The 122,466-nt window shown below is 38.5% G+C and overlaps 6 protein-coding genes across 8 annotated transcripts; all 6 read right to left on the reverse strand.

Moving 5' to 3' along the window:
- Window positions 1-4,729: 4,729 nt before the first annotated feature.
- On the reverse strand, window positions 4,730-6,766 carry LOC103426344 (lysine-rich arabinogalactan protein 18-like). The gene is made up of 2 exons (XM_029092205.2): window positions 5,535-6,766; window positions 4,730-5,000 (listed from the first exon to the last, which is right to left on the reverse strand). The coding sequence occupies exons 1-2, from the start codon at window positions 6,096-6,098 to the stop codon at window positions 4,923-4,925; spliced, it is 642 nt and encodes a 213-aa protein (XP_028948038.1). The 5' UTR covers window positions 6,099-6,766; the 3' UTR covers window positions 4,730-4,922.
- Window positions 6,767-34,852: 28,086 nt separating this feature from the next.
- On the reverse strand, window positions 34,853-45,804 carry LOC103403765 (suppressor of RPS4-RLD 1-like). 3 transcript variants are annotated; one of them, XR_011577566.1, is made up of 25 exons: window positions 45,516-45,793; window positions 45,287-45,396; window positions 43,850-44,502; window positions 43,684-43,728; window positions 43,358-43,459; window positions 43,194-43,274; window positions 42,940-43,006; window positions 42,397-42,497; window positions 42,169-42,276; window positions 41,749-41,819; window positions 41,553-41,609; window positions 40,859-40,967; window positions 40,695-40,775; window positions 40,318-40,404; window positions 39,239-39,445; window positions 38,051-38,388; window positions 37,867-37,953; window positions 37,681-37,780; window positions 37,388-37,479; window positions 37,266-37,304; window positions 37,072-37,162; window positions 36,013-36,110; window positions 35,606-35,915; window positions 35,477-35,522; window positions 34,853-35,127 (listed from the first exon to the last, which is right to left on the reverse strand). XR_011577566.1 is itself a non-coding variant. In XM_008342598.4 (24 exons), the coding sequence occupies exons 1-23, from the start codon at window positions 45,635-45,637 to the stop codon at window positions 35,627-35,629; spliced, it is 3,135 nt and encodes a 1,044-aa protein (XP_008340820.3). In that variant the 5' UTR covers window positions 45,638-45,804; the 3' UTR covers window positions 34,853-35,127; window positions 35,606-35,626. The 3 variants fall into 3 exon arrangements, 1 of the variants encoding a protein (XP_008340820.3); XR_011577565.1 differs by having other exon boundaries at window positions 35,477-35,915; XM_008342598.4 differs by lacking the exon at window positions 35,477-35,522 and having other exon boundaries at window positions 45,516-45,804.
- Window positions 45,805-46,965: 1,161 nt separating this feature from the next.
- On the reverse strand, window positions 46,966-48,689 carry LOC103403776 (probable esterase KAI2). Its single transcript, XM_008342611.4, has 2 exons — window positions 48,098-48,689; window positions 46,966-47,608 (listed from the first exon to the last, which is right to left on the reverse strand). Exons 1-2 carry the CDS (start codon window positions 48,544-48,546, stop codon window positions 47,164-47,166), a joined length of 894 nt encoding a protein of 297 aa, XP_008340833.2. The 5' UTR covers window positions 48,547-48,689; the 3' UTR covers window positions 46,966-47,163.
- Window positions 48,690-53,770: 5,081 nt separating this feature from the next.
- On the reverse strand, window positions 53,771-54,142 carry LOC103404211 (probable esterase KAI2). Its single transcript, XM_029098314.1, has one exon. It carries the CDS (start codon window positions 54,140-54,142, stop codon window positions 53,771-53,773), a length of 372 nt encoding a protein of 123 aa, XP_028954147.1.
- A 28,644-nt stretch (window positions 54,143-82,786) lies between these two features.
- Window positions 82,787-86,031, reverse strand: LOC103403785 (probable esterase KAI2). The gene is made up of 2 exons (XM_008342622.4): window positions 85,584-86,031; window positions 82,787-83,418 (listed from the first exon to the last, which is right to left on the reverse strand). The coding sequence occupies exons 1-2, from the start codon at window positions 85,949-85,951 to the stop codon at window positions 82,974-82,976; spliced, it is 813 nt and encodes a 270-aa protein (XP_008340844.1). The 5' UTR covers window positions 85,952-86,031; the 3' UTR covers window positions 82,787-82,973.
- Window positions 86,032-90,993: 4,962 nt separating this feature from the next.
- LOC103403792 (probable protein phosphatase 2C 78) lies at window positions 90,994-94,962 on the reverse strand. Its single transcript, XM_008342634.4, has 4 exons — window positions 94,542-94,962; window positions 93,843-94,210; window positions 91,630-91,866; window positions 90,994-91,532 (listed from the first exon to the last, which is right to left on the reverse strand). The coding sequence occupies exons 1-4, from the start codon at window positions 94,801-94,803 to the stop codon at window positions 91,263-91,265; spliced, it is 1,137 nt and encodes a 378-aa protein (XP_008340856.1). The 5' UTR covers window positions 94,804-94,962; the 3' UTR covers window positions 90,994-91,262.
- Window positions 94,963-122,466: the final 27,504 nt, after the last annotated feature.

Raw genomic sequence — 122,466 nt, forward strand, 5'->3', positions numbered from 1 at the left:
AGACAAAGAAATCAACGGAAGACGGTTCTTTGCACAAGCAAGCAAAGAATAATGCTAAAGAAGGGGGAACAAATATCCTCTAGTCTTCTTTTTTTCTTGGAGGGATAAATAATTGCCCTCCGAAGTTGATTTAATCTCGTACTTAAGGTAGGCTTAAATAGGCTTTGGAGGTGAATTATTTCCCTTTCCTAGAAGAATCTAACTCCAAGTCCAAGTGAGAATCTACATCAAAGTTAGAAATCTCTACACCTGTTGCCCTTTCCTGTGAGCGGCCCAGCAAGTGTGAGGGCATTTATGGAGCAAAAAATAATCGAGAAAAATTTGGAGGCGACACGTGGATTCTAGGGTACAAAAAGAGAAAATTACCCTCAAGGCACACCGAAGCTTCTACGCGCAAGCAGCGGACAATCATGATCCAATCAAGGTCAAAAGTGATCAAAATAGGTATTTATTCAAAACCTATTTCATCCATCCTCATCAAATCTCCCTCACAAGGTAACTCCCAAATTATTTCTCCTAAATTATATTAATTAGCTAATTAATTAATTTATCACTCAATTAATTTATTAATTAGCTAATTAATTGTAAATTACACCTAAAAACCACTAAATGTGGCCGGTTCCCATCTCTCCCAAGGGGGCCGGCCACACCCCTATAAATACCACCCCATTTTCTTCAAAAACCTAAATTGAATCCTCTTACAAAAATTCTCTAAATTCTCCAAACACTTTTCTCTCAAAATTCTAACTTTTGCATTGGAGGTTCTTCGGCCAAAGCCCCCTTCCAATTTATCGTGGGCGTGTGAGGCTCTTGGCATTGACCTAAGGTGTTAATTGTTTTTGCAAGTGCATTTTCGTCCAAGAACAAGAAGGAATAAATTTGCATCCACACAAACTGTTGTTTTGCTTTTTTATTACATAGGGCAATCATATACTTTTCTTAAAAATAATTTAATCTATTTTGGATAAAAAATCCTATCACATTTTAATCGCTTTCTCAATATTTTTGTTAATTGTTTTATTTGGCAGAAAAGAAGAAGCTAAGATTACATTGTTGTCAGACGTTGCACACAACTTTACTTCTTTGTAGTTCGATTCACTGCCCCAACCAAGAATTGCAGTTTTTACGAGCTTGAAAGTCAAGCTATTTGTAGGTATATATTTGAATCAAAAAATCATTTTTTTTTCTGTTCTTTTTTTAGATGTTTTAGTTTTGAAATTTTGTTTTCCTTTCTTTGCTAGACAGTGTTAGATGGTTTTATTCAGTCTTCAACTATTTTTGAAAATAAGTCTGGGTGTTATGTGCCTCTATAACACAAATATTTTCATGTGTGAAAATAAAAATTGATATGTTGTTATGTAGTGTTTGAACAACACAGTGTTCATACATATACTTTGTTGCCTCTGTTTTAATTTTCTTCTTAAAAAATGAGTGTAGGTTTAAGTTAGTCATTTACATAACTGCTTACAATGTCAACTAATACATCTTTTTTCCTTATTTCTATTTTCGTTTCCTTTTTTATCTTTCTTTTTTCTTATTTTTTTCATTTTTTGAGTGTAGACAACATCATCCTCAACAGTACCAGTGCAATACTTTTCTTTGTTGATCCAAAGACTCCAGAATTAAATTCATATAAATCAGTGTAAGTTCATTCATTATCGTACAATCAAAATCATAACACACCTAGAATTATTAAAAGAAAAATAGTTATTCTTTTTTATGCTCATTTCACTAATGTTAGATCAAAATTGTTGCAGGTTTTCTGGCTTGTCTCACCCTATTACAACACTCCCTCCCTCTAATTAGGCAAGAGAAACTGAAGTTTTCCAGACTGGAAAAAAGGTCACAATTGAAGAGTTGGGCTATTTGGATCCGGATTTATATACGGTACACATAATGCTTTTATTTTATCATATTAAATCAAAACAATCTTATTCACTTTTTACTTTTTTTACATAAGCTTTCTATTTAATGATTATTAACCATCTAAACATCTTTCTGAATATTTCACAAGATGATACATTTTTGTGCAAGGCATCAATTAAGTTGTTTAACACAACATATGAATGGTGATATGCTGCTTGCCTTACATGTGCCAAACAAATGTACAAGGGCCCAACGATTATTTAACTGATGTGTCAAAAAGATCCAAATCAAATGCTGACTCCTTGGTAATAAGTTAAACACTATATTTCGGTTTTGTCAATTGATCATTGTCTCATATCATTCTTAAACTGAAACTTATCCTTTATTTTGTTTTTAATTACATATTTTCAATTAATAGTTCATTGATCATGTAACCACATTACAACTTAAAAACTTAATAAAATTGGAATGCAACTTTGCACAGCCATCCTTTTATTTTTCATATTAACAATCAGCTATAACATAAAAAAAATCTATGAGATTGTAGTTTTTTACTTATTACACCATTTATCCTCTGTAATTAATGTTTTTTTTTTCTATTTGAATGAAGGTACAAAGTGTTCTTAGTCCTTGAATACGAAACAAATGAAATCAGTGCTCTCATTGTCGGCAAATCAGGCGAAAATGTCTTTGGCATGGCATGCAAAGATTTGGCTTTCAATCAATGATCAACAGATCAAAAGCAATTAACAAGTGAGTTTCTCAAACTTATAGGCCAAAGGAAAAATTTTCACCTCCGGTTTGGAAGCTAACAAAATTTGTTGAATTCAAATGATTTCCTCATCTCAAATGTTTCTGAGGACACAATGATCCAACCAACAACACCACAGTCTATTAGCAGAGAAATTGCAGTGTCTTCCACGACAATTTCATCGTCCACTACACTGATTGAAAAAACTGGAGAATCGTAGAAGAGAAAAAGAGATTCAATCAGGAGAGCCCTTTTTACAAAAGCTGAAAACATGTTATATTCTGACAACATTTTTTTCTCAATCTCTAATTATTTTCAATCTGACCTAAATCTATTTTTCCAATCTCTTTAATATGTTTGGCACAGCGAGACAGAGGAAATCTCTAAAGCAGATGTGCACAGGATTTTGATCAAGTTATGATCAAATTGTTGAAAAAAAACAGCTTCTCCAACTAGCGTGAAAAAAGACCCTCCTCTACAAAAGAAAAACTAGGTAACTTTGCTTCATTCCCATTTTTTATGTGATGTAATCATATTTACACACACTTGATTACAGCTCAGTTAGCATTTACATTTTTTTTTTACATTCTTTTATTTGAAGTCACTGCCAGAAGGAAAAAACATTTGCCACTGTAGAAAACAGTCTTACCATCTTTTGTTAAAACAACAACAGTGCTTCTCCATATTTTTTGCGTGTAAATAGTTTGTTGTAACATCAATTCCCTTATTTTTTGTGCACATGAACAATTTGATGTTTTCAAATCTTTCATCTACAACTACTAATGCTGATCAAGACCTAGCATAGCTACCAGGGGGAAATATCAGACTAATCATTTTTGTACATCAATGTCAAAATGTTTCTTGATGTTTTTTGTCTAAATTGTATAACTGTAGATAGTGGCCTGTAAAAAATATTCACTACATTTTGTATGCAGTCTTTATTATCTTTATGTTAATGGTGTTAGTCTACATTTCTATACATCTATATTTTTGGAACATCTTCTATAGTTTTATTTTCGTTCCTGCAACAACGGGCACAATTTCCTAATGTTTCCTAAAAGCGGCGGATGGAGCCCATAACTCCTTTTATTTCATCCAATTTTCAAGGATAGTTATTCACTGATGTACCTTAATTAGTTATTCACCATATGTGAATTGGATTAGAATTCTCTCCTCTATTTCATTCCCATTCCCTCTTTTCTTCTCACACTTTTTATTTTATCTTTTTCTATAAAATATATTAACATGACTTAATAATGACTATTCAATTTGGAAAAAAGGGAAGGAAAATAAAAAGAGATGAGAATCTTACTCCCTGTAAATTTGACCCACATGCAATGTATGTACCCAATAAGAGAATTACCATTCTAACCCCATGGTCAATACATTGAGAATTTGTGAGTACACACACGTTCACTTTCCAAATTGAATTGCACATTCCCTTTTTTACCAAACAGATTTGGAACCAAAATTTCCGCATAACCGTCACACTGCTCCGTGATGTTAGTTATCAATTCCATATCATAACATAATTGAAACAATAGAGACATAGAAGAGCAGAAGAGCGCATGCAAATAAAAAAACTCAGGCCCATAATCATTTCTCGTTCATAAAATACCAACTATATTGTTCAATATCACACGTGCCGAACACTAAAGAAATTTTGTGTATCCCACCGGTACATTACGTGTTAATATACAAATGAGATTTAATATGATTTTTATTTTTTGAATACATCGATATTTTTACATTAAGAGAAAATTCGAATCTAAGACTTGTCACTTCTAAGTGAAAAAAATACCACCAAACCAAATGAAAATGTAATCAGATTTGAAACCAAAGTTTCAGCAAAACCGTGACCCTGCTCCGTGATGTTAGTTATCAATTCAATATCAAGACAGAATTGAAATCATTTCTCGTTCACAAAATACCTTGTTCATTTATCACATGTGCCAAATGCTAAAGAATTTTTTTTGTATACCCCTACTGGTAAGGTACATCACGTGTTATTATATGAATGAAGAATATAATTGATATGGCGAAGTAAACAATATAAAAACAAAAGAAAGCGAAAGTAAAAGGAAAGGGGGAGTGAAGGGTCACCACACCAAGTAATCGAAAGGCGAATAAAAGCAGCGAATTCAGATCATGTGTCAAAAGAATACAATGGGAACCCGATCCGGCAGCCAGGCACAACAACCAGGTCTGTAGTAAATAAATAATCAACAGAAGAGTAGGCAGGACAAAAGATTAAAATAATGACTGCATAACAACAAACACCGTCCCTCCTTCCTCTCTTCTTCGTTTAATATAATGCCAATACTGCCCATCCCAATGCCATGGATCCCATCACCTTGAGGGACCTGATCGTCATTGCACCACTCTGCATTTCCAATATCCACAGAATAAAATATTACAACAAACCCCAAGAAATAATCTTTTTTTAATTTAGCATATTAATAATTTCCTGCTATCAGGTGTTTACCACAATGACACTAGACACTACCCCTCATCTGCCATCTCTCAGTAACATTCATTTCTAAATTTTTTGACCTAGGGGTAATTAAGTAAATTAATCACATATTTTACCCAACCTAACCACTACCAATGGTGGCGCGTGAGTAGTATGTAGAGTCGGTATGCCGTGGGTGGCGGGACAGTCCACCGCCCAGATCAACAGATCTGATGAATGTACAATAGGGAAAAACGTCTACTACACGCTTAAGGGAGCGCGTGAACAAACAGAAAAACAAAACGCGGCGTTTAGAGTGATAACAAAGGATTAGCGCGGCCTTTACAGTGACGTTATGAATCCAAGTAAATTTTGAACTGAAAATTCCAGATCTGGGTGCGCATTGCACCAACAGCGCATAATAGATCTAAACAGAAAACAAAAGATTGGAAACAGAGAGCATACCTGGTCGTCAGCTGCAGTTGAAGGACTAGGAGACGAAGCATCAGGGCTCGATGACGGTCCCTCCGGCGCCGGTGGGCTGGCAGTATCCGGAGTCGGAGCAGCCGCCGGAGACTTGTGCTTCGACTTCTTGCTGGGAGCCGGGGAAGGGACCTCAGTAGTAGTGGGTGCCTCAGCTGCGGGAGCAGGGGTGGCTGACGGAGGAGATGTGGCCAGTGGTGGGGAGCTGACCGGAGCCTTAGCCGGTGGGGAGCTGACCGGAGCCTTAGCCGTTGGGGAGCTCACTGGAGATGGCAATGGGGGTGAGACGGTAGCGGTAGGAGGAGTGGCCGCCGGAGTTGGAGCAGCGGCGGGCTTGGGTGGAGCCGACACCGGAGTGGGAGCAGGTTTGGGGGTGGCAACTGGAGATGGTGACTTGGGCTGAGGAGCTGCAGCTGGTGTAATAGCTGGAGGGATGGCGGATGGAGTGGCAGGAGTTGTAGTGGGTGCGGCGGATGGAGCCTGGCCTCCGACGCCGGCGACAAGAAGGCAGATGAGTGCGATGGTGAAGATGTTGTTCCGCTCCATCTCTATCAGATTTGCTATCGCAGGATTCAGAGAGAAAAATATTTAGAGAGAGAGTGAGAGTGCAATAGTCTTGACGAGAGTTTATATATGCCTGATCTCAACGGGAAGAAAAGGGGGTTTAATCTGGAGCGTACATCAAGCTGGACCGGTTTGGAGATGGGCCCGGATTAGCCGTTAGATGGATGCACAAAGACGAAGGGAAGGTTGGACTTGGGCCTCACAAAACAGAGCATGTATGCGAATGTAACGCTGTACAGTGTTGTTTGGAGGCGACACAGTCTGGCCTGGGACCCATCGGCTTCACCAGACGCATGTGACACGTCCACTACCAAACATACTTCTTAGCCAATCTCCAACCGAATGAGAGTTAAATGAACAGTGTCAGGTCATATTTCTTACCATCTATAGTTGAAAGGGTCAAAGGGTCATAGACTAAACATAACCCTGTAATAAAAAACCATCTTCAATTAAGGGGGCCAAAGGGTCATAGGCTGAATTAATATGGTTACTTAAATTAAACTACCTCAATAATTTTTTAATATGTAATCTCAATAATTTTTCAGATAGGATTTCGAATGATATGTGTCGTTACAGTGAGTAACTCTCCAGATTTCTTGTCAATATGTAATCTTGACAAAAACCATGAAGTAGACGTTTAAGTTTTATGTTGTTAAATGTTTTTTTTTAATGTTGTTTAAGTTTGAATAACTCCCCCAAGTAGTACTAGGGTGGAGATTGTGTTATTTAATATTGTTTAAGTTTAATGTTATTTAATGTTGTTTAGGTAGTTATACGAAAAAAATAGAATTTTTTATTTTTATTTTTAAAAATTGTCCCAACAAAAAAAAATTCAAATCCCACAGTCACCTGATGCTAGGTAGCCGTTGGATTTGAATTATTAGGCCAGCTCATGGCTAGTTGGTTCAGGCCAACCGGTTGGCTGGATTTCACATTTTTTGCCTAGTGGGGCCCACAAGCCATTTGGCCTAACCCTTGGTTGGAGACAATTTCGTGTCATTTCGAGCTATTTTTAGCCCTATAGTCCTTTGACCAGGTCGGTTAGAGATGGCCTTAGATTATTTTCAAAAGAGATGTCAAATCTTAAGTGGAATGTCATGTAATCAAATTTGAAGGTAGAAGTTAGCTCTAACTGAGGGATTGACATATGAATTTTCATATGTCAAATTTAACATATGAGAAAATGTGATGTCAAATAATTTTTTAATTATTTTATTGTGTGGATTTCATTAATGCTCAAATTATTTTTTATTTATACATTTCCATTGGAAATGCTCTTAGACTGTGAAATTTTAAACATAAAATTTAAGTTTGAAAACTTATGTGGCACATTGATTTTTTTTTAATTGTGTTCTCTAACTGAAATGTCAAATTTGAACTATTATTTATTACATTATTTACTTTTTATAGTTGTAATTGGTATTTTAAAACAAAAGATAAGTATAAAAATTATGATAAGCATTTTTTAATTACTACAAATAGATTTGAAGCCAACAATAACAGTAAAAAAGACAATAACAATATTTTCCAACCGAGAAGCTAAATCTATGTGGCATGACATGAATGACATCTCTCCCTCTTGCTGTCAAATTTAACATCAACTTTCATTACCAATGGAATGTTTAAATATTTTTATACTTTTTAATTCAATATTTTTCATTACCAATGCAAAGAAAACAAATATTGTCACACCCCGGCCCTAGGCGGATCACTTTCCGGGTCGTCTCTACCACCGTAGCACAATATAATCCGCTTTGGGCTTACTATTCCCTCACGGTTTTGTTTTTGGGAACTCACGAGCAACTTCCCAGTGGGTCACCCATCCTGGGAGTGCTCTAGCCTCCTTTTCGCTTAACTTCGGAGTTCCTACGGAACCCGAAGCCAGTGAGCTCCCAAAAGGTATCGTGCTAGGTAGGGATGAGAATATACATATAAGGATCACTCCCCTGGATGATGTGGGATGTTGCAAATATGAATTTTTATTTTATGTTTAAAATTTGACATATCGGGTAGAGAGCAAAACCTTAAAGATGTCAAAGTGCCACCTAAGCTATCAAATTTAAATTTTATGTTTAAAATTTAACATCTTCTTGAAAGATGATCTTACTAGTTTTTAATGATGACGTAACATCAATTATATTCTTATATTAAGCATACAGTTTACACTTTGGCTATAAATTAAATGTGCGAGTTTGTTTGATAATCATATACGATGTAACAACCATTTCGTTACTTGTCACAATTTTACTCTATACAAACAAATGAGGTAGCACATTTTTTTTTTTTTGGTGTGATATCCATACACCCCATTTTACTTATTCCACACTTTTTTGGATTTCAGCCGTTAGATCGGATGAATTGAAGAAGATCAACGGACATAAATTAATAAGGGGTGTGTGGATAGCATAACTTTTTTTTTATATATACAAACTTTAATAAGGTAGTGGAGTTTAAATTAGGACTTCGTAAGTGGTCATTTTACCACAGTGGTGGAAAATTATTGAGCCTTGCATGAGGGCGTGGGTTTAAACCCCATCAGTAGCTGATCTAACCTTCTAAAATAACAAAATCTATTGTTTGACAAAAAAAAAAAAAAAAAAAAAAACTTAGGACTTCAAAAAACTTTGTGTGAGTACTTGTCCCAATTAAAAAACAGTAACTTAATTCAGTTAATCTTTTAAATGAAATTTAAACTTGAAGGGCATGCGTGTAGTTTTCTAATAGAAAAGATCAATTGTATTGGCGAGTTTGTGAAAAATTTGTTGAAGTTTACCTTTTTTTCTTGGAAATGGTGGAGTGCTAGGTGAATATGGTGTACCTCTTTCATACCATTTGTTACAAATTCCAACAGTTCCACTTCTTCATTTATGTGTATTACATTGAACAACTTTTTCAATAGCAACGAGACTTACTTTAATTAGCGAGTTATCTCTGTTAGAGAATAAGTCCTACAATATTGTACACATAAATGTGGTCTGCTTCAGCATTACTCTTTTTTCTTTCAGTTGTGACAATTTAACAAAAAATAAAAATTATAAAACAAGTTAATGATAAATAATTAAAAATTCTTGATATAAATAGCAAAAATAGAAACTAAAAAGAAGGGCAACGGACCAGAATTATTATTTGGCATATTTTAGTCACAACTGGGTTTTGTTACAGCTGGTTCGTTGCAGATGGGGTCATTTGCCAGTTTGACAGACCACTTGGCGGCGGCCACGTGGGTCGTCGTCACAATAATATTATGTGGGGGTTTACTGTTGTTTGGCAACTTTAGTTGGATTTCTTCGGCACCGCCAAAAGTATATGGGCCCGGGATATGTTTGCCTCGGAAACCGTGATCAGGAAACGCATATTTTTGTCTGTTGGGTTCTACCTGGATTCTTTCCTTTTTTAATAGAAAATGATGAGTTTTATTCTCTTTTTTTATATTTCTTTTATTTGTTTATTAAGAAGAATAATAATTAGGGGAGTCATAATGTTTCTAGTTCTCCCAGTTGACTTCCTTTAGCCAAACCGTAAATTTTCTTAGTGAAACTACGTGGATTGAAAATTTAAAGCTCTGTAGATGATATGAGAGTAAAAATTTACTTTAATAATTGTCCATCTTCACTTAAGACTAGTGAACTTACCAAATGTTCACTTTTCAAAATATTAGGTAGTTATTTGGAAAGTTTAAAAAGTTGTAATCAATTTAGAATCACCCCTAAAAGTTAGGTAGTTATCCCGTCTTTAATTTTTTTCCCCTCTATTTCTATATGCAAGAGATGAGATTCGAACTAGTCTGTTTCAAAATTGAGAAGAAAGTTCTAGTGTTAATCTAAGTACAATGTCTTTGAACTAATTAAATACAATCATACAATGTCATATATTCTTCAAAGGACTACATACAATTAATCATTTGCAATAAAAGTATTTCTTATATTTATTCCAACAGTTTCCTCGTATGGTTTTTGGACTAAAATATTTTCAATGGATTCAAGTTTATTCGTTTAAGAAAAATAAGAGCCCCTTTTTTTAGAATCTCGATAAGTGCAAATGTGAGCTATGCCAGTTCATATTGGTTTAAGGCATTGTACGTTTTCTTGCACTCTTTTACATTTTGTTTCTTATCTACCGTTATATGAATAGAGGAAATAAATTGGTATCGAACTCGACATTTACAAGATTTAAACGTAACACTTCTTACTTACAATTAAAAAGGAATACTATTAAACCGTAATACTAAGTGACCTCCCTCGTCATACATTAGCATACTGTAAAAATAGATGAGTTTTTCTCTGTTATGACAAAAAACAGGGTTGTGGATTAAAATTTCCATGCCAAGACAAAAATAAAAAACTTTAATCTTCTCTCATTAGTTACGTTGTAATTAATTTGTCTAATTTTTTGTATGGTTTAAAGGCCCTCGCTAGTCTGATTTTCTGGCTCTGTTACTGATTACATCTGATTTGAAAAAAAAAAGAAGAAGAAAGATTATACGTGAGGGGCTTTGGACTTCATTAGCCAGACATCAAAGGAATGGTAGGTATCACCAATCCAAGGCCCAATATCTTCGAGCCCAACCTCAGTTAAAGGGCTAGACAATGTATTGGTTTGGTACTGAGATCATTTTATAAAAAGTGTGTATAAAAAAAAAACTGAGCTCAAAAAAGTGTTTGGTAAACACTTAAAATAGCTTATTTTCACAGTTTTGGGTGAAAAAAAAAAACTGAAAACGTGAAGCATACAAAATAAGCTTATTTTCACAGCGCAACAGATCAGTTCTTTTTTCAAAGAATATCAATACCAAACCAGCCCAATAACATGTAGCCGCAAGTGGACATTTACTATAGTGATGTAGAGGAATGTTGCCATTACACTACAGCATGGATTCGAACCCCGTCGGCTCCCTAATCTAACAAAGTTATTCTTTGACCAAAAATAAATAAAATTAACATGTAGCTTGCCTTGTCTTTCTGTTCGTAATCTACAGTCTGTTGGACCTTGAAGATAGACAATAAGGGGATATGGGAAATCTCTGAAATGACTTTAATTTAGAATGTGTTCGGTAACATTTCGTAAAATAGTTTTCTTTTATATATTTTTTTCACCTACCTTATATTATTTTTTTATTTATATTTTAGTTATAAGGCGATAAAAAAATATGATAAGGATAAGCACGACAACACTCATAATAGTTGAGTTCTCAAAAAACAAAAAAAACAAAAAACAAAAAAAAGGAAAGTGTTGATGCACAAAATCAGCGAGGACTTTGGTACAACAGAAAGTGTTAAGTTTGTGACATTCGCTAGATTGCTCCGGTCACTAGTGTGGATAAGTAAGTAAATGGATAGGGACAGGGAAGCAAACACAAGATGTACGTGGTTCACCCAGATTGGCTACGTCCACGGAGTAGAGAAATTCTCATTAATTGTGAAGAGTTTACACAAGTACATAGGTTCAAGCTCTCCTTTAGTGAGTACTAGTGAATGATTTAGTAAAAATGACATTCGGAAATATTGTGAGAGAATGATCTCTATTTATAAAAGAGAGTTTCTAGTTTCATTCTGACATTGACACGTGTCGTGTTGTAATTGACTTCTGATGTTGACATGTGTCGCGCTATGATTGGCTTCTGATGTCGACACGTGTCGCGCTGTAATTGGCCTCCTGGTTGGAGGGAAACTCTTCTGGGTCCTTGACGGTATAACGTTGACCGGCGCTCAGTAGTTTCGGGATTGGTTAAGTATGGTACAAACAGTGCTCTCTTAAGTTCTCGAGTGAGGGAAGCTCCTCGGTTAGGGACTTGCAAGATCTAAGCTATTGAGTAATCATGAAACTTTTAAGTACCGAAGTGTGGTATCATTTTCACTTGCCTTATCTGTCTCATATGTAGATGTGACATCTTCTCTGGAAGTACTTTTCCTCTATCCAGGGGTGGTATCTTTAACCGATGAAGATGCACAAGGTAATTTATCAATTTTACTTGAAGCTTACTTGTAGTTTCAGGCCTGGTCAAGTGTGATACAAACCCTATAGTAGGAGTCCCCCAAGTTGCCGAGCTAGGAGATTTGCCGAATGAGGTAACAGACAAGGTAAGCAATCAGACTTCCAAGCAAGCAACCTAGATCGGAGGTTCGACTTCGGCTTCTAGTTGATTGTTCTCCTTCTCCTTGTGTCGTAAACAGTAACAAGGATAAGGAGAAGCAAATGGAGAAGAAATGATATGAGATACTTTTGCTTTTAAAGAAGTAACTTTCCACAAGCTTATTCTTGAACTGGGCTGGAGGGTTTTCAGGTTTCCTCCAAAGCATAAGGCCGACTCAAGAATTTGAGGGTCAAAACAAGTCCATCAAATCTAGAGTACGTTCGACCTTGATGATATGGGATACTTTTGCTGTTGACAAAGTAGTGGATGTATCGGCACGTGTTCTGTTACACTTGTCTCCACATGCTTTCTTGTATCATTCTCACTTGCCCTATCTGTTCTTAAGGCAGATGTGGTATCTTCTCTGGAAGCATAAGATGTTGAAGATGAGTACTCGAGAGCAATGCCAGGTAACAACAAGTAGTAGTGCTATTCCTTTGGCCTTGTTTTGTAGGTAAAAACAAGGCCAAAGGAAAAGATAGGGAAAAAGCATGATATGAGATACTCTTACTCTGGTGTGACTTGTTTGTAGAAGTATTATCTGGAAGAAAAGAAGCTGAGTATTTCGAGAGACTCTGCTGAGAATGCCCTCTCGGATGTGAAGAACAATTGAGCATTTTTTTTATTTGCAGGTCTGCTTAGCTATGGAGGATGGATGTCGACATATATAAGAGTCTCCCTAACAACAAGTAGTAGTGTTATTCCTTTACCCTTCTTGGTCATAGCAATGTAGTGGGAGCTGCAAGCTTAACGTGTTTTAACTTTGTTAGAGCAATTTGAAAAAGTGGTATGTGGTATCTGGAAAGCTGATGTTGCGTGTGAAGATTGCAGACAAGCTTTATCCAAGGAAATCTGGCTCTCGAAGTTCGGAGTGCGGTGCCTCTTCGGATTTCGAACAAGCAATCATGTCAGGGATTTGGTTCTCGAGATTCAGAGAACGGTGCCTCTTTGATTTTTGAGAAAGCAATGCTGTTGAGAGTCTGACTCTTGAGATTCGGAGAGCAGTGTCACTTCGATTTTTGAGAAAGTAATCCTGTTAGGAGTCTGGCTCTCGAGATTCGAAGGGCGGTGCCTCTTCGATTTTTGAGCACGTAATCCTGTTGGGAGTCTGGCTTTCGAGATTTGGAAAGCGGTGCCTCTTCGATTTTTGAGAAAGAAATCCTATTGGGAGTCTGACTCTTGAGATTCGGAGAGCAGTGTCTCTTCGATTTTTAAGAAAGTAATTCTATTAAGAGTCTGGCTCTCGAGATTCGGAGGGCGGTGCCTCTTCGATTTTTGAGCAAGCAATCTTGTTGGGAGTGTTTTCTCAAATGTGAGTAAAGGTTGGCATTTTTGCCAGTTTGCCTTGCCACGGAGCACGGAGGTTGACACACATTAAGACTTTCTAGTTATCAAGCAGTGGTGCTGTTGCTTTACCCTTGTGGGTAATAGTAGGGTAGCTGGACCTTCAAATTTATGTGTCTAAACTTTATCAGAGATCTTTGGCAAAGTTATATGTGGTACCCGAGGAGCTGATGTTGCGTGTGGAAAGTGGTGCCTCTTCGGAATTTGGAGAGTGGGGCCTCTTCGATTTTTTAACCAACGGCCCTATTGCCCTTTCTTTTATAAGGGCACCAATTGTGTGCAAGAAGTACATTCAGATAGTTATTACTTGTAGGAATTTTCCCCTTACTTCAAAGATTTATTGCACCTCATTTCTCCTTCATCATTTCTGAGAATGTCTGGCCCATCCGACCGTCGTTTTGACTTGAACTTTGGTGAAGAGGCAGCCATGCCTTCTCAAGACAACATATGGCGCTCATCCTTCTTATCCCCTACTGGTCCTCTTACATTTGGGGACTCTGTGATGAAGAATGATATGACAGCTGCGGTGGTGACCAGGAACCTTCTCACTCCCAAAGATAACAGACTACTTTCCAAACGGTCTGATAAGTTGGCTGTTAAGGATTATCTGGCTATCAGTGTTTAGTGTGCAGGTTCTGTGTCTAATAAGTTGGGTACCATGAATTGATTTTACTTCACACTATCTTGATCAAGATAGTGTGAAGCTTTTGAGAATTTGTAGTTGTCCTCCATTGATGAAGCTTTTGTTGGTGAAACTTTGGAGCTGAAGCTTTTGTTGGGTACCATGAATTGATTTTTCTTCACACTATCTTGATCAAGATAGTGTGAAGCTTTTGAGAATTTGTAGTTGTCCTCCATTGATAAAGCTTTTGTTGGTGAAGCTTTTGTGGTGAAGCTTTGTTGGGTACCATGAATTGATTTTGCTTCACACTATCTTGATCAAGATAGTGTGAAGCTTTTGAGAATTTGTAATTGTCCTCCATTGATGAAGCTTTGTTGAATTTCCCTTCTTTTTTTTTTTTTTTTTGGGAAACTAGAAATTTGAAAATGTGGGAGAGACAACATATACAAATTTTTCTTCCATACTGTTGAGCAAAAGATTGTGATGCAAGCCACACCTTGTAGTAGTTGAAGGTTTGGATGAACCATATAAATTGAATTTGCTTCGAACAGTCTTGAATTTGCTTCGAAGGTTTGAGAATTGTAGTTGCCCTCCATTGATGAAGCTTTTGTTGGCACCATAAATTGGTTTTGCTTCACACTGTCTTGATCAAGAGTGTGTGAAGCTTTTGAGAATTGTGGTTGAACTTCTTTGATGAAGCTTTTGTTGGCACTATAAATTGGTTTTGCTTCACACTATCTTGATCAAGAGTGTGTGAAGCTTTTGAGAATTGTGGTTGCCCTCCATTGATGAAGCTCTTGTTGGCACCATAAATTGGTTTTACTTCACACTGTCTTGATCAAGAGTGTGTGCTTTTGCGAATTGTGGTTGCCCTCCATTGATGAAGCTCTTGTTGGCACCATAAATTGGTTTTGCTTCACACTATCTTGATAAAGAGTGTGTGAAGCTTTTGAGAATTGTGGTTGCCCTCCATTGATGAAGCTCTTGTTGGCACCATAAATTGGTTTTGTTTCACACTGTCTTGATCAAGAGTGTGTGAAGCTTTTGAGAATTGTGGTTGAACTCCTTTGATGAAGCTCTTGTTGGCACCATAGATTGGTTTTGCTTCACACTGTCTTGATCAAGAATGTGTGAAGTTTTTGAGAATTATGGTTGCCCTCCATTGATGAAGCTCTTGTTGGCACCATAAATTGGTTTTGCTTCACACTGTCTTGATCAAGAGTGTGTGAAGCTTTTGAGAATTGTGGTTAAACTCCTTTGATGAAACTCTTGTTGGCACCATAAATTTGTTTTGCTTCACACTATCTTGATTAAGAGTGTGTGAAGCTTTTGAGAATTGTGGTTGCCCTTAATTGATGAAGCTCTTGTTGGCACCATAAATTGGTTTTGCTTCACATTGTCTTGATCAAGAATGTGTGAAGCTTTTGAGAATTGTGGTTGAACTTCTTTGATGAAGCTCTTGTTGGCACCATAAATTGGTTTTGCTTCACACTGTCTTGATCAAGAGTGTGTGAAGCTTTCTACGAGTTGTAGTGTTTGCATTGTTACAGAGGGGAAATGTTTGAAGCAGATGCAAGAGGGCTGAATAACTTGATCTTCGTATGCCATACACTGAAGTTGTTGTTGGCTTGCAATAAGACTTTGTTGGTGACTATAACTCTTGTTGGGCATAAGTGCTTCCCTAGTTGAGTTGTCAAGCTTGATGGTTTTTGATTATTTATGAATGCTAGGAGTTCACATGTACAAGTTGTACCACTCGTCTTCTGGTAGATGGAATGAATGGTGAGTTGCTTTCATCACTTGGTTAGTGGTACGAATGTGAGTTTCTTTATCACCTTTCATCACATTTCATCACCTGGTTGGTGGCACGAGGATGAGTTCCTTCTTCCCCTGGTTGGTGGCATGAATGGCAAGTTGCCAAATGATATTAGAATACGGGTTGTACATTTCATCACCTGGTTGGTGGCATGAAGGAGAGTACGGGCTATACATTTCATTACCTGGTTAGTGGCATGAAGATAAGTTCCTTCTTCACCTGGTTGGTGGCATGAGTGGCAAGTTGCCAAATGATATTAGAGTACGGGTACATTTCATCACCTGGTTGGTGGCATGAAAGAGAGTACGAGTTGTACATTTCATCTCCTGGTTGGTGGCATGAATGGCAAGTTGCCAAATGATATTAGAGTACGAGTTGTACATTTCATAACCTGGTAGGTGGCATGAAGGAGAGTACGGGTTGTACATTTCATTACCTGATTGGTGGCATAAAGATGAGTTCGTTCTTCACCTGGTTGGTGGCATGAGTGGCAAGTTGCCAAATGATATTAGAGTATGGGTTGTACATTTCATCACCTAGTTGGTGGCATGAAAGAGAGTACGGGTTGTACATTTCATCACCTGGTTGATGGCACGAAGATGAGTTCATTCTTCACCTGGTTGGTGGCATGAGTGGCAAGTTGCCAAATGATATTAGAGTACAGATTGTACATTTCATCACCTAGTTAGTGGCATGAATGAGAGTACGGGTTGTACATTTCATCACCTGGTTGGTAGCATGAAGATGAGTTCTTTCTTCACCTGGTTGGTGGCATGAGTGGCAAGTTGCCAAATGATATTAGAGTACGGGTTGTACATTTCATCACCTGGTTGGTGGCATAAAGGAGAGTACGGGTTGTACATTTCATCACCTGGTTGGTGGCATGAAGATGAGTTCATTCTTCACATTTCATCACCTAGTTGGTGAGAATAAAGGCAAGGTGTCGAAGCACATTGTAGCAAGTGTCGAAGGCACAAAGTATGTTGAACCCTTTCGAAGCACAATTGGCTTATGTATGGATGTGTTGGAATGTATGATGTTTATGTATGAATGTGTTGGAATGTATGATGTTTATGTATGAATGTGTTGGAATGTATAATGTTTATGTTGATTGATATGAGTGATGCTTATGAATGTTTTGCTATGCATGAAGGGATCCATGCTTTTGATAAGTGAACCATGTTGGTTGTAACACTTAGTATCACATACTTTGTGTCAAAGTACACATGTTGAAGCTCTGAGTTGGAGTATAAGGGTAGGTCAGCGTAAACCAAGTGTTCCAGTGCTAGGAACGCAAAAGACTCAGAAGAAGTTGTCTGAATTCCCTATTCTTTAAATATTTGCCAAATGGCTTGTGTGACAAAAGATCTCAAGCGATTGAGAGTCAAAACATTTGTAATGTGTATGCCTTCTTATAATAGCATTTCCTTCAGTATCTAGTCCTCCACTTTAAAAGAGTGAGGCTTGGCCCCATAGTCATAATAGTCGACGGTACGTTCACCCCTGGTTGTCTTGATATGAACTTTTATCCCTTTTGTTGTAATGGGCTTGTTGAGAGGAAAAATCATTCCTTACCAAGAGACAGATATGTTTGGTGACTTAGCGAGTAGCTAAATGAGGCAGGAGATGATGCAATGGGTGTCTAAATGGCCAATATCTCCTCACTTGGTAGAACTTAACTTCCACTTCCCATTTGTTGATAGGGGTTAACCATATGGGGTTCCCTTGGTATATCCTTGCTTTGGCGGATCCGTGATTGTAAGCATGTGCCATCACCTTAGAGTAAGTCTTCCAAGTGTTGGCATTGATTATGTACTTGAAGAAATAATCACGTAGGCCTGCCGTGAAGGCCTTGAGGGCGGTCTTGTCATCTGCCTCAATGCAGCGAGAATACTCATAGCTGAAACGATCGGCATACTCTCGTAGTGACTCGTCTGGCTTCTGATGAATAGTGTTCAAGTCATCTGCAGAATGCAAGTGATCGGTCTGGAAGATGTGTTGAGAGACAAACAGTTTCCTCAATTTCTCAAATGAGTCTACTATCTTAGGTGGAAGACGGCAATACCAGTTTAGAGCTCCGCCAGAGAGGGTGGAGGGGAAGAGAAGACATCGCTCTTCGTCGATGTGCATCCGATATGCCATGGTGGAATCAAAGAGGTTAAGGTGTTCAATTGGGTCCTCCCTTCTAGTATAGAGTTGTAAACCAAGCCTTTGTTTTGTCTTCGCTTGAAGGGGGTGTCGAAGATCCTTTTTGTGAGAGGGCCAGGCCTGGGTTGGTTCCAGTCAAGTATCTCGGCCTAACGTTCGGCGTTCAACTTGTTTACTTAAAGAGCTGTAGGACAAGGGGGTCCTGAGTGGAGTCATGTACCACTGGAATTTTCTTTCGTAAGTCTCAATCACCTCTTGGAAGTAAGAAAGTTTGAGCATGGGCGCGTGGTTTTTTCTTGGACTCGCCGTACTGACTTCTAAGGCGAGTCTGTCGGAATACCTCAGAGTCCCCCGTACCTTTATGTTCCTCTGGGACCTGTCGTTCCTTCCCTAGATTGACAACTGGCCTGGGTCGTGGGAGGGGACCGAGTCTTTCAGAAACCCTTAGGTCATTGATCTTCGAGCATATGTGAAAGGGATTCTCTCGACGTTGCTTTAGGAAGTCTCGACAGTCACGATAAACAACTTTCGATCATTCTAACCCTTCTGCAAGGTGGTGTCTTCCTCCACTTCTTCTACTTCAAGTCAAAGCATCTGGGTTGAGAGAAGTATCATGTTGATCAATGTTTTGATGATTAGCTCGCTCTTCATCAGGGATACCCATGTCGAAAGGAGGTGACCCTCCGTGTTGGGGGGCACCCAGATGATGGTTGATGTCCACAAGGGGCAACAAGCTCGCGTGTTTGAGTACACCTAGTTTCATGGAGCATCTCAAAGAGCTTCTCATACTGCTCCTAGAGGACATCATTCTTCATTACTATCTTGTTGTTCTGAGCTTCTAGCTCATCAACTTTAGCTTGAAGAGCAACCCTCTTTCCTTCATTCTTTCGTTGCTTCGCACTAGGTGCAAGAGGGGTGTCATTCTGTGTGCTGTGGCTTCCTTCGCTCCCCATGTTGGAGAGGGATGCCTGGTTAAAAGAGACTGCACGAATGGTGGAAACCAGCTTGGTAAAGCTGAAGAGAGTGGGAATAAGTGTCGTTCCCACAGACGGCGCCAAATGTTGATGCACAAAATTAGCGAGGACTTTGGTACAACAGAAAGTGTTAAGTTTGTGACCTTCGCTAGATTGCTCCAGTCACTAGTGTGGATAAGTAAGTAAATGGATAGGGACATGGAAGCAAACACAAGATGTACATGGTTCACCCAGATTGGCTACGTCCACAGAGTAGAGGAGTTCTCATTAATTGTGAAAGGTTTACACAAGTACATAGGTTCAAGCTCTCCTTTAGTGAGTACTAGTAAATGATTTAGTACAAATGACATTAGAAAATATTGTGGTAGAATGATCTTTATTTATAGAAGAGAGTTTCTAGTTTCATTCTGACATTGACACGTGTCGTGTTATGATTGGCTTCTGATGTTGACATGTGTTGCGCTATGATTGGCTTCTGATGTCGACACGTGTCGCGCTGTAATTAGCCTCCTGGTTGGAAGGAAACTCTTCTGGGTCCTTAACGGTATAACATTGACCGGTGCTCAGTAGTTTCGGGATTGGTCAAGTATGGTACAAATAGAAAGAAAAATGGTTGAATAAAGAATCGAACTTGTTTGTACCATACTTAACAAAGAGGATCCTTGACACCCCCTTTAAGCGAAGACAAAACAAAAGCTTGGTTTACAACTCTATACTGGAAGGGAGGACCCAATTGAACACCTTAACCTCTTTGAGTCTACCTTGGCATATCAGATGCATACCGACGAAGAGCGATGTCTTCTCTTCCCCTCCACCCTCTCTGGCGGAGCTCTAAACTGGTATTGTCGTCTTCCATCTGAGATAGTAGACTCATTTGAGGAACTAAGGAAACTGTTTGTCTCTCAACACATCTTTCAGACCGATCGCTTTCATTCTGCAGATGACTTGTACACTATTCACCAGAAGCCGGACGAGTCACTACGAGAGTATGCTGGTCGTTTCAGCCATGAGTATTCTTGCTGCACTGAGGCAGATGACAAGACCACCCTCAAGGCCTTCACGGCAGGCCTACGTGAGGTGATAGCACAGGCTTACAACCATGCCTCCGCCGAGGCAAGGATATATCAAGGGAAACCCCCCACAACCACCCCTTATTAGCAAATAGGGATTGGAAGCCAGATCCAACCAAATGAGAAGACCTCGACCTTCCAAACGGCAGCGGTGCCTCCCCCTGCCTTACTTAACACTTTGCCAAGTTAACAGACATATCAATCTTAGGGTAAAAGGAAAGATTTCCATCCTCACCAGTCTCATTTTAGTAAAAAGAGTAAGAGACACTACCGCGATAACCAAGGGTATTGCCATGATAATCCCCGACCCCAGGCAGTCAACACAGTGGGTCAAGCACGTGTCAGGACAGCCCCTACCCCGAGGTATGAGGCATACACACCTTTGAACGCCACATGCGTGGCCATTTACCCTAACATAGCACACTTGATACCGAAGCCAAAGCCGAGGCACCCAGATTACAAGCCCACGAAGAACACGGGCACGTTTTGCTGCTACCACAAGCATAACGGCCATGACGGCAAGAAGTGTATCACCCTTCGTGATCATATTGAAGCTTTGGCACGTGAAGGAAAAATTGATCAATTTCTCATTCACCCTCCAAGGGGTAACCATAACCAACACCAGGTAAATGTGATATATTCTATAAGTGGTGGCACACCCATATCTAAATCTTCCAACAGGGCCATGAAAAATAGTGAATAAGCTTTAAGGTCTGGCCACCAAGTGTTTCACGTGGAAGACATCAGGGGAGGTAAGTATCAAAAGCCTAACTGGGATCCAATATGTTTCTACCCTGAGGAAGACAGAGGTATCATCTACCCTCACAACGACCCACTGATCGTGGAAGCTCACATAGCCAACTTTGAAGTACGACGAATCCTGGTAGACACGGGGGTTTCGGTCAATATCATGTTTACTGAAGCTTTCAAGGCACTTAATGTAGCTGAACACTTGCTCGACCGCTTGATTTCCCCTCTGATAAGCTTCTCCGGTGATATCGTGCAACCTTTGGGGAGCATACATTTACCTTTCACCATTGGTATAGGCCCTTACACAGCTACCATTACCGCTAACTTCTTGGTGGTTGATTGCCCAACGGCATACAATGTCATCTTCGGACGCACATGTATCAATGATCTCAAGGCCATGGTATCCACACATATGTTGTTGATGAAATTTCCAACCCCATATGGCAATGGTTACATCAGAGGAGATCAACTTAGTGTACGATCATGTTACAACACTTCAGTCAAGCAACAGCACCTGCATGTGCCCAAGGAAACCCTTTCTATACATGACCAAGTCATAAAGACCAGCCCAGACGAAGTTAACTTGGATCTTAACGATGGCAACAGTTAACCTGACGATCCTCGAGATGACTCTTTCACCCAGCAAGCACAACCCGCTGAAGAGTTGGAGAAGGTCTCTATCTCAAAAGATTATCCGAATCGCATGGTGAAGATTAGTACCACCTTGTCACCACCCATTCGGTTGGCATTGATCTTTTTTTTGCAAGAGAACACTGAGGTCTTCACCTGGTCATACGAGGACATGCCGGCATCTCTCCCGATATAATCTGTCATCGCTTAAGTATTGACCCCAAAACTAAGCCAGTGAGATAGAAGCGAAGATCTTATGACGTTGAATGGTACGAGGCAATGAAGGCAGAAGTTGAAAAACTCAGAGGCATAGGCTTCGTCAGCGAAGTCAATTATCCAACGTGGGTAGCAAATGTTGTCCTTGTTAAGAAGAATCTGATTAAGGAAAATCTCCTGTTCCAAAAGGTCTTGTGGAGAATGTGTGTCGATTACACCGACCTAAACAAAAAATGCCCGAATGATAGCTTTCTTCTTCCTCTCATAGACAGACTTATAGACTCTACAGTAGGGTATGAACTCCTCAGCTTCATGGATGCTTATCAGGATACAACCAAATCCTCATGAACCCTCCGGACCAAGAACACACAGCCTTCACTACTGACAAGGGACTATATTGCTATAAAGTCATGCCCTTCGGCCTAAAGAATGCAAAAGCGACTTATCAGAGACTGGTCAATTCAATGTTCACCGAATAGATTAGGAAGAGCATGGAAGTTTACGTTGATGATATGCTAGTCAAGAGTAAACATGCTGACCAACACATCACCAACCTATCTGAAACTTTCACCATCCTGAAGAGGTATCGAATGAGGTTGAACCCCAACAAATGTGCTTTCGGCGTAGGCCCTGGCAAATTCTTAGGCTTCATGATAAGCCAACGAGGCATTGAGGCTATTCCCGAGAAGATCAAAGCAATCCTCGACATGAAGGAACCGGTAACTTCAAAAGACATCCAGAGCCTTACTAGCAAGGTGGCAGCCTTAACTAGGTTCATCTCTAAGTCCACCGACAGATGTGCTCATTTCTTCAAAGCACTTAAGGGAAGTAAGAAGTACATTACATGGACTAATGAATGTGCTAAGGCATTCAAGAACCTCAAAGACTACATGAGTAAAACCCCTTTGCTCTCCAAACCTGAGGTTGGTGACACTTTCATTATCTATCTGTTGGTATCGGCTTCAGCAGTAAGTTCCATTCTCATTCGAAAGGATGGTAATTTCGAACAGCCTGTCTACTACGCTAGCAAGGCCTTACAAGATGCGGAGACATGATACTCCAACATTGAGAAATTGGCTCTAGCATTGGTCATGTCTGGTTGAAAATTTCGCCTTTACTTCCAAGCACACTCCATCATTGTGCTTACCAATCATCCTCTTTGACAAATACTCCAAAGTCCTGACACTTCCGGGTGAATGATCAAATGGACTATAGCATTGGGTGAGTTTGACATCTCTTACCAACCAAAGCTAGCTGAGAAGGGCCAAGCAGTGGCAGACTTCATCGCTGACTTCACATATCCTGTTGACATTGTTTCTACGCCTAAAGAAATGGTTTCATTACCCTCGGAAGCTCAGAAAATAGAACCAACAGCCCCAGCATGGAGTCTATATGTTGATGGCTCGTCCAACCAACAGGGTTGTAGAGCAGGACTAGTCCTTACAACCCCTGACAAAGTGGCGATTGAGTATGCTCTTCGTTTCAAATTCAAAGCATCGAACAATAAGGCCGAATATGAAGCCCTCCTAGCAAGCTTATGTTTGGCCAAACACCTTGAGGTTAAACAAATTGATATCTTCAGTGACTCCCAATTGGTGGTTAACTAGGTCACCAACAATTTTGACGCTAAGGATAGCTCCATGGCAGCATATCTGGCACAAACATAATTGTTGCTCAAGCACTTCCACTACCAGATCACCCAAATTCCTCGAGCAGAAAACAGTCATGCAGATGCTTTAGCTCGCCTCGTCTCAGCGGTGGAAGACAAGATTGGGAGAAAAATTCAGATCGAATTGTTGGCAGCACCAAGCACCATGGCTGCGGAAGTGTGCAACTTATAAGAAGGAGATAGTTGGATTACCCCGATTTATAGATTCCTTGCTCATGGCACCCTTCCAAATGACAAAGTCCAAGCTAAGCAGATTCGATACAAGGCTACCCGTTACTTGATCATTAATGACCAACTCTACAAGCAGGGTTTTAACCTACCATACCTAAGATGCCTTACGCCCGCAGAGGCAGAAACTGTCATTCAGGAAATACATGAAGGAGTCTACGGAGATCATGCTGGATCTTGATCCCTAGCACACAAGGCTTTTCGCCAAGGATATTATTGGCCAACACTCCACCAAGATACCATCAGAATATCCCGCTCATGTGATAAGTGTCAACGCTACGCAACTATTCCTCACGCCCCTCCCGAGCCGCTCACTCCTATGATCAGCCCTTGGCCCTTCGCCTAATGGGGACTTGATTTGATGGGTCCAATGCCTGCAAGGAAGGGCAAGGTTCACTATGCAATCGTTGCAGTTGACTACTTCACAAAGTGGGCTGAAGTAGAACCCTTGGCAACCATTACTAAGGCAAAAATAGAAGACTTCGTATGGAAGAACATTCTTTGCAAATTCGACATTCCCAATGTGATAGTCACTGACAACGGGCGACATTTCGACAACAATAAGTTCAAGATGTTCTGCTCTAAGTTCAACATCAACTTATGTTTTGCCTTCCTAGCTCATCCCCTGTCTAATGGACAAGTTGAAGCCATTAACAAAATAATCAAGCGAACTTTGAAAATCAGCTTGGACAAGGCTAAAAGTTGTTGGCCAGAATTTGTACCCCAAGTTCTTTGGTCATACCGCACTTCGTATCGGACATCAACAGGAGAAACCCCATTCTCACTTGCCTTTGGTACAGAGGTAATTGTCCTAGTTGAGCTTGAGCAAGCAATGTTCCCAATCCAGAACTACGTGCAAAGCGAAAATGACAAACAACTTACCTTCAACTTAGATCTAGTCGAGGAACACAGAAACCAGGCTCACTTGAGGAACGTCGCCTGCAAGCAGCGCATCTCCAACTACTATGACTCAAGGGTCAAACCTCGTTCTTTCAAAATGGGGGACTGGGTATTGAAGAAAAGTCTCTGCGATAGAGTCTCGAGTGAAGGAACACTTAGTCCAAACTGGGATGGACCGTTTGAAGTTGTTGGCATCAGTCGCCATGGCTCCTACAAGCTTAGAAGCTCCGATGGCAAGACCATTGGCCATCCATGGAACGCTGATCACTTGAAGTACTATTACAAGTAAACTCACATTGTACAAGTGTTAAGCTTCAGCCGTTCGGCATCCTATGTAACGAATACTATTTGGCATGAATTCAATAAAGAGGTGATTTAGACAACTTGATCCTAATCCTCTTACATTCCTAGCAATGAAACACTCAGGTTCAAAGCTTTAACATGAATGCTTCCAACACGAAACAAAGCCTAAGTATATGTCAACAAGACTATACAAATAAACGAACAGCTTCACAGTATAATCGTTCAATCATACATTCCAACACATTCATACATAAGCCAACTGTGCTTTGAAAGGGTTCAACATATTTTGTGTCATTCGACACTTGTTACAATGTGCCTAGACACCTTGCCCTTATTCTGACCAACCAGGTGATGAAATGTGAAGAAGGAACTCATCTTCATGCCACCAACTAGGTGATGAAATGTACAACCCGTACTCTCCTTCATGCCACCAACCAGGTGATGAAATGTACAACCCGTACTCTAATATCATTTGGCAACTTTCCACTCATGCCACCAACCAGGTGAAGAAAGAACTCATTATTTATGCCACCAACCAGGTGATGAAATGCACAACCCATACTCTAATATCATTTGGCAACTTACCATTCATGCCACCAACCAGGGGAAGAAGGAACTCACCTTCGTACTACCAACCAAGTGATGAAAGAAACTCACCATTCATTCCACCTACCAGAAAACAAGTAGTACAACTTGTACATTTGAACTCCTAACATTCACAAATAATAAAAAACCCTTAAGCTTGACAACTTAACTAGGGGAGCACTTATGCCCAACAAGAGTTATAGTCACCAACAGCAACTTCCGTGCATAGCATAGGAAGATCAAGCTATTCAGCTCTTTTGCATCTGCTTCAAACATTTCCCCTCTGTAACAATGCAAACACTACAACTCGTAGAAAGCTTCACACACTATTGATCAAGACAGTGTGAAGCAAAACCAATTTATGGTGCCAACAAGAGCTTTATCAATGGAGGGCAACCACAATTCTCAAAAGCTTCACACACTCTTGATCAAGACAGTGTGAAGCAAAACCAATTTATCGTGCCAACAAGAGCTTCATCAAAGGAGTTCAACCACAATTCTCAAAAGCTTCACACACTCTTGATCAAGATAGTGTGAAGCAAAACCAATTTATAGTGCCAACAAGAGCTTCATCAATGGAGGGCAACCATAATTCTCAAAAGCTTCACACACTCTTGATCAAGACAGTGTGAAGCAAAACCAATTTATGGTGCCAATAAGAGCTTCATCAAAAGTTCAACCATAATTCTCAAAAGCTTCACACACTCTTGATCAAGACAGTGTGAAGCAAAACCAATTTATGGTGCCAACAAGAGCTTCATCAATGGAGGGCAACCACAATTCTCAAAAGCTTCACACACTCTTGATCAAGACAGTGTGAAGCAAAACCAATTTATGGTGCCAACAAAAGCTTCATCAATGGAAGGCAACTACAATTCTCAGACCTTCGAAGCAAATTCAATTTATATGGTTTATCCAAACCTTCGACTACTACAAGGTGTAGCTTGCATCACAATCTCTTGCTCAACAGTGTGGAAGCAAAATTTGTATACGTTGTCTCTCCCACATTTTCAAATTTCTAGTTTCCCAAAAAAAAAAAAAAAAAAAAGGAAAATTCAACAAAGCTTCATCAATGGAGGACAACAACAAATTCTCAAAAGCTTCACACTATCTTGATCAAGATAGTGTGAAGCAAAATCAATTCATAATACCCAACAAAAGCTTAAACTCCAAAGCTTCACCTACAAAGCTTCAACTCCAAAGCTTCCCCAACAAAAGCTTCATCAATAGAGGACAACAACAAATTCTCAAAAGCTTCACACTATCTTGATCAAGATAGTGTGAAATAAAAAATCAATTCATGGTACCCAACAAAAGCTTCAACTCTAAAGCTTCACCTACAAAGCTTCAACTCCAAAACTTCATCAACAAAAGCTTCATCAATGGAAGACAACTACAAATTCTCAAAAGCTTCACACTATCTCGATCAAGATAGTGTGAAGCAAAATCAATTCATGGTACCCAACAAAAGCTTCAACTCCAAAGCTTCACCTACAAACCTTCAACTCCAAAGCTTCACCAACAAAAGCTTCATCAATGGAGGACAACTACAAATTCTCAAAAGCTTCACACTATCTTGATCAAGATAGTGTGAAGCAAAATCAATTCATGGTACCCAACAAAAGCTTCAACTCCAAAACTTCACCTACAAAGCTTCAACTCCAAAGCTTCACCTATAAAAGTTTCAACACAAAAGCTTCACCCACAAAAGCTTCAACACAAAATCTTCACCCACAAAAGCTTGACTCACAAAAGCTTGACCTACAAAAGCTTCACCCACAAAAGCTTCACCCACAAAAGCTTCACCTACAAAAGCTTGACCTACAAAAGCATCACCCACAAAAGCTTGACCTACAAAAGCTTGACCTACAAAAGCTTCACCCACAAAAGCTTGACCTACAAAAGCTTGACCTACAAAAGTTTCACCCACAAAAGCATCACCCACAAAAGCTTCACCCACAAAAGCTTGACCTACAAAAGCTTCACCCACAAAAGCTTCACCTACAAAAGCTTCACCCACAAAAGTTTCAACATAAAAGCTTCACCCACAAAAGCTTCAACACAAAAGCTTCACTTATAAAAGCTTGACCCAAAAAAGCTTGACCCACAAAAGCTTCACCCACAAAAGTTTCAACACAAAAGCTTAAAAGCTTCACCTACAAAAGCTTCACCCACAAAAGTTTCAACACAAAAGCTTCACCCACAAAAGCTTCAACACAAAAGCTTCACTTATAAAAGCTTGACCTAAAAAACCTTGACCCACAAAAGCTTCACCTACAAAAGCTTCACCCACAAAAGCTTCACCTACAAAAGCTTGACCCACAAAAGCTTCACCTACAAAGCTTCAACACAAAAGATTCACCTACAAAAACTTCACACTATCTTGATCAAGATAGTGTGAAGCAAAATCAATTCATGGTGCCCAACAAAGCTTCAACCTCAAAGCTTCACCTACAAAGCTTCATCTACAAAGCTTTAAAAAAATATATTTATTTATTTATTTTTTCGGAATTTCGAAAATTAAAAAATTTGGAAATTCAAAAATTTGAAAATTGGAAAAAAAAAATCAAAAAATAAATTTCGAAAAAAAAAAAATTGCCCAGGCCTCATCTTCTTTGGGCCTAACAACTTTCATAACAAATATATATGAAGAAGGAGTTTTGGGCTACCACTTAGAAAGGAAATGTCCCATTCGTCAACTCCCTCGACCGGAGACTTGGGGGACTCTTACCATATACTACTGCACCTCGATACTCGGAAGTCTCACAACCACTCAGTGACTTGGATTTTTCAAGTCTCCAAACGAGAAGTTTTCCTCACTCGGGAAATTAAGGGAGCACTACCTCAACCTACATGCTTCACTCACAAAGCTTCAACAAAAGGAAAAATTCAAAGAACTTAATGAAGAAGGCATTGGTGTATTTAACACAATATGTTGAAATGAAGCAAAGCTTGTTTATTGATATCTCCGATAAGTTACAAATATGTACATATACATGAATAAAAATAAACAAACAAGAGGGAGCCTTCACAAAGGTTGCTCAGGAGAAGTCTCAGCAGTCGGTAGAGCCCTAGAAAGAGGAGGCACCAGAGGGTGATTATTAGGAGCCTCAGTATTAGGTAGAACCCCAGAAGGATGAGGCACCGAAGGTTGATCATTTGGAGCTTCATTACGCAGTACAGCCCTAGAAGACGAAGGCAATAAATGTCTTTGGAACAAACCCACAAACCTCTAATGATCAAGTAAAATCTGACCATCAGATTCCTGCAGCTGGTCGAGCTTCCTCTTCATGTTTGTAACATAGTTATATGCGAGCCTGTGCAACTGTTTATTCTCATGCTTGAGCCCTCTGATATCCTGTTTAAAACTTATCACTTCAGCTGCCAATGATTCAACTTAGCGGGTTCGAACAAATAGACGTTGGACCATATTAGACACAGAACCTGCACACTGAACACTGAGAGCCAGAGAATCCTTAACAGCCAACTCATCAGACCGTTTGGAAAGTAGTCTGTTATCTTTAGGAGTGGGAAGGTTCCTGGCCACCACCGCAGCTGTCATATCATTCTTCATCACAGAGTCCCCAAAGGTAGGAGAACCAGTAGGGGATAAGAAGCATGGGCCCCATATGTTGTCTTGAGAAGGCATGGCTGCCTTTTCACCAAAGTTCAAGTCAAAACGACGGTCGGATGGGCCAGACATTCTCAGAAATGATGACGGAGAAATGAGGTGCAATAAATCTCTGAAGTAAGGGGAAAATTCCTACAAGCAATAACTCTCTGAATGTACTCCTTGCACACAATTGGTGCCCTTATAAAATAAAGGGCAATAGGGTCGTTGATTCAAAATCAAATAGGCACCACTCTCCGGATTTTGAAGAGGCACCATTTTCCACACGTAACATCAGCTCATTGGGTACCACATATAACTTTGCCAAAGATCTCTGACAAAGTTTAGACACATAAATTTTGAAGGTCCAACTACCCTACTATTACCCACAAGAGTAAAGGAACAACACCACTGCTTGATAACTAGAAAGTCCCAATGTGTGTCAACCTCCGTGCTCTGTGGCAAGGCAGACTGGCAAAAATGCCCAACCTTTACTCATATTCGAGAAAACACTCCCAACAAGATTGCTTGCTCAAAAATCGAAGAGGAACCACTCTCCAAATCTCGAGAGCCAGACTCTCAACATGATTACTTTCTCAAAAATCGAAGAGACACTGCTCTCCAAATCTCAAAAGTCAGACTCCCAACATGATTGCTTTCTCAAAAATTGAAGAGACACCATTCTCTGAATCTCGAGAGCTAGATCCCCGACAGGATTTCTTGTTCGAAAACCAAAGAGGCACCACTCTCCGAACTTCGAAAGCCAGATTTCCTTGGATAAAGCTTGTCTGCAATCTTCACACGCAACATCAGCTTTCCAGATACCACAGACCATTTTTTCAAAGCGCTCTGACAAAGTTAAAACATGTGAAGCTTGCAGCTCCCACTACATTGCTATGACCAAGAAGGGTAAAGGAATAGCATTATTACTTGCTCAAAAATCGAAGAGGCACCGCCCTCTGAATCTCGAAAGCCAGACTCCCAACATGATTACTTTCTCAAAAATCGAAGAGGCACCGCTCTCCGAATCTCAAGAGCCAGACTCCTAACAGGATTGCTTTCTCAAAAATCGAAGAGGCATCGTTCTCCGAATCTTGAGAGCCAGATCTCCGACAGGATTGCTTGTTCGAAAATCAAAGAGGCATCGCTTTCTGAACTTCGAGAGCCAGATTTCCTTGGATAAAGCTTGTTTGCAATCTTCACACGTAACATCAGCTTTCCTGATACCACATACCCCTTTTTTAAAGTGCTCTGACAAAGTTAAAACACGTGAAATTTGCAGCTCCCACTACATTGCTACAACAAAAAAGGGTAAAGGAATAGCATTACTACTTGTTGTTATGGAGACTCCTATATATGTCGACCTCCATCCTCCACGGATAGGCAGACCTGCAAAAATGCTCAACCCTTCCTCATATCTGAGAGGGCATTCCCAACGAAGCCTCTCGAAATACTCAGTTTTCTTCCCCCCTCAATAATACCTATGCAAACCAGCCACACCAAAGCAAGAGTATCTCATATCATAAGGGTCAAAAGCAAGAGTATCCCATATCATGCTTTTTCCCTGTCTTTTCCTTTGCCCTTGTTCTTACCTGCAAGGCAAGGAGAAAGAGAGCAATCAGTCAGCACTTGGAATCAAGCTTCCAGTCAAGAACTGACTGCCTGGAACCCCTTGCCTGATTACTTACCTGGCATTGCTCTCGAGTACTCATCTTCAACATCTTATGCTTCTAGAAAAGATACCACATATGCCTGAGGAACATATAGGGCCAGTAAGAAGGATACAAGGAAGCAAGTGGAGACAAGCGCAACAGAACACGTGCCGATTCATCTATTACTTCGTCAACAGCAAAAGTATCTCATATCATCAAGGTCGAACGCACTCTTGATTTGATGGACTTGTTTTGACCCTCAAATTCTTGAGTCGGCCTTATACTCTGGAGGAAACCAGAAAACCCTTCAGCCCAGTTCAAGAATACGTCTGTGGAAAGTTACTTCTTCAAAAGAAAAAGTATCTCATATCATCTCTTCTCCATTTGCTTATCCTTATCCTTGTTGCTGTTTACGACACAAAAAGAAGGAGAACAATCAACCGGAAGCCGAAGTCGAACCTCTGATCTAGGTTGCTTGCTTGGAAGTCTGATTGCTTACCTTGTCTGTTACCTCTTTCGGCAAATCTCCTAGCTCGGCGACTTGGGGGACTCCTACTATAGGGTTTTGTATTGCACTTGACCAAGCCCGAAACTACAAGTAAGCTTCAAGTGAAATTGATACATTACCTTGTGCATCTTCATCGGTTAAAGATACCACCCCTGGATGGAGGAAAAGTACTTCTAAAGAAGATGTCACATCTACGTATGAGACAGATAAGGCAAGTGAAAATGATACCACACTTCGGTACTTAGAAGTTTCGTGATTACTCAATGGCTTGGATCTTGCAAGTCCCCAACCGAGGAGCTTCCCTCACTCGGGAACTTAGGGGAGCACTGTTTGTACCATACTTGACCAATCCCGAAACTACTGAGCACCGATCAACGTTATACCGTCAAGGACCCAGAAGAGTTTCCCTCCAACTAGGAGGCCAATCACAGCGTGACACATGTCGACATCAGAAGCCAATCATAACGTGACACGTGTCAACATCAGAAGCCAATTACAACACAACACGTGTCAATGTCAGAATGAAACTAGAAACTCTCTTCTATAAATAAAGATCATTCTCTCATAATATTTCCTAATGTCATTTGTACTAAATCATTCACTAGTACTCACTAAAGGAGAGCTTGAACCTATGTACTTGTGTAAACCCTTCACAATTAATGAGAACTCCTCTACTCCGTGGACGTAGCCAATCTGGGTGAACCACGTACATCTTGTGTTTGCTTCCCTGTCCCTATCCATTTACTTATTTATCCACACTAGTGACCAGAGCAATCTAGCGAAGGTCACAAACTTAACACTTTCTGTTGTACCAAAGTCCTCGCTGATTTTGTTCATCAACAAAACTTATTTATTTATAGGGTTGAATAGATTGTGGAATTGTTGATCCTAAAAACTACCAAGCCTACGTGGCGCACATGCTAAGTAATTAATAAGCTAACTACATCATTCGGTTGTGTGCGGGGCGTGCCAACTCGTCGGTCAGGGAGTAAAATGTGTTGGTGTGGCGTTGATCGCATTGCTGACTTCTTGATCTTGCGACTGTGGCCGAGGAAGGAACACACTGAAGATGTGTTGGCGGAAAAAGAAAATAAAAATCTCAAGGTGTTTGAGAGGTTTGCGCAAGGCAATTTGTGTGTTGAATTGGACAGGGTTTGAATGTTGCACCCTCTCTTCTATTTATAGTAGCAAACCTCTCCCTGGCTGAGCTAGACTTATACTTGGACTAAAACTCCTCATCCTAATCTGATTAGTTTTTGGCGAATCTTAAACCCACTAGGACTTTGAACCGAGTTCTCAAACAAACTAGATTCATTTCCTAAACCTCAGCACCTTTAGCCTTGAAACTCCTTGTTGCACTAGGTCTCGACTACCTCATCGTTATCCAAACCAACCCTCCTTGCAGCAGGACTCGGCTAACCCATAACCCATAACCCATAACAAGATAAGACCAATGCTACTAGGTCAAGAACATTTCTAAGCTCGGCCCAAAATAACATTTTGGGACCAAACAGGAACATAGGGATATTTTAGTTCAACCAAACCGGCCAATCTGAATTTTAATGGCCGATTTAGTTTGGTTTTGAGCAAAGAAAATGTTAAATGATTTAAGCACCAAATTGAACTATAATAAATTTTTTATTTTTTGTCAAAGAACGATAATGAATTTGTCTGGTTAAGATTTTGAGCTCCTGTGAACTAATTGATATTGAATTTGATTGCCACTACATATTGATAATTAAATATTATAAAACCTTCTAGCAACAAAAAGTCTTTCCTAACCAATCAAAATTGGTTTAAAAGGTATCTTACCTAAAATTAATTGCACTCTTACGTCAGCAAAAGATAAATAATTGTACGGAATGCCAATTATCTTTCAGATTAGTATATCTTTAATTGTGTGAAATTTTATTTGAACCCATATTATCTTTTTCTACATTCAACTTATTTTCTATACCTATATTATTTTTAATTAAATACTTAATATCTCTTTAAATCCAAATTTACTACCTAAACTAATCTCACAAACCCAATTCAAAATGTAAATTTATCTTTACACCCCTTTAGAAAATAAAATCTCAAATTGAATAATTTGGTGAAGCTTCTACTTGTTTATGGGAATTATTAAAGCTTTTTGGAGTTTGACTTCTGTGGGCAAGTTGAATAATTTGGTGAAGTTCGAACTTGTTTATGAATCTTCTATATATACTAATAATAATTTCTTTTTTAGTTTCCCCTTCAGATTGTATAGCTTGAATTTGACAAACTATTGTGTTTGTTGAGAAGACTAGATGCACGGCAATGGCAAAAAAGTTAAAACAAACTTCAAATTAATTAAAAATATATCCAGAAAGAGTATTAGAGTTTTTTTGTCGAATTTGAAAGAATATTAGGTTAAAAGGGTGAAAATTCTTCAGCCTCCATCCTCATCAACTCAATGCCATTGCTACTCCTCTGTATACTTCTCCATATGTAGAAACGTGGAATTATAATATTTGCCAAAAATGCATGAAAGAGATGAGGCAAGTAGCATATGCCTAAAGCTTCGAGGAAACCAAATTGGCAGAGGAAACCAAACTGCATGAAAGGATGAGAAAACATGAAATTATAAGATTTGCCTAAACCTTTGAGGAAACCAAATTGGTAGTGTGGAGGTTTTGCCACCATATACATTGCGAAACTCAAAAACCCATCTTCTCCACTCTAAAAAAAGTTTTTTTTTTTTTCTTTCTATGAGAGCTTTTAGGGTTTTAACCGGAATGAAGGTAGGATAAACATTGTATGATGGTAGGGTTTAATTTCTGGGAGTGGGTTTATTGATAAATATTAGTTTTATTGTTAATTATATTTGTACTTGATGGTAATTATGCAATAGGAAAAAAAAAATTCACATTTAAAGTTTAAGTTGGGTGTAGAGAGAAGTTATATGGATCCAAATAAAATTTTTCTTAATTACACATGGCATACAAAACCTGATTCAAGAAAGAACATAATTATCTGGAACAAATCGATTGATTTCAAAGACTATATGGACTATATGATATCGACATTATATCAATACCAGTGTTATAAGGGACTATTTGCTAATTGCTACGGTATAGCGTTATTTGAGAACATCGTTACCGTAAGTGAATACTTGAGAGCATTTCCCAAATCAATTTGATATCAAAAATACTATTCTTACTATTTATTTGTATCATCTTTTTAATAAAAATGAAACCCCGACAGACCCTACCTCTATTAAAAAGATGATACCCTATAGGTGTTTCGTTTTTCACAATCGGTCATTTTTTCATGAGACCTCATGACCCTTTTAGACAAGAATTGGAAACTCGTGACCCTTTTTGACGCTAACTTCGAACCCTCAATGGTGTAAGTATTTATTTATTTTTTTTTTTGAACAAGCAATGGGGTGAGAAAATAAGCTTAACCTCACAATGAACTGACAATAATGTAGTTCGAATTCATCTTTGACAAGAATCGAACCTAAGATCTTTCACTTAAAGGGAAGAACAAAGGAAAAAGAACAGAGGAAACACTACAGAGGGAAATGCGGTCAACAAGGTCCCAAAAGGGGAAAAGAAGGTGAAAATAAATATGTATATCATGACAACTATTTATTGTGAATTGGAACTGCAAAGCAAATTTATTGTGATAAATAAAAACAAATGACGGGGCAACGAAAATAAAAATTACAACCTTATTGTCCCAGGGATCTGTACAACAAATCAAATAAGCGTATAACATGCATACACGTTACAATGATATAAGCCGGTGTAAGATTGGAAGAAATCTTGCCTCAAATTGACTCTCTCCGAAGAATAAGGCAAACAATCTTCCCGCTTACAACATTTTGCTGCAATAAAGGTCAAATTCAGAAGGTCACGACATCGTATCAAATGATGCGTATATTACATGTGGGAGCTTCATTTGGATACTTGTATGTGCAAAACATTAGGCATCGTTCGGTGCCTTGGATTGAATTGGAATTGGATTGGGTAGCTCGTAAACTCTTAAGATATATTGATTACTGAAGGTTATTGGTGAATGGTATTTACATTTTTAGGGGATTAGACATGACGGAAACTTATCCCTTACAATCCCGCCAATTTGGGAGGGAGTGGAAGGGATGAGTTTCCGTAAGAAGTAATCCATTTTCAACCTTCAATTTGGCCACAATTTGTTCATTTCTTCCTTCAACGTACCTTGAATCTAGTGGGGGTTGTGACGGTTGTCCAATCCACTTCAATCCTAGACACCAGATGAGCCCTAGTTTTGAGCAATCAGACATGTATACTATATTCTCATTAGATCTACTGATGCAATGAACTCACCTCTTCAGAACTTTCAGAAACTCAGTCATCATAAGTGCTCAGAGCAGCAACAACTGAACCGGTTGTGGCGAGAGTTGATTGCACATCGGGATGATCTTTCCAGGATGTTGTTGCCTTCAGACATGGATATAGCCAAGTCTTCATCGAATAAACAAACGAGTCTGGATCAGAGTTCAGAATGGCTTCCCAATCTACCTGTAAACCTTGTGGGATATTTCCTATGAACTCCATATTAGCAGCAAGAAATAATCCGAGCATAACAACAAACCCCACAGCAGCAGAGCCTCTTGAAAGAGGCATAAAATTGTACCTGAGACAATTACGTATGGATGTACTCTTTATTTAGAACTATATAATTTCGGAAAGACACACATGCCATATGTATGCATCAAGGTCGAATGATATACCAGTAATATGTCATCCTTAAGATCGCATCTCTCACTTTTTCAACCACGGTGAATTCATTAGATCCATAATTTTCACCGCAATAAGTGTTGCATATAGCCTGCGAATATATAGTCGAGACATGAACATTAGCTATTCATTCAGCCAAACAATTTGAAATAAATAAAGAAAAACACCATCAAGGATTGCACCAACAAGGATTGTTGATACACCGAGTGAAGGGCAAACAACAATATAAACAAATATTTTAGCATCTGTAGCTATAAAATTCTGCTCGTTGGCACCAGCCTAAAGCTCCAGTCTATCCAAGAGATTCACTCATGAAAGAAAATGTGGGATTGCATCTTAAGGTTCTGCTTAAGCAGGATATATGGTGGCTACTCAGGTACATAGTTCTGTTTATATATTAATTTATGTAGTGTTAGGAGATTCACTCATGAAAGAAAATGTGGGATTGCATCTTAAGGTTCTGCTTAAGCAGGATATATGGTGGCTACTCAGGTACATAGTTCTGTTTATATATTAATTTATGTAGTGTTAGCAGTCTGGAATGAAAAAAGTATATCATCAGGAATGCGGGATTACTAGGATTATGAGTCTTGCATAATCCAAGAAGTAATAACTCTGGGAAGGTATCAGTTTTGAGCAATATGAAAAATGAGTGTTCACAAAGTTTGCAGAAGTGAGAGAAGTATAACACTTCAAAGCACATTTTGTTTCATGAGTCAGGCTACGTTACAGGTTGGATGTACGATTAGCTAGATCAAATTCAGATGTACTCTATGCAAGATCTTGTATGAGCATTTCACTGGCCAACGCAATGCTCCGGAGATGCTATACATACAAAACTAGGGGTAGGGGATGGTAAGACGCACTTCTCATGTCTCACATTGTGATATCTGTTCTTCCCATACAAATGTATTGCTCGTATCAAGGATACAGGGAAACAACTTAAGGGATTTAGCATGTTAGATTACCCATATCTATTAAACAAAAGAAGGGACAGAAATACAGTTAAACTTATTGGCTCGCATAGAAGGGTGTAGGGTAGGGTAACATACTTCCCATGCCTTCGCCATTTCTGCATCAAATTCATCCCACCTTGAAGGCGTACAAGGTGTTCTGATTGCAAATTCATATTTGTTCTCCCCCCTGGAATAGACATTTGATACATCCAGAAATTGAAAAACGAAAATAAGTAAATAAGGTGGAAAAAATAAAAGAGAAAGTTGCAAGCCAAGGAGCAAAAGACTACATTTTTACTAGGGTAATCCTCGTTCCTTCAAGTTGCCTCCTGAAATAAGTAGCCAGTCAGAAATTAGGCGTGACATGGAATTAAAATGTAAGGACATCAATTTTAACAATATGTAATCTTACCCCTCAAAGGCAGTACTATCGCACCAAGTAGACAACCAGAAGTCCTCACCGACCACTCTGTATAAGTCAGCGCAAGATTTTGCTTGCATAATCTGCATGGATATAACTATACTAGTGAACAACTATTTACATATGAAAGAAATTATTCTTAAATGAGGGTTAAACATGAAAAAGAAAAGCAAACAGAAATTACGTATTAAAAGTGACAATATTATATATGAATTTGATAAGAGTAGTCTTCAAGTCATAACATAAGATTTTTAAGAGTATAAATATAACATTGGTGAACTCACATCTTGCAATTTCCCATCCCTGGATAAATCAATAAGGTTATCGACCTTACTATACACATAAGATCTTTCCTTCATAATAGCCTTGGCGACATTTAATGTTCTGCCACATTGACAAGTGATGAGCAATCAAGGAAAGGCAATTGTTTGAACAGTTCAATACTAAATGGTACCATTATAGACCTTCACCTTTCAAAATTTGGGAAGTAGCGAACAACTTTTGCTTGGCCTAGGATCAATGGTGTATGAGACCCAAATCCAGCATTAAACTCTTCGCTGAGTTGTGTAGAAATCCAGGTTCACATTAGAAGACAACATAGAAGAATATTTGACCATCTTATTTAATCATTAAAATGGAAATCAGATGGAATACCTTAGCTTGTTAATCCACACAACAGGATCGCATGGCTCAGAAATCTGCCGCCATTTGACAGCTATCGAATAAACCTCATGCCATGACATCATTGACCGTGCAGATGAATTAGCTTCTGTAATTCCATATGAGGTTGAGGTCTCTGAAGAGCTACTCGTACTACAACCAGCACCACCTCTATTCTGGCTGGGCAAATTAACTCTTTCCCTTCTCCGGCCTCGCTTACCAGACTTTGAGATGCTTTTATTATTAGAATATTTCCATTCCGCTTGGAAGGAACGCCATGCTTTTGAAACCTTTTGAGCAACCTCAATAGCAGCCAATCCTGCCATACGATGCTGGTAGACATAGAATATGAGAAACTTAATAAAATTATTGGTTGGTTAATTCAAAGACTTCATGGCATGGAAAACTAGACAAACAATGAAATACATTAAATTCTATGCATGCAGAGTTGAATGCTCAAAATGAGTCAACGGAAGAATGCCAAAAGCTATGACGTAATAATAACAATCTGAACGAAAAAAAAAAAAAAGTAACAAAAAAAACAATGCGGAAAAAGCTTACCTGTTTTCTTCTTAAAAAAAATATGGAAAATGCAGAATTTAAGTTTAACTTGTCTACACCAACACAATAGGTCAAAATTAACAGATTTTACAGTCAAGTACAGATATTAGCTCCTTCTTTAAAACTTGTTTGGAACAGAAAAGTTAATTCTTGTCTTTAAATTGGTTCAGTACAAAAGTAAAGTCTCAAATTACCCAACAAAAGCATGAGCACTTTCATTCATCAATTTTTGTTTGGGACAATGAGGCGGATAAACGGACCACGTAAAAGATGCTTCAGTTAATAGTGGAACCGTTCTTGATGTGCACCTCTGGTGAAATGTTTTGCAAATCTTTCAACTGAGCAATTTATTAACAGATGATATGCCATTTTCATCTTAAGTATGAGATAGGTGAAAGATTATGGGGCTTGAATGCATTGCAACATCTGCAGCTTCAATTGAATCTAACTGATCCAGATTGTTGAATTTTAGTGGGAAAAATAGAGGTGCAACTATTCCTCAGGCAATACATTTACTTAAAATGATAAAAAGTTGAAACTAGAGAAAATGGAAAAACAGGAAACAAATACAATTAAGAAGCCACAATAATTGTAGACAAACTTCAAAGTTATCCAAATCACCTGACGTCGATTCGGTAAGAAGCCAGGACTATCATATTGGATTTTCCTTCCAATTGAATCCGCAGCTTGCAGAAGAGCAGCCTTCTGCTTTGTAACTGAAAATTCTTGCTTTCGAACCTTGCCCTTCTTCAAAGATTCACGCAGGGGAGGTTGTCGATAGACCTTTTCGCATACATTCTTGGGGTGCAATCTCTTGCACCAGTACTCCTGAATATTTGATATTGAACACACAATAAACATAACGTAGGAGAATTTGGAGAAATTGGTTAATGTTCCATTTGCATGTTGATTTGTAAGAGGCTGTGTTTAACCCTCTATTTCGGAAAACATGGTTGCATTTTATAGCTAAAAGAAATAGAAGTTGTTTTTAGGTCCTCTTTGAAAGCCATGACTATTAAAGTGTGTTTGGATGAGGGACTTTAAAGTTCCAAGAAACTTAAGGCTAAATGGTTAAAAATCAGGACAAGAAGACTACCAATGCACTATTCAAGCACTATCAAGCTTCTTCTAGCACATCACAAAGAGACTAAACAAAGAACTTCCAAATGACACCTAGAAAGGTGTGTCCTTTCAAAATTCAAAGTTTTCTTAAATGTATTGCACCTAGTTATTTTCTTCCTCTTATCTAATTGTTGCAGTGCATCCTACCAAATATAGCCCAAGATCCATGTTACTTTAAAGTCCCTAATCCAAACGTGCCATTAAAGTCACAGTTAGAGTTCCCTTTTTGAAGTAATAATTTAATAACTTTAGCATGGTTATATTTAGCCTCTTTGAAGTGGAAAATATTACATCTTGAAAGTTTCAAATTTCAGCTTCAATTTCACAATTTGTCAGCTAAAAGAGATAAGGGAATAGCTTCCTGTGTAAATTTTATATTTCTCAGATGTCATTTTATACTTGATGCCTTTTGTGTAATTATTTACAATATGTCAATATGCATTTATTCAGGTATAACTGTGCCAAACAATGTAAAGTTTCTGATTTGAGAGGCATGCACTTGCTGAATGATATGTGATGCAATATTATCACAACGAACCGAGAATCAAGATCGAATATAAATTCTCAAGAGAGAATACCTTGAAAAGTGAATCAATATCTCCATCAATATCAAACCAGTAAAATTCACTGTTGATTTTTGATGCTGTGTATAGAGCAATCTCTTTCTGAAAACAAAACAAAATAACAAAGTTAAGCGTTTTAACATATAAGCAATGACTAGTTTGAGTTCAAATCAGGACATTGTCATTCATCAGTTCCCCTTGTGTGATGTCCTTGTGATTTGTCATGCATAAGTTTTCACTCATGAAAGGGATACTAATGTTTCATTCAATATGTTTGACAAAATCAAATAAAATGCGGGATGGAGCAAAGTGTCAAAGGTTTATTAAAGACATATGCTAGAACATGGAACTGCACACCAAGAGTTAGGCATATTACTCCGGATAAATTAAACCTGATAAAAAGCAAGGCATTGCAACACAAACTTCTCCATAGAGTCTAGCTCCAAATCAAGCACAGCATCGTAGTCCTTGACCTGTGATCAATATATAACTGAAATATGAAAAATATGTAGCTGATATTCCAAACCCAACCAACCAAAAAAATAACTTCTAATACCGCATGTCCATATTCTCCAAGGGCATGGTAGCAGGATGCCCGCAAATACAAGCACTCAATATTGGCACCCTCAATGCTCAACCCAGTTGACAAATCCTTAATAGCCTTGCTGCAGGATAGAATTCAGCAATAAATTACAGACTATTTCAAAAATAGCACCATGCTGCATTTCACTAACATGATACCACAAATTCAGTCAGGCATCTCCAAGCGACATTAGCAACTTTTTCATCTATCAATATCGTCAAATGTCATCATCCTTAATATAATACTAACTACACCCAATATGTATGGAGACTAGAAAACCAAGAGTATAGCACCCCACCACAAAAAAATAAAAAAATAAAAAATAATAAAAATCAATAAAGGCTATTGTGCTTGTGGACTATTGTAGTGCCTAATTGGATTGTTGTATCACAAAAAAAAAAAAAAAATATCGTTCTTGCAACTGAGGATCACAAATTACTAAATCTATATATGATCAGTGCTTAAGTGGATTGTTGTATCACAAAAAACATATCATCCTTGCAATTGATGATCACAAATTACTAAATCTAAATATGATAAAAAAACAAAGGTAATATCCAAAAATCATTTATTCTTCAGAAGATCATGCAAACATGTTAGGAGTAATATGGTTAATGGTTACATCAGTCAACCACTGAATCCAAATATATGATTTGGTAGAACGCACCTGTGTTCTCCCATCCCATGAAGCAGGAGTCCACGCAAATGATATGCTTTGGCAAACCTTTCAGATTTAGACAAAAAAACAAAGAAAAAAAAAAAAATATATATATATATATATCTCCAATGTTAACACCAAGCACCTGAAGATCATCATAAACATTACAAACATGGATGGCTTAGTTCAGACAGAAAATGCTCACCTTCCATCAATTTGTAGAGCTTTCTGCAGACATTCCAAAGCCTTGGTTGGGTTTGCCATATCTTGATAGAACTGGAATAACCGACATGACAGAAGAACAATATTCGTTATAAGTTCTAACTGTTTGATATGTATCAACCAAAATGGCAAGTCCTATTGACTCTATGAGTAATTAGGAGTGAACTAATAAACTGCTACAAAGCATCAGTTATGAACCTATTCTTTAGATTCTAGTTTACTATGAGTACTATGTCGTCATAGAAAAATTGTCCCATATTGATTCCATGAGATTCTGCTTTTCACTATGAATGATGCCATTGGAATTGAGGATAACCAATGAAATGAACTAGGCACAAAGCTTTCTCAAACCTTGATGGAAATGCATTTGGCCTTGGTAAACAAAGAAATTTCTCATGGATACCTGGGTTAGCTGCACCCATGCCTCAAGAAAATTCTGATCCAGCTGAATTGCTTTCAAATGTGCCTCCTCAGCTTTTTTATATTCACCGATAGAAGACAATGCCAAACCCTAGGGAAGCCAATTACAATTTAGTCAAGACTAAATAGTACAAGATATATTCCAGGGTAAACAGCGTGAACAATCACTAGACAACAGAATCAACAGGAAACTGAATCTTGGAAGACTCACCAAATATGTGTAAGCAGATGTATTATCCTTGTCAAGTTTCACGCATGCAGATAGATCTTCAATGGCAGTGTAGAAGTCCTTGAACTTGAAGTTGGCAATTCCTGCAAAAATTACAATGCTACTGTCATTATCTGTCTATAAAAAAATTCGTTCTTTTTGGCTACTAATAAAAATACAGTGAATAGATTTCCCAATATGTGCAGTTCTAATGGCTATTGTGTCATAGTATTGAGGTTATCATGCAATAGTCTCTATCACTTGCATATAAATTATCATTTAATATAACTGAAGACCTCACAATCTTCAATATCAAGCTTGTCAGTTATTAGACTATCAATGTCTCTAGAAAATTGTTTGCCTGCATCATTCTTAACATCTTAACAGCACTTAATGCATCAAAAAAGACAAAACGAAATACTGAAATTCCTGTAATACAATATCATTTTGTTCATATAAAAGATGAAGGCATTATATTAGAGCATTTGAAACTGAGTCCTAAGATATGATGATTAATGAAAAGATATGGGGGTTTGAGCTAGTTACCCCTTTCGTGCAAAATGTCAGCTGAATTTGGTTCAAACTCTAATGCCTTGGACAAATCTTCAATGGCCTGGAATATGAGGGAACAGTACATGAAATATGCATGGCAGTTCTTGTCATAACAAAAAACTAGATATTTTTCTATTATTTTACCAATAATTAAGTCAAAGGAACAGTGTACGACCACGACCAAAATTTTCATTAGTTAAATTCAAAGACGATATGGTTACATGGAAAGACTAAGGTAGCATAAACACCTCAACAAATTCTCCCATGGCAGCTCGTGCTTGCCCTCTCCGTTTCCATGCCTCACAAGCTGATGGATTTGATTCCATGGCCTGAACAACATAATCAGATCAACTACTTGCATGTGAAGCCAAACTATTTTTATTCTTCTGTCAGATATTACTTAGTCAAATACCTTTGTAAAATCAGCTATCGCAGCCTCAAGTTCCCGTTGGAAAGCATAGGCTGTCCCTCTCCCTATTAGTGCCTCTGGATAGTTAGGATCCTCCTTCAATATCTGTGCATATAATTATACAAAAATGCAAATGCTCATAAAACTTGCTAATTGGCCCATAAAACAATGACCCTCTAGCCCTGTTGTTCCCTATCCGCACACCAAAAAAGAAGAAGGGAAAAGAATACAAATGGAAGTCAAAGAAAAGCAAGGAAAAGTATAGATGGGCAGGCAAACTGAAATTGCCAGAAAATGTTTAGGATGACTCGCATGGAGTGAAGCTTTACCTGGTCAAATATTGATATGGCATGAGCATACTTCCCTTCATTAACCTGTAAAAGAGTTACACTATATGTTACACAGAATATAAGGTTTAAACCACTGGAACCTCAACATAAACAATAACTGTGCTCAAACAGAAAAACCGTTACCAAATAAAGCATTATAACATACCTCTGCTATACCCCTTGATAGTCGAAAATCCACACTTATTGACTTGGTCTTTGAAAGTCTAGCAACGGAGAACTTTTTATTTTTCTTGGACTCCTCGCCAATTTCATGACGTATATCAGATTTACTACTTAGTTTAGGGGGTGTGGGAGGAGTTTCTATTAAATCACTTGACTTGCTACAAATCATAGGTAATTTACTGCATGTATCACTTAAGTCTTTGCATGATTCAGAACTTAATTTATCATGACTATCATGATTCCCATTCATTTGGCTATCAAACTTCTTACTCCCTCCGGCTTTATCACCAATTCCCTTCAATGCAACAAAATTACCATTAGACTTTCTATGGACCTCTGAGGTAACCGTTGATTCACTGCATAACTCTGATTCACCACTTAATTTATTGTCATTCTTATAAGTTTCACTAGATTTCCCATTAACATGCAGTCTTGCTTCGGATGCAAGGTTAGATGATGTTGAGTCTTTTGCTTGGTTTTCATATCCATTACTTTTGTCCTTCTTTGCAATTGTTAAAAGCTCTTCCAGTTCTAGCAACTGCTTCAAATCTGTAGACTGACGGAAGGCATGTTCATAGCCTTGCTCCCAAACCAAAAGAGCATCCTCTTTCCTTCCCAAAGCAGAAAATGCACGACCTAGACAACAAAAACCAATTCTAAGATCACAAAATGCCTGAGACCCAAGAGTACTTCATGTCGAATAAAAAAAAGCATCAACTAAGTGCACACTGTGAGTGCACAATTATGCATGTAAAGAGCCATATGATTCTAACATAATGGAATTTTAGGTCAATTATAAATGTGCTGTTTCGGAGAGAGCATGAGTGTGTACATACAAATACATACATACATACATACATACATATATATATACAATACTTTCTGTTAAATGTATTTTCGTATACAATGATATACATATATAAATAATTCAATACTTTCTATTAAATGTATTTTCGTATACAATGACGGGGAGTAAGCTCCTAATTATTTGAATAACTAACTATAAAAATACATAAAATTCAAGTTCCAATTTCCGACAGAACATTCATTAAAGCATTTTGAAGTAACTTTTAGATTAACAAAAAAAAAAAATTCTATATACAAGGACCGCTACAATCAACACCGCAAGTCATCTAAACAATGCAATTGTGATTCCTTAATATCATGCTTACAAATTCTATGAACTTTTCACTCTGCATCAACTAACCACTCACTTAATCCCATATTCCATACACCTAAAATTCAAATTAAGACTACATAAAATCCATCCGGAATCTCTAATTACGAGTAACTAAACAGTTGCACAGTTAAGCTATAATCATCAGCTAATTACTCTAATAATCCTAAGTTAAAAAAAAACGATATAAACATTCCAAGTCAAATAAGAGCTCGAATTCGAGGAAAATGATCGGAGGAAAACCTTTGAGGATGTAAGCTTGAAGAAGCGCGGAATCCAGCTGAAGCGCCCTATCGCAGTCCTTAATCACGTGCTTGTGGAGCTCCAATTGGCTGTAACAGAAAGCTCTGTTGCTGCAATACACCAACATTCACAGCCACACAAAATCGATCAGAACACAATTCGATTAACAAATTGAAGATCAGTAGAAATCGAACGAGCGAGTGAGAGAGATATGGAGAGAGCGGCGGACCAGATATCTTGGATGGAAGAGGACTGGGAGAGGAGGGAGTCGAGGACTCGGATGGCCTTGGACCAGTCACGTGAGCTGCAGAGCTTGGCGAGCTCCGCCCTCTCGGCGATGGCGGCCGTCATTTCTGAGTCGCCGGAGTGAGGGATCGGGATGGCGCGGGGTCTGTGAAAGTCTCGAGTTTTCTCGCTTGTGTGTGTCTGTGCCGTGTGTTCCTTTCTTCGCTTCAACGGCTCCAGCAAGAGGAGGGGTTAAAGAGGAATAGGGGTAAAATTGGGAATATGGAAAAAGTAAAAGTTGAAAACTGCGAAGGGGGGAGGAAAGAGAGGAATGGCTGTGGATGGGAGTGTGTGCCTACACGTGCGGGTCGCACGTGTTTCAAGATTTGACATGATCGGTTGTGGTTTGGCACTTTGTTTGACATTTTGTACGGTATCGACCCGGTAAAGTTGCGAACCCACAAACCTTGTTCATGTTGGATGGGCCTGATTTAATTTGGGTTCGTATGTACTTTGGACTGTTTTTCTCAGGCCCATTTTAGTTATCACAAGAAAATACAACAGATTTATATTAAAATTTACCGAACGATATGATGCAACTTTTTACTAAACACTTACCATTTATACTCCAAAACTTATTATTTTCGAAGTACATCAAAAGCAGTTTATGAAAAAACTACTACAATACTAAACTGGCCTTCAGAACTTTTATGCGATCGTTTGCTAAGGTTAGGTTGGAATATACCTTTACTCGATGACTTATGCTCTAATTGTAAAATAGGAGAATGACTTGCATCAAACATGTTTATTGTCACCTGACGCTCCAGTCCAATAATACAATATTATGTGTAAGTTTTCTTACAGGAAATTGCATTATTTTTTTTCCTTAAAAGGATTACAATTGGTGGCAAATCACGGTGATCCACCCCTTCCGGGGGCCGAGAAGACTCACAAGGGCATTTCAGCTTCCCCCTGGCCACAAGCCTGGTTTCCACACCAGCAGCGGGTTTCACACCCAAGACCTCCAATTTTTAGTTTGAAGGAAACTTCGTAATCCGTCATTTATCATTGAGCCACCAGCTCGTGGTTAAGAAATTGCATTATTAGATCGAGACATGTCATGTGTGACAGTAAACATGTAATTTTGTTCCCAAAATATGCATGTTTTGACTACAATGAATGTGGACATCCACAGATCAGCAAAGGAATGACAACATGCTATATACCATGCATGGCTCCTTGGGAACAAGCTTTCATACTTCCATGGTACAAAGTGGGAGATGTGGAACATTAACTTCCATTCCTTGTTATGACGTTGTCCATGTGTCCGATCGCATCACAAATTATCCACATAACTTAGAAGTCGAACCAACAGCCAACAAAGACAATGATTTTTGGAGATGCGTAGAAGCACAATTTACATGTAACAAATTCACTGACGATGAAAGTACATGTTCAATAATAAAGCTTGTATAATAAAGCTTGTATGTTTTGATCCAAAAAACGTTACATTATGTCATTATCGAATATGTCATTATCGAATCAAAACACCAAGTCGCACTCCACCCGAAGACCTAAACCCAAATTAACAACCCACCTACATAATCAGTTGACTTTAATTATGCCAATTACGCTTTGAAAAGTTATTACAATTACACGGCTATGTCATATCTGATGTGCCTGAGCAGCACCGGATTCACAATCTCCGGCGAGCTCAGTTGCGGAAGATGACCGTCTGACGACATGACCTCGACGATCGACTGGCCGCCAAGATTCTGGTGCAAATACTCGGACACAACCACAGGGACAGCAAGGTCTTTTACACTCTGTAATATGTGACATGGCACCGTGATCAACCCAAGCATTTGTCTCAGGTCGCTTTGGAATATGGTTTGTGCCACGCTAAGGGCAATGTCCGGCCGCATGTTGAATACGGTCCGGCTGAACTCCTGGACCGCCACCGAGTCCATGTCGCCGCCCACCGCCAGCGGCGCAAATCCGGAGCACCATGCCTTGTAGTTGGACCGGATCGCCTCGAATAGTTGCTCCAACTCTTCTTGCTCGAATCCTCCGTAGTAGTCCACGTCGTTGAGATACCTATAAAAATGTTTCATTTTAATTAGTTGAATTGTTAATTGTGTTTAGAAAGTGTAATTAAATAACATAACAATGATTGAGAAAGATTGGATTGGAGAGCCAATATACTAATCAAAAGGTAGTTGTGGGACTTCAGCTTAATTGTATAACTATTAAATTAATTAATCAATTATTTGAACAGACATGAACTAGTTTAACAAAAACAAATATATATCACATAAGAAGGTAAAATTGGAGAAATTAGTTAATAATTGATGGATCCTCTCGAACAAAGTTTCGAACAAATCAGTCTCCACTTTGTTGGACAAAGTGGGGAGAGGTCGAACTTCAAAACTCTCCAAATCACAAAAATAAAAAACTAATATCTTATTGGCAAAGGTAAATTTAGGATGATTAAGTAATTGGGTTTGTGGGACTTGAGCTGAATTCTATAATAATTGACTTCGTTTAGTTCCTAATTAATTGGATTAATTAGACGACGATATTTACCTAGGGGAGGCGGCGATCATGACGAGCTTGGTGAAGAGGTCCGGTCGGGTGATGGCGGCTATGGCTCCGATCATGCCTGAGACGGAGTGGCCGACGAATATGCATGACCCGACGCGGAGCTCCTCGAGAATGGCGAGGAGGTCGTAGGCGTAGCCTTCGAGGGTGGAGTAGCGCTCGAAGTCGAAGTATTCAGGGTTGGTGGTTCCAGCGCCCATGTTGTCGTACATAATGACGCGGTAGTCGTCGACGAGGTGGGGGACGAGGTGCTTCCAGACCGACTGATCGGTGCCGAAGCCGTGGGCCAGGACTAGGACTTGCTGACCCGACCCTAAGACGCGCACGTTGTGAGCTTCTTCCACTATTCCCATTGCGGCTCTCTGTCTCTTCTTCCGCTTTCTGTTGCTTGATTGTTGGTTAGTTTGGCTGACAGGTCCCAACTGGCACCACATATAAGAACCCTGGTGATAAGATCAGTGGGGGGAGTACTAATCAGCTACTGCTGGTGTACTGGAGCTTTCTGTGTGTTCTATTGACTGTTTTCACCCGAGTCTTTTGACAAAACTCCTAAGCTATTGGGCAATCCAATCCCCCAACCCCCAAAAATGGTTCATCCCTTCCTAATAGCCTGGGCTCCAGGGGAGCTCGACACAGCCCCCAGTCCCTAATCGCCTGGCCTGTGACTAGGTGGAGTATCGTTAAGCCGACGTCACGGTAACGTCAAGCTGACATCACGGTGGCATCAACCATGATTTTGATTATTTTGCCCCAAGCGTGTGCAATTCACTGCAAGTAAGGGCGCCTCCCTCGACAGGATTTCAAGGGTGGGCCCACATGCAGGTGCACTAAGTGGCTCCGAATTAGGGGCTAAGTGGCTCTTCCTCAACAATTGGATTTTCAACGGCTATATTTTTGGGCCCAACGGCTAGACGACTTAAACACTCTGGACCATTGGATTTTATTTTATTTTTGTAATCCAATGGTCCAGATTAATTAAGTTAATAAAATTATAACAAATTATTAAAAAATTCAAACAAAAAAAATTATTTGGTGTGTTTTTGTAAGTTTATGTGTTAAAATATACCCACAAAGTACTTCCGGATAATAACATGTCGCGTTCTGAGATTAGTTAAAAATTCTATCTGAAATTAAAAATAAAATTATTTTTTAGTATGTTTCTTTGCTATTCTTTTACCTTTCTTGGTCAGAGCGATGTAGTGGGAGCTGCAAGCTTTACGTGCTCAATTTTGGCAGAGAACTTTGGCAAAGTTATCTGTGGTACCCATGAGCTAGTGTTGCGTGTGGGAAGTGGGTGATTGAACAATAAGATTCATGTGTTTTCTACTTCCTCAGAAGTCTTCGACAGAATGCCCATAATTTCCGCAAAGCTGAGTGTGCGTGTGACAGGTGCTGACAAGGCTGGAAAAGTAGGTGCCTCTTCGATTTCTGAGATCGGCCCTCGTGGTCTCTGAGGAGCCCAGCTTTTGAGAAAGCGAGCGCCTCTTCGATTTCTGAGATCGGCCTTCGTGGTCTTTGAGCAGCCTAATTTTTGAGAAAGCAAACGCCTCTTCGATTTCTGAGATCAACCCTCGTGGTCTCTAAGCAGCCCAGCTTTTGAGAAAGCAAACGCCTCTTCGATTTCTGAGCAGGCGCCTCTTCGATTTCTGAAGATCCGTCGAGTGCAGATTTTTATAGGGGCTGGCATTAAGTTCCAAAGCACACTTGAATCTCCACCAGTAGAAGCTCCATTCTTGCACTTCTAAGATCTTGATTTGTCCAACCTCTTCTCTCTTCAACACCTTTGAAAATGTCTGGCCCCTCCGACCGTCGTTTTGACTTGAACCTTGTTGAAGAGGCAGCCCCGCCTTCTCCAGACAACATATGGCGCCCATCATTCGTCTCCCCTACTGGTCCTCTTACCGTTGGGGATTCCGTGATGAAGAATGATATGACCGCTGCGGTATTGGCCATGAACCTTCTCACTCCCAAAGATAACAGACTACTTTCCAAACGGTCTGATGAGTTAGCTGTTAAGGATTCGCTGGCTCTCAGTGTTCAGTGTGCAGGTTCTGTGTCTAATATGGCCCAACGCCTATTTGCTCGAACCCGCCAAGTTGAATCATTGGCGGCTGAGGTGATGAGTCTCAAACAGGAGATTAGAGGGCTCAAGCATGAGAATAAACAGTTGCACCGGCTCGCACATGACTATGCTACAAACATGAAGAGGAAGCTTGACCAGATGAAGGAAACTGATGGTCAGGTTTTACTTGATCATCAGAGATTTGTGGGTTTGTTCCAAAGGCATTTATTGCCTTCGTCTTCTGGGGCTGTACCGCGTAATGAAGCTCCAAATAATCAACCTCTGATGCCTCCTCCTTCTAGGGTTCTGTCCAGTACTGAGGTTCCGAATGATCCCCCTCCGGTGCCTTCTCTTTCTGGGGCTCTACCGACTGCTGAGACTTCTCCTAAGCAACCCTTGTGAAGGCTCCCTCTTGTTTGTTTATTTTGACTCATGTATATGTACACATTTGTAGCTTATCGGGGATATCAATAAATAAGTTTTCCTTCATTTCAACGTATTGTGTTAAATACACCAAAACCTTCTTCGCTAAGTTCTTTGAATTTTCTTTTGTTGAAGCTTGTATGTTGAAGCTTTCTGAGTGGAGCATGTAGGTTGGGGTAGTGTTCCTTTAATTTCCCGAGTGAGGAAAACTTCTCGATTGGAGACTTGGAAAATCCAAGTCACTGAGTGGGATCGGCTATATGAATCTTAGAACGCCATTGTGCTCGGTCCTGTGTCATGTCCTTCGTTAGATCCAAGTACTCTAAGTCTTTTCTTAGAGTCTCTTCCAAAGTTTTCCTAGGTCTTCCTCTACCCCTTCGGCCCTGAACCTCTGTCCCATAGTCGCATCTTCTAATCGGAGCGTCAGTAGGCCTTCGTTGCACATGTCCAAACCACCGTAACCGATTTTCTCTCATCTTGCCTTCAATTTCGGCTACTCCTACTTTACCCCGGATATCCTCATTCTTAATCTTATCCTTTCTCGTGTGCCCACACATCCAACGAAGCATCCTCATCTCCGCTACACCCATTTTGTGTATGTGTTGATGCTTCACCGCCCAACATTCTGTGCCATACAGCATCGTTGGCCTTATTGCCGTCCTATAAAATTTTCCCTTGAGCTTCAGTGGCATACGGCGGTCACACAACACGCCGGATGCACTCTTCCACTTCATCCATCCAGCTTGTATTCTATGGTTGAGATCTCCATCTAATTCTCCGTTCTTTTGCAAGATAGATCCTAGGTAACGAAAACGGTCGCTCTTTGGTATTTCTTGATCTCCGATCCTCACCCCTACCTCGTTTTGGCCTCCATTTGCACTGAACTTGCACTCCATATATTCTGTCTTTGATCGGCTTAGGCGAAGACCTTTAGATTCCAACACTTCTCTCCAAAGGTTAAGCTTTGCATTTACCCCTTCCTGAGTTTCATCTATCAACACTATATCGTCTGCGAAAAGCATACACCAAGGAATATCATCTTGAATATGTCCTGTTAACTCATCCATTACCAACGCAAAAAGGTAAGGACTTACGGATGAGCCTTGATGTAATCCTACAGTTATGGGAAAGCTTTCGGTTTGTCCTTCATGAGTTCTTACGGCAGTCTTTGCTCCTTCATACATATCCTTTATAGCTTGGATATATGCTACTCGTACTCCTTTCTTCTCTAAAATCCTCCAAAGAATGTCTCTTGGGACCCTATCATACGCTTTTTCCAAATCTATAAAGACCATGTGTAAATCCTTTTTCCCATCTCTATATCTTTCCATCAATCTTCGTAAGAGATAGATTGCCTCCATGGTTGAGCGCCCTGGCATGAACCCAAATTGGTTGTCCGAAACCCGTGTCTCTTGCCTCAATCTATGCTCAATGACTCTCTCCCAGAGCTTCATTGTATGACTCATTAGCTTAATACCCCTATAGTTCATGCAATTTTGTACGTCACCCTTATTCTTGTAGATAGGCACCAAAGTGCTCGTTCGCCACTCATTTGGCATCTTCTTCGTTTTCAAAATCCTATTGAAAAGGTCAGTGAGCCATGTTATACCTGTCTCTCCCAAAACTTTCCACACTTCGATTGGTATATCGTCTGGGCCTACTGCTTTTCTATGCTTCATCTTCTTCAAAGCTACAACCACTTATTCCTTCCGGATTCTACGATAAAAAGAGTAGTTTCTACACTCTTCTGAGTTACTCAACTCCCCTAAAGAAGCACTCCTTTCATGTCCTTCATTGAAAAGATTATGAAAATAACCTTTCCATCTGTCTTTAACCGCGTTCTCTGTAGCAAGAACCTTTCCATCCTCATCCTTGATGCACCTCACTTGGTTTAGGTCCTTTGTCTTCTTTTCCCTTGCTCTAGCTAATTTATAGATATCCAACTCTCCTTCTTTGGTATCTAGTCGCTTATACATATCGTCATAAGCCGCTAACTTAGCTTCTCTCACAGCTTTCTTCGCTTCTTGCTTCGCTTTTCTATACCTTTCACCATTTTCATCGGTCCTATCCTTGTATAAGGCTTTACAACATTCCTTCTTAGCCTTCACCTTTGTTTGTACCTCCTCATTCCACCACCAAGATTCCTTTTGGTGTGGGGCAAAACCTTTGGACTCTCCTAATACCTCTTTTGCTACTTTTCGAATACAACTAGCCATGGAATCCCACATTTGGCTAGCTTCCCTCTCTCTATCCCACACACACTGGGTGATTACTTTCTCTTTGAAAATGACTTGTTTTTCTTCTTTTAGATTCCACCATCTAGTCCTTGGGCACTTCCAAGTTTTGTTCTTTTGTCTCACTCTTTTGATATGTACATCCATCACCAACAAGCGATGTTGATTAGCCACGCTCTCTCCTGGTATAACTTTGCAATCCTTACAAGTTATACGATCTCCTTTCCTCATTAGGAGAAAATCTATTTGTGTTTTTGACGACCCACTCTTGTAGGTGATCACATGTTCTTCTCTCTTCTTAAAGAAGGTGTTGGCTAAGAAGAGATCATATGCCATTGCAAAATCCAAGATAGCTTCCCCATCCTCGTTTCTCTCCCCAAAACCATGGCCACCATGGAAACCTCCATAGTTGCCTGTCTCCCTGCCCACGTGTCCATTTAAATCTCCTCCTATAAATAACTTCTCCGTCTGAGCAATTCCTTGCACCAAGTCTCCAAGGTCTTCCCAAAATTTCTCCTTCGAACTCTTATCCAACCCTACTTGAGGTGCGTACGGAGTCTATATTAATCAAAAAGGTAAAATTCGAAGATTTACTTATTCAACTAGATGGATGGATCCACGTTGAGCATACATGTACTAATTTAACAAAAAATTTCTCACATAAAAAACAAACGAAAAAGGTGAAATTGTAGAAAATTAGTGACAATTGACTTAATTAGGTAATCAAATTGATGGATTTGCTCGAATAAATTTTGAACGGCCTCAGTCTCTACTTTGTTGGAAGTGGCCGAGCTTTAAACTCTCCAAATCACAAAAATTAAACTTATATCTTATTGGAGAGGTAAATTTGGGATTGTGGGACTGAGTTGAATTTCAGAATATAATAATTGACTTTGATTAGTTCCTAATTAAATGGAGTAATTAGACGACGATGTAGGTTTACCTAGGGGAGGCGGCGATCATGATTAGCTTGGTGAAGAGGTCGGGTCGGGTGACTGCGGCGATGGCGCCGACCATGGCGGAGGAGGAATGGCCGACGAAGATGCATGACTTGACGTGGAGCTCCTCAAGAATGGCGAGAAGGTCGTAGGTGTAGCCTTCGAGGGTGGAGTAGCGCTCGAAGTCGAAGTATTCAGGGTTGGTGGTTCCGGCGCCCATGTTGTCGTACATAATGACGCGGTTGTCGTCGACGAGGTGGGGGACGAGGTATTTCCAGATGGACTGATCGGTGCCAATGCCGTGGGCCAGGACTAGGACTTGCTGACCCGACCCTACGACCCCCACGTTGTAAGCTTCTTCCACTATTCCCATTGCGCCTCTCTCTTTCTTCTTGCTCCCTCTGTTACTTGTTGGTTTGGTTGACAAGTAATAACTGGCACTACATATATAAGAATCCTGGTGATATGATCAGGGGGGTACTGATCAGTTACTGTTGGTGTACTGGAGCTTTCTGTATTTTATGGAGTTATATACACAAGACCATCGATTTAGGACAAATATAAGAACGCTAGTTGTAGCCTAGGAGAATTGACATGAAACAAGGACGTTAACGTGGTGGCGTTTTAATCTTTTCTTGTGACGTAAGTTAAAAACACTTGAATTTATGGCATTTTAATCTGTTCATACTTGAATTTCTTCATGGCTATAAAAAAATTTGATGCCCTTCTCTCGTTGAGAAGACCGATGCTTTTGTTTTTTTTTTTATAACCATTTTTTTACCAAAAATTCAAATGTAAAAAAAATTAAAACACATAACACCATGTTATAAGGTTGACAAACAACGAATTTAGTGTTCCCAATTCATATTAGTCTACCTTCTGCCAAAGTCATACCTTTTTTTATTGACCATCGTAGACTCATACTTGAGGATAGAGTTTGAGAGTCAAAATCTTAGGTTCGTCTTTCTTAAATGAAAAAACAAATTGATTAATATGTTGAAATAAAAATGTGGTTGAAGGCATGAAGATGGTGAGCTTAATTGATTAATAGGCAGCTGTATCACTTAAATATCGATTTATGACCATTTTAGTTGTATAACTAAGTTAAGCTACGAGACTAGTCATAACTAGATATTGGATTATCAAACTCACTATAAATATGTGTTGTACTTGCACTCGAGTTAGACCCGAGACCTCATCTAATAAAGTAAAGAACAACAACCGCTAAATTCAAAGATGGTTTGGTGCCGATATACATATTGATTAGGCTTGTTTAGACTAAGTTTTGGTGAGTTTGATTCTTTTATCGAAGAATCATGCACCATATAATCCTTACAACATATTGTTCCAATAGTATGAGATGTGAGCTATATATATTAATTGTGAGCTATACCTTTTTTTAGTCATTCTCTTGTTGGTCAATTATTGTATATTGAACTAAACAATTTAAGTTTTGCTCTCTCCAAAAAGCTATCCCTCTTTCAACCAAACCCTAGCCGTCAACCCCTTCGCTGCTAGCTTCTGGCTATGGTTGGGGGCTGGCGGCATCGTCTCCCCTCCCTTTCCTAGCTCTTCCTCCCTTCCTCTTCCCCCTTCTTCCCCATCTTAACCATCCTCCACCCCTTGCCATTCTCGTTTCTTCCAATCTCCTCATTCCAACCCCTCATTCCCGACCTTTCCCTTCCTTCTCTCCTATCCCTTGCTTCTCTCCCACCATTTTGGGTGTATATATCCATGGATCTATGCCCTATACCTTGACCTGGGCCATGCCCTTTCAAAATTTTCTTTGATTTGGCACTTGATTTCCTAGTGTGGGGTTTAGATTTGTGCTACAGGTGGGTAGGATCCCCTCTCGTCAACTCGGTACCATGGTGGTGTCACCCTTCTCGACGGCTTCGATGCTCTTAGCTCTAGAGGATCGGCTTGGCTTGGGAGCTTGGCATGTATGTCTTATTGCGGCTCAGCTCGACTTGTGCGTGGACGCTGGCCTCCCACTGTTTGAAATTTATAAGTGGCCTTGGCATGAGTGCCTCATTCCCCTTGTTATGAGTTGTACATCAGATCCCTTCTCGGTGTAGTATAGTTCCTCTCGCCTTTATGCACCGCAATGGCTATGGTGTTTTGGCTAATTTGGTCTTCGCCTTTGTGCGTTGTGTATTGTGAGTCTCGTCTGCTAACGATGACTTTGACGTGGTCTCGCACTTTCACGATGAGTTTTTGTGTCCTCGCTATTCAACGATGACCGTTGTGTCTGCTGGTATCTCTCTGTTGCAGCTATCGTTTATTGTGACAGATCTGTACTGGTAGTTCTTGTACGTTTGGCGCTTGTGTGGTTGTGTTTGTGGGTATCTACTAGGGGTTTACTGTTATTTGTCTATTTTGTGCAAATTCATTCCAGATCAATTTACTGATCACTGGAATTATGTACCCAATGACACTCTATAATTGTTTGGTGTTGATTAATGAAAGACTATGCTACTGTTTCTTGTCAAAAAAAAAAAAAACTAAACAATTTAAATCACTATCATAGAACTCAAAATTATAACTCAGTGTAAAAGACTCTTTATTCTATAAAACTAGCACAAAACTCAATTCTCGGGTCCACTATGAAACAATAATTATACATTGTATGTATACATTCTTTCGTATCAAAGTTCATACTAGGGGTGGGCACTTGAAACCGAAAACCGCAACCAAAACACGAACCAAATCGAACCGCACCGAACGGTTTGGTTTTGCGGTTTCAAAACGGTTTCGGTTTGAAACCGAACCGAATAGGGTAAAAACGGTTTGGTTTCGGTTTCGGCCCCGAAACCGAACCGAAACCGAAACCGCATACCTGTTTTAAATCTTAAATTCTATTGGTTATTTTCATTGAGTCCATACATTTAGTATAGACTCAACCACATCATAACATAACCCTTTATTTTCTTTCTTCAAGTCCGTGCGTAGACTGCTCTTTTTTTCTCAACTTCATCTTTATTCATCTCTCTCGGTCTCCACTCTGCGACTCTGCTGCACTCCAGACGCTCTCTCTCTCTCGGTCTCCCCTCTGGCCTCCTTTCCTCTTCATTCCAGGCTTTCCAGCTCCTAGCTTCTAAATTTCAAAGGTGCTAATATGGTAAGAACTATGATTTATAACTTTTTTTAGTTAAATTTACTTATAGATTTGAGATTAATTTTAGGGTTAGGTTTAGGGTTGGGTTTTGAATCAAAAGGGGATTTGGTTTTTCGTTGGTTAGTATTTGATTTTTCTTCGTTCATGAACATTAGAATGTCAATTGAAAGCATACATTTGCATATTGGTGACATGGGAATAATGGGTAGATAGGTTCCCGTTTCTGCCGAATCTGCCCAGTATAATTTATTAATTTCAGTAAATTTTTACACAAAAAATTTAATGTGCAATTGTGCTGCGTGCGTGCATACATTAATTTAGTTTTGAGAGAAGGGGGAGAGAGGTTTTGTGGCAGGGTTGGGAACGGTGGGGGTGGTGACTACCGGAGGTGAGAGAGACGCCGTGGCTTGGCTCTCTGGCTTTGTTGGGTACATTGATAAAGATCAAAGAGGTTGGCCCCATAGTCTTCATACATTCAAATCCAAAAAAGTAATGCTAGTGGATGGCTAGCAGTGCTTACTGCATTAGCGAACCCTTTTCCATATAGGGTTTATGATAGTTAATTCTTTTTGGTTGAGCTTTAGTTTGAAGAATTCGTGGTTCAAAAAAGTTATAATGCTATGCTTTTGATATGACCTAATCAAACAAAGATAAAATATGAGTTTGAAGTCATTTTATCTCTCGTGATTATTATACCTATAGGAGTTTGAAGTCATTTTATCAAGTATTCAAATATATGATGAGTTGTTCTCGGTTCTCCAATTCCTTTTAACAAAGGAAAATACTTATATGTCCGTTTGGGGTTATTTTATTGACTTACAGATTAATAAAATACTTATATGGTGAAAGGTATAGAAAAGCGAAGCAAGAGGCGAAGAAAGCTGTGAGAGAAGCTAAGTTAGCGGCTTATGACGATATGTATAAACGACTAGATACCAAAGAAGGAGAGTTGGATATCTATAAACTAGCTAGAGCAAGGGAAAAGAAGACAAGGGACCTAAACCAAGTGAGGTGCATCAAGGATGAGGATGGAAAGGTTCTTGCTACAGAGAACGCGGTTAAAGACAGATGGAAATGCTATTTTCATAATCTTTTCAATGAAGGACATGAAAGGAGTGCTTCTTTAGGGGAGTTGAGTAACTCAGAAGAGTGTAGAAACTACTCTTTTTATCGTAGAATCCGGAAGGAAGAAGTGGTTGTAGCTTTGAAGAAGATGAAGCATAGAAAAGCAGTAGGCCCAGACGATATACCAATCGAAGTGTGGAAAGTTTTGGGAGAGACAGGTATAACATGGCTCACTGACCTTTTCAATAGGATTTTGAAAACGAAGAAGATGCCAAATGAGTGGCGAACGAGCACTTTGGTGCCTATCTACAAGAATAAGGGCGATGTACAAAATTGCATGAACTATAGGGGTATTAAGCTAATGAGTCATACAATGAAGCTCTGGGAGAGAGTCATTGAGCATAGATTGAGGCAAGAGACACGGGTTTCGGACAACCAATTCGGGTTCATGCCAGGGCGCTCAACCATGGAGGCAATCTATCTCTTACGAAGATTGATGGAAAGATATAGAGATGGGAAAAAGGATTTACACATGGTCTTTATAGATTTGGAAAAAGCGTATGATAGGGTCCCAAGAGACATTCTTTGGAGGATTTTAGAGAAGAAAGGAGTACGAGTAGCATATATCCAAGCTATATAGGATATGTATGAAGGAGCAAAGACTGCCGTAAGAACTCATGAAGGACAAACCGAAAGCTTTCCCATAACTGTAAGATTACATCAAGGTTCATCCTTAAGTCCTTACCTTTTTGCGTTGGTAATGGATGAGTTAACAGGACATATTCAAGATGATATTCCTTGGTGTATGCTTTTCGCAGACGATATAGTGTTGATAGATGAAACTCAGGAAGGGGTAAATGCAAAGCTTAACCTTTGGAGAGAAGTGTTGGAATCTAAAGGTCTTCGCCTAAGCCAATCAAAGACAGAATATATGGAGTGCAAGTTCAGTGCAAATGGAGGCCAAAACGAGTTAGGGGTGAGGATCGGAGATCAAGAAACACCAAAGAGCGACCGTTTTCGTTACCTAGGATCTATCTTGCAAAAGAACGGAGAATTAGATGGAGATCTCAACCATAGAATACAAGCTGGATGGATGAAGTGGAAGAGTGCATCCGGCGTGTTGTGTGACCGTCGTATGCCACTGAAGCTCAAGGGAAAATTTTATAGGACGGCAATAAGGCCGGCGATGCTGTATGGCACAGAATGTTGGGCGGTGAATCATCAACACGTACACAAAATGGGTGTAGCGGAGATGAGGATGCTTCGTTGGATGTGTGGGCACACGAGAAAGGATAAGATTAGGAATGAGGATATCCGGGGTAAAGTAGGAGTAGCCGAAATTGAAGGAAAGATGAGAGAAAATCGGTTACGGTGGTTTGGACATGTGCAAAGAAGGCCTACTGACGCTTCGATTAGAAGATGCGACTATGGGACAGAGGTTCAGGGCCGAAGGGGTAGAGGAAGACCTAGGAAAACTTTGGAAGAGACCCTAAGAAAAGACTTAGAGTACTTGGATCTAACGGAGGACATGACACAGGACAGAACACAATGGCGTTCTAAGATTCATATAGCCGATCCCACTCAGTGACTTGGATTTTCCAAGTCTCCAACCGAGAAGTTTTCCTCACTCGGGAAATTAAGGGAACACTACCTCAACCTACATGCTCCACTCACAAAGCTTCAACAAAAGAAAATTCAAAGAACTTAGCGAAGAAGGCTTTGGTGTATTTAACACAATACGTTGAAATGAAGGAAAGCTTATTTATTGATATCCCCGATAAGTTACAAATATGTACATATACTTGAGTCAAAATAAACAAACAAGAGGGAGCCTTCACAAAGGTTGCTTAGGAGAAGTCTCAGCAGTCGGTAGAGCCCCAGAAAGAGAAGGCACCGGAGGGGGATCATTCGGAGCCTCAGTACTGGACAGAACCCTAGAAGGAGGAGGCATCAGAGGTTGATCATTTGGAGCTTCATTACGCGGTACAGCCCCAGAAGACGAAGGCAATAAATGTCTTTGGAACAAACCCACAAATCTCTGATGATCAAGTAAAACCTGACCATCAGATTCCTTCATTTGGTCAAGCTTCCTCTTCATGTTTGTAGCATAGTCATGTGCGAGCCGGTGCAACTGTTTATTCTCATGCTTGAGCCCTCTAATCTCCTGTTTGAGACTCATCACTTCAGCCGCCAATGATTCAACTTGACGGGTTCGAGCAAATAGGCGTTGGGCCATATTAGACACAGAACTTGCACACTGAACACTGAGAGCCAGAGAATCCTTAACAGCCAACTCATCAGACAGTTTGGAAAGTAGTCTGTTATCTTTGGGAGTGAGAAGGTTCATGGCCAATACCGCAGCGGTCATATCATTCTTCATCACGGAATCCCCAACGGTAAGAGGACCAGTAGGGGAGACGAATGATGGGCGCCATATGTTGTCTGGAGAAGGCGGGGCTGCCTCTTCAACAAGGTTCAAGTCAAAACGACGGTCGAAGGGGCCAGACATTTTCAAAGGTGTTGAAGAGAGAAGAGGTCGGACAAATCAAGATCTTAGAAGTGCCAGAATGGAGCTTCTACTGGTGGATATTCAAGTGTGCTTTGGAACTTAATGTCAGCCCCTATAAAAATCTGCACTCGACGAAGCTTCAGAAATCAAAGATGCGCCTGCTCAGAAATCGAAGAGGCGTTTGCTTTCTCAAAAGCTGAGCTGCTCAGAGACCACGAGGGTCGATCTCAGAAATCGAAGAGGCGTTTGCTTTCTCAAAAGCTGAGCTGCTCAAAGACCACGAAGGTCGATCTCAGAAATCGAAGAGGCTTGCTTTCTCAAAAGCTGGGCTGCTCAGAGACCACGAAGGCCGATCTCAGAAATCGAAGAGGCACCTACTTTTCCAGCCTTGTCAGCACCTGTCACACGCACACTCAGCTTTGCGGAAATTATGGGCATTCTGTCGAAGATTTCTGGCGAAGTAGAAAGCACATGATTGTACTGTTCAATCACCCACTTCCCACACGCAACAGTAGCTCATGGGTACCACAGATAACTTTGCCAAAGTTCTCTGACAAAGTTGAGACACGTGAAGCTTGCAGCTCCCACTACATCGTTCTGACCAAGAAGGGTAAAAGAATAGCAAAGAAACAACACTAACAAAGTTTAGACACATAAATTTTGAAGGTCTAGCTACCATATTATTACCCACAAGGGTAAAGGAACAGTACCACTGCTGGATAATTGGAAAGTCCCGGTGTGTCAACCTCTGTGCTTCGTGGCAAGGTAGACTAGCAAACATGCCCAACCTTTACTCACATTCGAGAAAACACTCCCAACAAGATTGCTTGGTCCAAAATCGAAGAGGCACCGCCCTCCGAATCTCGAGAGCCAGACTCCCAACATGATTACTTTCTCAAAAATCGAAGAGAGGGTAAAGGAACAGTACCTCTGCTGGATAATTGGAAAGTCCCTGTGTGTCAACCTCTGTGCTTTGTGGCAAGGTAGACTAGCAAACATGCCCAACCTTTACTCACATTCGAGAAAACACTCCCAACAAGATTGCTTGGTCCAAAATCGAAGAGGCACCGCCCTCTGAATCTCGAGAGCCAGACTCCCAACATGATTACTTTCTCAAAAATCGAAGAGAGGGTAAAGGAACAGTACCCCTGTTGGATAATTGGAAAGTCCCTGTGTGTCAACCTCTGTGCTTTGTGGCAAGGTAGACTAGCAAACATGCCCAACCTTTACTCACATTCGAGAAAACACTCCCAACAAGATTGCTTGGTCCAAAATCGAAGAGGCACCGCCCTCCGAATCTCGAGAGCCAAACTCCCAACATGATTACTTTCTCAAAAATCGAAGAGACACCGCTCTCCGAATCTCGAGAGCCAGACCCCCAGCAAGATTGCTTTCTCAAAAGTCGAAGAGGCATCGTTCTCCGAATCTCGAGAGCCAGATCCCCGACAGGATTGCTTGTTCAAAAACCGAAGAGGCACCACTTTCCCAACTTCAAGAGCTGGATCTCCTTGGATAAAGCTTGTCTGTAATCTTCACACGCAACATCAGCTTTCCAGATACCACAGACCACTTTTTCAAAGTGCTCTGACAGAGTTAAAACATGTGAAGCTGACAGCTCCCACTACCGTGCTATGACCAAGCAGGGTAAATGAATAGCATTATTACTTGATGTTAGGGAGACTCCTATATATGTCGACCTTCATCCCCAACGGACAGGCAGACTTGCAAAAATGCTCAACCCTTCCTCTTATCTGAGAGGGCACTCCCAACGAAGCCTTTCGAAATATTCATCTTTCTTTCCCCCCGATAACACCTCTGTAAACAAGCTATACTAGAGCAATAATATCTCATATCATCAGGGTTAAAAGCAAGAGTATCCCATATCATGCTTTTTCCCTGTCTTTTCCTTTGGCCTTGTTCTTACCTGCAAGACAAGGAGAAAGAGAGCAATCAGTCAGCACTTGGAATCAAGCTTCCAGCCAGGAACTGACTGCCTGGAACCCCTTACCTGATTACTTACCTGGCATTGCTCTCGAGTACTCATCTTCAACATCTTATGCTTCCAGGGAAGATATCGCATCTGCTTGAGGAACAGATAGGGCAAGTGAGAAGGATACAAGGAAGCATGTGGAGACAAGCGTACCAGCACACGTGCCGATACATCCACTACTCTGTCAAAAGCAAAAGTATCCCATATCAGCAGGGTCGAACGTACTCTAGATTTGATGGACTTGTTTTGACCCTCAAATTCTTCAGTCGGCCTTATACTCTGGAGGAAACCAGAAAACCCTCCAGCCCAGTTCAAGAATAAGCCTGTGGAAAGTTACTTCTTCAAAAGCAAAAGTATCCCATATCATCTCTTCTCATTTTTCTTCTCTTTATCCTTCATGCTGCCTGCAAGATAGGGAGAATGTGAACAATCAGCCGGAGCTCTGATTGCTTACCTTGTCTGTCACCTCTTTCAGCAGATCCCCTAGCTCGGCGACTTGGGGGACTCCTACTACATGGTTTGTATCGCGCTTGATCAAGCCTGAAACTACAAGTAAGCTTCAAGTGAAATTGATACATTACCTTGTGCATCTCCACCAGTTACAGATACCACCCCTGGATGGAGGAAGAGTACTTCCAGAGAAGATGCCACATCTACCTATGAGACAGATAAGGCAAGTCAAGACGATACCACACTCCGGTACTTAGAAGTTTCGTGGTTACGAGATCATTCTCCCACAATATTTCCTAATGTCATTTGTACTAAATCATTCACTTGTACTCACTAAAGGAGAGCTTGAACCTATGTACTTGTGTAAACCCTTCACAATTAATGAGAACTCCTCTATTCCGTGGACGTAGCCAATCTGGGTGAACCACGTACATCTTGTGTTTGCTTTCCTATCTCTATCCATTTATATACTTATCCACACTAATGACCGGAGCAATCTAGCGAAGATCACAAAAAGTGACCGTTTTCGCTACCTAGGATCTATCTTGCAAGAGAACGGAGACTTAGATGGAGATCTCAACCATAGAATACAAGCTGGATGGATGAAGTGTAAGAGTGCATCCGGTGTGTTGTGTGACCGTCGTAGGCCACTGAAGCTCAAGGGAAAATTTTATAGGACGACAATAAGGCCGCGATGTTGTATGGCACAAAATGTTGGGCGGTGAAGCATCAACACGTACGTAAAATGGGTGTAGCGGAGATGAGGATGCTTCGTGGGATGTATGGGCACACGAGAAAGGATAAGATTGGGAATGAGGATATCCGAGGTAAAGTAGGAGTAGCCAAAATTGAAGGAAATATGAGAAAAAATCGGTTCCGGTGGTTTGGACATGTGCAAAGAAGGCCCACTGACGCTCCGGTTCGAAAATGTGACTACGGGACAGAGGTTCAGGGTCGAAGGGGTAGAGGAAGACCTAGGAAAACTTTGGAAGAGACCCTAGGAAAAGACTTGAGTACTTGGATCTAACGGAGGACATGACACAAAACCGAGCGCAATGGCGTTCTAGGATTCATATAGACGACCCCACTTAGTGGGAAAATGCTTTGTTGTTGTTGTTGTTGTTGTTGTTGTACTTGATCGTCTCCAACTTATTGAATATGCTACATCTAAGAATATGCAAACTTTGTTAATTGTTGTTAAATATTTCTTTTAACTGTTGTTAATTGTTGTTGTTGCTTACTTTTATTTTATGTTTCAGTCAAGATTTGAAGAATCCAGCAAACATAGTTGGGTTGCTCTCTCTTCGATAGGTGATTCCCCTGAGAAGCCGGAGGATGAGGCAATAGAAATTGACCCAGAAAATGAAGAAAATGTTGAAGGTGACCCAAAAAATGATGGAAATGAATCTGAAGGTGAAGATGATGCACAAGTAAGTAACTCTGATTCAAGAAAGCGTAGTTGGGTTTGGAAGCATTTTACAACATACTATGTGACGAAAAAAGTGAAAACAACCAAAAAGTGCTCTTCAAACTGCACTTGTATTTTGGATTTGTGAACATGAATTTATTAACTTGGTTGCCTCAAGTTGAATTATTTTGTTGTGGTCCTTGAGGATGTGAATTTTGTTGTGATCAACTAGGTAACTATGATAGTTTTTTTTTGGTACATGCAATGTAATGCAAGGGAAAGCAGGTTGCAATTGAGGCAAAATTTGGTGTAGAGTAAAAGGCTGTGGGTTTATGACAACAAAATGGAAAGGCCCTGCCTTCGGCCACGGTTGTTCACTTTTAGTTTTAGCAGCACATTGAGCACAGAGGTGTTTGTACTCTACTGGTCCATAAATGTTGTCCCATTACACCATCCTCACTTTGCTGCTGGACACGTAATAGTCACATAATTATAAAACCCACCATCTTTTTTTCAAACAATGAAACCAAACCGAAACCGTTTGAAACCAAACCAAACCGAACCAAATGGTTTGGTTTCATTTCGGTTTTAGCCTCAAAACCGCACCGAACCAAACCGTAAAAACTTGTGGTTTTGGTTTTGGTTTCACTCAAAACCCCACCAAACCAAACCGTGCCCACCCCTAGTTCATACGTAATACATTCAATATTATCTATATAAAAATGTTGGAGAGTGAGCTAAATCTAATAATAGACTAGCCATAATAATTTGGTTCGAATTTGCTTTGGACAAAAATCAAACCTAAAACTCACACTTACAAATGAAGAAAATACCACTAACAGTGCCATAGCTAGTTTTAGGAAAAGAAAATTTGGAATTTGGATCTCAAACAATCAACAATCATTAGCTATTATATTTTGGCAACTGGAGATATCAACTCAAAGTGAAAGAGTTTCGGCCCCTAATAACTGATAGTACATGTTGCAGGTGCATCCAACCACCAGTAAAAAAAAAAAACCCCTTGCGCAGCAAAACACACATCATTGCCCAAAGTCACTTTGTGTGACAAAACTTTAAACTTCGTCGCGCAAAGTCTTGCTTAACGAAATTATAAACTTTGTTGCACAAAGTCTTTACAAAAATAAATAAAATAAAATAAACCCTTGCGCGACGAAACACACATCGTCGTGCAAAGTGACTTTGCGCGACGAAACTTTAAACTTCGTCGTGCAAAGTCTTTACAAAAAAAAAAAAAAAAAAAAAATATTTTTTAAAACTTTGCGCGACGTAATTCAAATATTTCGTCGCCTAAACCAATTTATTTTCATTTTTTATTTTGTACGTATAACACATAAGAAATTGAACGGTATATATATTTATTAAGTAGCTTTAAATTTATTATTTTAGTTCTGATCGGGTTTTTATTAGAAAAATATATTATTGTAGTTCGGCTCGGATTTTTGTTAGAAAAATGTATTTTAAATTGACAATCGAATTAGTTCATTATATTAATATAGGGTCAAGGAGTGTAGCTATAAAAAATCATCAAAATCGGAGTTGAAATAACCGTTAAATCGTGATTTTTCGTTTATAACTGTCGAAAAGTTTTATCCTAATCCTTCATCTCTGAATGATTGTTTTTTGTTATTTTTGGCGCATATGATCTCGAAGTATATACAAACAATTTTGACGGTTGAATCGTCGAAACTAATTTCATAGAATGCATATCTCATCAAAACAATAGATTCACTAACACTTAGAGTTTATGTATACTTTCATTAAGTATAACATAAGATTTTGTGGTATCCATTAGTGTAAATATTTTAAATTGAAGATCGAATTCATTCGTTGTATTCATATAGGGTTAAGGAGTGTAGCTATAAAAAATCATCAAAATCGGAGTTAAAATAACCGTTAAATCGAGATTTTTCGTTTATAACCATCGAAAAGTTTTGTCCCGTTTCTTGATCTCTGAATGTTTGTAAATTTTTGCTTATGCAATCTCAAAGTATATACAAACAAGTTTGACAGTTGGATCGTTGAAACTAGTTTCATAGAATGCGTATCCTATCAAAACAATAGATTCACTAACACTTAGAGTTTATTTATACTTTCATTAAGTATAACATAAGATTTTGTGGTATCCATTAGTGTAAATATTTTAAATTGAAGATCAAATTCATTCATTATATTCATATAGGGTCAAGGAGTGTAACTGTAAAAAATCATCAAAATCGGAGTTAAAATAACCGTTAAACCATGATGTTTCGTTTATTCATATAAGTGTAGCTGTATACATGTGTCGTGCAAACCAATTTATTTATTTTTTTTATATTATAAATTTTAAAATATATTTTTTTTCATAAGTTTTTATTATTTTTTTTAAATTTGCACGACGAATATCAATATTTCGTCGCCTAACTGATGCAGCAATCAAAAAGAAAATCAGTTGATTAATAATCTGGGTACCGATCCTCAAATGGAGAACGAATGTTAAAACAAAAACACACAAAATGCATAACTTTTCCTTGCAGATTTGTTGATTGTCAAAGACAATACCGAATTTCACAAATCCTAAACCTCTTGTTGATTCACTAAGAATGCCAAGAAGTTTATCACACAAACGTTGTTGATTCTCTGCACAAGAATGGCCAATGATCGTTCAGGTGTCTATACCTCATTATTTCCGTTGGAATATCCGAGTTGATAGAACAAGAACAAAAATGATATAACCCTCTCAAATTGCACTCAATTTTCAATTCAATTTATCATAATCTTCCCCTAGAATACAAAATACTCATGATTTATAAAAACTCTAACCCCCTCTTAATAATTGCTGATACATGCATCATTACTAGAGTTAATGAACTCATTAAGATTAACCCCACTTAACCTACCCCACTAACATATATTTATTACATTAAATAAAGATTGAGTCATCTAACATCACTAACCATTATTTACTTATTTTTTATTTATTTTCATATTTTATATTGTTAAACTAATTTTATTTTTTTCTTTGCTTGACGAATACACATTTGGTCGCCTAAACCTTATTTATTTTAATTTATTTATATTTGTAATTGTAAAATAAAATTATTTTCTTTTTTATTATTTATAAAAATTATTTTTATAAATTTTGCGTGACGAACCAAAATTTCATTGCACATAATCCTTAAATTTGGACTGGAGCCTAAAATGGGCACGATAATTTTTTAAGACTTTGCGCGACCAATATTTCGTCGCGCAAAACTTTTCGCAACCAACACTTCGTCGCATAAAACTTTGCATGACCAACACTTCGTCGCGGAAAACTCTAAAAATTTGGGTAGGCACCAAAAATGAGACGCGGGAAATTATTATTTTTTTTAATTTTTTAAGACTTTGCACGACCAATATTTCATCACACAAACTCGTATCCTTCGTCACGCAAAGTGATATTGCTTTTAAAACCAAAATAACTCTTCCACCATTTTCTCAATGTCTTTCTCTACTCTTACCTCTCCTCTTTCTTTCCCTCTCCCCAAATTCGACCATCCCTCTCACACTCACTCCTCTAACTTAATCTCTCTTCTCTCTCTTCACTATCTCTCACTCTCGCTCTCTCGCTCACTCTCTCACCTCTCTCTCACTATCTCATCTAATACTCTCACACTCACTCCTCCATCTCATTCTCACTCACTCTCAATCAAGGTATTAAATATCGATGATATCGGAAATATTGGTAGTCTGAAAACATGAAAATATCGATGGAAATATCAGGATAATATCGATATCGATAAAAATAATATGGAAACCACGGAAATTGTAAGAAAAACTTGGAAGGAAATGCATTGCATGATGGATTTAACTGATTTAAATTGATTACATAGCAAGCTGACAAACATTGTGAGGGTAGAAAATATTTAGTGATTTTATTTTAATATTCTTTCTCTGTTTTGAACGTTGGTCCGTGGGACCAACCCACGTGACCCACTCTCTTGGTTTCTCTTCCCCGTGTAGTCATCAGACTCAAACACTCCATCTCTCTCTCCCTCTCTCTCTTTTGTAAAGTTTTTCTATCAATCATTTTAATATTTTATTTAATTTTCTACTCTTAATTCGTGTGCCTTGATCTTGGTTTTGTCATCCCTTTTATATTTTTATTTACTTTTCTTTCTTTCTCCATACCATCTTTTCCTATCCCCATTAAAACTCTCACTTTTATCACTCTCACTCTCTACCATCTTTTCCTCTCGCAGCCTCCAGAACCTTTCCTTCCAGTGTAAAAAAAACACAACCCTAGTCTCCACTTCTCTTATAGCCGATCCTCATTCCAGCTTCTCTCATCTCAAATCTTCGAGAATAACTCCTATCTTCCTCACATCAAACCACACCGAGCCCAGCCTTGCTATCTCAAATCCAATAATCAGACCCCACCCTCCGTTCCGCTGCCATAACTCGAAACCAAAAGGTCAGACCCATCAACCTCAGGTTTGATAAATCAAACCCAAACCCTCTCGCCTTGTGCTTTCGTTTGCTACCTAGATCGGGGTCTAGGGTGGTAGTTTGCAGTCAGCCGGAGCTGTAGAAGCTCTGGCGTTCTTCTCTGTTCTTCCCTGTTGATTCCTGACGAGCGCAGGCATTTCAGGCCGTTTCCTATAACCCTCGGGCCTTAGGCCTGTTATGAAGGTGGAGCGATATTATCGATAATATCGATAATGTCGCGATATTTTGACGATAATTAGGTGGATAAGTGTCAAAATATCGCCCTCTCACAAAAACGATATTATCGGCGATATTTCGCCAATAATATCGACATTTTAGACCATGCTATCAATCTTTCCAAAAGGTATATTCTCCCCAAATTTTAATTTTTTTTCATTAATATGTGTTTTTGGAGTTAGTTTTGAGTTTGGTGTGGAGTTTGGGGTTGAGTATAGGATGAGGAGTAGAGTTTGGGGTCGGATTTAAGGTATACCAATTTTAGGGGAGATTATGCCAATTTTTTGTTATTTGACCATATTTTTTTTCGTAGGGAATCGTGGAGACTTTGACAGCTAAAGTTGAGGATTAGGACGCTATCGAAACATATCCCCCGCCACTACCCCCACAAGAAACTTGTGTTAGGATTTTATTATTGTACTTTGTTAATTTATGTGTACATTTTGAATATATTATATATATTGGATAATTTGATCACTATTTTGAATATGTAATTCTATTTTGAATATGTCAATTTAAATTAAAGTAATTAAAAAACAAAATCATACAATTAAATTAAATTAAAAAAGTAAAAATTCGAAAAACCTTGCGCTACCAAATATTTCATTGCGTAAACAATTAATATAATTAAATTAATATAAGAGAAATAATAAAACAAAAAGTCAAAAACCTTGCGCGAAAAAATATTTCGTTGCACAAAATATTAAATTAATTTATTTTAATTAAAAAATTTTAAATTTAAAATATTTCGTTGCGCAAAGCTTTGCACAACGTTAATCTTCGTCGCACAAACCATATCGTCACGAGCTTTGTGAGACAAACCATGCGCGACCAAGATTTCGTTGCGCAAGGTTTTGAGCGACGAAATTGTTCTATGCGCAACAAACTTATTTCGTCGCGCAAAGTGTTTTTTTGTAGTAGTGGACTTAAAGGTTTTTTTATTTTTTTACAAACGATATTACAGTACAAGATGAAAGAGTGAGTTAAACATCACAATAGGCTAGCAATAATATGGTTCAAATTCGTCTTTAGCGATAATCAAATATAAGATCTCTCACTTAAAATGAAGAGGAATATCACTAAACTGTAATACTAAGTGACAACAGACACGAAGTTGAAGAGTGGAGAAAACTACAAATCCAAAGAGAGACTATGAAAATTGTATTTGTTTAATAATAAGCAAATTAGTGATGTAAGTTTTGGTGATCTTGATTGTTGATGGTCTACATCTGGTTTTATGCGAGAAAACCGGGTACCACAGGTGCAGCAGACGGCGGCGAAATGCCATGGCATAAGGGCAGCTATAGTTATGGCAAACTTTTTGCCACATCTACACTGATTGAGTATTCTTCATTTTCTTTTCTCTTTACTAAAAAATTGCTCCCTATAGATAATTAGATATTCCATCTATAGAGCTGGTACAATGGATCCCTTCCAAAAATTTCATATGCTTCTATTTTCTAAATAATCATCATGCATGACTTACGTTGCCAGAATGTAACTGACACACCCCGACTTAAATCAGGGCATGCTGGCCGTCACATGGGAGTGACGTAACCATGTGCACAGTGCGGAAACAATAGATATAGAGAAATACGAGAGAATAAAAAGAAAATCAACTAGAGTACTAGCTAAGATAGAGTGCTAGTGCAAGATTAAGTGTGAAATACACAACCAGAGCATAAATAGTCTAAGTGCTGTCAAGCAGGACAAGTACTAATAACACAACACCCGAGGGTGATCCTACATGGTGATGTTCTGTCAGTACCCCCATCAGAATCCTTGTGATCCACCAAAACACTTCTACCTAAAACCTGGAGGGGCACAAAACAGAAAGTGTGAGTAGACAAAAACAAAGCTTTTCCAAAATCATTTCATTCTCAAAGTTCTAACTCCTCGCCGTAAAACCTGTATAATTTCCCAGAAAATAATAATCATAATAAGTTGTGTCCGAAATCATACTCAAGATGAAAATCCATAGAAGTATACCATGCCAAAGTATCTCAATGCAATGCTATAGGTAAACCAAGCAAAATATATAAACGTCAAATATCGCATCAGCCAAATCTCTCTAACTCAAACTACACTACTGAGTATATAGCTCATAACCAATCTCAATCATATCAAATCAAATCAAATCCTGCACACGAGTCGGAACCACCTACAGTGGTCAATATGACAAGACTAGGTGTAAAGTAAATATGCTCTAGTGCTACGATCATGTGAAGGCTATGCGAATGATCGCGGGTCACCTACGAGTCAAAACCACCTAAAGTGGTATGTACGACAAGCCTGTGCACCTAACTTGGATCCAAGGTAAACATACGGTGTGAGAGGTGAGTATCACGTGAAGGACTGTGCCCTAACTATGGGCGGGAGCACTAACACCGGGTGCAAGTTTATGAGCTCTCATCACATCACATCATCTCGCATAACTGAATTAATCTCACATCTTTAATTTATAAACTTACCTGGCACTTCCCTGTGCGTTCGCAACACCAATCATGAATGTATGCAACTACTAATGCATAATTAAAATAGATAGATACTTACATGGCATTTTCAAAACATATATTCATTTAAACATATTTTCTGGGAAAAATCTCAAGTATATAGGTATATACGGAAAACCAAAAGCCCACTCATTGGTATGTCAAAGGGTCATAGCCCCTGAGCCTCAATTAATGGCGTTTGTCTTCAGGATAGGTCTCACCTATATGCGAAATAACTAAATAAATGTTATTTAAAGCACATAACCAAAACTAGGTAATAACTTCTCATACAATGCTCAAATGGGGTATTTGAATATACCACCATGACCTACTCAACCTCAGGAACATCGCCATATTTTTAGAATTTTTTTTGGAGTTGTCACGAGCCGTCACGTGTCGGCGAAGGCACGGCCAGGTGCGTCGCCCATGCGTGGGCACGTGCCAGGCACATTGACGGAACAGTTAACGCTGTTACGGAATATTTCGTCAAAAGTAGCATATTCCGTTAAAACTAACCTAACACTATTAGAATATTCCGTCATATTCTTTGTCTTCTTCCTTCGAACTCCGATGACTGTCGCCGTCGTTGGAAAATTGGGAAATTTTCAAACCTTAATATCTCAGTCCATACACAACCAAAATCTATGAAATTTGTACCAAAATGAAGCTTACAACGAGTAGAACAAAACCTTACCTTTCAAAAGTCCTAAAACTAACGAAAACTCATTGGAAAATCCCTCGATAATCCGGCTAAACCTGCAACTCGTCGAAACTCAACTTCCCGACGTCCAAATCACATAATTTTTCTTTTCCGAGCTTCGTGAAGACGATCTAAAGCTTCCTATAATCTTATAATCTTTCAAAAACTCCACATTTATGTGTGCATGAACAGTACTTCAAATCTGGGTTTCTAATTTTCGGGTTTTCTGACAGCTTCGCGTCCTAAAATGGTACCACTCGACTCCTAAGATTGTAAGAAGTCCAAAGACACCAACCAAAACCTCGATCGGCGACTAGTTGAAGGGTTTTGAGGTTTGTACGGAAATGGAAGGAAATCCGAGAGGGAGAGAGAGAAAGGGGCAACGGGTTTGTTTGGGTCACCAACCAAAAATGAAAGGAAACTTAGTCCTAATTGGGTCCAAACAGTTTGGACTTAAGATAATTGGCCTATTTCATAGAATCACAATCCAACGCTCAAGGGCAAAATCGACATTTCACCCCATCGATAAAAATAATTCATGACGGGCTGTCACAGTAACGGTCTAACTTAAAATACATATTCAAGCAACAATCAATGAGATCTCATTATTGAGTTTTTACAAAAGTTTAGGATATAACATAAAAGTGATTAATGATATGAGGAACAATACAATTCTCTAAGGCTATCTCCACCCGAAGGGTGCAAAGGGCCAAAGGTCCGAAAATAGCCCGAAAATCGTCTCCAACCGAGGGCTAGGCCAGAAGGCTCATGGGCCCCATGAAATCTGAAATGGCCAAAGGGTTGGTTGGAATTTTTTGCTTGCTGTCGGTTATAACCGACATAAATAAAAGAAATAGTGTCGGTTATAACCGACACAAATAGCATGGAAATTTTTTAATCTAACGACTATTAGACAGAAATAGTGTCGGTTATAATCGACACAAATATGAAATTTTTTTAATATAACGGCTAGCTGACATTAGCTAGCCGTTATTTGTTATTTTTTATATACTTTTACATTTTTTTTTGTTTTTTGAGCCATTTTTTTTAATTCTTAAAAATTCTATTTTTTTCCTATAAATACCTAAACCTTTCATTAAATTGAAGTTCTATTTTTTTTGTTTTTTGGGCCAGTTACCATTATAGTTTTTAAATTTAAGTTGTTGGATTTGAAATTAAGTTGTTGTAGTTTTTAAATTTAAATAATAAATTATATTTGGCCCTATGACCCTTTGGCCCTCGGTTGGAGATGGTTTTTTGTGAAATGGCTAAAATGAGCCTTATGACCCTTTGGTCCTCGATTGGAGATGGAGGCAAATATGGCCTTGTATTGTTCATTAAAATATTAATATCTTGGAGGGCCAGATGGCTAAAACGAGCCATCTGGCCAGCCCACGGTTGGAGATGGCCTAATTGGCAATATAGGTAGTAGTTCAATTTTGTATAAGCACATACAAGGTCTCTTATCTTCCTAGTGTGACATTGGTACCTCAACACGTAAGTCTAACACGTAAACAACACTTATTTATTATGTAGAGCACCTGTGACATACAACATCCTGCTTTGAATGATAAAAAAAATTAAAATTTCACTGTAAAACTAATTGATTGGGGGGTCCCAAATGAATTGCCTTATTCGAAAAAAGCCTTGTTCTTTGGAAGATATTCTGCATGGTTCCACTTTGCAAGAACTTCAAACTGTCCTTGAATATTAATATGTATATTTTCATAAACAAAAAAAGAAATAATTTTTTTATCTTAATTAATTATTTCTGAGTCACCGGTTCTTATTTATTTTCTTTTGAATTTTGTGGACAAGGGAACATACCTCAGACCGATCAACCCATTATTGTGGAGTTTATTGGGAAAATATTGAATTAAAGTCATTCATGTGTGCCGATATCCTTATGGTTGACTTAACAATTGATCGACAACTTAGTAGGCCGCTCTGGATTTGAATCAGCGTAGACATATTGCGAATGAATTTACAATGTCCCCATTAACCACTCACACATCAACCCAGGAAGATTCAATTCCAGGCTTATTGATCATCCACGATCAACTTTCTTTCGTAGTGCCCTACCCAAGAGGAAGTCAAATCCCATCTGCCTCTTTGAAAGAAAGAGAGATGTACTGAACCATGAAACGACAATATAAAAAGTAACTAGTATAAACATGGGCAAAATTCCTTATTTTCCGACATGAGGTTGATGCTCTCAAAAAAAAAAAAAAAACCCCTAAACTTGTAATTTGTGGGAAGGTCTATGTTTTTAGAGAAAAGAAAAAACAATGGATATAACTATATATTGTATGATGCCACTTGTAGGTTGTAGCATGTCAAATTCGTATCAACTCTTTGTATTTTTTTTTTTTTTGAAAAGCAACGATAGAAAATTTCATTAATCAAAAGGGTTGAATACGGCAAGTACAAACAGGGAGAGGAGAGAGAACTCCCTTCACAACAACTATCAACCATTACATTCCAATACATAAAGGTCAACCAAAAGATCCGGCGATTCCTCAAATCAAGGCCGGAGAACCTCACAGTTAAGGGCAAGTTTTGCAAGGCGGTGGATCATCTCATTAGCCTGTCGTTGAACATGGGCTGAAAATCTCTAGTGATCGTAGACAACAGAGCTTTAGCATCTTCAATAATACGACCAATGATTGATCTATTAATTGAAGACTCGCATAAAGCCATCACAATCTGGAGGACATCACTCTCTAAAATGGATCTATTATCAAACTAATATCGTGGTTATTTTTATTTTGTTTGGTTCAGTCGCCGTTTAACATGCACCTATTATCAAACTAGCATATGTTTGCACACTTTGTGTGCGTTAATATTTGTTTGTTTGTAAAATGGTAAGGAGATAGGAAGTGAGAGAACGTGTGAGTGGAAAGAGAGGTTTTTGTTTTTTATTTTTAATATTAAATATATGCTAAAATCACTTATAGGTGAGACTTCACTAAAAAATAGCAAAATTTGGTTTTGTGAAATTAGAGTATTGCCCATTATTTTTTCTATGATAGAATATTAAAGGCTTATTATATTAACACTCCACAAATTATTGAATAAACCTCATATATTTAATACACTCCACATTTGTTTTTTCAATGAAAAATTATCTTAATACACCCCACATACTTCCCCATAATACCCTCACACCTCACATTCATTGTTTACATGCACCCCATATTTTCTATACACCCCACATTTCTCAAATCTTATAAAGCTTTTAATTTGGACAAAAAATGTCGACTGAAATTTTGACAAAAGATACCGCCTGGAATTTAAAGCATATGTGGGTTGTTTTTAATTCCACCATTAAAACCCATGTCGTCTGTTTTTAATATTTGGTGGTAATTGTAGGTGTTTAATTCTTCATGTAATCTCTGTGATCCCTAAAAGATGAATACGAATATAGAAGCTTGAATAACAGCAAAAGCAAGATTAAATAATTATCGTTGTCGTCAAAATCACTAAAACAATAAAGAATATGAAGTCTTACCTCATGTGAAGCTTCTGACATCGATTTCGTGTTTCATTCATCAAAAATAATTTATTTTCAATCAACATGTTTGTAGTTTCATTGGTTAGGGTTTTGTTCAACAATGGAGGGTCATAGGGATTTTGGTAGTTGAAGAAGATAAATAATACGTTAAAAGTGATTTGGGGTATATTTAGAATTTTTTTTTAAACCTAATAAGGTCAAAATTGTCATTGCATAGAAGGGTAAATAAATAATTTAATATTAAATTTTAATGTGGGTTGCATTCAAAATTTTGTGGGGTGCTAATATATAAAAGTTTTATCACCCTTTTTTGTTGACAAAGAGAATTCTATAAATAGGTTGTTTAGATAAATATTTTAGATCTCTATCTCAATAAGTACTAAAAATTTATAAACCTATTAAATTAAAAAATATTCACCGACAGACTCTTAACTTGAGGATTTAAATTATAATCTCATAACTGAGCGTTTTACTCCCCAAAAAAAATATGGAAATTGTATTAAATTTTTTAGCCCTTTTGATATAGATGCCTCAATTTCAATTTTTTTGAATCAAACATCTACAGCTTTTAAAATTTTGATCAAACATTTTTATACTAATTTTTTATTAAAAATGATGATTTTTACTATATTTAATGACTTATTATATTAGCACCCCACAAATTGTTAAATAAACCTCACACACTTAATACACATCACATTTACTTTTTCAATTAAAAATGATCTTAATACACCTCACTTCCTTCCCCATAATACCCTCACACCCCACATTCTTAATATACACCTTACATTTTCTATACACACCCCACATTTCTCAAATCTTATAACAGTCATTTTTTATTTTGCCGAATGATTTCAAACCATCTAAACTGTAGTTTGCCGAATGATTTCAAATTGAATGATTTGAAAAAATGTTTAGGTTCATTTGAATGTTTTTCAATAACAATAATAATGATTTCAAAGCTTTCGAAACACCAATTTTGTGTTCCATTCGTCAAAAATAATTTTTCTTAATCAACATGTTTGTAGTTTCATTACTTAGAGTTTTATTCAACAATGGAGGGTGTGAAGGGTTTTGATAGTTGAAGGAGATAAATAATACGTTAAAAGTTAATTTTATTATTATTTTTTAAACCTAATAAGGTCAAAATTATCATTGCATAGTAGAGTAAATAAGTCATTAATATTAAATTTTAATGTGGGGTGCATTCAATATTTTGTGGGGTGCTATCACTAATAAGGTCAAAATAATACGTTAAAAGTTAATTTTATTATTATTTTTTAAACCCATTAATTCGCAAATTAATATCACAAATCTCCTAGAACCACAACAAACATCTTCTCGTACCACAATTCATTTGAAAAGAATTTTTTTTAAACTCAAATAATTTTTTTATTTGAATTCTAAAAATACTCAAACATCATTTTAACATACAATTATGATATACTAACAGGATCCTTTTCGGATCATTTTGATGAGGATCCTGGAGATCCGTGAATTGTGTTCGTTCATCATACATCGTGCAGTTAGTTTTTGTTAAGTACTATTTGTGTTTAATTTTAAATAAAAATATTTAAAATGATTTCTGACCGCTGTACGATGAACGGACATGATTCACGGATCTCTGGAATCCTCATAAAGAGGATCCAGCAAGGACCGGATTTTATGAGATATAACATGCACATATATTAAATATAACGTACCAAATGATTGGCACATTATATAAATTTTATTTTGGTACATATTAATATTTTGGTACGTTATAAAATATTACTTTGGGTACCTTATGCAATTCTTTATTTGGTACGTTGTGTTATCCTTATTTTGGTACGTACCAATTTATCGGTACGTGTTGTGTTATCCATATTTTAAGTGTAAAAGAACTCTTTTTTTTTTTATAATCTATATAAAATGCTGAGTTGAAAATTAAAAAAAAAAAAATTATATTCCATCCAATTAATCTTCATCTGACTAGATATAATTGAATCCTTAAGTTGAGGAAGAGATGAGATTTCATAAAAATAGCAATAAATTGATTAATATTATTGAGTGCATTTTTTATATGAAAGTGAATTTAAAAAAAACAAACTTAAGTTAAAAATATACCTGGAATATAGCGTTTAATCAAAAGTTAGAAAGTAACAAATGTTTAATCTATAAATGTCTAAAACGAGGTATCTAATTCATTTAAGTTTAGATAAAATAGTTACAATAAATAAAACTTAATCTCATACCTCAATTCAAATTGTGAAACTTTTATATCTCATAATGCACATATCCTGTCAAAGAGAAATGCTAGGAGACTTTTTCAAAGTTTCAATGAAGCTTAAAAAGAACGTTGGAGTGGGCAGCAATTGAAGCGTCCGAGTGTGGCTTGGCGGAAGAAGCTCTCTTTGCTCGCAACAATGGTGATGACGCGTACAGCGGGAAATTGGAATGGACGTGGATTGTCGACAAAATTCTCTGGCGAGTTGCTTTCCCCCTCGTGGATCCCAAGACTATGAAGTCTCTAATGACCTAGATAGTGCGATCCCGTTCCCTGTGGACGCATTGGGGCTGGATTTGAACCTCCCCCAACGCCAAAGGATAGCTCAAGGCAGAGTTGTTCAAAACATGCCGCAAGTTTTGTATCCATGGCAGCGGAAAAAGAGGAAAACGCCGAAGAAATCAACGCGTGAATCAATTGAGGAAGAATCGCAATTGATGCTTTGAGGGCAGCTATACGAGCCTCGATGGACGAAAGACTTGATGGTTGGGTGTGGCGGGCGTGCACAGGAGGGAAACCAGGATTGGAGAGGGATAATATCATTGATACGATGCGATTCTCAAGCCTTAAACAGGAATTACTTACTTACAACCAATTAAACGCCCTAATTGTAATTAAGGCAAACACAACAATACAACACAGTTCATATCAGGATGGCCTTGGACCCGTCATGTGAGCTGCAGAGTTTGGCGAGTTCTGCTATATCGGCGACTTTGGCTGCCATTTCTGAGTCGCCGGAGCAAGGGATCGGGATAGCGCGGGGTCTGTGAAAGTCTCGCGTTTTGTCACTTTCTGTGTGTTTGTTTTGTTTTGTGCGTTCCCTTCTTCGCTTTGACGACTCCAGCATGAGGGGTTAAAGAGGGGTAGGGGTAAAATTGGGAATAGGAAAAAAGAAAAAGTTGAAAACTGAGAAGGGGACGGCTAGAAAGAGAGGAATGGCTGTGAGCACTAGGGTGAAACTAACGTTTAATAGCGTCTACGACGGTGATGCGGTGGTGATGGTCTCGACGGTAGTGATGGAGGACGATGGTGGTGAATTGGTGGTTCTGCGTTCGGTGATGTCAGCGAGGAGAGAGAGGAGTGGGATTTGGGAATCGATTGAGGAGAGATAGGAGTCGGATGAAAGTTTCTAGAGCATTCGAGTAGTAAGCCCACATGGGCCATTGTATTACTTTTTAAAAACAATGTGGGGGTGTTTGTTTGACCTCCTTAGTTTTCACTGGACTTAGTCTAGTCTGATGTTTGTTGCTCTGCAGGATTAACATTAATGGGATAAAAGAGGACTCGCCTCGACTAAGGACAGCGCTAGGCGGTCTTAGCGAGCCCCCCCCCTCGCGCATACCATAGGACTGGCTAAGAATTAGCTTTGTCCTCCTCACTTCGCTCTCTGCTTCATCATCTCTCGCGTCCTTTCTCTTCCTCCTCGCCTTGAACCCAAAATCACAAACTAACAAGACCTCAAATTTGAATCTCAATCGGAGAATCCATGAGCTGCGTCATCTGATTCACCTCGAACCCAAATTAGACAAGGTCGTCGATCGCACATCCGTCCTCCTGGACCTTGATTTTCGACGGCACGGCTCTTCTCTGTGAGAGTATCTCAACCATGCGGCCATGCCCATCTCAGCAGAAGCTCAATCAGGTCAGAATTTTTTTCATTTTTCTTGTGATTTTCAGAAAAGGCACAGATTGCATGGGTGATTTGAGTTTTGCGTGAATGGGTTTTGTTTAAAATGTTTTTTTGTTGTCATTTGGAGTAGGTGATGAGAAAAAGGCTATGTGAGATTTGTGTATCACTATCAGAGAGAGGGGATTATCCTCCCAGAGACCTCCCACTCCTGTTTTTTGGGGGAAGACGGTAGTACTGAGAAAAAGAGGGAGAGGGGAGGGAGTCAATGGGCGAAGATAAAAATGAATCAGGGAAGAAGATGATTCTAGCCAAATGATAAAATAATAATAAAAGAATTAGTAGATTAGATTAAATTAATGATAAAATATTGTATATATAGATTTAATAATATAATATTAGAGTTCTGCTTCTTAATCCGGCACTGTATCAAACGCTTCACTAAGTCAGTTCAGCTTAGTCTAGTCTAAGCCAATCCAGCTTAGTCCATGAAGCTAGTCCAGTCCGAGATAGTCCGGTGCAACAAATGCACCCTGTAAGTATTGTTTAATGCTTATTTTACGATAATTTAAATCCATCCAAGCTCCTGCCTAGATCTCACCTAGGCACCTAGCTGCTAAGTCTCAGTCCGCTGTTTGACTAGCGCCTAACATTTTTTAGGATATAATCCTAGCCAATTTAAGTTTCTTACATTGGCTTTGATATTATTGCTTACAACCACTTTGGTGGAGAGACTATTTTCTTTTATGAATATTGACTCAAAACTTTGCACTCTCCAATATAAAAGCTACCGCTTCGATTGAACCTTGCACTCTTTTGAATTTCACCCCTCCCCTCTGCAAATTATGGCTTTGCCACTGCTAGGGTGGGCACAAAAATCGCCAAACCGTAGAACCAAATTGAATTATAAACAAATATATCGAGTCGACTAGGAAGAAGTGAAGCCGCTCCTAAGATTTGGAGCATAAGCTTTTGATCTTTCCAATCGTAGTCGACCAAGAAGGAAGAAGTGATGGAGTAAAGGGTGAGTGCTATCCCACATGTCAAAAGGAATGTGGCGGGAATGCAATAACATGAACTTAATAGGAGCAAAATAGAAAAAACACTGTGCTTATGAACAATGTTTTAGATCATTTTGAGTTTTAGTATATATTAAATTTCACTTTAATATTTTCATTGGGTACAAGGATACCATTTTCATTCATTCTAGCAATTTTGAGGAACTAGCAACTTTGAGGAGCTAGCTACTTTGAGAAGCGGACATTGAACACAAAATCTCAACTACACTACTGAATGATTGTATCATTTGAGCTACAAAATCGCTGCACAAGAAGATATACCTTAGAAATGAACAAACACTTTTGACAAAAAAACAAAAAAAAAAAAGAAATGAATAAACACTAGGCAATATAAAGGGTTACATGGAGATGATGATCAAAGATTCAAAATGATTAAGGGCTAAATATGCAAGCATAAATATTCATAATTATTTAAGTAGAAAGCTCCGTAAAAAAAAATGTAAATCCTTTCAATTCCCATATTACATTTAATATTTTCATTAGTTCTTAAAAATAACATTGTTTACCTTTCTCTTTTGTTTCACATACTCTCCCTCTTGTGAAAGAAAGCGACCACCATCACTTGCAACTACTACAACCATCACGGCCACCACCCCGACATCGCTACCTCCATTACCACCACCAACGTTGTCACTTCCCCACCACCATTGTTGCCTTTACACCCCACTCACAAGAAAGTGAAGGTGTTCATTTCTAATGGTATACTAGCCTAAGAAAGTCATCACCTATGAACCACTCTACATATACATAAGTGATGACTTTCTTAGGCTACTATACCATTAGAAATGAACACCTTCACTCTCTTCACCACCATCATCCCACGGGTCCCCATCAACCCCTCACCATCGTTTCCGCTATCCACCACCATTAACATCATGTTCATTTACACCAAATAAAACAAATTTATATTGTTAAACGATATGATACTATTTTTTTTTCACTCACAACACTAATAAAAATATAACTTACCAAACACTTAACATCCTTAGTTTAGAACTTATTATTTTCAAAGTACAACAAGAGCAGTTTATTCAAAAAAAAATAAAAAACAAAAACAATATTAAATTGGCCTTTAGAACTTTTATGTGATCGTTTCCTTGGGTCTAGCTGGAATATACCGTTACTCAATGACTTGAACCTATGCTCTAATTCTAAAGGACTTGCATCAAACATGTATATTGTCACTATGACGCCTAGTCTAATAATTCAATATCATTTGTAAGTTTTTTTTCTTAGAACATTACATTATTAGATTAGGACACTATATGACGGTAAACCTGTTATATGTAGTTGGTTTCCAAAATGTGCATGTTTTGAGTACAGTGAATATGAACATCCGTAGTCATCAAAGGAACGACGAAATTTTTGTGGACACCCATTGTGGACACACATGTTCACGCCATGCAACTGCTCTCATGACTCATTTTTTGCTTGCTAAGAGCAATTCCACCCCTAAAGACTTTGTGCCAGCACCCAGAGCATTTATCCACTCAAGTGAACATTAATAGACCTCAATGAACAATAATAGGCCAAAGCATCTCCACCCCTAAAAAAAATGCGCTAGCACCCAGTCTAAAAATGCACTAGCACAAACGGCAAAGAGAAGGCCACGTCGCCATGATCGGGGTGATGGATGAGTGTGCTGACAGCGGGCCCCGCCACCTGCATTCCTGTCTCCTACTCGCGCCCACTCGCAAGTGAAAGCCACGTGCCAGCCAAATAGGCCGGTCCCTAGGTCAGTCAAAAATGGGCTGGTCTATTGCCTGGCTTGGGCTGGGTGCCATGCTAGTTTATGGGCTAGAGTGGATGCACTGACCCCCAGCCTGGTTTTTTGACTAGGTGCTGGCACATTTCACCTCCGGTGGAAGTGCTCTAAGTTTCTAAAAGATATACCCTTAACTATATGCATATAACATGCATCGCTCCTTGGGAACAAGCTTTTCATGCGTCCATAGTACAAACAAAGTGGAAGACGTGGAACATTAACTTCCATTCCTTAATCCTTCTTATGACGTTATTTCTGGGTCCGATCGCATCACACATTATCCACTTGACTCCAATAACAAAGACAAGGAATTTTCTTACATGTAACAAGTTCATTGAAACTGTACTATATTTAATCAATAATAAAGCTTGTTTATTCTGCTCAACATAATATTACGTTATCAAACCAAAACACCAAGTTGCACTCCACCGAAGACCTAAACCTTAATTAATTACCCACCTACATATTAGTTAACTTTAATTACTATAATTAACACTTCGAAACAAAATTAATACAATTATGCCATGATATCATATCTGATGTGCTTGAGCAGCACCAGATTCACGATATCAGGCGAGCTCAACTGTGGGAGATAACCGTCTGAAGACATGACCTCAACGATCGACTTGCCACCGAGATTCTGGTGCAAATACTCGGTCACAACCATGGGGACAGCAAGGTCTTTTACACTCTGTAAAATGTGACATGGCACCGTGATTAACCTAAGTATTTGTCTAATGTCGCTTTGGAATATGGTTTGTGCCACGCTGAGGGAAATGTCCGGTCGCATGTTGAATAGGGTCCGGCTAAACTCCTGGATCGCCACTGAGTCCATGTCCCTGCCCACCACCAGCGATGCGAACCCGGAGCACCATGCCTTGTAGTTGGACTGGATCGCCTCGAATAGTTGCTCCACATCTTCTTGCTCGAATCCTCCGTAGTAGTCCACGTCGTTGAGAAACCTATAAAAATGTTTCATTTTAATTGGTCGAATTGTTAATAGTGTTTAGGAAGTGTAATTAAATAACCTAAAAATGATTGAGAAAGATTGGAGAGTCAACATACTAGTCAAAAGGTAATTTTCGAAGATTTAATTAATTAATTAGATGGATGGATCCACTTTGAACAAACATGTACTAATTTAACAAAATCAATTACCACATAAAAAGCACACGAAAAAGGTAAAATTGGAGAAAATTAGTAACAATTGACTTAATTAGTTAATCAAATTGATGGTTCGAATAAAATTTCAAACTAATCAGTCTCTACTTTGTTGGATCAAAAAAATGAAAACCAATATCTTATTGGAAGGCAAATTTGGGATGATAAAATAATTGGGTTTCTCCTTCATCGAGAATTCCTTACGTTCACATCCCCACACGTCTCCTCATCTGTGACGAATTTTCAGGACAAACACGTGCACAACACAAATAGGATGACGTGAAACATGTGACGTGGAGCATGTGTGGTTATTGAGTTTCACTGATATGGACTCTTTTACTTTCATATGATCACACATCTCACGTGTGAGAAATTTTTAAGTCAAACAAGTAGACAACATTTATTGGGTGTCGTAGAGCACGTGAACCCTTTGGGCTTCACATGTCGATCAACCTGCTTTGATTCAACAAAGTTGAGGTTACACATGTCCTTGCAAGGTTGTAAGACTTTTTAACTTCATATCTCACAATTAGTTCCTAATTAATGTTGAGAATGAGTCTCACATTGATAAGATGATGGACCTTACATGTGCTTATAAGTAAATTTAGCTACTCCTCATGTTGCAAATTGGAATTATGGTAGAACCTCAACTTTTTTCATGGTATCAGAATAGGTTGTCCCAAGTGTGAAACCAAACGACCACACATGCTTCACGTTACCCTCTTATGCCCACGTCACTTGAGCTTTGTTGTCCACATTGCATGTGCTTATAAGTAAGTTAGGCTACTCCTCATATTGCCAATTGATTTTATGGTAAAACCTCAACTTTTCTTTAATTAAAATATTATTTTGGTTCCAATCTCTAATAAACTTAATTGTTAGACTGAAAACAACGTTTAAATATTTTGATTGATGTTCTTAATTTCATTTAAGAGATTTAACTCATGCATTTAATGTCCCACAAATTATAAAATTTAAATAATATTTTTAAAATATAATAAATACTTAAAAATTAATTTTAGAATAATCTTGTTCTTCACAAAAATTATAGGAAAAAAAATATTGATGTACCAACATAATTTTTAACATATTTTAAAAAAATAACTATTAATATATTTTAAAACATAAAATAAATACATATAATTAGCATGGGTACATTTAGCAAAATTAAAAATAAGTACAAATAAATTAAAAATATATAAGTACAAATACAAATAAAAGTTAAAAAAATATAAGTACAGAAAAGAATTAATATATGAATACAAATTAAAACTGAAAATAAAATTGGTACAAATTAGGAAAAGGTTACAAAATAAAAATGAGTACAAACTAAAATTAAAAATACATGATAAAAAATTTAGTTATAAACATAAATATACCAAGTATAACTTTTCTAACACCATCTCCAAACCTTGGTTAAAAGCCAAATTACCCCCCAAATTACCCCCAAACACTCTCCAACCATGTTAAAATTTTAGGCTAAATACCAAATGTTATTTCTGAGTCAAATACCCCCAACTTTCCCCGGGCTAAATGTCAAATGTTTATCGGAATTTAAATTTTTTTAGATTAAAATGTTCATAAAATTAATTTACAATAATCTACATATTTATTTATTTTTTTTAAATTGATTTAAGAAAAAAATTAGCCTAAGTTCATTCTTTAATAATTCCGGATTAAAATTTTAGGGCAGAAAGGTTGGAGTAGAAAAGATGTTTCTGGACTAAAAGCCAAATTTTCCGGGTTAAAAAATTTGGCTTTTAGCCTAAGAGATTGTCTAATGCTATATAAATATATTTAGAAATAAAAAAATATTTTATTATTAAAATAATTAATTATGTTTATCAAAATTTAAGGACCTTGACCAAATTTGCAAAAGAACAAGATTTAATCAAGAGGAAAAATTGGGATAAGAATCTAATTTTTCTTAATTAAATAGATTAATTGGACGACGATGGAATTTTACCTGGGAGAGGCGGCGATCATGATGAGCTTGGTGAAGAGGTCGGGACGGGTGACAGCGGCGATGGCGCCGATCATGGCGGACATGGAGTGGTCGACGAAAATGCATGACTGGACGTGGAGCACCTCGAGAATGGCGAGGAGGTCGTAGGCGTAGCCTTCGAGGGTGGAGTAGCGCTCGAAGTCGAAGTATTCGGGGTTAGTGGTTCCGGCGCCCATGTTGTCGTACAAAATGACGCGGTAGTCGTCGACGAGGTGGGGGACGAGGTGTTTCCAGACCGACTGATCGGTGCCGAAGCCGTGGCCCAGGACTAGGACTTGCTGACCCGACCCTACGACCCGCACGTTGTGAGCTTCTTCCACTATTCCCATTGTTGCTCTCTCTCTCTCTCTCTGTCTCTCTCTCTCTCTTCTTTTCTCTGTTGTTTGTTGGTTTGGTTGACACGTAAGAACTGGCACCGTATATATATATATATATAAGAATCGTGGTGATAAGATCAGTGGGGGGAGAACTGGTCAGCTACTGCTGGTGTACTGGAGATTTCTGTATGTTCCATTGACTGTTTTGACAGTAAACAATTTTATGGAGTTATATTCAAATGACCGTCGATCTAGGACAAATATAAGAACGCTAGTTTTGTATTTTTAAGAACGATAGTTGTAGCCTAGGAGAATTGACATGAAACAAGGATGTTAAGGTAGTGGCGTTTTAATCTTTTCTTGCGACGTCAAGTTAGAACACTTGAATTAATGGCGTTTCAATTTTTTTTCATACTCGAATTTTTTCATAGCTGTAAAAATTGCTTATGCCCTTCTGCCGTTGAAAAGGCCGATGCTTTTGTTTCCTAAAACAAATTTGTTACCAAAAAATAATATGTAAAAAGGTGAAAAGCATATAATCCATGTTATAAGGTTGACAAACAACAAATTTAGTGTTCCCAATTCTTATAAACCTCCCATCTACCACAGTCATACTTTTTTTTAATTGACCACACAGTCATAGACTCATACTTGAGGATAGAGTTTAAGAGTCAAAATATTAGGTTCGCCTTTCTTAAATGAAAAAAAAAAAAACAAATTGATTAATATGTTGAAATAAAAATGTGATTGAAAGCATGAAGATGCTGAGCTTTGTTGATTCATAGGCAGATGTATCACTTAAATATCGATTTATGACCATTTTAGTTGTATAACTAAGTTGAGCTATGAGACTAGCCATAACTAGATATTGGATTATCAAACTGACTATAAATATGTTGTGCTTTCCACTTGAGTTAGACCGGAGACCTCATCTAGTAAAGTAGAGAACAACAACCGCTAAATTCAAAGATGGTTTGGTACCGATATACGTATCAATTAAGCTTTTCAAAGTAGTTTAGGTCAGTTTAATTATTGTATAGAAGAATCATGCACCGTATAATCCATACAAAATATTGTTTTAGTAGTGTGAGATGTGAGCTATATCAATTAATTGTGAGTTATATCTTTTTTTAGTCATGTCTTGATGGTCATTTATTGTATGGTGAAGTCAACAATTTAAATCACTATCATAGAACTCAAATTTATAACTCATTGTAAAAGATTCTTTATTCTTATAAAATTAGCACAAAATTCAATTTTTAGGTCCGCTGTGAAACAATAATTGTACATTGTGGGTATACATCCTTTTGTGTTAAAGTTCATATTAATGCATTCAATATTATTTACCCTACAAGGTGGAGAGTGAGCTAAACTTTTGTTGACCCTAAAACCTACTTAGCCTACGTGGCGCTCAGACCGAATAGCTAATAAGCTAACTACGTCATTTGGTTGAATGTAGGGCATGCCAACTCATTGGCAACCAGGAAGTGAATGAATGTTGTTCTGGTGTTGGGTGTGCTGATGACTTCAAATCTTGTGACTATGGCCTAACAAGGAACACATCTCGACCTTCAAGTTTTAGAGCCTAAAGACAAGGCTGCTAGTTGCTAAGAGGTCCAATATAAATATTCGGCTTTTAGTGTGCTGAATGTCATAACCTAGTAACACCTCACTCGCCGTGAAGCTAATGAAGTGACCTCTTCCAACAAGGATTCAGAGATTCCTTATTGACCGAGACTTGGATAGATAACTAGTCTCAAGGCAATGATGTTTATCCAAACTAAGATGTGTTAACGGGAAAAAGGGTAAAATAAAAAACTTAAGATGTGTTAACGAGAAAAAGGGTAAAATAAAAATCTTAAGATGTTTAAGAGGTTTCGAGTAGAGCGAGAGTTAAGAGGTTTCGAGTAGAGCGAGAGTTAAGAGGTTTCGCGTAGAGCGAGAGTTTACGCAGGGCAGATTTGTGTGTTGATTTGAAGGGGGCTTTGAATGATGCACTACCATCTCTATTTATAGTAGTAAATCCCACATGACCGAAGTATAATACCACTTAGACTATAATTCTTCGATCAATTATGAGTGGGCCTAGGCCAATTCTCGTGTATGTAGGACTCTAAATCCAGCTCTATTATCCTCCAAATTCAAACCTTGATCCTCAACATATGCTCCTTGATTCGATGCATCACCGATATTTGAGGACTCCTTGTTGTATTAGGACTTGGACGAAATCCTATCCAAGTAAACCAATTCCTGGTAGGACTCAGCCGACCCTCCTTGGGTTGGACTTCCCTTGAAAATATCCCAAGACAACCTAGGCTTTTCCTTTGGGACGAGCCCATGATCGTTCTTGGCCTAAAACTATTAATTTGGGTCCAAACAACTTCATAAGTTAGCCTAATAAGTTGGTTGGAATTTTCCTTCGCCGAAAATTGGACCTAAAACCTTTTACTTACAAATGAAGAAAATATCATGCCATAGCTATTTTTACAAATAGAAAATTTGGAATTTGGTTCTCAAATAATCAACAATTATTAGTTGTTATATTTTGGCAACTAGAGACCTCAACTCAAAGTGAAAGAATTTTGACCCCCGATAACTGATAGTACATGTTGCAAGTGCAACAGACGTTAAGTTTTTATTTTAATAAATGATATTATCTATATTAAGGGTGGAGGAGCAGGCTAAGCCTCATAATGGGCTAGCAAAAATATGATTCAAAATTCGCCTTTGGCGAGAATCGAACCTAAGGTCTCTCACTTATAAAAAAAAAAAAACCACTAAATCATAATATTAAGTGACAACATACATGAAGTTAAAGAGTGGAGAAAACTACAAGTCCAAAGAGAGACTAAGAAAATTGTATTTGTTTAATACTACGCAATTATTGATGCAAGTTTTGGTGATCCTTATTGTGGGTAGTCTACATTTCGTTTTATGGGAGAAAAATGGGTATTGCAGGTGTAGCAGACAAATGTTGTGCTACATGGCATCTTAAGTTCTGGCAAACTCGTTGCTACAGCTACATTGATTGCGTATCATTTTTTCTCGAATCCTTATAGGTAATTAGATATTATATTCATAGAGCTAGTGGATCCTTCTATAATTTCATATGCTTCTGTTTTTTAAATAATCATTATGTACGATTTACGTTGTCAGAAGGTAACAGTGTGACCTAAAATCAAGGTTCTAAAAGACGCTAAGCAGCGGGCTGGGGCCTAGCATGCCTAGGCGCCTAGGTGGACTAAACAGATTTAAGTAAGTCATTATATTTTTATGTAAATAGGTGTCTGTTTATACTTAAAATATATATAATTTCATCATAAACTACATATATATTATGAAGTATTGGGACATAATGAAAACATGGGGAGTAAGTATATAATGTGTGTTCGATTAAATATTCAACAAGCCTTTACAATTTATTGAAGAAAAAATAAAATGCGAAATGAAAGTTATCTTTTTTCTGTCTAAGTGAGTCGCAACCTAGTTGAGTGCCTAGGAGGGTCTAGGCGGTCTAGGCGAGTGCCTCAACAGGTCTAGACGGTCTAGGCGAGTGCCCAGCCGCGTAGGGCCTAGACGGCGCTAGGCGAAGATTTTTAGAACTGTGGCTAAAATACATATTCAAGCAATTTGATCCTGTTATTGAGCTTTTACAGAAGTCTAGGATCTAACATAAAAGTAATTAATTGAAGAATAGTACAATGCTCTAATTGGCAACATAAGTAGTAGTCCAAATTCGTATAAGCGCTACAATTACAAGGTCTCTTATCTTCCTAGCATGAAATTGATACTCTCGACATGTAAACTTAACACGTGAACAACACTTGTGTAGTACGTATAGCATTTTGGGTACAACATCCGGCTTTTAATTATAAAAAAGTTAAAATTTAACTGAAAAACTAATTGACAATAAAAAAAATAAAAAAACCTATATAAACACTTAAAAAATGCCTCATTTTTCAACATGAGGTTGATGCTCTCAACAAAACCAAAAACCCCGGATATATACTATTTAGTATATGATGCCACTTGTAGCATGTCAAATTTGTGTCAACTGTTTGTTTGTTTTGTTGGGGCCTGTAGTAAGTAGTGCGACGGTGTCTTGTATTTTCCTGAAAACTTTGACGGCGGTGAACCGGTGGTTCACATGGAATACCTGCCACGTTGACGCCACATACGAAAATGAAAGCACTCGTGACAAGATCAGCAGACAAGCATTTACCAAATTAGTACCACTGCTCCTGTACTGGAAAAGCTTTCATTACCCACCAAAGATTTTTCAACTGCTAGATATTTAAGCTGCACTTATAATGTACAAAAAATAATATATTTTTCTGTGTATACATGCCTGAATAGCTGAGAACTTTGACGGCGGTGAACCGGTGGTTCACATGGAATACCTGCCACATTGACGCCACATACGAAAATGAAAGCACTCGTGACAAGATCAGCAGACAAGCATTTACCAAATTAGTACCACTGCTCCTGTACTGGAAAAGCTTTCATTACCCACCAAAGATTTTTCAACTGCTAGATATTTAAGCTGCACTTATAATGTACAAAAAATAATATATTTTTCTGTGTATACATGCCTGAATAGCTGAGAAAATTTCTCATTACTTACGTAGTCGTATCTTTGAACAAGTTAAATGTTGGTAAGTCAACCATGGAATGAAAGAAATTTCCATGCATTTGAATTCTACGACATTATTACAAGTTAATTACTCATTGCGATGTGTGATGCGTGATTGTAAAGAATGATAATCACTCACTATTATGTGAGACTGCAAAGTGAATGAATGTAGCGTTAAATGATGAGATAGCAGTATACAAATGGGCATGGCTTCATGAAAATATCGGAACACTCAAGAATGAGTGATTAGCTTTGAATAAGGAAGTTATTTCCGCACATTTATTTCTCTCCTCTGCACAGTACGGTTTAATTCTTGCTTTTAAATTGAACAAAAGAATAAATAATCGATCGGACGAAGTAAACACATGCAAAAGAAGACTACTGAGCGAGTATTTACACAGCGAGTGACTGTGAGTCGCAGTTCAAGATAAATATAAATTTATATAATAAATCCCAGTAATATACACAATGTGGAAAATCACAACAAATTATAAACCAACGAGAGAGAGAGCTGAAAATGAAGTCAAAGCTCAACGCCAAGAAATCAACAGCACCTTCAATCTTGCCATCAAACAATGTACAAGCCACCATCTTTCCTGTAAAATCTAGCAGCCGGATGCACCTGCGTATAAATTTTCTCATTCTACTTACACAACAGATGCATATTTTTTTTCCGCCACCGATTTTTTCTCATGGGAAGGTGTGGAGTGATCCGTCTGCTGCTTCCTCGTTCATAGAGAATATATCGACAGGGACACTAGTGCAGTTAAAGAGGCTCTGGTCCTGGACACCAGCATTTGGGGAAACTTGTGAATGATCTAGGAATATCACGATTACAGTGATATCGTCGTGGAAATTGCGCCTTGCCCCCCTTTCAATTCTTTTTATGTCGTCGTATCTCAATTCTCTTTTCCTTGCAGCCTCGTCGATGGCAGCTCTTACCAATCGCTTTGCTATTCCCTGTAATTAAATTATCAGCAACTCTTAAGTTCTCAGCATCTTATAATTTCTATAAAACAGAAAACTACCACAGAAATGAACTTTGTTGGGGCCTTACAGCTCTTGGATTTTTGGAGACGATTTTCACGGCTGTTTCATCACTTAAATGCTCCCAGAGACCATCTGTTGCAAATATCAAAAACATGTCCTGTGGTTGTAACTTTCGAACTACTATCGACGGTTCTGCTGTCATTACAGGCTTCTTTAAAGGAACGGGCATACCGAACTGGTGGAAGAGAGGATCTCTGTTAAACTCAGGTTTCTTCAAGTAGACATCACCGATTGACCTTGAGACCTACAAAGGGGAGGTTTCATCAGATAATAAGCACAAGAAAGTACCAGCGAGATAAAGAAACAACGCACAAGAATATTACATTCACTTTCACAGGAGATATAGGATTTATGAAGTTGACTATCACCAAACTGAACTTTCGTCATAAGGCCGCTGGAGTAATTTTTTTTGCTTTATGTGTGTGTCCGTAATGAGCATGAAACTTGTCATATCTCTTAATTGCATATGAGAGTGGAGTTCAAAATGATCACATACAAAGAATATGCTCGACTGTCATTTTGACTGGTCACCATACAATACTTTTTAGGCTTTCATATGCATTTCATGAACCGTCATCCCATTTGCTTCAGATACTATAATTCTTAGCTGCCTAGAAAGTGGCTAAAGAGTAAAGAGGCAAAACCTGTGAAAATAGATGGATAGGGATAAACAATGAGAGAATACCATATCCAGAAAAAAGTGGACTTTTCCTTCATACTCGTTAGGAAAGAAAAGCTGTAAGATCCGGTTCATGCAATGATCCGGTTCATGCAATGCACCTAATCAGAGCAGGACTTTCTAGGACTATGTTCATGCCCTCAAACAATATGCTGTAAGATGGCAATAATGAAAGGCATAAGACGATTAGCCGTTTGTATTACTACTACTGCAGGACCAAATAATATATTACAGGGAACCTCCTCTTCACAGGACTAGAAATACTAATATCGGAAATTCAAAAGTATAACCACACCATTTTCATTACGCTCATACCACAAAGTTTCATAAGATTCTTTTAGTTACAGTACAAGTTTCCCCAGATTCTCATGCATCACTGAAATCAAACCTCGGGTTCAGATTCCAAATAACTTACCATTTGAACTAAATTTTTTCAAACAACCCCCTAAGAAAAAAAAGAAATAAACTCTCTAGATGTGTTAACCAATAGAACCATCCTTTTGCTATGACTTCCTTTTTACAATTTTATTTCAAGTCTTACAACAGATATTCAATGCATCCATCATATTACTCGATTGATTAACAGTTTAAGATCACTTCTATTTATAAATATATAAAGAAATAGAATATGATAGAAATGGTAATCATAAATTGATTTATTACCGGTTTTTTTTTTTTTAAACGGAGCTTGGATACTTCATTTTATTGGCCTAACCAAGACAACAATTTCTAATTGATAATATTTAATCTGTATACACTCCTAAAAAATGGATCTAATTGAACTTCACACTCCCAATTTTTGATAATTCAATCAATCTTTCTTGAAGAAAGTTGGGGTTCCACCATAAAACCAATTGGAAAAATGGGGAGTAGCCCAATTACTTATAAGCACATGCAAGGTCCCTTTTTTTCCCGATCAAGTCTTGGATCATAACACGGATAACTATTTTCAAATGGATTGGGATTGGGAAGAATTTCTGACATGTAAAGTCAATATATCTATATGTATTAGAAAATCATATACAACAACAACAACAACAAAGCCTTTTCCCACTAAGTAGGGTCGGCTATATGAATCCTAGAACGCCATTGCGCTCGGCTATATTAGAAAATCATATGAAGGGGATATTATTATTTTAGTTTGGATCTAAGAAATTCGATGAAACTATTCTAGTGTTGAAAGCCAAAGGAGAAAGAGAAAACAGAGCTAGTTGTGAACCAGGAAAGTGATAAGACAGTTCAAGGGAGTAGTGAATTGGCCATTCCCACGCCCTTGTTGACAATCCTTTACTCCGGCAGCATCTAGGGTTCCTCAAACAATGTGATATCTCACAATGGGTAAATCCTTAACCCTTCCCCCTCTTACTAAGGGATTCATACTGTCAACACTACACTACAACGAAGTTAACTTGCATCAAACTCTAGTATTCCACTAGTCATTAAGGTTTGCTCCTAACATAAGTCAATATTAAATATGTTAACCAATACGAATAATGTTCAGCAAGATAATTCATGAACCAAACAAACCCGACATTTAGTACCTGAATAATGCCCTTAATTCGCCAAACTCCACGTGTATACACCACAATGTGCGCATCATCAGGGTGAAGATCCTTAACCTCCTTCCTCACTTCCTCCACTGAAACATTGTGATCCGTAGACAACCGCTCTGCGACCACGGCCTGCCCATCCGATGCTCTCCTGCCAAGAACTGCCCTCGAATCTCCGAGATTAGCCACATATAAAATACCATCTGCAATTGCACCAACCAGACAACACGATCCTACTGAAGCAATCTGCGGCCGCACCATCCATGATCGCTTAACCAACTCCAAGAACTCCTCCTCTGTTGCATCAAATGCCTTCCTTATCACATCCTCTGACAGCCCACCTTGTTCAGTTGCAAACTCTGAGGGAACAACAAACAACCTTAACTTCAAAGAAAAACACAATTCTTTTTTGTATAACCCATCTGATTAATTGACCAGTAAATTTGAGTTAAATGGAAAATAAATTAATAACTATAAAAATGGCATCTGAATTTCTTTAAAATTATTTAGCTAGAAAAACCATAAAAAAATCTGTAAGATCAATAAGTCAACTGGGATTCTTCCTGGTCTCAATACATATAATTCTTCTGCTAATTGGAATAAAATTATTGAAGAAAATAATTAGATAAAAACAGAAAAATAAAGAGAAAAAAGAACATGAGCATTTCTGCAGAGGGGTATACTACTCACTGTGAAGGAAGGGGAAGAGGTGGTTAGTGATGAAGCGGGAAGCTTCAGGACCGCCATGGCCGTCATAGACTCCAACATACGTGGCGCAAGGAGATGTGAACACCTGTCCCTGATCCTCCAGAGCAGAATTAGCTTGAACCACTGCAATCGAATAGTCCCCAGAAGAGTGGGGCTTGAGGTCCATGTGCCAAAGCAGCCCATCGCCGCCGTCTCCGCCACCAAAACACTTCTCCAACGGCCTCCGACACATCTCCAACATCATTGTCAACTTGGGTCCTCCGATTTTACTTCGATTCCCACTTTGGTTAAGGGGAAAAACAGGAAAGGCAATACGTGGGTTTTGGTTTGGTTTGGTAGTTGGGCTGTTGGAATAAAAAGAGAGGGACGTGGGGATTCCGTGTTTAAAGGGTAAAATGGAGGAATTTTTCCGAGAAAAATACTTTGGGTGAGGGCGAAAGACAAAGACTTTGATGTGTTTTAATATTTTACTTTGTCATTTAATTAAAAGGAATTTTAACGAAAAGTTTTCGGTATTGTTTATGTTAAACAAAAATCATATTTTTACACTAAAAAGTCAATTCTGATACTATTTATTTTACCTTTTATTTTATCTTTATTATTAAAACTCAAAGTTTCCAAATTTTTTTCATTAGTTTTCTTTTAATTAAAAGAAATGGGGTTTTGCTTTTGGAATGTGGTGGCGAGGTGGACGGAGAAAACTTATCTAGTGCTTTGTCAGACGAGAGAGAGAGAGTGGAATCATGTTCTTAATTATTTTTAAGAATTTGGAAAAACAACAGTGTTATGATGCGTTTAGGAATATGGGATAGGACTCACAACTCATGAAGTGGTGGAGACCCTTTAATTTTCCAAGGATTAAGTCTTTGGTTTTGCCATTTGACTTATGATCCATAATAATCTTAGAAAAAAAAGTAGAAATCATTTGATTCTTGTTGTCGATATACAACAGGAAGTACTTTTAAAATAACTGAAAAATACTTTTAGATTACCAAAAGCGATTCTAATCATGTTTGACAAAAAATATTATTGCTTTTTAATGGAGCACTTGAAAGTTCATAAAAAAATTTCAATGTGTTTTTAATATAAGCGTTTTTATTGAAAGTGAATCTGAGCATAAGTGCTTTTTCAAGGAAAAAAAAAACAATTTCAAATGAGTCAAACATTACTATATTTCGAGTAATTTAAGAGAGAACTAATTGATATCAAGGTCACAAAGAGGGTGAATTGAAAAAAAAAATGAAAAAAACCCTCTAGCACAAATCTCTCTCATCAGTTTTGATTGCGGGTGTTTTAGGTTGTCTTTGGTAAGACCCCGTCGTACTCATCATTATGGCTAGCTCTTCTCTAAGGGTGTTGTTGATCCTAAAAATTATTAAGATTACTTGATACGCAGACCGAACTAAAAGCTAACTACGTCCTTGTTATGGTTGATATGAGTGTGCCAAGGTGAGTCGGACGAGTAAGGTGATGGTGGTGGTGGTGTCGAATTTCAAACTTATCAGAATCGATTGCCAATCCTTAACAGTTTTAGTGTATCTAGTACTCCCACCGAATCGTGCTCAAATGTAATCTCTCCACAACCCTTTAGTTACAAAGACTCGACTAGGCTATTGTTGTCTTGGACTGGAGCACCTAAAACTTACCTAACTGATGTTGGGCAAAATACCAAGCCTTCTACTACAATTTACTTACCCTTGGCCCAAACTTGAATTATGGGGCCAAACAGGTTTATTGTATGAATACAATTGTCTTTTAATGAAAAAAAAAAAAGAGAAGAAAAACAAACTTTAAATAGTTTAGACATTACAAACTCAGTGTTGTGATTAAACATTTGCTTATCACATTGTAAATCAGACAACTAATAATTAGCTTCCAATTTGGTTGGTTCTATGCATTATTGTTTGGAAAATTAATTGTTTGGGTCATCATACATAACATAAATATTTTTCCTTTTAAAGAAGATATTTGTCCCCGTATAAAAAGGGTATCAATTTCTTCTTGGAAATCGAGGTGACTAAATGACAATTATACTATTTACTCATTTATTTTTCATATGGAATAGAACCAAATCACATCACATTGTGGAACATGTTTATTATTTTAATTGTTGAAATACTCCAACAAAATATAAAAGGGTAAATTACATAGTAACCCTTCAGGTTTGAGGTCTATTACAACCTCATACAATATCTTTAAAACATTTCACTTTCATACCTCACGTACTATTTTATTTCAAAATAATACCTTCATTAGATTTTCCATCAATTGATCCATTAAGCGTTGACGTTGTTGCCAAATGTGTATCACGTGGTAAAAATAATAATTTTTTAATTATTTTTTTAAAACCTGAATCTTCTAAAAAAAAGCTGAAAGAAAACCCCCACCCCCGTGAACCCCCCAGACCAGAAACCTAGAAAGAAACCCCCTAGCCCCCCCCCCCCCCCCCGCCCCTCGGGGAGACCCTCCCTCCCCCACGACCCACCTCACCCAAAAAGCCACATCCCTCCCTCTGCACCCACCCTCTTCCCTCCTCTACACACCCCCACTCCTTAAATCCACACCCATTCCTCCCACCTCACGAACCCGACGATGGCAGCGTAGACGGGATTTGGTTTTTTTTTTTTTTTTGGGTTGCAGGTAGGGGGTCGAGGGAGGAAGATGTAGATGGGGGAGAAGAGAGGGGAAGAGGAGGGGGAAAGACGAACTGAAGGGTTTTTTTTTTTTTTTTTTTGGTTGCAGTGGGAAGAAGATGAAGATGGGGGAGAAGAGAGGAGGAGGAGGGGGGATAAGGTTTCTAGGTTTGGGGGTTGCAGGGAGAAGAGAGGAGGAAGAGGGGGGATAAGGTTTTAGCTTTTTTTTTTAATTTTATTTTATAATTTAGAAGATTTAGGATTTTTTTTTAAAAAAATTAAAAAATTATTATTTTTGCCACATGGCACACATTTGGCAACCACGTGGCACAAATGTGGCAACCACATTAGTGCTTAACGGATCAATGGATGAAAAATCTAAAGGAAGAATTATTTTGAAATAAAATAGTACGTGAAATATGAAAGTGAAATGTTTTAAAAGATGTTGTATGGGGTTGTAAGGGGTTACTATGTAATTTACCCAATATAAAAATAACAACATAGACAAAATCTTGAAAGGAACAACATATTGAGAAGGAACCTTCAAAGTCATGGAGAGCAACTCTTTGATTTTTTTTTTTTAATTTCTCAAAACCTTATTGCATGCATGCAATTCTCCTCAGCTCTTGGGATGTAACTAGGAAAGGAAACAATCAAATATATCTCTTCCTGTAAAGTTAATAGAGATGTGAGGTGACATACCCCGACCGGAATTAAGGCGTGCTGGCCTTCACGTGAAGGTGACGTAGTCAAAAGTGCATGTGATGTAAGGAAATTATGAATAAATTAAAACTGAAACTAGAACTTAATTAACTAATAACGTGAGTGCGCGGTAGTGGTTACAACCCATAACTACTAATATTTAGACATAGATAACATAAGGGTAAAGTAGTCGAACGAGAGAAATACTTATTACACAACTAGAGATAAGTTCCTACATTAAGATGGAGTTATGTCAGAACCACCAGCTATTCCTCATATGCCACAAAGATAAATCAACTAACTAGGACCTGGAGGGGCGAAAAATAGAAGGGTGAGTGGGCACAAAAATAAAAGTTTATAACATCAATTTATCTTTCAACCATACTAACTCCTCACTGCAAAACATGTATAGTTTCTACAAATTCATACTATGTATAGGTATGAAAATCAAATGCATGCCAAAGGTAAGTCCAGAAGTATGCTGTGGATGCAAGTTTCTTCCTCCTCGATCTTGGACGATTTTGCACCTACAAAACAATTAACACCTTAGGTTAAGGCCAAGAGCCTCACGCGCCCACAATGAATGGGGGGGGCTTTGGCCGAAGAACCTCCGATGCCAAAGTTAGAATTTAGAGAGAAAGAGTGTTTAGAGAATTTTGGGATTTTTGCCAAAGTGTTGGAATTGGCTTTTTGGTGAGAAATGAGAGTATATTTATAGGGATAGGAGGTGGCTAGGGTTTTTTGGGTTTGATTTAGGTTTAATTAGCCAATTTATTTGGCTATTAAACATAAAATGAATGTTTTGGTGGTTTTTTGTATAATTGGCTAATCAATGTCACAAAAAAGGAAAATTATAGTGAAAAAAGAAGGAAATGGCCGGCTCCCTTTGGAGAAGGGATAACCGGCCTTTAGGGTGATTTTTGGGCTTAATTTGGTGATGTAATTAGCCTTTAATATATTGATTATATTAATTGGTTGAGGATGTTATGGAATGTTTGAAATAAATGGCTAATTGAATAAGGAAAAAATGAGGTAAAAACATATATGGAATGAAATAGGTTTTGAATTGTTACCCATTTTGGGTACTCCTGACTTGGTTGATGGATGATTCTCCAATGCTCGCGTGTAGGAAACCCGGTATGCCTCGAGGGTATTTTTGTCCTCTTTTGTCCAAAAGTCCACGTGTCGCCTAGTGAATATTTTTGGCTCTACAAATGCCCCCACACCTGTTGGGCTGCTCGCAGAAAAGGGCAACAGGTGTAGAGATCTTCTTGCTTTAGGAAACTTAAGACTGCTTCCTCCTTTGATGTTGATTCTCTCTTTAATAGGAAATTAAATCCTTCTAGGAAAAGGAAATAAATTTCTCTCAAAGCCTATTTAAGTCCACCTTAAGTGGGTTATTAAATCAACTTTGGAGAGCGATTTATTCTACCTTACAAGAGAGAGATAGCTTAGAGGATATTTGTTCCCCCTTCTCTAGCAATCTTCTACATCTTGCCCGTGCAAAGGACCGTTTTTCGTTGCTTTCTTCGTCTTCTTCGTGCCGCACCAATGTAAGAAAAATTTAATTTTTCTTGCCTTATTCTTGGATAGTGCTATTGCGGGGTAGCTGTCGGGGTGGTGCGACACGTCGACTGGTAGGGGCCAGGAGCTGGCTCGGCATGGGTTGAGGAGATGTCGTGGCAGGGACCACTGCTTGGGTAGATTGGCTTGGCTTGAGCCAAGGGCAGCTTGTGCAGCTGGGGTTGAGGATTGTGTCGCTGGGGCGTAGTGCTAGGCGAGCCGCATGGCTCATGTCCTTTGGGCTCTTGGACCTGACTATGGCTAGGTTGGCGATTGAGAGAAATAAGGAGATTGCGGGTCTCATGGGCTACTGGAATGTTGGGCATGCAGGCCTCCTGCCTGCTGGAATGTTGGGTTGAGCTCCCCTGCTGAGTACCATGAATGTCGTTGGCTGCTTAGTCCTTTTTGCTGAAAGAAAGGTGGGCTGCTCCAGAAAGAGGAGGTAAAGAGGATCAAGGCGGATGCATTGGCTCGTCTGATCGCTGTCGTGGAGCTTACTATGAATGAAGATGGAAAGAAGAGATCTTCCCCGCCTGCTCTTGAAATGCCAGTTAAGAAAAAACTAAAGACTTCTTCTGCTGCTCATGAGGGTCCGCTTGCTACCGAGAGGTATGCGATTGACATGACTTCTTCCAATGGGAAGAAAAATAAGGCTGCTGGATCTGAGCATGTGGCGTCTTCCATGTTGAGAATGGCTAGTACAATTGTGGATAAGATTGCTTAGCGTAAAGGTTTTATCATGCCTCCAGTGCCGAAGTCTGTACCAGGACGTTCTTTGGGAGCCAAGTCTGGTTCACCTTTGTAGAGACTTGCTATTATGAAGAGTGGTAAGGTGGACTCTGCTGCTAAAGTGGCGCCAAAGCCTGCTCCCTTTGCTGCTGATATTGATTCACCTCAGATTCAAGATCTTAAGCTTGCAATTTCTGAGCTTCGTTTTGCTGCTTATGCTAAGAAGGGAGTGGATGAGCTTCTCTATTTCTCCAGAAGACTTGCTTGTTTTTATTTTTAAGGCTTCCATTGGTGAAGTAGTTGGAGAAGTTAGTGTCCAGACTGGGGCAGCCGGAGGTGAAGTGCCGGATGATGCCGCTGCTAAGAGTGTTACGACTGTTGAAGGTGTGGCGACCAAGTAGTCGTGGGATGTCCAAGCTGCTGTAGTGTAGTATTTTAGGTAGCCTTTAGGATTTTCTTTGTTTTTCCTTGTAGCTCTTGTTTTGCTTGAACTCCTTCGGCCTTTGCTAGTTGTTTATAAACATGTTTTCCTTCGTTTTTCTTCATCTTCACTTCTTTTGTTCATGCCCTAACCTTTAGACTTGATAGACCAGTGGCAGGCATGCTACTTTTTTATAAGCAGACAAGCTCGCGTAGCCTATGCAGCCGTATGTGTTGGTGTAGAACTTTGCAAAGTTGTTAGCCATAGGGTTGGTAGCCGGATGCCTTACTTACAGAAGCAGACAAGTCCGCGTAACCACTAGGTTGTTAACCTTGAATTTCTTCAATTCCGTAGGTTGCGTAGCAAGTATCACAACACTTTAGGACTTGGTGTAGGTTGTTCCGCGCTTGGCAGAGGTGAAGCTTATCGACTACGTAGTATGTCGGTAGTGGATAAAACTTCGTATATGCGCGCTAGCTTGTTTAACCTTTCACAAGAATGTGCGGTTGCATAAGTCTAGCGCGGCTTTACTGCTCGAAGGGCAAGCCGTAGGCAGTCTTCTGGAATCCGTAGGCTACCTTAGTGCACTCGGTAGCAGCTTTAGGATTCCAGGGCAGCCGTCCATCGAATGTACTGCGTAATGTGCCCTCTCCATCTCTAGGGCCCGGTTCCCCACGGATTAGGCCAAGAGACCCAAAATCCTTCAGTTAGCTAAGCCTTGAAAAAGACCATTGCGGCTACTTCTAGGAATCCCAGCGTAAGCCATCATGCATCTAGTTATACTAGGGCAGCCAGGCTCATCCACGTCTGGATATTCGGAGTGTAAAGTTTATCCTCCTGTCTTGGAGAGCTGACCCATATGGGTGTCGGGGAATTGGTTTACCCTCTCGCATTGGAGAGCAATTAGTTTACCCTCTCGCACTGGAGAGCATGGTTGGTCCCTTGGGGGGCGCAATTCCTGCGATGGGTCCCTAAGAAGGGCGCAGTCTTCTTTTGAAGTGCCGGAATGATCAGTTGTTATAAGCATGCAGCCGAGCCAAGTTATGATTACTTCTGAATTCCTCATTGAAAAACGAGTGAAACGAATGAGAACTTAGCTGTAAGGTAGGAACTGCATAACAACTGGATAGTCTTCGACTTGTGAGGTGGTGCCCGTCGAGCTTCTTGAGTCTTCGGGCTTTGATGTAGTGGGAGGTCACACATGGTACTTCTTCAGATTGTAGGCGCTCCACTACTTTTCGATCTTTTTATCGTTTCATGGTAGCGGGGGTATAATTACTCTTGCCGCCTATTCTGCTGAGCTTGTACAGACTTTCCCAGATGAGATCCATCTTTTTGGATGTTTCGGCCTGCCTATTGCCTTGAGGATATCTCGGTATGGACATATGCTGCTTGATGCCATATTTTTGGAAGAACTTCGCCAAATCTTTGCCCACGAATTGCAGGCCGTTGTTGGTGACGATGGATTAAGGGATGCCAAATCGGTAAATGATGTTCCTCCATATGAAGCGCTCTATGTCCGTCTGAATCGTGGTCGTCATGGGCTCTGCTTACACTTATTTGGTGAAGTAGTCGGTTGCCACGAACCACGGCTGCTCGCAAGCCTTTGTAGTTGGATGCGTCGTTGACATGCGAATGCCAGAAATCTCCATTGAGGGAATATGTGCGGCTAAAGTGTGATCGACTGCCTTCGGGGCATCGTTGGGCCGAGTTGTTACGTTCGTCAGAAAACTTTGCATCTGCCAGGGTCTACGCCTTTATCGTCGCCGATTTGGATTCGGCGGAATAGTGCGTCATGATGATGACTGCAGGTAACTGTAGAATACAGGTAATCGGGCCCCCATCTCTTCTCGCATGATGGTAGAGCTTATTGCTACTTTAGATACCGTCAAACATGCGAATAAGTCCTCCGCTGCTTCTAGGGAGGTGATGTCGGGTACTTCTTCAAGTCCTTGAATATGCATTGGCGAGCCTCATCCCAAAGTGCATGCTTCTCTGCTAAAGCAAAAGAGTCTGCCAGAGTTAGATCTTCTTTCATGATCAATTTTCCTAATAGCGGATGGTCTGCTGGAAGTCCTTTTTGGAAGACTGCTCTAGCTATCGAGTCGTTGCATCCGACTATTTTTGCCTTCTCTACTTTGAACCTCCTTACATAGTCGCGAAGCGACTCCTTTGGGTTCTTCTTGACGTCGAACAAATGGTCAGACTTCTTTTTGATCGAGCGATAGGATGAATATTCTTTGGTGAAAACCAAAGAAAGTTCGTAGAAATTCTGGATGGATTGTGGCGGCAAGGTGTAGAACCAATCTTGCGCCTCGCCTTGTAGAGTGGTGGCGAATATCTTGCACATGAGATCATCGTTGTTTCGATAAAGGATCATTGCACTTTGGTAACGTTTTAAGTGTCTCTCCAGGTCTTTATCCCCTTTGAAAAATGTGAAATGTGGCATGCTGAACTCGCGTGGAGGCTCTGCCTGCTCGATCTCTTCCGTGAAGGGTGACATGCTTATGTTGGTTATGTTCCGTCGTAGTGCCTCATTGGTGACCTCGTTGCCTTGGAAATCATGTAATCGCTTGGTCAAGAGTCTTTCTACTTCTTCCTGAATTTGCCTTTGTTGGGGTAGCGGAGCTCTCAGCTGCCCCCAGTCATGACTTGCTGGTCGAGGCTGCTCTTCCATGTGTTTGGCTCGTCTATGCCGCGGATGCAGTGCATGTGGTGCGTTCCTAGTAGGCGAGCGAGTTCTTCGCAGGCTACTGGTTGAACTTGAGCTGGATTGAGTGATTGCTTCTCTCCGTCTGTCGTGCTGCCTACTCTGATGTGAGGTGGATGACGCTCCTTGTGGGCTTAGCTGCGAATAGACACTTTGCCCGGAAGGTTGTTTATGTTGACTATCGGAGTATGACCCCAACCGTGAATGTATGCTCCTCTGTGGGCCTAGTCGAGAGTGCATGCTCCTTCGCGCTCTAAGACGGGAATGTACACTGCCCAAACGTTCGGCTAGTGGCTGGTCGAGTGGCTGCTTGCCGGGACACTGCTGGAAATGTCTGTCTGCCCTTGTCCTACTTCGGGATACCTCGTCTGGGGCACGTTGGATCCCGATACGTTGCAAAAGTTGATTCACTAAGGTTGTCTGTTGTGCAAGGGCGCTCGTCAACTCTATGACTTGTCGAGACAAGTGTTGTTCGCCATTTGAATTGGAAGAGCTTGGAAGGAATGCGCCTCCTTGGGCAGTGGAAGGGTGGTAGACTCTGGGCGCGAGATTTGAGTTGGGAAATGTCAAATCCGCGAAAAAATGTGGTGAGAATGCTCCCGGCTCGATGGTAGGTCCAGATGGTTGAGATAGTCTTGGGCCAACTTGGGCTGCTTGGAAAGCCACGAGAGCAGTTTGGGCCTTGAGAGTGGATATCGCTCTTTACTTTTTGTTATTGGATTAAATAAATCAAATAAAATCAACGAATAAAATTAAATAGGAATCTATAAAAAGAAGAAGAAAACAATATGCATATTTATCATAATTTTTTACATAAGAGAAAATTTTTAAAGTAATTATATGAACTTGTACATATTTTTTAATTTGTCATATGAATTTTCTAAAATTATTAGTTTGTTATCCCACCCTAATTCAGTTAAGTTTTCCATCCAAAAGAAGGGCTATTTTAGACTTTTGACCTCATTTTCACAAGTTTATTCATTTATTTATTTATTGTTTTTATACAAAGATATACGTAGATTAGGGATGGGCGATAAATTGATTTTCAACTTTTGACATTTTTTACAAGTTCTCTACTTATCTTTTGGTATGAAAGAATCTCATGTTCGTTTCATAAACTTATGGTGAACTACTAAAAAATACAATAGGCTCACTAACATGAAGTTTCGCTATATTACAAGCTTTGAAATTTCAATCTGGTCAATCATGCTCATTAAAAAAAAGGAGTTGTAATGTCTGAGATAACATTGAAATGTCCAAATAATCTTGAAATGTATCAGAATGGGAAGTTGAAATGTCTGAAATAGCCTTGAAAATAAGTCATGTGCCTAGTACATGGCTTATTTTGGATGAAAAACTTAATGGAGTTGGCAAATTAATGATTTTTCAAACTTGATATGACAAATTGCTTAAATTTTTAGTTTATATGACAAATTAAAAAGAGCGTATAAATTCATATGACATTTCAAATAACTAAAAAAAATATAAATCACATAGCTAATTTTATCATTGATATGGACTGCATACATATGCAAAAAAAAGGGGTAAGAGAATGACTCATACTAATAAGATACGAAGCTACAAGAAAGAAGTGGTATAGAGAGCAACCAACAATCAAAAGAGAATGTAGAAAACTAGACTACTAAAAAACAATGTACGACAAGAGATTTTAGCACTTTCTTGATAAATTCCGAAGAAAAGACTTAAAAGTTTTTTAAGAAGCAAATGAGACCCCCACTTCCACATCTAGCCTTTCAATATGGTTTGGTTTGGTTACGGGTTTGAGCTTTTAAAACCGACTAAAATGAAACCGGACCGATCACTTACACATTGATATTTAACTGATTAATGTATGTGAAGTCTTTTTATTGGTTAATAATTAGGTAAGAAAGTTCTATTTGAAGCTTGATGGAACATTGTAGACTTTGAGTTTTAACTTTATAAATTGATTACTAATCTTTAAACTTTGATGTTATTTTGGATTTTAGGATGATTTAATGTATTGTAAGAAAAGTATGTACCAAATTATTGAATTTTTGTTATCGTAATTGGACTATAAGGTTGAAAATATGAAAGAATAAAGGATAATTATATTAAGGCTTATTAGTCGAAATGCCTCCTGAAACTGCTATTGAGTCTCAGTTTACCCTCTGAAACTGGTTGTGTCTCACTTTACCACTTGAAACTGACATTTTCGACCCTTTTGTCTCACTTTACCCATTTCCGTTAATGGACTGTTAAATTTAAGGGTGCTTTAGACATTTCATTTTTTACACATTTATTTACTTCTACCCTACACACTAAACAAGTCTCAGTTTTATTTTTGAAACTCTAATTCAAACCCATAAATTGGGGCATTTTTAAAAATAAATTATTCAATCAATAGAAAATTCCTGAGCAACAAAATCATTGTATCAACCAAAATAAGGATTACATTTGTTCGTAGAGGCATTTCACTTGCAAGACATCCATATATTAGCTCGAAACTTTACAATTGAAAAATATTCATTACAACAAAGTCATTATACCATTAAGCTATCATATCCAAAATACCTCCCAAACCAAATAAATAATTTAAAGCAAATGTGCACAGTTTGAAACAAAAAATTTTAGTCACAAGGAGGAATCCAAAACGAGGGCGTTATGATCAATTCCAATCACAGGGAGAAGTACAAGTTGTTGATGCTTCACAAGCTCAACCTCAAGTATTTGGTGCTTCACACACTCAAAGTCAAGTAGAATTTGTTGCCCCACAAGAAATACAACCATCTTTTGAATAAGCTCACGCCTAATGGAATCAATGCTCAACAATGTAAAATTTTTTGTTTCAAACTATGCACATTTGCTTTACATGATTTTTTTGGTTTGAGAAGTATTTTGGATATGATAGCTTAATGGTATAATGATTTTGTTGTAATGAATATTTTTCAATTACAAAATTTCGAGTCAATACATGGACGTCTTGCAAGTGAAATGACTCTACGAAAAGGATGTAACCCTTATTTTAGTTGATACAATGATTTTGTTGCTCAAAAATTTTCTATTGATTGAATAATTTATTCTTAAAAATGCCCAAAATTTATGTGTTTGAATTAGAGTTTCAAAATTAAAATTGAGGCTTGTTTAGTGTGTAGGCTAGAAGTAAATTAATGTGTAAAAAATGAAATATCTAAAATACCCTTAAATTTAACAGTCCATTAACGAAAGTGGGTAAAGTGAGACAAAAGAGTTGAAAATGTTAGTTTCAAGGGTCAAAGTGAGACAAAACCAGTTTCAGGGGGTAAACTAAGACTCAATGGCAATTTTCAGGGGGTATTTCGACTAATAAGCCCTATATTAATGCCGAAACCACCCGTACTAAAAGGTTCAAAATTGGTTTGGTGCACTTAATTCGAATTTTCATCAAATTGGATCCCCATCAAATTGTTATGTAGTAATTGGCTTGGTTATGATTTTTGAGTTCGAAAATCAAAATACACATAATAGATGAACAAACAAACGGATTACAAACTAAAAACATATTACTCAATTAATTGAGCAGAGAGAACACTACAAATTTGCTGAGATAACTACATAACTCGAAAGGACTACATTGTGACTTACTTGTTCTAACTAAATAACAAAACATTTTATTTATAGAGAGCTAACCCTAGTCCCAAATAGACAAACAAACGTAACCCTAATTCAATGGTCTAAGCCCAAATTTAAACTCACAAGAAAGCCAAACAATAAAACAAACGTAAAATACTAATATTTTCCAAGACAAATTCAAATCGGACCCTACTCACCCTTAGTCTAACAACATTTTGAGTCTACAATGAACTTGGGTTTTTAAGCCATCTCCAATGGCTGGCAGTATGCAGAACTATAGCCCAATTCGATTAAAACCCCATTTTCATTGTCTGCTAAGATCGGACTGGTTTCGTGAAAAAGATTTGCGAACCGTATCAAACCTCGTTAAGCGTCGGTTCAATCGGGTTTCGTTAAATGGGAACTCAGGTGGAGCCAATCTAAAAGCTCAATTATGTTAAATTTGGCTTACATTCATGAGTAAATCTAACTTAATTGTGGCTTCTAATGTCGTATGACATAATTAATAGCTGTGAATTATGAGCAAGGGAAAGTGTAGAAAGGATGCGAATTCTATTGAGGAACTGGATTAAGTGGAGATGAGAAGGATGATTTTCTATTTAGCTTGGTTCAAACTGAAAGTTAATGCAAGGGCATTCAAAATCAGACCGGTTTGGTCTGCTTTGGTTCGGTATAAAAAGTTATATTTTCTTGAAAACTGGATCAATCACAAAATTCGGTCCAACTCGGTCGGTTTTTCCTAACCCTAGAATTATCACAGTACTTGTGTCAAAACCCTACTAGTTTTTCTTCTTCTTCTTTACTTTTTCTCATTCTTCTTCTTCTTTACTTTTTCTCAACAGCTCTCTTATTAGCTTGTATTCCAAACACCCTTTTCCCATTCTATTTGACCTTTGAAGGGACTTCATCAGTTTCCATATTCCTTAGCTTCCCTCTTCCATTAGCTTTTTCCCGACCTCTCTTTTTCTCTCTGTCTCGTGCACCCTTGTGACAGTCACAAAATTTCAAACATATATTGCAATATACATGCATATCGGAGATGTCTTAAACTCCACCACACAACACAACACAACACAACACAACATCCACCCAAAAAGCTTCTACACTCACACTTTAATCATGACAACCACAACTATATTTTACAATGTGTTCATCTATATATATATATCATCGCCGAGCATGCTTAGGCATATAATTAATCTAATTAAACCTCAAATTCAAAGCTAATTATAAAAATTATACCTAAAGAACCTAAAAGTTTACAACCTCATCCATTAATCTCAACAAAGAGTTCTTGATAATGGTGCCCCTATAGCTAACAACAAACAACAAAACTATACAAATGTAACGTTATTTCAAATTAAAGCAAACCAAAAAAAGCTAAAAACAAAATGATGGTAAAAAAAAAAGTAAATTGCAGGCATGCTAGAGAGCCTATAATTGTTTGTCCAAAGTCCAAGCTTTCTTCAAGAAAGATAAAGCCTTCTAAACATTGGATCGATGTACCTTTCTAAACGAAATCTTTTTTTTACACCAGAGAAAGTGACTTCCCACACCCATCTTTCTCTCTCAACATGACTATATATGACATTTAGATTTATAAATTAAAGAAGAAACGCTGTACAAAAATAAAAGTGTACAGAAAAATGAAAAAGCCGTAAATAAATCATTTTCGTTTTTAACTCTCTATCCCCACCACCGGTCCACCACCACCGCCACCAGCATCAACTTTAAACATGCACAGGAGGAGAGTTTGCATGCGAGAGCTGCTTTAGCCATTCATACGTTCTGTGATGTGAAAGGGTCTGCTTTTCCTTTTGCTTACAACTTTGCTGCTGCTTCTTGTTATTATTCTTCATCGTCATCTTCAACTCTATCGCTACTTTTTCTTTCGACTCGGCACGCGTAATCAAGTCAGCTGCTGCCGCTCTTCCACTCCCACCTTCGTTGATGTGACCTGTACTACTACTCCTACCGCTACTCGATCGGCTCTTGATGATCACGTTATTAGACGCCAGCGTTTCGATCGAGCACTTGCAGCCATGAACATTGCTAAAAAAACTCTGCTTTCTCGGTTTCGAATTCTCTGACTTCAAACCACTTATAGTACTAGCAGCATTGTTGTAATTGGAGACGAAATTTGTACTGTTGGTGCTACTAACGCTGCTATTTCGACTGACGGAAATTTTCACGTTGTTATTCGCGCGAGTACAACTAGTACTACTATTGGTACGAAGTACCTTGTTAAAATCCTGCAATTCCATGTCCGGAGTACGCACCAATCCCAACCTGAAAAAATCCCACATCGAGGACTTATGATGCCGGCTGCCCGCCGTTTCTAATCGAGAATTTGGAATTTTGATTTGCGGTTTGGGACTTGGCTCTGTATAGAATTGGTTTATTGGTCTTGTTCCTCTTGGCTTTGAAGTAATGCCTGTTGTGGTGGTGGTGGAGCTCGTGCTGCTGCTGAATGATGAGTTGTGACTAATTCTGCTTCTGCAACTGCTGCTTCTGAGCCCGACACCACTCAACGGACACCGCCTAGTTAGTCCGTTGGAGCAGGTGTCTGAGCTGACGGAGGGACGGAGAGGTAGAATTTGGCCTTGGAAGAACACTTCATCTGCAGCACACATTTTTGTGTATGTCAACAAATTATTTGACCCGCGACGCATTGACGAACCGAAATCAAATTCTTGATCTTGGGTTTCAGTGGCGACATGGTGAGTATCAGATTCGGGATGGGAAAGTTGGGTTTTATCCTGTTTGATCAAATTCACTGGAAGATCACAGAGTGACACATCCTCTTCTTCATCATCATCATCTTCTTCTTGCTCGAATTGGTCAGAGACAGAGGCTGAATCTTCATCAATCACTATTCTTTCTTGTTCATCATCGGCAATGTTTGTAATTGCTGCCATTGTGATTTCTGAACTGGGCTTCTCCTATTTTTTTTTCACTCTATCAAGAAATGAGAGTTGTAAGGATGTTGAGAAAATGAGAGGATTATAAGTAGAGATAGGTCAGAGACTTTTGGTGTTAGGAAGTGAGACGTGGAATATAAAGAGAAGAAAATTCCAAACTTAAAATATAAAAAATGAAGGGGAGTGATTTCCCCACTAGCACTACCAATACCTTTATAATTATTTTTCTTAACTTATTAGCGCGATGTGACCACTTGTCTAATTTAGCCTAAATCTTACTTTTAGTATTTTTGTCCTTAAAAAAAGGTTATTTCAAAACACCCTACGCTTGATCAAGAGATTCTATCTTGAAACCATTGCATGGTATTGTCACTGGTCAATTAAATGTTTGTCATGTGTTAAAAAATTACTCTAATTCATCAGCTAAAATATTTCTGAATAGTCGAAAACTAAGGATAAGGACTTTGTGAAATCTTTTAGGATATTAATATGTAAAAGAAATGGATATTCAATTGATATTTGCCATGTGACATGATCGGTTACATGAGAATACCTCTCCTATACAAGAAGTGAAACTGATGTGCAAAAATTATTTCCCAAATAAAAAAAAAAAAAAAGCAAGTGGAGTGCGGAAAAAGCAATAAAGAAGGAATATATTTTTGGAACAGGGAGAGGGGGGACGGACCCAATTGAATAGTGTCTCCTTTTTCTTGTTTGGGAGTGAAGAAAAAGAAGACTGGACACTGGAGTTTGTGGCCGGCCATTTGCTGAGACCGAGTTTGTCTCTTGTTTCTGTGTTTATGCCTTTTATATTGAAATATATAACGGGATTTGGAGCACATGAAAATATGGAAGTGAAAGTGATTACTAATAGTGCATGCCCATCTCCAAGTGGGGTGGTACAAATGATCATTCATGGCAGTTGAGATTCTTCCTTTTTTTTTTTTTGTTGAATAAAGTTTTATTTATTACAAGCGATATTCTACATTAGGGAAGAAACGTAATAAATTGAAGAAAAAAAAAGAACCCTAAGTGCCGAGACAATCCACCACTGATTAATGTAGCTTTTCTTTTGTTTACATAGTTTGTGGGTCAAATTTACTCAAGTATTTGTAATGCGATTGCCTAATAGTGCATGCATGAAACAAAACTCTTTTGGTTCTTTTCCTCTATTTTTTTTTTCAGTCAAGTCGACCATTTCTTTCACACAAAAGCCCAAAGAAAAGTTTGTCCTTAATCTAATGTTGTCAATGGTCCGGGAAAGCAATTTAAGAGGTGTGACTGTCATACTATCATATAATGTTATTAGTTCGTATGTATAAATATATAGGGGTTGCATGATTGATATTTTAATAGATCTAGAGTATGATATTAATAAAAATAGAAAGGTGTTCTAAAATGAATGAATTGATTATTAACATTGTGTGAAAGTGTTTGCATCGAAATTAACGTTTAGGTCAGATATCGGTGATTGTAAAGCAAGAATCTTTAGCGGGCTAGCTTATGTTGAACTTTTGTTTCTAAAAGTAATCTTATCGGGTTAGGAGTTTCGCCGAGAGTCTCATATGTAAAAGGAGGTATCCTCAGCGAAATAATAATTCTATGAGGAATAACATATAGTTTAAAAGGATATGTCTATCTAATTACGGATGGAGTCTTGGCTAAAGAAGTTTTGCAATTGGGAATAGATCTCAACGATTTTCTAAAGAGATAGAGTCATCTGTGGTTCTTGTTAAATCTCTGTTTCGCCCATCACGAATATCAACTATTTTATGATCGGTTATTCCCATATTACTTTCCACGTTCGACACAAGCAAGCCGAACCATGTTTACGGTTACCTTTGAATATATCTGCTCAGTAAGCTTGATTTCGGTGACGTTGACCTACATCCTTATCAACATTATTACTACTAATACTGATTTTATTACTACTCCTACATAGACATGTCAACGGATCATATTTTGGCTCGGATCTGATCCGAATCCGATGTAATTGATAGCATATGGATCGTGACTTTCAATCCAATTATCCAAATAAGATCTGAATCTAATAATTCGGTTATAAATGGATTTGGATATAGGTCAAGGCTAATTGATCTAATAATAAGCCCGACTTAATATAACATATTATTTGATTTTTATATATATTATTCATACTTTAGTGTGGTAATTTAAGTTTTTAATACAATAAAAATACACTTATATCCTATTTTCTTATTGTTCAGTATGAAACTTTTAATAAAAACAGAAAAGTATAAAAAGAATGAGGTTACTAATTATATTTTTAATTGGGTTTTTTTATTAGCACCCCATTAATTTTTGAATACACCCCACTTAATATTTATTGTTAAATGATTTATATAAAATGGATATTTAAACCTTAAAAAGTAAAGAAAAACAATTATTTTCTTCTTACGCCTCAAATCATTTAAAAAATCCTAACCACCCGTAAAGTATATATAATTTTATATACACCTACACTCACAATGTCTTGTGATTATGTTTTTTTTTATTATTTTTTTAAATATAAAATGTTAAAGATTCTGCAACATAAGAGATGAAGTACTCTTAAATATTCATATCTTCTTTGAGATAATGTAGTATTGTTTTTTTCTTTTGCTAAAAATTTTCAGGTATGTTTGCTGTTTATTTTTTAGGATGGTTTCTGGTGCAATTTTGCAGAACAGAGAATATGCATGGACACAACAATAACACAATCAACTAGTCCCTTCATGATTTTTTTATTTCAGAAAAACCAACAAAGTAGCCATTTCTGAGTTTAAAATCAAATTCACATCTAAAGCCTAATTCCCCTAAATTGACAAAAACCTTGAAGCAGTAGAACCATGCGCACTGTTCGTGTGCTAAAGGCAAAGGGTTTAAATTTATTTTTTGGACAAGATGAAGACTTGAGGTAGATTTTGGTGTGGGGTGTGAGGGTAGTTTTGGTTAGTAAGTGGGGTGTATTAAGATATTTTTTAGTTTAAAAAGTAAGTGTGGGGTGTTTTAAGTATGTGAGGTGTATTCAACAATATGTGGGGTGCTAATAAAACAACCCTTTTTAATTTTCTTAGGCCTCAAAATTAGATCTGATAAGGATCTAATTGAATCCAAATTCGACGCTAATCAGATTTGGATGAACAAGTCATATTTGATGATTCGAATAGGTTACTGTTTGGACCCAAATTTACATCATCGGCCCGTGTAATCGAGACCGTAGAATAAACATAGTTCTCAGCCGTCGGATGGAAAAGTGAAAATATTTTTGTTAAAAGATAATATTATGGTTTTTATCATGATTATCTTTTAATTTGAATTATCTTGACATATTCTTAAACGGGATGGATATGATGCAAATTATATCCTCAAGTAAGAGTGTTTGGGCTCAAATTAACATGTTGGGCCGAGTATAGAACCACTCTCGGCCCGGGAGGCCTGGCGACAGGGGAGCCTTGGATCATTTAGTACGTGGGCTCCTAAACCTAGGTCGGCTAGGTCATATTACATTTACTAGTCGAGTCCTAACGCGATAAGGAGTCTCGGCAAGGGTAATAACCCGGAAGTGAATCCGGCTCAATAGAGGACTAGGCTCACAATCCTAGTAAACATAGGACTGGTCGAGTGGGTGTTTGATCCGGAGAAGAAGACCTAGTTCGAGTAGGGTTTTGACTCGACTTCAAAGGTATCTAGTGCTATAAATAGAGGAGGTTGTGCATCATTCAAAGAGCCCCCACAAAATCAACACAAAATTGCCCTGCGCAAACTCTCACAACTTGAGATCTTTTTCTTTTCCTTTTTCGCTGACACATCTTCCGTTGGCATCAACAGCACTGTGGAAGCAACCGGTGATATCTTAAGTCGGCATAGATAGCTCTGTCACCGTAGAATTGGTCGGTCTCGCAGTATCTTCCGTTGGCATCAACAGCACTGCGGCGAGAACGGTCAATTACCTATCCAAGTCTTGGTCGAGAAGGGTTTTCAAATCCTTATTGGTCGAGGTCATCTCATTAGCCTTCTCGGCGAAGTGAGGTGTTACAGTTATTACATTCGGCACATTGAAAGCCGAATTCGGTTCGTGAACTTTGTAAGAGTAGCAGCCTTGTCTTCAGGCTCGAGAACCCAAGAGGCCGAGACGTGTTCCTTTCTCGGCCGCAATCGCAATACGCAGAAGTCAGTAGCGCGACCCAACGCAACATCATCAAATTTACTCCTCGGCCGAGCCTCGGCCGACGAGTTGGCACGCCCCGCAATCACCGAAGGACGTAGTTAGCTTAGAATATACTCGGCCTGCGCGCCACGTAGGCTTTGTAATTTCTAGGGTCAACATTTTGGCACGCCCGGTGGGACCCAGTGCTAATACTACGAAGTTCATATGATATATCAAGATTCCAATCTGGCTCAACGTAGCCGATTGTACGAGCTCCTAGAGGAATTGAGAAAACACAATGAGGAATGTAAAAGATCTTTGGAAGTGGAAAAAGTTCTTCGTGGCCATGGAGAGATGCAAAAGTCATTCGCTTGCATGTTGAGAATAAAAGCTCCTGTTACCCTGCAAAGGCAATGGGTAAATGAAGACAGGGCTCGATTTAATGCCTGGCTAGATGAAGAAAATTTTCCTTACGTTTCTGATTACAGATCAATTCCATTTGAAAAATGGTTAGGCTCAAAGGCCGGGGGGCAATTTTTCGCTCCGGCCGTAATCAGACATCGGCCTAAGAAAATTGTTAATTTGGCCGAAGAACAAAGGCCACCTATTTTTTCGGTCGAGGCTGAAGATATGGTCGGCCACGAAGAAAAACCTAGGCCACCTATTTTTTCGGTCGAGACTGGAAGTGTGGTAGGCCTAGAAGAAAAAGTTAAAGTTTCTGAGCCACAAATCGACTCAGAAAATGATTCGTCAGAGGAGTGCTCCAATGACGAACGAGGCCGAGATATTGGCCTAGCCCAAGAATCTACGCCAATTGATATGATTATTGGCGATAAAGTCGATATGGAGAAATCCTATTCGGCTAAGTTGTTTGAATTAAACGCCGAAATTATGCCTGGGGGGCATAATACTTGTTCCACACATTCGGCGGCCGAAAATGCAAAATATTTCACCAAGTCAGAAATATTGGGAGATGATCTTTTATTCGGTTTTGGAAAATGTCAAAGTGAAAATTTTGATGTAAAAAGATCTCGGCTTGGAATAAAGCATCGTTGGCCTCCTCCTGACTACGTTTCGGCCACTTTTCTTTTCGTTTGCTAAAAATATAATTATATATAATAAATTATTTTCTTAACCATTCGGCCCTTGACCGATACTTAAGAAAATAAGAGGGGCAACAAGTGGTGTGCTCGGCAAAATTTTGGTCATTTTGTTTTTAGCCGAGCTCGACAAACAAGCCGACCCGAGAAGAGTTATTTTCGCTGCTATCAATAGTACCATGCCTATGGTTAAAGTGTGGGGACAAGTTTCAAAACCATTTAATCAGGAAGATGCTAGGGTCAAAGTTTGGCCGAATAAGTCATGGTTGCTGTTTTGAGGTTATATATATATATATATATATATATATATATATATATATATGTATATAGTCATGATTGCTGACAATGGGTTTGATATGCATATATATGTAGGCAGGCCGAGCTGCCAAGAAAAGACTCTTCTCGACCTCGGCCAAATTTATCCTCGACCCCAATTCCAATTCTTCTCGACCCTGGTTCATAACTGTTTATCTTCGGCCATGAGTTGTTCTTTGGTCGAAAGGAGCCGTGAGTAAACAGCAGCAAGGGATGACGGTCAAAAGTACATCTGATTAGGCTGGAGATACTTAATTTCCTTAATCATTCGGCTTACGAGCCGAAGTTCAAGGAAACTGGGGGGCAATGTTTGGACCCAAATTTACATCATCAGCCCGTGTAATCGAGACCGTAGAATAAACATAGTTCTCAGCCGTCGGATGGAAAAGTGAAAATATTTTTGTTAAAAGATAATATTATGGTTTTTATCATGATTATCTTTTAATTTGAATTATCTTGACATATTCTTAAACGGGATGGATATGATGCAAATTATATCCTCAAGTAAGAGTGTTTGGGCTCAAATTAACATGTTGGGCCGAGTATAGAACCACTCTCGGCCCGGGAGGCCTGGCGACAGGGGAGCCTTGGATCATTTAGTACGTGGGCTCCTAAACCTAGGTCGGCTAGGTCATATTACATTTACTAGTCGAGTCCTAACGCGATAAGGAGTCTCGGCAAGGGTAATAACCCGGAAGTGAATCCGGCTCAATAGAGGACTAGGCTCACAATCCTAGTAAACATAGGACTGGTCGAGTGGGTGTTTGATCCGGAGAAGAAGACCTAGTTCGAGTAGGGTTTTGACTCGACTTCAAAGGTATCTAGTGCTATAAATAGAGGAGGCTGTGCATCATTCAAAGAGCCCCCACAAAATCAACACAAAATTGCCCTGCGCAAACTCTCACAACTTGAGATCTTTTTCTTTTCCTTTTTCGCTGACACATCTTCCGTTGGCATCAACAGCACTGTGGAAGCAACCGGTGATATCTTAAGTCGGCATAGATAGCTCTGTCACCGTAGAATTGGTCGGTCTCGCAGTATCTTCCGTTGGCATCAACAGCACTGCGGCGAGAACGGTCAATTACCTATCCAAGTCTTGGTCGAGAAGGGTTTTCAAATCCTTATTGGTCGAGGTCATCTCATTAGCCTTCTCGGCGAAGTGAGGTGTTACAGTTATTACATTCGGCACATTGAAAGCCGAATTCGGTTCGTGAACTTTGTAAGAGTAGCAGCCTTGTCTTCAGGCTCGAGAACCCAAGAGGCCGAGACGTGTTCCTTTCTCGGCCGCAATCGCAATACGCAGAAGTCAGTAGCGCGACCCAACGCAACATCATCAAATTTACTCCTCGGCCGAGCCTCGGCCGACGAGTTGGCACGCCCCGCAATCACCGAAGGACGTAGTTAGCTTAGAATATACTCGGCCTGCGCGCCACGTAGGCTTTGTAATTTCTAGGGTCAACAGTTACAGATCCATTAATCCGAATGTAAATGAATATGAAAATAGATTAAGGCCGATCTGATTTGAATCTGACCCGTTAATAGGTTTACTCCTACGTCCTTATTACCAACAATACCAATACTAATACCGAGCCTGACACCGTAAATTAAGACCTTCACAATGATATATTGTAATTGCAGTCATTTGTTTAGAAATTTATAGTAGCCAAAACATAGACCACACGAAAGTATAGCCTTCTCGGACGCGCATTAGCATGCTTACGCCAGCTCAAGGCTCTGAATGACGTAATTAGGTCATACATTTACAAAATAAAATTGTGGGATCATGATTTTCTAGACCATGACAAGTGGCACCTTGAATGGCAAGAAGGACCAAAATGCCCATAGTTCATGAAGTTCAGACGATCAGATTAGTCAGGTGTCATCGTCAAAATCAGAGAAAGCTATTTGTAGATGCGTGCAAATTTAGTTCCAACAAAAACATTTCCTTCTTAATATGAAAATTACCACCTATTATTGGAGATTGAGCGTACTAGATAAGCAGTCCTAAACATACGTTGGTCTTTAAGTTTATTAATTCTTGATCCCTCGCAACATTGAAATTCAAAATCTATCAAGTTGGCCATTGGGGTTTGTGAGTATAAGTATGAAATTGAATATTGCAGCTGGCTATAGTGTTTCAATTTGACATGACAAAGTCTTGTTGAATTCTTAGGATTATAATTCAGATTGAAATCTATTTGTTTGAATTGATGCACTCAAAGTTTGATATAAATTCTATGTTGGTATTATATGTTGATTCTAATAGGAGAGTAATTAAGGTTGATCTTTTATAAATAATGATCAGTGCAGTGCTCTCACAAAAGATACGTTCTATTATCCAGAAACCTATTGTTTGAAAGTTTATTGAATTTTTGCTATAGAGGAGAAGATGCTTTGTTTCGGATTTATGATGACTTGTTCTTCAGTTTCAAATTCTGCATGTAAATTTTCTTTATGGTTTTTCGTGGCACCTATTTAGTTATTTCTTCTCTCTTGTAATTATATAGCTAAATCTTTGATCTATTGGTTGCGTTTATAGTTACTCTTACAGTTTGATTGCAATTCAAATTCATGAAATTTTAATGAACTCAAGAAAATGATAAGGGGATTTTATTAGATAGACACACACACACACACACATATATATTCTATTACAATACACGAAGAACTTCAGTCAGAATATAATTAATGTCTTCATTTTAAGAAAAATGCTGGAGTCGTCCATACGTATACGGGCATTGAATCAACATCGTCCATCATCCCTGAAACACACTTGAATCAAAATTATGGACTACAAGCCGGTAGGGTTTGGACCTCCTCTCTTCATGTCTTCAATCTCAACTCCGCACCAAAAAATGACTTATATGTCGTGAGAGAATGACTTATATGAAACGGATGCCTCATTGTGTGGGCAGTAAACATATTCCGTATAAATTACTCTCCGCTCGTGGATTAGTGAAATCTAATATCCACTATATTACAATTACATTTTGAATAACTCCACGTTAGTAGATACATGTTTCAAATTCAAGCCCTATGACCTAGAATTGTTGAATCAAATTAACGCACGCTGAATAAGAGAACTATTATTGACCCTCCAAAAGAGTTCATTCACTTTCTCGTTTGTACTGTTATAAGAGAGTAATGCATGAAATTAACGTTGGATAAATCTAGATGATCCCTAGCTAGATCCGACAACATGATCCCAAAACATAAACCAATCCATACCAAACACAAAGTCACATTTCTATTGGATCTTGACACAAACACATGCATTACTAATGCAATTTTTTCATAACTAAATAGAAATGTTTTGTGACGTATTTCACAACAAAAAGAAAAAAAAAGAAGGAAACTAAGTTAAATTAAGGAACTCCTTGTTGGTTAATAGCTTCAGTGGCGGAGATATCACCCTGAGACGTGATCGTGGCGCCTGAGACGGTGGGGCCCTCGGTGGAGCCAGCCCCACGCCCTGGCTGAACCTGCTGATGGCCTTGTGTTCCGTACGCTTGACGCTTGTAATCCTCCAAGTCCTCGTACTGCAGATACGGACTGTCCTTCATCGGCAGCCCTTCCTCTACCTTCCCTCTTGCCTCTGCACCCTCAGCTGGCTTTCTGTTCTGCTGCTCTTGCTTGCTTGCCATCTCTGAGATCTCGATTTCTGGGTTATATTTCTTCCAATCTTAGACTTCAGTTTTGATTAACTTGGATCCGATTTCTTGTGGGTTTGCATGGCTTTTATAATGTTTTGGTAGTGCTCTCTGACTATGCCACGTGTTTGGACGAAGACACGTGTCCCGCGGATAGGAGTTGTCGGCTTTACGTGGCTAGCCAGTTAGTATTTTATTGTGTGGCATGCTACATATATCCATGACAATGAAATCGGATAAGCTTAAAAAAGGACAACGGAGTAGGATCTGCGATGAGATATATGCAAAATTATTGCGTACTCGGTACTTTAAAGTTTTATAACCGTTAGATTTTGATTTTTGCATTGTTAACAAAGATCTACAATTAAAACCTTCAGAGCATTGGGTACTCTATACCACCCAAGAAAGTCCCATGAATTATGTATGATTCAATTCCTATAGATTTGCATATAAGGAGGCCTTGGAGATTAGTGGTAGGGTCAACACCACATCAAATTTCAACGATTCAAACGGTTTGTTTTTCAAGTTGCACTTCATAGATCATTATTGTAAAACATTAGCCAATTGAAAATATTTTAGACATCTAACTGAGTTCAAAGAGATTGACGAACGCTTTATTCTATAAAAAATAATAAAAATTCTAGTGATAATTAAATAGGCAAATCGCCATTTAGTACTACAGTCAAGTATTATTCATCTTTATTGGTAAATGAGTGATCTTAGGTTCAATTCTTGTCAAAGATGAATTTGAACAATATTATTGCTAGCACTTTGCGAGGCTTAGCCTACCCCTCCCCCCTCACCCTCACCCTTCTTAGTGTAGATAATTGTTCCAAGGAAAATAGGCGCTCAGATTGAATTGAATTTTTGTAAGGAAAATCTACAAATCGAGACTTACAAAATAAGTGGTTCGGATCATTGAAATTTGTTGTGGAGTGAATGTCACAACTATTGTCCATCTTTAGAAATAACGAGAAAATATGCCCGCACGTTGCTACGGGAACCTGTTGTTTCAAGTATAATTAGATGAATAAAACACATTTAAATTGAATAAATTCAACACAATCATGAACAAACAGAGTGATACATGAGTGAATTGAGGTCGATAAGATAAGCTGTTTTGCTTTTATATACATTCAAGTGAGTTGGCATATAAACACATTGCACAACATCTTTGATTAGAAAGAGATGGTTTCCAAAAAAGTTCTATTTCCTTAAGAAACAGAAGAAACATGTAGTTCACACATATAAAATTTCAGTTACCAAATCCAAAAAAAAAAACAAAAATGTGACTCTCTCTCTCTCTCTCTATGGCTTATATGAAGTGAATTCCCTAGTGGCAAGTAATATACTCTCATTAGCCCAAGAGGATATGAAATTGGTCGAGTACACTATTCTAGCCATTTGGATCAAAAGCTCACGTTTGCATTGTGCAAAACCCTAAATACTCAAACATATGAAATCCAATCTTCCACTTTACAAATCATATATGGGTAAAATAATAGCTCTGAAGAAACCGAAAGAAGTAAAAGCCTTTAGAACACAAATATACCTGAGGTTCCAAAATATGGAGTTGAGGAAGCGTTTTCTTCTTATTTTGAGGGAAGACGAATGCAGCTCTGAATTTGACCCATTTTCTTAACCCGCAGTTCCTATAACCCATAAATTTTTTTAGTGTCGTTCAAAATCACAAATACCCCAGATGAATTGAAAAACTGCATATATTAGTTAAAAACACCTGAACGACATCATATTGCCTGTACTAAATATAACAATACCCCAAATTTATGGTGCTATCAAATTTATGTATATAAATTTACATATAGTTTTTAATGACACTAAAGATTAATTCTGAACTTATGGTACTATCAAAGTTATGTATACAGCATACCTATATTAGTATGATTCTAATTTACATCTGTTTCTTATCAAAAAATTTATAACATAAATTTCAATATGTATTCTTACAACGCAAAAATTTTCTTTTCGTTTCGTAAAATTACAAATTATTCACTAATACTTCATACATGGAGCGGCGAACCACTTTAGTTGGGTTCTCTTGGCACATATTTGAGTTAGAAAGTCGGGAGAATTCTAAAACCAGCATGAGATACTTTAGAACAATGACAAAATAGGTGTGGATGTGTTTTAATATTCCTTCCAACGAACAACAAAATGTTATCCCCTAGATGAAAAAATACAACAGAAAAAAAAAGCACATGCACTTTACCCCAATGGCGCATGAGTACAAATTGATCCTAAATTTGACCTGAGTAAAAGTTGATAAAAGGATAGTACTTATATATATTTGTACCAGCCAAAGGCAGCAAAAAAATTAATGAGCAATCCAAAAAGTAGCCAAAACCACTTCAGCCATATGCATCATGAAACACAATCTAAGCTATCTGGACAGACTATCTAGAATTATTATCTGATATACTGTTGCAAATATGCCTCTATAACAAACACAAAACATGGAATTCTATTACCTTGTTGTTATTGACCTCTTTCTTAGTCAGAATCGCCAGACCTTCCGAACTGTCGACCAGGACCATGTCGCCTTCGCGCACCTGTGGCCAGAGTTGAAAAGGAGATTCAAAATTATAATATATCATACTAACATATTCTCAGACACATTTCATCGAACACCTAATGTGCCACGTTCTCATATGCTTTCTTGTAAGATTAATTGAAGAACAGTAAGTTTTTGAACAAAATTAACTTGTAGATGAGTAATTTAACAGAAAAGAAGCAATAAAAAAACCTAGAAATCTTTAATTGAAGAACAATACTTGGTATTTGAACAAAATTTAACTTCCAGATGAGTAATTTAACAGAGAAGCAGCAAAAAGAAACCAGAATTCTTGAAAAAAAATTGTCTATAAGAAATTGTTTGGGCCCAAAATAATAGTTTGGGCCGAGTATAGAATCATTCTCGGCCCGGAAGGCCTTGCGACAAGAGTGCCGCGGATCGTTCAGTACGTGGGCCTCCAAACCTAGGTCGGCTAGGTCATAACGCAAGAAGTCGAGTCCTAGTGCAATGAGGAGTCTCGGCAGGACTAATAACCCGGAAGCGAATCCGGCTCGGTTAAGGACTAGGTTCACAATCCTAGTGAAAATAGGACTGGTCGAGTTGGTGCTGATCAGGAGAAGAAGACCTAGTCCGAGTAGGATTTTAACTCGACCTTGGGGGAAGCCGTTGCTATAAATAGAAGAGGCTGTGCATCATTCAAGCCCCCTGCAAATCAATACAAAACTGCCCTGCGCAAACTCTCAACAACTTGAGATTTTTTTCTTTCTTTTTCGCTGACACATCTTCTGTTGGCATCAACAGCACTGTGGAAGCAACCGGTGATATCTTAAGTCGGCATAGATAGCTCTGTCACCGTAGAATCAATCGATCTCGCAGTATCTTCCGTTGGCAT

The sequence above is a fragment of the Malus domestica genome, chromosome 02, assembly GCF_042453785.1.
Source record: "Malus domestica chromosome 02, GDT2T_hap1".
In the NCBI taxonomy this organism is placed as follows: domain Eukaryota; kingdom Viridiplantae; phylum Streptophyta; class Magnoliopsida; order Rosales; family Rosaceae; genus Malus; species Malus domestica.

Bases quoted from the DNA above. Each gene is read 5' to 3' on its own strand.
- LOC103403765 (XM_008342598.4), bottom strand. From the start codon at position 45,637: ATGACGGCCGCCATCGCCGAGAGGGCGGAGCTCGCCAAGCTCTGCAGC. The intron at 42,498-42,939 runs GTAACTAGCTCA...TAATTTTTGCAG, and splicing joins TGACATTTTGCACGAAAGGG to GAATTGCCAACTTCAAGTTC. The intron at 36,111-37,071 runs GTATGTTACCCT...ATATATTCGCAG, and splicing joins AAATGGCGAAGGCATGGGAA to GCTATATGCAACACTTATTG.
- LOC103403785 (XM_008342622.4), bottom strand. From the start codon at position 85,951: ATGGGAATAGTGGAAGAAGCTCACAACGTGCGGGTCGTAGGGTCGGGT. The intron at 83,419-85,583 runs GTAAAATTCCAT...ACATTTTTATAG, and splicing joins ATGATCGCCGCCTCTCCCAG to GTTTCTCAACGACGTGGACT.
- LOC103403792 (XM_008342634.4), bottom strand. From the start codon at position 94,803: ATGATGTTGGAGATGTGTCGGAGGCCGTTGGAGAAGTGTTTTGGTGGC. The intron at 94,211-94,541 runs GTGAGTAGTATA...TTGTTCCCTCAG, and splicing joins CCTCTTCCCCTTCCTTCACA to AGTTTGCAACTGAACAAGGT. The intron at 91,533-91,629 runs GTAAGGCCCCAA...ATTTAATTACAG, and splicing joins TCTCCAAAAATCCAAGAGCT to GGAATAGCAAAGCGATTGGT.
- LOC103403776 (XM_008342611.4), bottom strand. From the start codon at position 48,546: ATGTGGTGCCAGTTGGGACCTGTCAGCCAAACTAACCAACAATCAAGC. The intron at 47,609-48,097 runs GTAAATATCGTC...ACATTTTTATAG, and splicing joins ATGATCGCCGCCTCCCCTAG to GTATCTCAACGACGTGGACT.
- LOC103426344 (XM_029092205.2), bottom strand. From the start codon at position 6,098: ATGGAGCGGAACAACATCTTCACCATCGCACTCATCTGCCTTCTTGTC. The intron at 5,001-5,534 runs GTATGCTCTCTG...TTGGAAATGCAG, and splicing joins CAACTGCAGCTGACGACCAG to AGTGGTGCAATGACGATCAG.
- LOC103404211 (XM_029098314.1), bottom strand. From the start codon at position 54,142: ATGGGAATAGTGGAAGAAGCTTACAACGTGGGGGTCGTAGGGTCGGGT.